Source organism: Tenrec ecaudatus, chromosome 1, assembly GCF_050624435.1.
Source record: "Tenrec ecaudatus isolate mTenEca1 chromosome 1, mTenEca1.hap1, whole genome shotgun sequence".
Lineage (NCBI taxonomy): Eukaryota > Metazoa > Chordata > Mammalia > Afrosoricida > Tenrecidae > Tenrec > Tenrec ecaudatus.
Genome location: NC_134530.1, coordinates 313,536,336 through 313,680,514, shown reverse-complemented (window position 1 = coordinate 313,680,514; position 144,179 = coordinate 313,536,336). Strand labels below are relative to the sequence as shown.

The 144,179-nt window shown below is 43.7% G+C and overlaps 4 protein-coding genes, 1 non-coding gene and 3 pseudogenes across 5 annotated transcripts; 5 read left to right on the top strand and 3 right to left on the bottom strand.

Annotated features, from left to right (window-relative positions):
- Positions 1 to 35,179: 35,179 nt before the first annotated feature.
- LOC142442263 (bifunctional phosphoribosylaminoimidazole carboxylase/phosphoribosylaminoimidazole succinocarboxamide synthetase pseudogene) lies at positions 35,180 to 37,372 on the bottom strand (annotated as a pseudogene).
- Positions 37,373 to 37,736: 364 nt separating this feature from the next.
- On the top strand, positions 37,737 to 50,414 carry C1H6orf62 (chromosome 1 C6orf62 homolog). The gene is made up of 5 exons (XM_075533296.1): positions 37,737 to 40,172; positions 42,074 to 42,250; positions 43,812 to 43,934; positions 47,027 to 47,161; positions 49,026 to 50,414. The coding sequence occupies exons 1-5, from the start codon at positions 40,044 to 40,046 to the stop codon at positions 49,149 to 49,151; spliced, it is 690 nt and encodes a 229-aa protein (XP_075389411.1). The 5' UTR covers positions 37,737 to 40,043; the 3' UTR covers positions 49,152 to 50,414.
- A 2,706-nt stretch (positions 50,415 to 53,120) lies between these two features.
- Positions 53,121 to 76,732, bottom strand: ACOT13 (acyl-CoA thioesterase 13). Its single transcript, XM_075533297.1, has 3 exons — positions 76,478 to 76,732; positions 56,657 to 56,841; positions 53,121 to 53,375 (listed from the first exon to the last, which is right to left on the bottom strand). Exons 1-3 carry the CDS (start codon positions 76,556 to 76,558, stop codon positions 53,219 to 53,221), a joined length of 423 nt encoding a protein of 140 aa, XP_075389412.1. The 5' UTR covers positions 76,559 to 76,732; the 3' UTR covers positions 53,121 to 53,218.
- Positions 76,733 to 76,901: 169 nt separating this feature from the next.
- Positions 76,902 to 92,394, top strand: TDP2 (tyrosyl-DNA phosphodiesterase 2). The gene is made up of 7 exons (XM_075533295.1): positions 76,902 to 77,244; positions 77,330 to 77,415; positions 84,594 to 84,764; positions 85,092 to 85,183; positions 86,871 to 86,989; positions 88,662 to 88,832; positions 91,251 to 92,394. Exons 1-7 carry the CDS (start codon positions 77,014 to 77,016, stop codon positions 91,530 to 91,532), a joined length of 1,152 nt encoding a protein of 383 aa, XP_075389410.1. The 5' UTR covers positions 76,902 to 77,013; the 3' UTR covers positions 91,533 to 92,394.
- Positions 80,719 to 80,848, bottom strand: LOC142437662 (small nucleolar RNA SNORA31). Its single transcript, XR_012782205.1, has one exon. It is a non-coding gene; the product is annotated as a small nucleolar RNA SNORA31 (small nucleolar RNA).
- A 16,910-nt stretch (positions 92,395 to 109,304) lies between the features above and the next one.
- On the top strand, positions 109,305 to 112,242 carry LOC142442251 (hyaluronidase-3 pseudogene; annotated as a pseudogene).
- An 8,292-nt stretch (positions 112,243 to 120,534) lies between these two features.
- On the top strand, positions 120,535 to 123,781 carry LOC142442240 (class I histocompatibility antigen, Gogo-B*0101 alpha chain-like). Its single transcript, XM_075543513.1, has 8 exons — positions 120,535 to 120,548; positions 120,855 to 121,060; positions 121,154 to 121,420; positions 121,617 to 121,892; positions 122,590 to 122,874; positions 122,973 to 123,074; positions 123,545 to 123,577; positions 123,720 to 123,781. The coding sequence occupies exons 1-8, from the start codon at positions 120,535 to 120,537 to the stop codon at positions 123,779 to 123,781; spliced, it is 1,245 nt and encodes a 414-aa protein (XP_075399628.1).
- A 5,585-nt stretch (positions 123,782 to 129,366) lies between these two features.
- LOC142437648 (nucleoporin NUP35 pseudogene) lies at positions 129,367 to 130,350 on the top strand (annotated as a pseudogene).
- The last annotated feature ends 13,829 nt before the right edge of the window (positions 130,351 to 144,179 follow it).

The window sequence follows — 144,179 nt, the reverse complement described above, 5'->3', positions numbered from 1 at the left end:
ATACCACGAACTATAAAAGAACAAGCAGGCCTGTCTTGAGGGAAGTAGACCCAGAAAGCTCCTTAGAAGCAAGGATGCTGAGCCTTCCCCTTATGCAGCTCGAATATCTTATCTGGAGAGACCGGCACCTGAGGAAGTACATCAGCTTGGTGAAGTAGAAGGTCAGTGGAAAAGAAAAAGATCTTCAATGAGATGAATTGACACAGTAGCTATAACCATGGAATCAAGCATCATAACCATCGCAAGGTAATTATGAGTGTTACTATAACATAGTAACATTCTTTTAAGGACACTTGCCACTAAGTGAACTCTGACTCATAGCAACCCCACAGGACAGAGAAGAATTGCCCCTGTAGGTTTCCAAGTCTAATTCTTCAGAAGAGTGGAAACCTCATTTTTCCTCCCAAGGAGCAGCTGGTGGTTTCAAACTACTGACCTCGAGTTTTGCAGCCTATCACATAACCCAATGCACCAGTGACTGGGCATTTGTTGTTGTTCTGTTGCAGTATGAGTCAGAGCGCACTCTATGACACCGTACAAACACGGCATCATCCATGGGAAACTTTGTGCTGTGTTGTTCTTAAGATGCACATCAAAGGTCTTCAAGTTGGCTACAGTCTTCATTTCACCTGTAGAAAACTGGTCAATAACAACTATGGCAAGCGGGTGAACAAGTAAATGTGGTGAAGAAAGCTGATGATGCCCGGCTGTCAAAAGAGATAGTGTCTGTGGTCTTAAAGGCTTGAAGATAAACAAGCAGACATCTAGCTCAGAAGCAACAAAGCCCACATGGAAGAACACACCAGCCTGTGTGATTGCGTGGTCCCGAAGGGATCAGTTATCAGGCATCAAAGAACAAAAAAATCATATCATTGGCTGCACACCTCCATGATACAATCGCCAAAGACAAACGGGTGCATAAGCAAATGTGGCGAAGAAAGCTGATGGTGCCCAGCTATTGAAAGAGATAGTGTCTGGGGTCTTAAAGGCTTGAAGGTGAACAAGCGGCCATCTAGCTCAGAAGCAATAAAGCCCATATGGAAGAAGCGCACCAGCCTGTGCGATCACGAGGTGCCAAAGGGACCAGGTATAAGGCATCATGCAAAAAAAAAAGAATATATATATACCATAGTGAGTGCAGAGTGGAGACCCAAGGCCCATTTGTCGGCCACTGGAGATTCCCTCAAAGAGGAGTTTAGGAAAGGAGATGGGTCAGTCAGGGTGCGATGTAGTACCGATGAAGAATACAGCTTTCCCCCAGATCCTGGATGCTTACTCCCCCCAACTACTATGATCCGAATTCTACCTTGCAGGACTGGATAGGGCAGAGGTTGCACACTGGTGCATATGGGAGCTGGAGGCACAGGGAATCCAGGGTGGATGATACCTTCAGGACCAGGGGTGTGAGGGGCGATGCTGGGAGAGTGGAGGGTGAGTGGGTTGGAAAGGGGGAACTGATTACAAGGATCCATATGTGACCTCCTCCCTGGGAGATGGACGGCAGAGAAGGGGGGAAGGGAGACTCCGGATAGGGTAAGATATGACAAAATAATAATCTATAAATTATCAAGGGCTCATGAGGGAGGGGGGAGCGGGGAGGGAGGGGCAAAAAAAAGAGGACCTGATGCAAAGGGCTTAAGTGGAGAGCAAATGCTTTGAAAATGATTAGGGAAAAGAATGTATGGATGTGCTTTATACAATTGATGTATGTATATGTATGGATTGTGATAAGAGTTGTATGAGCCCCTAATAAAATGTAAAAAAATAATAAATAACAACTATGGTAATTATACATTGAACACATTGATTTTTAAAACAGAGAAAGAAGTCATCAACAAAAGGAGAAATGCTGTGTGAAATAAGAAAATATATAAAATGTGAAACTTATCCATGATTTCCAGACATGAGAAGGAGGAGAAAAGGAAGGTTGGTTTTATTGTGTGTGTGTGTGGGGGGGGCATATAATGTTTTCATGTTAGTGGTGGTGGAATGTTTACATGAGAATAATGCTTATAATGGTGAAAAATGAAAAAACGTAATAAATCACATTGAGTTACAAATAAGGAAGTTAGATTGATGTATGATGTGTCCACTTTTCTTTCAATGAGAGAGAGAGAGAGACTTATTGAAGGGAATTTATTGGGGTTTTTGTTAGCTTTTGAATTAGGTGAAGATTTACATAGCAGATCATAGTTTTGCATTCAACAATTCACACACTCGGATTCCATTCACTCATTGCAAGCCCCTTCATTCTGACCTAGCAGTTCTACTTCTAGGAATTAGCACCAAAAATATATGTAAATTCAAAATAAAATGTACTAGAATTTTGATTACAGTATTCTTTATAATTGTAAGATATTTGAAACAAATGGTTGAATAAATTTTGTCTATATAGGGTTCACTATAAGTCAGAATGAATTCAATGACAATGAGTTTGGGTTTTGCTATTTGTATGCTAACCACTGTATTAGAGATGAAATTAAAGACAGTATCATTAAGGCGAAGGTTATTGTGAAAATGTTGCCAGAAACCAATGGTCTAGGATTTCCTGCTACTATTTCAGCCAAAGACAGGGACCAGGTTGATTAGAGAATCTCTAAATTTATTCTGAAGCACAAAACAGAAGGAAACAGTGGGGTTTGCTACCTCCTAACTCTTCAAAGGTTCAGTGAAACAGAAGCAAATCATATACCTTAAGCTTCGTAACAACAACAAAAAAATAAATAAAATAGGTTTTACTATAGTCACAGGAAGTGATTAGGTTTTGTAATGATCCCAGGATATAATTGACACTAAACAAAGTGGCCAAAAGGGGAGCAGGTTTTGCAATGATTATAGGGAATCTTCTATACTTATATTTTTCCAGGGGCTTTAGATGCCCTGGAAACTGCAAGTACTCGTGTTTATCTAAATTGGAGGATCCTGCCTTGCCTAGCTTTATCAGACCACATCCCCTGACGCTTCTAAATAGGGGGTGGGGCTGCTTCCTGCCTGGCTACTCATCTTAATGGTCTTGCTTACTACCTTCTTCCTCAATTAGAATAACCCTACTATTTGAGCTTAAAAGGGAAGAGGCTGTTGCATTTTGGATTTCTTACCAACTAAATCTTAAATTATGCTGTATTTCTAGCATTTTGATTAACAGCAAGCTAACTCTTTCACCCCCTGTATCAGAAGTCCAAGATCTATATTAAGCCTCCATGGATTAAGTCTCCATTGACTTTCTTTCTGGTCTCTCCCAGGCAATGTGAATAGGCAGAGTGCTTTAGAGAGTGCATCGTTACTGTCAGGCAGGTTAGCCTAGGGAACTGGGAAGTCCATTTACGCATGCCCAGGAGAGCCAGCATAGGACAAAGCTGTCGGATGGGCATTACACCTGGAGCAGCCCACCTGGGCCAGGTGATTGCAATTCAGCCAATGGGATCAACCTGGGGTCATTCACCACACCTCCCCCGGGAACTCTTGAAAAGGCAGGGACCGGAAGGGAGAGGGGCTTGTCTTGCTTGGGCGGTCTGGTTGTCTTCATGGGAGGAGAGAGGGGCAGTCTCTGCCAGGCTGCATGGTCAAAGGAATACTAATGGGTGCCGCGTAAAACCTGAAACTTCTTTTAACTCTCATTAAATTCACTTGGATCACGAGCCCAGCTTCGGTGTGAAATCTTTCTCGCGCAGAGCCAAGGACCGAGGCTGAAATCTAGTCCCGGAGAGAGAGACCTAACACTACCACTTCCCAAGTCAGTCCAGACATGAGTGGCTTGACCCTTGTTTTTGAAGGAACTGTGGGATAGTTTGTATTAGGTTTGCCATGAAGATAAACTGAGGCCAGGCCAGAGAGAAAGAAAAGGGGACGGTTATTCTGAGCTTCCACATGAGATTCATGGTCTCCAGCAAGGAGTCAGTGAAATCGTGCTTATCTGTGGTGGAGAACAAGTTTTTAAGCTGGTCACGTGGGCAAACAAGAAGGGGGGATGGGTAGAAGTTGCAGCTGCAGGGACTTTAAGCCATCTCTATCCATAAAATTCCACCTACGTAGGGCAGTTCCTTGATCATTTAGTCTGAAACCAAGAGGAGATGGCTCATTGTACTGGGGCCCTTTGAAGCTAGCCCTCTTGGTCTCATAAGGGCAGGTAGGTTTCTCCTAATGTCCCCTAACCAGTACCTGACCCAACAGTGTGGTGACATAGTCATGAGTCAGTCATTCCCTGCCTGCCTTGATCAGAGAGCCCCAAACCAGTCCTTTAAGCTCTTCTGTCTTTCACAAGTTATGCTACTCCCTCCCCCCACCCCGAAGAATTCACTTCAGAGGACAGCACTGAAGCTACAGCTCAGGGAGAGGGGAGCACACAGGAGCAAACAAAGAGGGAAAGAGAGAGAGTGGAACGCATCCTGGCCCATCAAACCCCAAAGACGATATTCCCGCTCAGAGCAGCCAATGCACAAGGAGGACCATAGGACCAGCCCCACAATGAGACAGGATGTCCCTCACTAACACATAGCGCTACGGAGGACAACACTGGAGACACACTGCAGGAATTGTGCCTGATCTGACCCCACCACACCAGTGCGAAATGCTAAGGGCATGCAACAGAGAAATAAGGTGTGCAAAGTGATGAAGTCCCTGGGGAATACCAAAAATAGACTTTGGGGCCAGTGCATGGCACTCCATCAGACTCAACTAGAAAACACTCCTAAAGGTCAACAGACAGACCTGGAACTATTCATGGGCCTTTCTTTTGTTGTTGTTGCTGTATTGTTTGTTGTTGCTTTGTTTTGCGCTGTCTTGTTTTTGTGCTTGTTATAGTCTCTGCGTGTCTATCTAGATAAAATAGCTGGGATAAATAATCTGGAGGAGAAAACAAAGGGATCAATAGTTCTCCAGGGACAGAAGAGAGGGGGAGGTGGGGGAAAGGATGCCTGGTGGGACTTGATCAAGAGCAATGTAACCGAAAGGAATTACTGAAACCCGAAGAAGGCTGAACATGAGAGTGGGACAAGAGGAAAGTAAAGGGAAATCGAGGAAAGAACTAGAAGGCCCCTCTATGCATGAATACCTTCTTTTATTAAATTGGAACTCTATGATACTCACTCTCCCGACACAACGGCTGGAGCCAAAGTGGGTGAACAAGGAAATGTGGTGAAGAAAGCTGATGGTGCCCGGCTATCAAAAGAGATAGTGACTGGGGTCTTAAAGGCTTGAAGATAAACAAGCGGCCATCTAGCTCAGAAGCAACAAAGTCCACATGGAAGAACACACCAGCCTGTGGGATCGAGTGGTCCCAAAGGGATCAGTTACCAGGCATCAAAGAACAAAAAATCATATCATTGACTGCACACCTCCATGATAGGATCGCTGAAGACAAATGGGTGCACAAGCAAATGTGGTGAAGAAAGCTGATGGTGCCCGGCTATCAAAAGAGATAGTGTTTGGGGTCTTAAAGGCTTGAAGGTGAACAAGCGGCCATCTTGCTCAGAAACAAATAAGCCCACATGGAAGAAGCACACCGGCCAGTGCGATCACGAGGTGCCCAAGGGACCAGATATAAGGCATCATGCAAAAAAAAAAAAAAAAGATATAAGTGTGTGTATGTATGTGTATATGTATATATGTATGCGTATATATATATTATATTAAATGAAGGGGGAAGTGCAGAGTGGAGACCCAAGGCCCAAGTGTCGGCCAATGGAGATCCCCTCATAGAGGGGCTTAGGAAAGGAGATGGGTTAATTAGGGTGTGAGGTAGTATCGATGAAGAACACAGCTTTCCCCCAGATCCTGGATGCTTCCTCCCCCCAACTACCATGATCCGAATTCTACCTTGCAGGGCTGGATAGGACAGAGGCTGTGCACTGGTACATATGAGGGTTGGAGATACAGGGAATCCAGGGTGGATGATACCTCCAGGACCAAGGGCGTGAGGGACGATGCTGGGAGAGTGGAGGGTGAGTGGGTTGGAAAGGGGGAACTGATTACAAGGAGCCACATGTGACCTCTTCCCTGGGAGAGGGACAGCAGAGAAGGGGGGAAGGGAGACCCCGAATAGGGCAAGATATGACAAAATAACGAGGTATAAATTACCAAGGGCATATGAGGGAGGGGGGAAAAGGGAGGGAGGGGGGGAAAAAAAAAGAGGACCTGATGCAAGGGGCTTAAGTGAAGAGCAAATGCCTTGAGAATGATTGGGACAGGGAATGTATGGGTGTGCTTTATACAACTGATGTATGTATATGTATGGATTGTGGTAAGAGTTGTTGGAGTCCCTAATAAAATGTAAATGAAGAAAAGAGGAGAAAAAAATGATTAGGGCAAAGACTGTACAGATGTGCTTTATACAATTGATGTATGTATATGTATGAACTGTGAAAAGAATTGTATCAGCCCCAATAATTTGTTAAAAAATAAAAAATAATTAAAAAAAAAAAGAAAAAAACAAAAAAAAAAAAAAAAGAACTAGAAGGCAAATGACATTTATGTAGGTTTAAATATAGGCATGTGAATATGTAAGTATATTCATACTTAATGATGGGGAAATAGATCTATGTGCATATATTTACATGTTAAGTCTTAAGGTAGAAGACAGACAATGGACCTCTACTTGAGTACTCCCTCAATGCAAGAACACTTTGTTCTATTAAACTGGCATTCTGTGATGCTTACATTCCCAACACAACTGCTGAAGACAAAATAGGTGTATAAGCTAATGTGGTGAGGAAAGTTGATGGTGCTTGGCTATCAAAATATATCACACCTAGGGTCTTAAAGGCTTGAAGATAAACAAGTGGTCATTTATTTCAGAAGCAACAAAGTCTACATACAAGAAGCACACCAGCCTTTGTGATCATGAGGTGTCAATGGGATCAAGTATCAGGCATCAAAGACCCAGAACAAAAAATCATATCAATGTGAATGAAGGGGAGTATGGAGTGGGGACCTAAAACCCATCTGTAAACAATTAGATATCCTCTTACAGAAGGGTCACAGGGAAGAGATGAGCCAGTCAGAGTGCAGTATAGTACCGAGGAAACATACAACTTTCCTCTAGTTCTTTATTGCTTCTTGTTTCCACCCACCCCCACTATCATGACCCCAATTCTACCTTACAAATCTGGGTAGACCAGAACATATACATGGGTACAGATAACAGGGAATCCAGGACAGATAAACCCCTCAGGGCCAATAATGACAGTAGTGGTATCAGGAAGATTAAGGGGAAGGTGGGGGTAGAAAAGGCAAACCAATCACAATGATCAACATAAAACTCTCTCCCATGGACATGGATAACAGAAATGTGGGTGGAGAGAGACATTGGTCAGTGTATAAGACATGAAAAAAAAATTATTGAGAGAGGAAGAGTGGGGGAGGGAGGGAAAATGAGGAGCTGATACTAGGGCTCAAGTAGAAAGCAAATGTTTTGAAAATGATGATGGCAACATATGGACAAATGTGTTTGACACAATGGATGGATGGATTGTAATAAAAGCTCTAGCAGCCCCAATAAAATGACTTCTTTAGTTGCACAAATAACAATGAGTGTAAGAAGGAAATGCTCTAAAATTAATTGTGGTAATGATTGTACCGTTCTTCTTGGTATGACTGAATTACTGAGTTTTATGACATGTGGATGCAGTGCAAATAAAACTGTTAAGAAAAAAACGTTATACTACTTCCATTTCTGTAGTCCCACCAACAACTGTGATGTATTGATCCGCCACCAGTCATGCTTTTGTGACAGTGTTCTTTGATCTCACATGTAGATAACCGCTGATTGTCTGTAAGCCATCTCATTGTGAGACCACATACTAATGGGTTTCCTGATCTGAATTAATTGTTTTTGTCCTAATCCTGCTTTATCTTGATTAAGACTTAACAATGTTTCTCTAAAAACTATTGATACTTGGGCTTCCTTTTATCCCCTACAACACCATAACATAGGCAGTTCAACCCCCACAGAAGTTCCACAGGAGAAAGATGAAGCTTTCTGCTTCTGTAAAGATTTACAATAAGTGGTCCGTACTGTAAACTACCACCGCATCTCTGTCAGCTTTTCCTACCATGGTGGCTTCTGTGTTTTTAGAAGCTATGTCACTGGTATTTCAAATGCTAGCAGGCGCACCCAGAGTGAACAGGTTTCAGCAGAAAAGACAGTTCAGTAGGATTCAGCTCCCCACTTTGTGGAGAATTAAACCCCTAAAAATCTTACCCAGACCTGCAAAATGCTGTCAAATACTGAAAGCCTAAGGAAAGGAAACATCTTTGTCAGAGATACTGCTGCCAGAGGGGTCCCTCATGGCTGAGGACACTCACAATTTGACTGAAGAGGGGATGGTTTCTTGAAGGGAGCCAACCATTGTAGCCTGAGTCAGGTAACCCCTGTGGACGTGGTCAAAAAATGAAATGGAATGCATTAAGATCAACTTTGTAGCCATTACTGAACTGAAAGAAATTGGTATTGGCCATTTTGAATCAGAAAAATCATAAGATTTACTATGGCAGGAATAACACAATCAAGCTCATTGTCAGAACGGATTTTGCTACATACACCATGAAGTAAAATGTTATCTGTGATTGACTATATCTACCTGCTTTCAAGGAAATCCAATCAACACAACTATTATCCTACTTTAAGCACCAGTCACAAAAGCTAGTGATAAATAAATAGAAATTGATCAAATATGCATTTCAGGATGCATTGATAATTATTAGTGATTGGAATGTAAATGTTGGAAACAAAGAGGAAGGAACACTAGTTGGAAAATAGGGACTTGGTGATAGAAATGAAGCTGGAGATCACATGATAGAATTTTGCAAAACCAATGTCTTATTCATAAGCTAATACTTATTTTTCGACAACACAAAAGGAAACTATACACATAGACTTCCCCATGTGGAAAACAAAGAAATAAAATTCACTAGGTCTATGGGAAGAGTTAATGGAAAAGCTTGATATGAGCAGCTAAAACTAGACCAGTGGCCAACTGTGGAACAGAGCACCAATTGCTTGTATGAAAGTTCAGAATAAAGCTGAAGAAAATTAAGACAACTCCACAAGAGTTCAGTCTATCCCATCTGAATTTTGAGACCATCTCAGACCGGATTCAACCCACTGAACACTAATGAACGAAGACCTGATGAGCTGTGGGAGGACATGAAGAACATCACTCATGAAGAAAGCAAAAGGACATAAAAAGATGAGAAAGAAAGAAAGGATCAAAGGGGATGTCAGATGAGATGCTGAAACATACTCTTAATCGCAGAGTAGCTAAAGCAAGTAGAAGAAAGGATGAAGTCAAGTTGCTAAATAGAACATTTCAGAGGGCAACTCGGGAAGACAAAGCCAAATAATATAACAAAATGTGCAAGGACATAGAATTAGAATATCCAAAGGGAAGAACACCTTCAGCATATCCGAAACTGAAATGACCCAAGAAAAAATTCGAGCCTCGAGTTGCGATCTTACAAGATTCTATAGACAAAATATTGAATGATGCAGGAAGCATCAAAAGAAGGTGGAAAGAGTACACAGAGTCAGTGCACCAAAAAGAACTAGCTGACAGCCCACCATTTCAGAACAAGAAAGAATGGTGCTGACAGAAGTTCAAACTGCACTGATACAAGGCTGCAGGAAATAATGGAAAGCCAATTGAAATGTTTCAACAAGCTGAAGAAGCATTGGAAGCACACACTCATCTATGTGAGGAAATTCGAAAGACAGCTACTTGGAAGAAAGAAACTGACTGGAAGAGATCCATATTTGTGCCCATTGCAAAGAAAGATGACCCAAGATAATGCTCAAGTTATATAACAATATTACTGATATCACATGCAAGTAAAATTTTGCTGAAGAGTACCCAACAACTATTGCAGTAATACATTAGAAGGGAGCTGGCAGAAATACAGGCCAGATTCAGAAGAGGTTGTGGCACAAGGGATATTGCTGATGTCAGATGGGTCTTGGTTGAAAGCAGAGACTACTAGAAAGATGTTTACTTGTATTTTATTTACTCTGCAAAGTCAATCAATTGTGTGGACCATAATAAACTATGGATAACCTTGAGAAGAATGGGAATTTCAAAAAACTTCATTGTACTTATGTACAATTTGTATATGGGCTGAGGCAGTTGTGAGAACCAAACAAGGGGCTATTGTATGATTTGAAATTAGAAAAGGTGTGCGACAGGATTCTATCTTTGCACTATACTTTTTCAATCTGTAGGCTGAGCAAATACTCAGAGAAGCTGATTAATATGAAGAAGGATGCAGAATCTAGATTGGAGGAAGGCTTATTAACAACCTTGAAATGCAGATGGCACAACCTTGCATGCTGAAAGTCAGGAGAAGTTGGAGCACTTGCTGATTACAACTCAATGTTAAGAAGACCAACATCTGCACAACTGGACCAAGAGGTAATATCATCGTAGAGAAAAGGTTGACATTCTCAAGGATTTTGTCAGACTTGGATCAATGCTTATGTATTGGAAGAAGTAACACTAGTGTGCTCTTCAGAAGCAAGACCGTCAACAAGATAGATTGACACCGTGGTGTAATCAATGGACTCAAGCATAGGAACGAACAATTGTGAGAATGGCTCAGCACTTTGCAGTATTTCATTCTGCTGTGCATAGGGTCTTTCTGGGTCGGAGCCTATTCGATGGCAAACAAATAACAACTGTATTGAGTGGTGTGATTGATCCTGATTACCAAAAGGAAATTAGGTATGTATTGCATAATGGTGGTAAAAAAAAAAGTGCTTGAAATCCAGGAGATTCCTCTAGTCATCTCATAAGACTACCATGTCCTATAATTAAAGTCAATGGCAAACTAAAGCACCTTAATTATGACAGGGCTACTAATAGCCCAGCGTTTTCAGGAATGGATATTCGAGTTACCCCAGCAGGCAAAGAACTACAACCAGCTGAAGTACATGTTGAGAGCAAAGGCAATACAGAATAGTTAGGGGAAGAAGGTAGCTCTAAATACCAGTTGCATCCATGTGACCTGCTGCAGAAGTGAGGACTATAAATGTTTTGAGTAATTCCTATTTGAATGTATGCACCAAATGTTTTTGTTTTGTTCATTTATAAAAGATGAAAATGGGGTTGGTGGATTTTCAATTATACACACATTAGTTGTATCATGGTAGGCATATGATTTTATTATTGTCTTTGATGATTATGAATTGTTAAAGAACTGTGTCAAGGTGTCAAATTGGCAAGGGTAGTCTGGGATGGTTAGGGATTATGACAACTGGGCACTCTTGGCTAAGGGTAGGACTGGAGGTCAGCCTATCAGTTGGGTTGCAGCCTAATGACACATCTTTGTGATATGGCCTTTTGTATAAGAGAGAGATTAAGCAGAGTCAGTTTCTCTTTAACTGGATCCTGCATCTGGTTGGTTGGAGCTGGATCCTGCATCTGGTTGGTTGATTTCCTTTTGTGTCGCCTGCCAATTCCAGGAATTGTCATCAGACTACTAACAGTAGATTCATTCAGCTGACCTTGGGTTAATTTACCTCTGCATCCACCAGCCTGTGTACCCCACCACCCCATCCTGCCCCTGATGCTTCTTTATCCTGCCTCCTGATCATCAGCTTCCACAGCTACACATTTCAGGAGAATCTTGACTTAAAACTGACTGGAGTTACCTATTTCTACAATTGTGTAAACCCTTTTCTTGATACAAATCTCTTTCTCTATTCAAACACATACAAGAATCACTGGTTAGGCTTCGCTAGAGAACAAACCCAACACACAATGCAATCTACCACAAAAACAAAACAAAGGGAAAGAAGCAAATGATTATATCAATTGATACAAGAAAACCATTTGATAAAATTCAACACCCATTCATGATAAAACACTCAATAAAATACAAATATAAGGGGGAAATCCTCAAAATAATAAAGGCCAGTGAAACCAATGGCTAGCATCTCACTTAATGGAGAGAAATTAAAACAAAACATTTCCCCTTCAAACACGAATAAGACTGACTTTTTATCACCATTCTTACTGAATATAGTCCTGTAAGTTTTAGCCAGACCTATTAGATAGCAAAAAGATATTAAAGGAATCCACATTGGCACAGAATAAATTAAACTCTTTTTATTTGCAGATGATATGATCCTATATGTAGAAAACCCCAAAGATTCAATATAAAAATTTCTGAAACTAATGAAAAATTTGGCAACATAGCAGACTGTAAGCTCAACATACAGTAATCAGTTGGATTGTTGTATATTAAAGAAGATGACACTGAAAGGATATTAAAAAAAGAAATTTAATAAAACTACCCAAAAGATAACATCTATGAATAAATCTTACAAGATTAATAAAAAGACTTATACAAAGATAATTATTAAACACTCCTACAAGAAACCAAGGGACTCGCCCAAATGGAAGCATGTTCTGTATTTCTGGATAGGAAGACTGAGTATAATGAAAATGGCAATATTTCCAAAAACACTTTATACTTTCAATGCAATTCCAATTAAAATCTCAGCACAATTTTCAAAGAAATGGAAAAACTAATCACCAACTTTATATGGAAATGAAAGAAATCCAGGATAAACAAAACATTACTAAAACACACACACACAAAAGAAATAAAGTACTCTCAGATTTCTAAACCAATGCTCTAGCCATGTTAATCAAAACAGCTTTGTGTTGGTACAAAGATAGATATGGAGACCAATAGATTAGAATAGAGAACATAGAAATATAACCAACTATCTACAGATACCTGATAATTGATAAAGGACTAAAACACATTAAATGGGGAGGAGAGAGACTTTCAATAAATTGTGCTGAAAAAATTGGATCTCTAACTGCAAAAGAATTAAAAAGGACCAAAACTTCACACCACAGACAAAAATGAACTCAAGATGGATTGAAGGCCTAAATATAATTCCTAGAGTCATAAGAACCATCAGTGAAAAAATAGGGACCAAGTTTAAGGGCACTAATACAAGCCATAAATACACTTACTTCCAAACATAATGAAAAATACAGAAAACAAAATAGAGGACAGGGATCTTCTAAAACTAGACATTGGACTTCCTGAAATATGGCACCCATGTAGAATCGCCCACTTTGTGCTCCCATTGTGAGACCTGAAATTAAAGAGGGAAGGAGGCCAACCTTGGGAAAACAGGTGCTAGAACTAGAATCCTAGTAGCCTAGGATTCATGGTGCATTACCACCCCTACCCCCAGCCTTCTGATTTTTACCCATGGAGTGATTCAAGAGCTCACTGTGTATGGAAAACTGAGCATTGGGAAGAGAGTGTACGCAGAAAAAATTCTCTATGCTCATATTTTAAGAAATCTGGAAGGCTGAAACTCTCATGGAGGGAGGCCTTAGCGTTCATGGGCTGGAGATGAACCCCAGAAACATTCTCCTAACTAAAGTGGTTCCCCACGATGTCCCCCTGTAATAATGCCAGTTTTAAGGTGCTGCCTGCAAGTACATGGCTGCTACTATGGGCTTGAATGTTAATTAATATCTGCCTGAAGGTTGTCTGCCACCAAGAGCAATCAGACCCCCCACCCTAAGTATGGCCACTCCCTTCTGATAAGGATCGTAGATTGCTCCCCTGGAGAAGAGCTCAGGGACACTTAAGGTCAAGGCAACTCAGAGACAACCACGGTTAAGCCTCCATCTTAACTCTAGAACCCGCCCAACTTGTTATGTATGTACCTGCCTGTTACATGTAGGTCCCTAGCATGTCCCATTCCTGTTGCATGTAGGTCCCTAGACTTTCTCCTTCCAATTACATGTATGCCTCTAACACATCTTCCTGTTACATATGTGTATGGTGTGGCTTGCATGCCTGTGATTATATCAGCTTGTGAGAGAATACATTCACACTCTCTCTTGATTCCGTCATCAGAAAAGGTGAACCTTTGCATACCTGTCTGTTATTTCTCTAACTTACGCTTCAATTACACAACCACCCGCTAGGAACCATTCCATTGTGGAGGCTGGTCCTCCAACAGCTGTGGCACTTTTACTTCACTACCCCTGCTCACGGGCTTTACCCCATTCCCTACCAGAACCAGAGGGCTGGCGTCCACCACCCCCACCTTCAACCTTGATCAGAGACCAACCAGCATGGTGTAACATCCCCATACAGACTGTTGCTCAAAGAAGGATCATACTCCCATGCTTCCCTCTGTGTCCATTCATGAGCTTTAGCCCTCCCCTGCCAGCACCAGAAGGATGGCGTCACCCTAGTTTTGCATGCAGCCCACCAAGGTGGTGTAATAAAAGATATGTAGACACAGATCTACTAAAACTAGAGGGCAGTGATGTATGTCTATTGGAATCCCCTGGATCAGTTTCCTGCAGCATTTGGCTGGTGGAGGGCAGATTCCTGGGTCTGCAGAGAGGAGCTACCTGGGGGATGAGGGAAGACAGATCAACAGGGACATAGTTCAAAGGGATCAGTCCTGCATGGATAAACATAAATAGATTTGACCTTCTGCACAGATCCACTTGGAGACCCCACTTACAGGGATCCCCAATACCAGGGACAACACATCGTGCCAAGCTGCACAGGGGTTAGTCAACAGGGTAGCTGAAAGCAAGGGTCGTGGCGAATTCGGACACAGTAAGCCTCAGCCTCACTCATCAAATCTAAGCATCCCCTTCCCTGGAGGATAGTGAGGTGCAGGCCTCCCTTCCCCACCCCAGTCCCATCCCCACCTATACCAAGACTCCCAAAAAGCCTTTAAAATGTGGCTACTCTGGGGTTTTCTTTGTGTGCGTCTTAAACATCCCTGGATTGCCATGGTTCATTAACAAAGTTTTAGCATGACAAGACAGAGGAAAGCCACCAGGTTATACAAACAGCAGCAGCTACTAGTAGCAAGTTTTGCAAAGGTTAGGTTGAGAGAGAGTCCAGGGAACTAAGAGGATGCTCCCAGCCCACACGTTCAACTCGTCAGTACACAAAGCCTTTCACATGAAACACCACCCTGCTGAGTAGGCCATTGCTTTACTTCGCTCTCCCAGGCTCCCTAGGTAGGCGACAAGAATAGACCCCATTCCCAACCCCCACATTGCTGCCACCACCAGCCGAAAAGAGCCAACCTCATCCTCTCGGACAGTATTCACCAGAGGTCTGTTCTCTCAAGATAATTCATTTAAATCACAAGAACACCGGTCTCACAGTCATCCCAGGCACCAAGATCACCCCCCCCCCCCACCAAGTCTGAGATGCAACTCTACTGTGGCATGCAAGATTAGAATGCAGTTAAACAACGTACCGCCAAACACTGTCCTGAACTGCACAAGATACCCCTGTGCCAAACAGTCCCCTACCCCAGGACCAGGGGTGGGACCCAGTGGGTCTTGGTCCTGGCATTGTTGTTGCTCTGTGTTCTGACACTCCTACTTTCCCCTCTTCACGAAGTTATGCATTTTTTTTAAAAAGTGATCCTCCATCAGGACTTAGTCCTGTGTGGATATATGTGTTAAGAGGGGGAAATAGATACAGATGTAGATAGTGGTTTTCCTTTGTCTTCCAAATTAACCTGTTTACTTTCTATTCCCTTAACACACCACCTACCCAGAAGTTAGCAGCCACAATAGAAACTGAGCTCCTGGGCAAAGCTTAGAGCCCCAGAAAACATACATTACCAACTCTCCTGTGTCTTATGCTAGCATTGTTTTTCCCACTAGTATTCTTAAAACTGTTGTCTCTTGCCCTCTCCTTTAACTTTCCTTTCTCTTACCTAAAGACCTGAAATGTCACTGCATAACACTATTAACCTGTCCTTTAGTTTCACCTTTCTTATAGCCAAACCTGTGCTGCCCTCCCCCACACAACATCCAAAGCTGACGCTGATCTTACATTTCTTAAAAAAAGGTTTTGTCTATCAAATATTAGTACCCATTCCTTCATCGCTGCAAGCAGGGACTTTGGGTCCTATGATCCCTTCCTTTAACCTATCAAGTAACACTACCTGATTGCGCCCATTTTTTATTTGGGCTACTGCTCCTTTTGCTCCCACTCCTGAACACTTCCTCCACATTCTCTGAATGCTCCCCTGATATCCAATCTAAGACTCTCCCCTAGACACTTACTACAAACTGTCCATCACCCTTCTGCTACACCACTCCTGTATAACATCACCTACATAACACCCCTAACAGCAACTCCAAGATGCAAAGGAAACAACAGAAGAGATTGGTGCACATACACACAAAGAGAACAAATAACCAAATAATGCCTGAAATTGAACATATGTGGATTTAGCAGAAAAAGAAATTTAAAAAAAATGATTATGTCACTCATAGAAGAGCTGAAGGAAGTGTTTGAGAGAAAAAGTGAAAAAATAGAAAAGCTGTTTGGAGAAACTGCAAACAGAAACACAAAACTCAAAGAACACAGCAGCATCTGAGGGGCGGCCCCAATCCCAACTACATGGATAGATGCCCCTCCCCCCAGAAGAATTTACTTCAGAGGACAGCACTGAAGCTGCAGCTCAGGGAGAGGGACATGTCTGATCAGAGCACACAGGAGTAAATGAGGGGGAGGAAGAAAGAGTGGAGCACATCCTGGCCCACAAAGTCTGGAGGAGGACATTCCCCCTTGGAGCAGCCAATCCACAGAGAAGACCATATGGCCGGCCCCATTATGAGACATCCCTCACTGATATCCCTCACTGACCCATAGCCTTCCAGGAGACAACACTGGAGACACAGTGAGGGAATTCTGCCCGATGTGATCTCACCACACCGACGCAAAACACTAAGGGCATGCAACAGAAAAGCAAGGAGAACAGAGCAACAAAGTCCCCAGGGAATACCAAAAAATAGGCTTTGGGGCCAGGACTTGGCACCCCATCAGACTCAACCAGAAAACACTCCTAAAGGCCAACAAACAGTCCTTAAACTAACTACAAGCTTTTCTTTCTTGTTGTTGTTGTTGCTGTTATCTTTATTGACTTTTGTTTTTTTTTGTTTTCTTTTGTCGCTTTGTTTTGCTCTGTCTTGTTTTTGTGCATATTATTATCTATGTCAGTCTGTCTAAATAAGATATGCTGGATAAACAATCTGGAGGAGAGAACAACAGGATTGATGGTTCCGGGAACATGGGAGAGGGGGAAGTGGGGTAAAAGGTAGTGGTGTTAACAAACCCAGGACAAGGGAAAAACAAGTGATCCAAATTGGTGGTGAGGAGGGTGTAGGAGGCCTGGTAGGGTGTGATCAAGGGTAATGTTACCCAGAGGAATTACTGAAACCCAAATGAAGGCTAAGCATGATAGTGGGACAAGAGGAAAGTAAAAGAAAATAGAGGAAATAGCTAAGAGGCAAAGGGCATTTATAGAGGTCTAAATAAAGGCATGCAGATATGTATTTATATATGAGGATGAGAAAATAGATCTATGTGCATATTTTATAGGTTTAGTATTAAGGGAACAGATGGACATTAAGCCTCCACTCAAGTCCCTCAATGCAAGAATACTTTGTTCTATTAAACTGGCATTCTGTGATGCTCACCTTCCCTACACAATCACTGAAGACAAAGTGGGTGAATAAACAAATGTGGCGAAGAAAGCTGATGGTGCCCGGCTATCAAGAGATAGGGTCTGGGGTCTTAAAGGCTTGAAGATAAACAAACGGCCATCTAGCTCAGAAGCAACAAAGCCCACATGGAAGAACACACCAGTCTGTGTGATCATGAGGTTCCGAAGGGATCAGTTATCAGGCATCAAAGAACAAAAAATCATATCATTGTGTACTCACCTCCCTGATACGATCGCTGAAGACAAATGGGTGCATAAGCAAATGTGGCAAAGAAAGCTGATGGTGCCCAGCTATCCAAAGAGATAGCATATGGGGTCTTAAAGGCTTGAAAGTAAACAAGCAGCCATATAGCTTGGAAGTAGCAAAGCAAACATGGAAGAAGCACACCAGACTGTGTGATCACGAGGTGTTGAAGTGATGAGGTTATCAGGCATCAAATAATAAAAAAAATCATACCATTGTGAATGAGGTGGAGTGCAGATTGGGAAGCCAAGACCATGTAGGCAACTGGACATCCCCTTACTGAAGGGTTGTGGGGAGGAGATGAGCCAGTTAGGGTGCAGTGTAGCAACGATGAAACATACAACTTTCCTCTAGTTCCTAAATGCTTCCTCCCCTGTCCACCACCCCACTATCATGATCCCAACTCTACCTTAAAAATCTGGCTATACCAAAGGATGTACACTAGTACAGATAGGAACTGGAAACACAGGGAATCCAGGACAGATGATCTCTTCAGGACCAGTATTGAGTTGAGATACCAGTAGGGTGGAGGGAGGGTGGGGTGGAAAGGGGCAACCAATTACAAGGATCTACATATAACCTCCTCCCTGGGGGACGGACAACAGAAAAGTGGCTGAAGGGAGATGTTGGACAATGTAAGATATGACAAAATAATAATAATAATTCATACATTTTCAAGGGCTCATGAGGGAAGGTGAGCAGGGAGGGAGGGGAAAAATGAAAAGCTGATACCAAAGGCTCAAGCAGAAGGCAAATGTTTTGAGAATGATGATGGCAATAAATGTACAAATGTGCTTGACACAATAGATGTATGTATGGATTGTGTGTGATAAGAGTTATACGAACCCCCAATAAATTGATTTTCAAAAAAGATTTTTCACATTTTAAAGATTTTTCCCAATGCAATATGTCATTTATTTTGATTGGTGCTTCCATGAGCATTAGTTGTGGGACCCAAGTAAAATAAAATATTTGATCATTCCAATTTTTTTCCATTTATCATGGCTATTTATTGGTCTAGCCATGAGAATTTTTATTTATGTTGAGGTATAATCCATATTGAAGACTGTAGTTTTATCTTCATCAGTACCTGCTTCAAGCTCTCTATGCTTTTAGCAAGCAAGGTGTGTCATTTGGATATTGCATGTTAAGAGTTAAGAGATTTCCACTACACCTGATGCTGTGTTCTTCTTCATAAAGTCCAGCTTCTGAGATTCTTTGCTCAGCAAACAGATTCTTTAATTATGATGAAAAGCTAAAATCACAGCTTTTTAAATTTATACCATGTAGTATCCCCTCGTTCTGTTCACACAACTGCCTCTTGACTTATGTACAAGTTCAGCATAAACCGAAATAAGTCCTCTGCAATGCTACCCATGCTTTGTTATAATCCACACAGTTTAATGCTTGTGAATTTTCAGCCAATATCCCTCTTACATCAGCAATGCTATGCCTTGTCTCATATCTCCTTCTGAATCTGACTTGAATTTCTGGCAATCCCCTGTCCATATACTACTGCAACCATTTTAAAATTGTTTTCAACAGAAGATGACTTGCATGTGATATTGATGCTATTATTAGATAACTTACTTACACCCTGGATTATATGAAGAGGAATCTGGCATCAGGGTTGAAGGTTATGCAGATGACACAACCTTGCCTGCTGAAAGTCAAGAGGGCTTTACGCACTTGCTGATGAAGAGCGAAGATTGGCAAGGCTATAACCTGATTGACAAGCAGCTTCCGGGATGGGTTACAGCTCAATGTAAAGAAGACCCAAATCCTGACAAGCGAATCAATAGTGACATCATGAAAAAAGGAGAAAAGATGGGAGGTGTGAAGGATTTTTTTGTGTGTGCATCCACAATCAATCCTCATGGGAGCGCCAATGAAGACATCAAAAGATGAGTTGCATTGGGTAAATCTGCTGCACAAGACCTCTTACGCGTTGGAAAGCAAGGAGGTTCCATTGAGTACTGAGAAACGTGCATCTGACCATGGTATTTTCAATTGCTTCATAAGCAAGTGAACGTTGGACATTGAATAAGCAAAACCGAAGGATTTTAATTGTGTTGCTGGAGAAGAAGATTGAAAATACCATGGACTGCCAAAAGGACAAACCCATCTGTCTTGGAAGAAGTACAGCCAGAGTGCTCCTTAGAGGCAGAGATGGTGAGACTTTGTTTTACATACTTTGGACATGTTATCAGGAGAGGCCCGTCCCTGGAGAAGGACATCATGCTTGATAAAATAGAGGGGCAACAAAAAAGAGGACAGTCCCCCAGGAAATTGATTGATACAATGGCTACAATAATGGGCTCCAGCAGACGGTCAATGAGGGGGATGGTTTTTCATGCTGGTGTGCATAGGGTAGATCACCGTGGGTTGGAGCTGACTTGATAGCACCTAACAACAACACTTACATACTTTGGGGTGGGCACAGAGATGGACCTTTTCTAGACAGTTGGTCAAATTTCTTGGCATAGACGCTGGTGTTTCTAGGGCTTCATCCATTTGTGGAAATATTTTAATGGCTTCCTGTCAATTTCTCCACGATTCTTTTGTTTAGTTTGCTAATGCTTTCAGTGTCACTTGAACTTCCTCCTTCAATACTATCAGTTCTTGGTCATATACTTCCTCCTGAAATCATTGACTATAGACCAGGTCCCCTTGGCACAGACATTTTGTGCATTCCTTCTACTCCATTCTGTAATTCCTACACCTTTCAATACTTTTCCTATAAGGAATCCATTACCATTGAGTTGATTCTGGTTCATAGTGACTTTATACAGGTGCCTGAGGCTTTGCAAATATTTTATGGGAGCCAACAACCTCATCTTTCTCCTCCAAAGTGGCTGGTGGATTTGAATGACTGTCCCTGTGGTTAGCAGTTCAAGGCTTTCCAGAGGATCCAGCACTCCCAGGGTTCCTATTTTGCCCATAGAATCCTTTAATATTACATTCTTTTTTGTTGTTGTTGTTGTTGTTGTTGTTTTTAATTTTTTATATTAAATTCTGTGATGGACATTTTTCTTCATAGTTCTTTGCACAGTTCATATTTTGTCTTCTCAAGCAGCCTTTGGAACCTTCTGTTTAGCTCTTTAACTTAATCATTGACTGTAAGTGGTAGTGTTGGGCTATGATCTGCCTGGTCCCCAGTTTCTACCCACCAGCAGCTCCTGGGGACCAGGACTAGACTTTCTACTCCCGTAAACAGTTACAGTCTCCGAAATCCACATGTTGTCACTATGAGTCAACATTGACTTGATGGCAATGATTTTGGCTTTGGTTTTAGTCTACATTTCAGTTTGTTTCAGGATCTTTTCTGAGATACATTTTTGTCCCTTCCCCACCCTACCTCACCCCCACCCCTCCTCTTTCCTGCCCAGTTAAGGACCTTTTTGCTCTTTATGGCCAGCTCTTCCCTAGGTGTGTTTTGAGTACCTCCAGCCAGGGGTGGCGGTGGGGGTGGGGGCTCACTTTCAGCACTACAAAGACAGTGTTTTGTTATTCATAATGTTTTAGTGGCCATCTTTATCAGAAGAAGACTGTCTTGTTCTTCATCCTAGTCTGTAAGCTCCACTGAAACCTGCCCACTATGTTTGACTCTACTAGTATTTCAAATATTAGTTGCATAAATTGCCAGCATTACAACCCCACTCTAGGCACCAGAGTACATCAAACTGATAGACAAGTGTTGGTGTATGTCTGTGCCATAGTTTACTGGACATTATAGTTAGGTTGTACTCAATTTGAAGCTCTTATGAATAATGGATGGTGTGTTAGTCTCGGTTGATTAGAGAAACAAATCCAGAGACACTCATATGAGTGTAAGACAGAAGTTTGTATCAAAGAGCAATTGTATATTGAGAAACCTCCCAGCCCAGTACAGATCAAGTCCATAAGTCAATATTAGCCCATGTCTATAAATTCCTCTTCAGACTCACAAAGCACATGCAATGACGCCAAATGCAGGAAGATCACAGGCCAGTGGGTGGAAAGACTTGTGGATCCAGGGGCAGTGGAAACATCTCATCCCTGGCATGGGTCTCCACATGGCTCCTCAAGCTCCAGGGCTCTGATTCCATCAGTGTAGCTCCATGTGGCTTGTCATCAGGAAAGTGAAGTAGACAGTGTGTCCTACCTCCAGAAAGGAAGACGGGAGTTCCCAGAATCCTCAGGAGAAAGCCATGCCCGGACAGAGGCTTCATTAGGAGTGACCTGATTGACAGGCTAGACTCCACCCCTTCCTCAAGTTGACAGTAAATTATGTAACTGCCACACATGGAGTCTCTGGGAGGCACAAAGGGTTCATCACTCCCCTACCAACCAGAAGGTAGGTTGTTCAAATCCTCCTAGAGACACCTTGGAAGAAAGGTCAGGCAATCTACTCCCAAAAGATTACAGTTGCTACAACCCTATAGAGGACAGTTTTATACTGACACATATGGAGTCATCTTTCATAGGAATTGACTTAATGACAATGGTTCTTCTGGTTAATGCTGCTACAGATATCCTTGTACACCTTTCAGTGCACGTGTGCATATTGTCTTTTGGGGCTGTATTTGTGTAGGAATGAAATTCCTCATTCATCTTATTCACTTTGATACTTTATAGCCTCATTATATTCCCATATTTAAGATGTACCATAGAACACTTAATTTTTAATTGGTGAATATTTAGTTTTTACCACTCCTTGTTTATATTTTACTCTCTTAGTAAGCTTGTTCACAGCATGATACATAGAATTTTATAATCTATAGCAAACATTCAAGAAGTAGAAATTGCAGATCAAAGAGTATGTGCATTTTAAATGTTAACAAAAAAATTAACAAATACCCTCCATCAAGGTGTATTATTCTATTCTGTAGCAAAGAACTAGGAGCCCTGGTGCTGCAGTGGGTTGAACAAATGGAAAGGTCTGTAGTTCAAAGGTCCGCAAGGAAAAAGATGAAACAGGCTCTTTCCAGAAGGGACATCCTCTGAAACCCTATGGAGTGGTAGGTGAGTAAAGAACTTAACTTTGCCCAGAGCAAGTCAGCTACTAAGAAGTAATGTCTGAGCTTCTAAAATACTTGAAAAAAGTATCTGTCTACTGGGTACCGTTTGGCCACCCAGACAGTCTAAGAATGTGATTTTGTTTGTAAAAGCTGTGGATCCACATTGTCAGCTTAATGGGTAGAGGAAGTGGAGACTGCAGTGAGCTACGTGAAGAGCCAGACAGGTGGACATGGATGAAACCCAGTGAACAGTCTGCACACTGAGGCTCAAGGGTTCATGAGGGAGGGGGGAGGAGGGAGGAAGGGGGAACATGAGGAGCTGATACCAAGGGCTCTGGTAGAAAGCAAATGTTTTGAGAATGGTGATGGAAACCAGTGTACAAAAGTGTTTGACTCAATTGATGTATGTATGGGTTGTGATACAAGTTGTACAAGCCCCCAATAAAATGATTAAAAGAAAAAAAAAGTAAAATGATGATGGCAACAAATATACAAATGTGCTTGACATGTGGATGGATGGATGCATCGATTGTGATAAGAGTTGTACGAGCCCCAAGAAAATGATTAAAAAAAACAAACATTCTTGTCGTATCTGAGTACTGGATCGTTAGGGATAGGCAATTTAGAAACTGGGTATGTAAAATGAAGGAGGATAGAAGCATGAAGTGCCTGGGTCACAAGCTTTTAAGTATGTGGTCACAGTAAAATGATTCAAGGCTGGAAGTTACTCCTTCGTGTATGAAAAAGAGAATGGCTGGGAGAAGCAGGCATTATTTATTATTTCTCTTCTAGCCATCGTCTTTGTTACTTCTACCAACTGAGTTTTCCCTGATGCATCTGGGTAAGAAGGTAGGGGAAGACACTGATTGTTATGCACTTCAGCTTGAGGGAAAGCAAGCCAGGGGCTCCCAGTACTACCAAGAACTAGGCGTGGACTGAGATCTCTGCCCAGTGAACCTCCTTGATCCAGGAGGACAGCTTTGACCAGAAGAGTGACAAAGAAGCAGCAGCAGCAGAGCCAGGAGCCAGAACACAAGACAGAGTGCTGGACTTTCAGCCCAGAACTTGAGTAAATCTGAGTGCGCTGGGCCAGAGGGTTGGTTTGTGGAGTAGGGTGCCTCCGGGCACTTGGTTTGGGGAGCTGAGTTTGCTACCCACCATGCTGGAGCCATGTGCCCTTGTGTTGATGTTTACACTATAGTGGCATGCCCTTTGGACATTCATCAACACCCTTGAAAGAACTTTGTAACAAGCCCTGACTGAACAAATGTATCTTGAGGATTTTTTCACTTGAATTGTAACTTTTTAACTTCCAATATAAACCCTATAATCATGAGCATTGTCGTGAGTTCTGTGGGGGCCACTGCAGTGATTAAAAAGGGTAGCAAATAAAAGTAGAGAGCGAGCGCTGTGGACCACGAGGCTTAGAAAGTAGAATTCTGTGTGAGACAGCTTAAGAATTTAAATAATGTCTAGATTAATCTCTCTGTTCACTGGTATGAAGCAGCTTACTTGTCCAAATCTTGTCATAGCTTTCTTGCATCCCTGCAAACACAATATTCTGTCCTCATACGTGATTGACAAGTTAGCTTTAGATACATTTCTAGTTTTGTGGTAATTTCCTTTCACAATGTTAAAGTGATATTTAATTTTCTTCCCCCCCCCCAACATTTTATAGTGAAACATTGTATAATGAAACATTTCAAAAGGAAAAAAAAAAGTTGACAGAATTTTATAGTGGACACCCATGTATTGACCACTTAGATTCTATAACATTATATATTTGCCTTATTCATTTACCCATCCTTCTATTAATCTGTGGATTAATCTTCTCTTTTACACATTTCAAAAGATACTGCAGGCACCAATAAGTATCTTTTACTCTCACACATTCTCAGTATTTCTTTCTAGGATTACTCATTGAGTATTCAACTATGAAATATAACAAATAGAGACATCTCAGGGAGCATTAACACTGTAAGCCAAAATCATATCGAGATACAAAACATTGAATATTCTCTCAAGTTTCTTCCCAGTTTTTTTAAATTAATTCTTGTGAATTAGTTGATGGTTTAAGTACCTTGGTGGTACTGAAAGGTAAGCAAACATTAGACTGCTAACCATAGAGTCAGCAGTTCAAACCTACTAGCTGCTCCTATAGAGAAAAATGAACATTAAATGTACAACCTATATAGGATTGCTTTAAGTAAAAATTGATTTGATTGTGGGTTTAGGTGATGGTTGACAGAGAAGACCATAGCTTTAACAATTCATACACAATTCTGATTCAACTCATCAACCATAATCTCCTCAATGTACCATCCAGTATCCTACTCCCTCTGATTCCCGTTTCTATTTCTCCTTTCCTAACCCTCTCACCTTTGTCCTTGGGTGAATGCTGCCCTTTTCACCTTCAATATTGGATTAGTCTAATTCAGAAGTGAGCTCAGCAGCAGACCTAAAAGTGAAGGTGAGGGTCTCACCAGTAAGTCTGGTCTCTCTTTTGATCTTAAATTCTATTGCACATTTTCCTCCCACTCGATTCTGGACCTTCTGACGGGATCTTGTTCAGAGCAGTTGGGAGTGGCAGTCAGGCACCATCTAGCCCTTCTGATCCCAGGTTATGGAGACTGGTGTGTGCATGGTCCATCAGTGCACTGGATTAATAGTTTCGGTAAATTTTTTCATTTTAATCACTCTTTTTCCCTCCAAATGGAAAACACTGCCCCTTAGATGGCTATTCATGAGCTTTGAAGACCCCAGTCACTACTCATCAAAGTAAGGTGCAAGATACTTGTGAACAATGTTATGCTACGTGACCTTCGTGTCCCCTGGAACTGTGATCCTGAGTCTCCTCCCTACCACAGCCCCACCTCTCTTCCCCGGCCTGATGACTCATTCTCTCCAGGTGTTTGGTGATCTCTAGGAACTTATCAGAATGTTGTCCCCTGTATGTTTCACCACATTCATGGATATATCTGCAGCAAAGTTAAAAAATATGCACAAATATTTTGTCGAATATATACGAGGAGGTACCCTCCAAAAAAATAATTACACACACAAAAAAATGTGAAAAGTCTCTTTCGTAGCACACATTTTCCCCACTAGGAGAGCAATGAGCTATTCACTCTGAGTTAGTGCACCCAGTGGCTTCACCTGGGAAAGTTCTCTCTGGCCACAGTGAATTTTTTTGTAAAAGTAGATTTTTTTTTTTCTGCGCCTGCCCCGGCCCCTTAAAAGTAGATTTATTCGAATCTCTCTCTCTCTCTCTCTCTTTTTTTTTTTTTTTTTGTGATGGCCGATTTAAGAGAACAGCGTATGGCTTATTTATTTCCTGCTCAGGAAAAATGCCACCGAAACTGTTGTGATGTTGAATACACCTTACAAGGACAGCACGATAGGAAAAACTTAAGTGTATTTGGTTTTCTCATTCCAAAGACAAACCTCGCTCTGGATGTCCGTCAACTTCCAGAATGGACAAATATGTCAGTTACATTCAAGCACTTGTGCTGGAAGACTGTCAACAGACCATTGATGAGATAGGGAAGATATCAGCACTACTTGGGAGCTTGGTTCAGTGAATTTTAATGGAATATTTGCAAATGAGAAGGGTCACTGTGAAAATTGTGCCTTGGGTTCTGACTGAGCAGGAAAAAGAGCTTTGAGTGGAAACATGCTGTGCTTTGAAAGAACAACTTCAAAGTGACCCAGACTTTCTTTTCCCAAGGCCGTTATTGGCGATGAAACATGGTGCTAGTCTTAAGATCTCAAAAGCAAACATCAATTAAGCCAGTGGAAGACGCCATTGTCACCTTGTCCAAAAAAAGCTCATCAAGTGATATGAAAGATCAAGGTGAGACTTATTTGTACTTTTGATGTGAGGGGGATATGCATTTGGAGTTTGTTTCACCAGGTCAGACTGTTAATCAAGCTTTCTATTTATAGATTCTGAAAAGATTGCATAACAGTGTGCACCACCAACAACAAAAATGCCTGATTTGTGGCACAAGAGGACTGTTTTTGCCATCATGACAATGCACCTGCTCATGCAGTCATTTTAATGCACCGATATTTGGTTTAAAAAAAACAACACAAAAATTAGCATGCCTCTCTTGGCCCAAGCACCTTACTCACCTGATCTTGCTCAGTATTACTTCTTTTTGTTTCTGAGAATGCAGAGGGACATGAAAGGATGGTGATTTGACGAATTAGAAGAGATCAAGAAAAAAAACAACCAAGGGAGGTGCTGTCAGCCATCCAAACAGATCAGTTTGAAAAATGGTTCCAAGAATGGAATCACAGATTTGACAAATGTATTAAGTGTAATGGAGAGCACTTTGAAGGTGTTAAGGTTGTTTTGTAAAAAAAAATTCAAATACATAGCTTTGGGAAAAAATTCCAGTTTTTTTGGGGGGGGTGGGTATGCTTCCACTGCTGCTCCCACATTTGTTCTGCCTGCATATCTAGCCAAGCATCTACTTGTAGATCACCACTATTGCAGGACTGTGGACTTAACAGTATTTGCTGTTACTTTGAACTCTTGCAAATCTCCCAGTGTCTAGCTCTGCTTCCATCCATGTTTGCCAATCTTCCTCTTATTGAATGATGCCTTCCCCTTCACCTCAATTAACATCTATCTACCCTCTAGCCTGTGACTTCCCCTTCCTACCCGCCCCTTCTACCCCTCAAAATCTTTAAAGATTTTTTTTTATGTGAAAATTTATTCTGGACTTTTATAATAGTGGTCTCATACAGTATTTTCCCTTTTGGGCTTGACTACTTTCATTCAGCATAATGTCTTCCAGGTTCACCCATGTTGAGAGGTAATTCTCAGAAGTATTAATATTCTTCAGTGCTGCATTTTATTCTATTGAGTCCATCATTGCGTTCTATTGAATGTGCCATTGTATTCTATTGAGCGTATATACCAAAGTATTTTTATCCATTCTGCTAAAGAACATTTAGGCTGTTTCCATCTTTTTGCCATTGTGAATGGTGCTACAACAAACATGGGTGTGCACATGTCTATTTGTGTTGTGGTTTCTATTTCTCTATGATAAATACCAAGTATAAAAGAGGGATTGCTGAGCCAGATGATATTTATATTCCCAACTTTTTTGGGAAGTACCATGCCACTTTACACAGTAGTTGCAACATTTTACTGTCCCATCAGCAATGTGTGAAGGTTCCAGTTTCTCTATATCCTTGCCAGCATTTGCTGATACTTATTTTTTATTTGTTTTGTTTTATTTTGAAATCTTCCCTACTAATGTTTCCAGCAAATTCTTCCATACACCATTTTAGAGGAAACCATAAGATTTCATATAAATGGATTCACACAGTATTCACACTTTGGGGAAAGACTTCTTTCATTCAGCATGATGTTTTTGAGAGTCATTAATGTTTTAGTCTGTAACTATTCCCTTTTAAGAATATACCAGTTCATGTATTCAGTCTCCCAGTATTAGGCACATGGGTTGTTTTCAGCTATTATGAATAAGGCTGCTAATACATACTTCTGAACTCATCTTTTAGTATATACAGCTTTCATTTCTCTTGATAAATATCTAGAAGTGAGTTGCTATATCACTCAGTAGGTGCAGGCTGTTTTATAAGACATGCCAGATCTTTTCCCAAGATGGCAGTATCATTTGATAGGCTATCAACAATGTCTGAGAGCTCTGGTTGCTCAACATCATTTGGTATAGCTAGTGTTGTTAAAATTTGAGCTGTATTGTGGTGGTTACATAATTTCATGTCAACTTGAAGATATAAAAATGAAGGGGGTGAGGTTTAGCCTGTCAATCAGATCACAGATTGATGACCTCATTTTGGAGGTGCCACTGAGACGGGCTACTATTTCTCTCTGCCTTCACCTACCTGTTGACAAGTCATGCTGAAACCCACACAAGCCCTGTGATGCTTCCACGCCATTGGATCCACAAGACTTTGCACCCACCGGCCTGTGATCTTCCTGTATTCTGCATCATTGCATGTGGCAGTGTAAGTCTGAAGAAGGATTTATGAACTAGTATCAGATTTATGGACTTGATCTGGACTGGGCTGGAATGTTTGCTTGATATAGAATTGCTTCTTGATATAACGCTCTCTGTTACACATATATGAGTGTCACTGAATTTGTTTCTCCAGTCAACCCAGCTTAACACATTATGGTACCTGGGAGTGGGGTACTAGAGAGAGAAATCACGAACATGGAGAACAGATGCTTGTCTGACCTCTGTCTTATGGCAGTTTCTTCTTTGGCTTGCTGGGGGTCAGATGCAGTTTACTGGATTGTTTTCTTTTTTTTTTAAATCTGGGCTGTTTTCTTGAAAGAACATGGGAAGTGAAAATTTTGATTTCTAGAAGTTGTCTTTCATTTTTCTTGTTTGAAATGGTGAAAATGAAGGTGATAAATGTAAATGTTGAGCTGAAGTGGCGAAATTGCCCCTTGACCCTCTCTCTGGCAGAGGCCATGCTTCCTAGTCAAGGTAGCTGACTGAAGGGCTGGTACTCAGTTAACGCAGTCAAAGACCTAAGGCCATATTGCATATGAATGGGATAGTGTAGATGAGAAAGGAATTGAATTTGACTGTTTTAAGAATGTGTTTAGGATCTGACTCTCCTAGTTTTATACTGGTTTCTTGTGCTTTTTTATATATAATGATTGACAGAAATTATTATTGGGAGTATAAGATAGTGAGGCAGTTTATTGTGCCTACCTGGGCAATAAAGACATGTGGGGTTGATTGAAGGGCGGAGGGATAAATGGCTCCGTGAGCCTCGTCTTTCTAGTTCTTAGGTCTCTTGCTTTGTGATGGTCAGACCAGGGTGCAGCTGCCTTAGCCAGTTAGTTACCTGTTTCAGCTAGCAAGGCTCACCTGCTGCAACACATCCCTAAGGACAAGCCACATGGACCTACCCTGATGCAGCCCTGGGTGCTGGAGCAGCTGGGTGGAGACCCCTGCCAGTGCTGAGATGCTTACACATTCACTGATACGGCTTTCCTCCTGCTGTCGGAGTCAGAGTGTGTGTTTTGTGAGATGAAGGAGGACTTTTTGGATTGGTGTTGGACATATGGGTTAATGTTGGACTTGCGGGTTTGGGCAGCACTGGGTTGGGATGTTTTCTTGATGTGCACTTAACCTTTATATAAAACTCCCTTTTATACATGCATTTCTGTGGATTTGTTTCTCTAAAGTGCCCAGACTAACACAGATAGTTTGTAAGCTCACTGCCTTGAGCCATAAAATTGGATCTTTAAATGGGTATAAACATGCCTGCAAAGAAGGATCTGAAAGGAGAAGCGACCACCCCCTGCCCTTCCCAGTTCCTTGAGTGCTCAGTACATTTGTATTTGAAGAGACTTGCCTAGAGAGCTGTTGACTGAAGGAAAAGGGGGGGGGGGGAAGGGGCACTTTTTGAATTTTGAGCTAGTGGTTTGCACCTGCAACTGGAAAAATCTGGAGCCACAAAGGAACTATCCTTTCTAGTACTGATCGTTGATGGAAGGGAGCCTGCAGGAACCTGAAATGCTTGCTAGGTAACTAACTACCTGGATCCACTTGTTGAATGGAAGTGGGAGAAATGCCGCAATAGAGAATGGTTGTGTCTGGCCACTGACCCGGTGGCCTCGTTCACAGGGACTAGAAGAGAAGACAAGAGAGAGTTGGCTGGTCTGAAGTTTAAAGAGTTGTTAGGAACTCAAATCATGGCATGACCTAGCCCAATGGAGCTAGAGTTGTTGAGAATTAGTGACGAGAAATTTGCCCATGGTCAATAGATGAGTCAGCCAGTGGGCACCCTGGAGAGGCTCAGTGAGGTGGCCCACATTGAGTTGACCAGACCCAACCAGATGAAGAGATTTTGGACCCTGAGAATTGGTGCATATTGCTGCCTAATTTATGGATGGCTTGTTCTGATTTAACTTTGCTTATGGATGCAGAATCACAAGGTTCCAACTAGAATGAAGATTCTGCACATCAAAGAATATCCGTGTTTCCTCAGAGCGCTGGGTTGTTATAAATGGGCAGTATAAAAATTGTACTCCAAAATTGGGGGATAAAGGCAAGAAGTCTCTGGGTTACAAAATTTCATGGATAGGGGAGTGTGTTCATAGGATTTTAGGATAATGGTATAGGTGTTCAAATAACTGCAATTGTTAGGCATAGAATGTTTTTGTTAACTTATAGAATATTATGTTTAAATGAGGCTGGCACATTTTGAATTGTCTACATTTTAGTTTTATCCTGTTAGGCAAAAATATGAATTTACTATTTTCTTTGTTTTAAAAATTATGTGTATGGCTAAAGAGTTGTGTAATAGTGTCAAGTTGACAAGGGGTGGTCTGTGGTAGTTACATAATTTCGTGTCAACTTGAAGATATAAAAGTTAAGGGGTGGAGTTTAGCCTGTCAATCAGGTTGCAGCTTGATGACCTCATTTTGTAGGTGCCACCAAGATCAGTGACTCTTTGGTGGTGAGCCAGTCTCTTTCTGCCTTCACCTTCCCATTGAGAGCGAACACAGTGATACTTATATAGAGACATTCTCATCAAGAACCTAGCTGTCATGGTTGTTGATGCAAGCAAGTCTACATTTTGGCAGGTTCTAAGTCTGTGGATCGGGTGTTAAGTTGGAGGCTTCTCTCGGCAGCAGATGATTGGCAGGAAGACCTCAGCGTGGTGGCTGCAGAGACGATGAATCCAAGGTTAGCAAGTCAGAAGACAGGTGGCTGAAGACTCAGGTTCCACAGGCAATATAATGGGCCACTTTCTTAAGTCCAAAGATCTGGAGGTTGATAAGCTAGACGCAGGAGCCAGAGCCAGCAATATGTAAGCAAGTTTCACACAGCATCCACTTATATTGGAAGCAGGCCACGCAACCCTTGACAACTAATTGCATGAGAATTTTGGCCTGAGTAAGAGTGTTGCATTTCATCTCAACTTTATCCCATTATGCAGGCTTAGGACTGATTGTGATTACAATGTTAGGTCAGCTGGTTAAAGGCCAATCCATTTATAAACCTTGCCCAGTCAAGCTGACACAAACGCTTAAGTATTATGAGGGGTAACCCAAAAACCTTGGAATTGTGTTGGTTTCTGGTAGGCAAGCATCTAGCAACTTACTATGGTGTTAGTGCACCCAGTGAGTGGCATCACCAGGGAAGGATCTCTCTGGTCACAGTGAGTTTTTTCATAAAAGCAGCTTCCCTTGAGCCTCGTTTTTTTGTGATGGCCGATTTAAGAGAACAGTGTGTAGCTGTGAAATTTTGTTTCATTCTTGGGAAAAATGCCACAGAAATTGTTGTGATGTCAGACACAGCTTCTAAGGGCAGTGGTATGGGAAAAACTCAAGTGTACACGTGGTTTTCTTATTTCAAAAACGGTGACATTTCGATCCATGACAAACCTCATTCTGGACATCTGTCAACTTCCCAAAGAGGGGAAAATATCGACGCGTAGTGCATTTGGAGTTTGTTCCACCAGGTCAAAATGTTAATCAAACTTTCTATTTAGCGGTTCTAAACAGATTCTGCAACAGTGTATGACAAAAAAAGGAATGATTTGTGGCAGATGGGGACTGCTTTTTCCACCATGACAATGCACCCGCTCACACAGCCATCTCAGTTGCACCAGTTTTGGGCAAACATTTTTTTGCTTATTTAAAAATTAGGTTATTTTATAAATGAATTGCAGACATTCTCCATATATTTTATAGATGTTAATTCTGCAACAAATATGTTTTGGAAATATTGTCCCCCATTTATAGCTTGCCTGTTCACTTTCTTTAAAATGTCTTTTGATAAGCTTATTTTAATATTGAATGAATTTATTCTTTTCTGGGTTTTTTCCCCTATATCTTGCCTAAGAAACTTTGCCTATTCCTAAATCATGAAGATGTTCTCTTATTTCGATTATTATGTTTGTTTCAAGGCTTCATCTCCATTTTTGTATATGGTTTGAGGTTGGGGTTGTGGTAGTTACTTAATTTCATGTAATATATAGAAGTGTAGGGATTGAGTCTAGCCTGTCAATCAAAGCGCAGCCTGTGGGTGTGGCCTTCTCATAAGGCAGGCCCTGGGGACCTTCCCCCCTTCTGTTTGCCTTCACCTTTGTGCTGGTGAGCCTTGGAGATGTGTCTACCCTTGAACTACGTCTGATGACCTCCAAGTGTATAGTCATTCACAAGCAGCTAAGTTTGGCATATATTTGGGGGAGATAACTTGAGAGAAATCCTTCTGTTTCCCCCAATTCTTCAATCAGAAGATTCATAGCTATATTAGATTTGCCATAGTTTCTGCAATGATGTACTTGCATGTTCTCTGGGCTTTTTCTAGAACTCCTATAGGTGAGATCTTGGGCCTGACTTAGACCTTTCTATTAACTAGTGCTGCCATTACAAACTACCACAAACTGGGTGGCTGAAAACATCAGCTGGTTAGAAGTGAGGGCGGCCTAGAGACTCTCAAGGTTGCAAGCGACGTCTGAAGTATTGCAGGCACTGTGCCCTGCACCAAGAGAGGCCCTGGCAGCATAGTGGTTACAGGTTGTGCAACTAACTGTAAGTCAGCAGTTGGAAAACACCACAGGAGAGACAAGGCTTTCTACTTCCATTAAGTGTTGCTCTCGGAAACCCTCAGGGCCGTTCTACCCTGTCCTACCGGTCACTAGTTGTCTGAATTGACTTGATGGCAGTGGGTTTCATTTGGGACCTTTAAGCTGTGATGCCACAAATCATTGCTACATTATCTTTCCCATTCCCTTTCCAACACCCAACCCTTGTGTGGGACTAGGGTAGAATAAATGGGGCAAAACCTTGATATTTTATTTCTAGCGGTGGTGATGCATTTCTAACAAAGCATCAGAGAGGCTCCATAAGTTATCTACTACCACTGGGCTAACTGACTGCTATTGAGTTGATCCCAAGTCCGCGGGCCCTTAAATGACAGAGTAGAACTACCCTGAAAGGTTTCTGTTAGATCTCTCTGGAGCTAGTTCTATACCTCGGTCCTTGGCTCCACGCGAGAAAGAATTCACACCGAAGCCTGGTTCGTGATCCAAGTGAGTTTTATGAGAGAAGTTGTTTCAGGTTTACACGGCACCCATAGGACTCCGCCCAAACATGCAGCCTGGCGAAAGCTGCTCAGCATCATGCAGAAGTGCGTCTCAACTCTGGGCTCCTGACTTTTCAAGGATTCCACGGGGAGGCGTGGTGGACCACCCCTGATCCACCCCATTGGCTGAATTGAATTCACCTGGCCTAGGTGGGCCAATCCAGGTTCAGCGTCTACCCATGCCTACCAGCGGGAAACCTGAACCTCTGATCATGTGCAGTGCCACTCCTTTGTTTCCCTAGCTTGGCTCTCTGGGCATGCTTACTGGACATTCCCTAGTCCTACGCTAGCCTACCTAACAGTTTCCACGGGTGTACATCTTTATGGGGTGTAACAGCTTCACTTTTCTCCTACTTAGCAAATGGTCCGATTGAACTACTGAACTTGCTGTTAGCTCTCCGGTGCTTTAATCCAGTGTGCCAGCAGGGCTCCTGTAACAGTTCTCCAAACCCAAATGTGTGGCCATTGGTCATTCTCATTCATGCTGTAGTGGGTAACAATGTGGCGCTGCAGACTGCAGGGTCAGCCGCTGGAAACCATCAGCTGCCCTGGGAAGAAAGCTGAGGCTTTCTACTCCCATCCATCCATCCAGTGTGACCTTAACCACTGATTGTATGCTCAGCTGGTTACATGCATAAGCTATAGAAAGACATGTCAAACTGTAATGATCACATCATCAAAATGATTCTGGTTGTCTTTTGTGTTCTTTGCGTTTGGTCTTTGCTTTTCAGTTTTCTATAATGCACAAAAAAGCTTGAAGAGGGGAAAAGGTGATTTTTAAAAACTTGCATGGAGTCCCTATTGCCTGTAGAATAGTTAGCTTGCTGACAAAAAAGAGAGAGTTGCAGACTCAGAAACCCACAAGCATAGTTCCATCCTGCCCTATGGGGTCACTATGAGCCAGGTAACTACAGACACATTAAAACACATCATGAGTATTAGCGTGTGGAATTATAGAAGTGACACTTGGGATCAAAAGAGAGCCCTGAAATGAAATTGGAAATAGTCAACATGCAAATGTCAGGAGGAGGCTGAGGTAAGGAAAATGAACGTAAAACAAAACAACTTATGGCATTTGCTTTTTTTTTCTTCAAATTGATTCTAAAAGGCAATAGGTAGAAATTCCTTTTCACATGGTACCAACAGATGTTTTAAACAATAGTCTTTTAAAAAATTCAATAATTTTCTTTTTCTCTTAAAATTTTTCATCTTACATGATTTTTCCCTGTAGCTGAATTAGAAATTATCCTAATACTCATCATATAATAAGCACTATGCATTTGTAAGAAACTGCATTTTATGATTTTCTGTCAGCCTGCTTCAAGGAAATCCACGTATTGAAGATACTTCCTCACAGTTTGGCCCACACCAAATGATTGTTCAAGCCAAAGACTTGAGTGGTAAATTGAGCTGATCCTTCTGGAGAAAGTATAGTCAAACAGCTGAGAGCACTCAGCACACACCCTAAGTCCCCTAGTATGGTGGGGGTTGTGTGTGTGTGTGTGTACAGATACCACTGGACATGTAGTGTTATCAGATAACACTGGTCCTAAACCATTGCTCCTGTCTGCTACTGCCACAAAGGCGGTAGGGATGTCATCCATTTCAGACTCCGCTTTAATCCTCAGCGTTTCAGGGGGAGATGTTACCATAAGCCTCCTTGATTTTCTCACAGTGACGAGAGCAGAGATCGAGCCCATCAATTCTACCACCCTGCCCTGACTTTGTGATTTCAGTAGCAGCTCTACTCTTTCTGCAACCCACTCAAAGTTTTTCTTGACCATTTACTGCCATGCAGGAGTTACTTCTTTGAGGTCATGATGTGACTGTTTATCCTTCTGTTGGCTTCGATTCCCTGATGGTCAGAGTCTCTAGGAATCGTTTCCAATAATATCAGCAAGAACAGTTACTTTGGTGGTTACATCAACACCAAATTCAATCTTCATGTTCACCAAAGAACAGTCCTGGGGGAACCAAGATTTTTCTAGTATTTCAAAATGTCCTGTGTCTTGATTCATGAGGTCCACTTCAGTGTGGCCTATCTCAAGTCCAGCAAAGCAAACTTTGGCAGCAATGAGCTGTTCCTCAGACTACTGTGGATCATTGTTGGCATCATCCCCGAAAAACATCTCCACTTTGTGTGGGTAAAACTTGTAGCCTTCCTTGACACCAGAGTTCCTTTTGAGAAGAGAACCAGTTGCTATCCTTTTACACACCCACTCAATGGGAATCATTTCACACTGGGAGCAACTGTCTCCCCCCCATATTTTGATGAAAACAGTTTTGACACCTGCTACCTGTAACACCTGAAAAGTAGAACAAGTGATTTTTTTGGAAATCTCAGCTTTGCCTGCCAGGCAATTCTTTCTAGCTGCATTCCTGCTGTAATCTGGTCCTTGGACAGCAGGTGATTTATCAACTCACAGACTTTTGCTTTCTCCTCATAGAGCTGTGGAACAATGAGCAGCACTTGTGAGAGGTAGCCATTCTCTCAAGATGGGCTGGGGGCTGGGACCGTGCTAGAGTACAGAAGCTGAGTGCACAGTTGTCTGTGCATCTTTAACTCAAAGTGTAACGTGGGGGTGAGGCCGGTGGGAACCACACCACAATGACTGTCTATAAAGTCTTCACGCTGTTTCAGTAAAATTTTATTTATTTTTTATTAAAAAATACCCCTTCAGGTAGTTTATCAGCAAAATATTTTTCATAAATCCAGCTTATAATGGTTAATACACCTACAAAGCTCAACCTCTATCCTAATTGACTTTGTGAACCTTGTAACGAGCTCTGTGGTCAGAGCTGTCATTACTCCATTACTCAGTTAATACTAATTGTGTAACAAATGATGTTTCATTATTAAACACGTTTTACAAGCTAATTTCTGTTAGTAGTCATCGAGTCTAGCAAATGTCATATTCGAACAATTTACAACTCTATCACAGGACCACTAAAGCTGTTGTATTGCTAAGGATTCAGTACAGTCTCAGGGGAGGAAGTCCAAGGGATGGGGTGGGCGGACACTATGAGATGTGGCACAGAGGTACACTACCTCTAATGAGGCCACTGCTTTACTGCCAGCCCGGACACGTGGCGAGGAGGAGGCAGCCCAAGGGACTAACAAGAGACATTTTTTTGCAACATGTCTTTAAAAGTTTAAATCAAGTGTTTGCACTGAATTCATGGCACGCCCATTCAAGATACTCCAAGGGGGACCCCAGAAGGACTGTCCATCAGTGGTGCAGAAATAAAGCCACAGTCCGGTGATACGCTATTCTTAGCCCCTACAAGCCCACCCACCTACCCACTTCCCTTTCCTCCTTAGCTCCGCCTCCGGCCTCGTCCACACTCCGCTCCCCACCCTCGCCGCCTTCCCCTGACTCTTGCCCCGGCGGGTCTCGTGATGATCTGAGCCCGGGATGCAGTCCAGTTCCCGGAAGGAGCGAATCCATCCGGGTCTTGGAGGGCGGGCAGAGGGCCTGGCTTGTGACATCACCAGAGGAACAGAGGATGCGCGAACTACTGGGACCGGGACTTCCTGACTGAGGGGCGGAGGGGGAGGGGCGGAGAGGCCCTTTCCCCGCCCCATGGAAGAGACCATCCTGGAGAAGAGGGGCGTGTCCGCTCGCAAACTTCCCGTTCAGTCGGGCATGTTACTTGGAAAGTTTTACTTGAAAGGAATAGCCTTTGAAGAGCCTTTTGTAGATTCTTTCCTTGCTTTTCTTTCCTTCATAGTTAATAACCACGGTGACTCCCCCGCCTTCCGGTCTCTCCCTCCCCCCCGTTCTTACGTAGATGGTACAGTCCCACGGCCGCGCAGCCGCAGAGGGACGGGGCGGTGCCGGCCAGGGGCGGGTGACTCAGTGGCCGCAGCTGCCATTTTAAGTTGTTTGTTCTTGCTCCTCTCCTCAAACGCGGCTCAGCCCGGACCCGGGAGCTGCCTGAGGCCCCTGCCTCCACCGCCGCTTCCGCAGCCACCGGTGGCGGGGCCCGAAGCCGTGACGCCGCGACGCCGCCGACGCTCCCCCTCGGCTTCGGCTCTTGGCCGCTCCGCGGTTCCGCGACCTCGTTTGCCGAGAGCCGGAGGCTCGACTGTGCGGGGAAGAAACGCTCACGAGCCGATGCACGGACTGAACTAACTTTTATTTGGGGGGCTCCCTTGGCAGACAGACTCCGTTAGCGCAGGGCTCCCCTCCCCCCCTTGCCGCCCGCCCCTCCTCTTTCTCCTCGTCTCTCCTCCTCGTCCTCCGTCGCCGCTACCCCCGCGTCCCTCCCCTCCGCCGCCGCCGGGGCGCCGAGCCAGACTATGGGTCCCAGGTGGGGGCCGAGCGGCGGCAGCAGCGCGGGCGGCGCGGTCCCAGTGCGCACTGCAGCGGGGATGGAGGGGCGCAGTTGGCTGGTGGTTTTCTCTTGACATGGCTCCTGCCCGCGCTGCGAGCAGCACCCCCGCCGCCGCCTCTTCCGCCGCCGCCACCGCTCCGCCCGCAGGCTGCGGCTAAGAGGGCCCGAGCCCCGCCCGAGAGCCGGTCCGCGAGTCCAGGTCTCCGAGGGGACAGGGAGGGGATTTCCCTGCCACCCGCCTCCCCCCTCACCCCCCGCCCCCAGCTGCCTCCCCGTCACCGCCTGCCTCCTCGGGAAGCAAAACTCACGACCCCACCCCCTACCATCCAAACTCGGGAAAGCATGGCCTGTCCAACGTGAGAGCGAGTAAATCCGGCATCCCGGAACTTCCTTTTGCCCTTAAAATTTTTTTTTTTAATTTTTATTTTGCAGGTTGGGAAGGGCTCAAACTTTTTTTGGGGGGTGGGGCTTGAACTCTAAAAGTGATTAATAGTAACACAATTGTTTTTCTTTGTTTGCCCCCCACCCCACCCCGTCGGTCCCTACCCGTTTATCCTCTCCCGTCTACTCTACCCGGGCGGGAATCGTTTCCACGATGCAATGAGGGAAAACCCTGAGTGATCCTGCGTCTCCCGTGTTGTCAGTGAGTCGCTGCCGCTGAGGGCAGAGGGCGGGGCTGGGGCCTGGGCTGGAAGGCGAAGTGGTCCTCGGGCACTGCCTGCCTGGGGTTTTGGAGATCCGGCACCCCCTGCCTCAGCCATGCTCTCCGGAAGGTAAATCGCTCTCCCCGTCTTCCTGAACGGGGGCAGTTTCCGAGAGAAGGCTCCCTCCGGGAATGTAGGGCTCTTTTGCAGGATTGTGGGAGGTGGGATCCCGGGTATTAATCAGGTCTAACCACCGAGCCGGAATAATTATTCGATCTTATTATATACCCCCTAACCCTCTGCCATCATGATTCTCCTTGGCAGCAGCAATAGCAGCCGCCTGAGGGTGAAAATGTGGGTGATGGGGAAGTTGGTCATGACTCCGCGCTTTTTTCTCATGGCTCCTTTGGGCAGCAGCTGCCCGCCCCCGGTATACACTGTAGTTGATTGCAGGGAATCCCTGTGCCTCTCCCCGTCCTCGACCGATTTTGCACTTTTCTCTTTGCTCACCACCAACTGTAATCAATAACAAGCACTGACAATAGCTAGCAATAGTGAAATCTGAAATAACTAAGAGTTAATTAGGTACTACAGCCATGGATCTGGCTGGGTAACATCCAATTGGATATTTCAGTTTCATTCCCCTGCCCGGTTTTGGTGTTTTGTTTTTGTTTTATTTTTGTGTTTGGAAAGCAAGGATCACATTTCTCCCTTCCCACTCCTTTTCATAACCTGTTTTCTAAAAAGGGAAAAAACAGTCCGAATGGATTGTAGGGATTTTTGGTCTGGTGTCAGCTGTGGCTTCTTGCACACCTGAGTCCCGATAATAGGCTTTTTCACTTCTCCCCAAAGCCTTTCTTTTGGCAGTTGAGCCAAATGTCTTTTCCAAAAAGTTAGTTTTTCTCCTCTTTCTTTCCTTCCTCCCCCTTTTCCAGTATGACCTCCAGCGTTATTGTCCAAATATGACTGGACAGCAGCTTTTGTTTCCTGACCCTGTAATATGACAGTTTGCTAATATTGCCAGAAGGTGCAGTTTTGCGGTTACAGTTGTGATTTTAGCTATTCAGTCATATTAGCAGGGGGAAAAATGACTTGTTTCTGTTGTACTTGAGTCTTAAGAAAAAGTGCCCATAGTTTAGTGACAATTTCCAAAGGCTTTGGTACCACCTGTATCTCAAAATGGGGGACCCAAACTCCCGGAAGAAACAAGCTCTGAACAGACTACGTGCTCAGCTTAGAAAGAAAAAAGAATCTCTAGCTGACCAGTTTGACTTCAAGATGTATATTGCCTTTGTATTCAAGGAGAAGGTAATTGAAAGTTCTAAAACTCTGCCTTGGCACTAGGACTTCTCAGAAGTGTATGCTTTTGCCTGTTACTCTTAAGTAACCATGAATATTAGGCTAATGAGTGGTTGAAAAAGTTTACTTTGAATCCTTTGTCTTTCATGAGTCTAATTCTGTAGATTTGAGTATTTTCATTCTAACTGAATGGAAAGAAGTCCCTGGAGTCCTCTTTGACTTAGAAATAGTCAATTCTACAGCTTAGGGCCCGCTTATAGTTAATTTGGATTGATAATATTGTAAGGTTATAGGCTGTGTGATGTTACATAACAAACTAACAATGTAAGGATTATTGAATGTAAAGTGAAAGTAAATAAGACTGAAGATGGTAAATCAGAATCACATTGCTTACACACTAAAGTCAGCTGGCTTTTGACTTTTTCTACTCTGAAAAGTACCTTTTCTTATGGCATACTAAATGAGATACAGTACACTTTATTTTTAAGAACACTTAATACTGTCATGGTGTGATTTAAAGTGATAATTTTTAAAATTTCAAAATGTTCTAAAGAGGAAGTTTAATTTTCTGGAGGTGGATGGTCTTGGATAGAATTCTATAATTAAGCAATGTCGTGGGTTATCAATAATCAGAGGACATGATACAAGCAGTAATATTTTTTCAATTAAAATGGACAGTTTCTAATAAAGAAGGCTATTTGACTCGTGATTCTGTTAGGAATATAAGGAAAGATCACTTTGATTTTCACACATTGTAGGCTAATTTCATATCCATACTTAGACTCTTCATATGGTTTCTGTTTAATATTTGGGAGTTTCCCAAGTTTTTACCTTTGGCTCTTAGAGGTTAAAGGAATATAACTGTAAAGTGGCTTCAAAAGGAATTTATTTTGAAGTGATTGTCACAAGATCAGATATTACCAAAGATGGTCTTCCACACTTTCTCCCTTTTCTAATCTTCAAAATGGATAGGATCGCCCTATCTGATCCCACCACACCGAGGCAAAACACTTAAGGGGCGTGGAATAGAACAGCAAGGGGAACAGAGCAACGAAGTCCCCAGGGAATACCAAAAACAGACTATGGGGCTAGGGCTTAGCACCCCAACAGACTGGACTGGAAAACACTCCTAAAGTCCTTGAACCAATAACACAAAAACAAGGATAGGATCCTTTGTAGGTGAAGGTATTATTGGTGGATTGACTAGAAAATGAATCAGATACAAGTGGTGAACCAGATCTTTGTTTTTAAGCTGCAAGAGTTGGAAAATTGTACTATTTTTAAAATACCTGTAGAAAAGTGTTACTGTATGAATAACAATTGAGGGACAGTATTGAGGGAGTTACCATGCACAGTTCACGATTATACTCGGAGAATTTTGTGGGTTTAGGTTGATCTTGGTCTCATACTTTTGAGACTCGACTTCAGTAGAATTTTTTTTTTGCCTTTCAAATATTGACACTTGTGTAGTTGTAGGATGTCCAGAAAGAGAAATGAAGATGGAACTGTACAAAGAAAACTTTCATTCTCAATTTTTCTGAATGGCTGATTTTTAAAAAATTTAACTGTAGACCAAATAAGTGAGATGATTACATCACAACTATTAAGTGGCTGGTGTTCCTCATAGCATATAGATATGAATGCTTATTTTCTCAATATCTGCTATGGATGTCATAGCACTGTTAAGCTGGCAAGGTAAAAATTCTGCTAGGAGCATTTGTGTATAAAGGATAAGGGTGGTGTTAAAAAAAAAAAGACCATACTGAAAATGTTTTGTTTCTTTTTTTAGGGAAATTAAGATTTTACTGATGAGAATAAATACATTTAACATTGCTATGTGAACTGCGAGTTAAAAGATAATGTGCTACTAGTGGGTTAACGTAGTTGTTTGTTTGGTGTTTGCTTTTTAGAAGAAAAAATCGGCACTTTTTGAAGTGTCTGAAGTTATACCAGTCATGACAAATAATTATGAAGAAAATATCCTGAAAGGTGTGCGAGATTCCAGCTATTCCTTGGAAAGTTCCATAGAGCTTTTGCAGAAGGATGTGGTACAGCTCCACGCTCCTCGATACCAGTCTATGAGAAGGGTAAGTCAGTTCTGTTGTCAGACTTGACTGGACTGCCAAGTTTTGTGAGCTCAGCTTAATTATTTTTTCTATAAAAGTCAAGTTACTGTGGTGATGGATTTCTCAGTAACACAAGTTTTGTATAAAAGAAATTAAGGAACTTTTGTCAGGCCTGCAAAGTGTAGTTAGTAAGTCCTATCAGTTAGTAATAAAGTAAATGAATGAAAATTTTTGTTGTGGTTAAGTAAATATTTACATTTTCACCAATTTTACTTATAAATGAGGTTTGATTTTTTTTTTTTTTAGTCTTCCAGGGGGTAGGATTCATTTTCAGTTATTATCGAGCCTCCAAAATTTTACTACTTTTTTGAGAATTAATGTTTGTCCAAAGCCATGCTTTCAATAGTCAAGCCCTGTTGGTTAGGCCTTCCAATCGTTACACGTCTGTTCTTTTGGTTTGCTTCTTGAAAGCAGCATCACATATATAGTTGCCTTTGGGACCACCCCCTCCTCATGGTAACCCGTGTTTGTCAAAGAACTCCGCTCCATAGTTTTCAATGACTGATTTTTCGAAAGTAGATCACCATGGCTTACATAATATAGAGGTGCCTTTGAGTGTACTTGAACCTCCAACCTTTAGGTGGACGGGTATGCCCTTAAATGGTTTGCACCACCCAGGAACTCTACTGTGTTTCATAGGATTGGAAAAGTACAGTTCTTGCACTGGACTGTTCTTATATGGATAAAGTATATGGACAGATCTCATTTTTAATAACTCAAGTGCTGCACATAAAACCTAGTTTTTAAATTCTTAAAAAGATGTTAGTTTGTTTTAAAGCTGATTTCAAATGAAACTTGTGTTGGTAGCTTAAGCGTAACTTTTATGTGGTGTTGTGCTTACAGGGTTGGATGTTATTGAGATGAATGCTTTTCCTTTTCGTGGGGAAAACGCACATCATCCCCTTTATAAATAAGCAGCTTAAAGTGGGAGGTATTCATTGGTGCTAACTTTTCTAAACTTTTGCCACATGCCGAGAGCTTATCTGGGTGTACTGGAACACGAGTAACAATTAGTGATAAATGTTAGAAGACCAGGTACTTGTCTCGAAAAGTTTTTTTGGGGGGCCTAGAAGATACGACTGGACTGTGATTGTGAGGGGAAGAGGAATGAGGAAAAGTAGTTTCTGCCAGCGTCTAACAAATAGCATTTCATCTGGAATACGGTAGTGTAGTTGCTTGTATTAGAAAGTTGAAGACATCTTTGCTTACCCAGGTTCTGACTGTAGGCGGAGAAGTAAAGCTACAGGGGTTAGCAAGAAAAACAACAGTCCCACAACAAACAAAATCTTAGTTCAAATTTTCACCATGCACTGGTGAATCTAAGTCTCGGAGTGAGAAACATTGGATTTGAAGATGGCTTTACCGGGCAAAATTTACACTTTGGTCATGGGCTGTTTGAGTGTATCCAGGGCCGTTACTATTATAACAGAAACTTTTTGATATGTTGTGAAACTTCGAACTGTGTGACATTATTCACCTTTATGTTTCTTTGAAAGTTTTTTTTTTTGTGGTCATTTTCTAGGATGTCATTGGCTGTACTCAGGAGATGGATTTCATTCTTTGGCCTCGGAATGACATTGAAAAAATTGTCTGTCTCCTGTTTTCTAGGTGGAAGGAATCTGATGAGCCTTTTAGGCCTGTTCAGGTAGTATATTCTAAAATAAGTGTGATGAACACTTCATTGAAGGGAAAAATTCTTGGGATAGAAATTCCTTGGGTTATGCTAATAAGTTATCCGTCCCCGCCCCACCACCATGGGTTCTTTTTGAATGCTGTGATGTGAAAGGAGAAAGCATTTAGATTACTGGGTCTCTTGAGTTCTAACTCCCTCGCGTGTGTCTGAAATTATCGCCGGAGAAAATCATCTATGATAGCTGTTGGTTTATAGAGGGAGCCGTAAATGGTCTATTGCCCGCTCCACCTCGGAAACAGTTTCCTCATCTAGCCTCGCCCTCGAAGGCGTGTGGTCTAAGAAACTGCTCTAGAAGTTGATTTGTACATAAATATTTTTATTAGTCTATAAAAGTCTGTGGGTGGGAACTGAAGTAATGGCTTGTAACTGCCCTTGACACCTTGCTCACATTTGACTGCTTTGCCACTTGATGTATTTGACAATTTCTAGGGTTAAATTATGGGTACTACTTGACTATGTTTTGATGCCAATTTTATAGATAGTACGTCGCATAAGGAAGAAGCAAGAGGCGGTCCACCCAAATATTACTGATGGTAGTCCTAGATCTGGTGTGAATAACTTAGTACTTGAAAAAAGATAATATGGTCATGAGGGCACGCAGTTTTTGGGATAATTTTACTTTTAATTCCATTTTTCCATGAACTTTGTGATGTCCCCTGGTATTTTCATAATTTTCTATACTGAGCACACACATTTTTTTATAATCAAGGAGAGGGAAACACCCTAAGAAAAATTGACTTGAAGTTAAACATTAGAAGATTTATTTTGAGCAAGTTGTTTAGGAGTGTGAAAACTAATTGATGCTCAGAAACTGTTTTGCATCTGTACATTACTCTGATAGCGCTTGATGGTGTTTTTGTGTGTGATTGATGATGGGTATGCTGAAATACGCTCCCAGGTCCTGTGGTGGGTGACGCCGCATCAGTTCAAATAAACTAGCATTCCTTGTTCTAAGACCTCCTTGATAGTAATAAAGTCTCAAGATGATACATCAGCTAGACAGAAGTAAATAGAACAATCTAAAAAGAAAAAAAAATATTGTGAGTCATGGCAACTCTAGGTACATTGGAAAAGACCTATAATCAATCCATAGAATTCAGTGGTTGCTTTTATTGGAAGTCTAACCTTTCTTCAGAGTTTCTGGGCCCATTACACCTCCAACCTCTTAGTCAGCCAAGCATTTTAACCATTTCTACTACCCAAGTGGAAGCAGATTGGTGTGTTTTTTAGTAGGTTTCTGATTAACATGAGTATGTTGGCAAATCAACTTGAATACAAAGAGGAAAACCGTAGGAATGGAAAAGGCATGTTTATTGCTATCCGGCAGGTTGTCTAAACCCCTCCATTCTTACTATTGTTAGAGTGTTAGGATTTTTTAAAATTCAGAATTTCTCATAGGAAAGTTTTGTGGGTCCGTTTATCATCCCATCAGATTATCTCTCCCTCTGGGACCTTATTTGGGATACCTTAGTCTACTTGACTTGCACTCTCAACCCCTCCCATGGTGTACTGTGTATGACAAGCCTACTATTACTACATTCTGGACTGAACATAGCACCAGGATCTGATTTTAGAACGTCAGTCTAGTAAATAAATGAACCCTGTAAGAACTCATTTGTGTCCCTAAAAATATTTGAAGTGTTTGCATAAGGAGCTTAAATATAAGTGCTCCAGTGTTTTGTTAAAGGTAAACAAAAAGAAGCCAAACTTTTTAACTTTGTAAACTGTGTGTGTGTGTGTGTGTGTGTGTAAGTGTTGAAGCACTGAATTATGACAGTGGGTTTAATAGGAACCCATTAAAGGTTTAAATACCAAGTTTCTGGTATAGTCAAGCATCAGAGAGTTCTAGGGTTATGGATGGCGTTAAAATATGTCTCCTGATGCTGCTGTTCCAGGCTTGCTCTTCATGCCACTGTTAGCATTAAGTACGCTATTCAGTAAGAAGTAATAAAGGATTCAGTTTATAATAGCTATCTTTTGGCCAGACCATTCCATCTCAAATCACAACTCCCTGTTTTCAATGGCATAGACTTCGAATGCTATCACATTATATTTGAAGGCTTTTTTTCGCTCTCACCCAAACCTCTTCCAGTGTGTTAAATTCACTTCTATGCACCGTGCTATTTGCCCCTGTGGAACACTTGGCAGTTTTATTTGAAGGATATTTCGATTTTGGCATGGTTTATATTTGTGCTCATCTCATTTCCTAGAATGACATTTTTCCAAATTGCTAACTATTATGACTTTCCCTGGGAAAAATTCTCTTTATCTTTTAAGACCCTATCTAAATATCACCTGTTAATGCTCCCTGCACTACCTGCCCACTCTTTTAATTATTCCTTTTACCTTTATAGCATTTTGATGTTCTCTAGAAAAGAATTGGAAGCATGTTGCTTGCCCGTTTTTGCAGATGTTGTTGAGCAGCATCTCGAGATTGAGAACTTTCTTCACAGCTTCTATTATGCGTATACTGCGTTTCTGTGGTTGGGGTACTAAATGTAAATTTTAAAAGAACACTTTCATTACAGTGAAGACTCGTTTGGCTTAAAAGCTACTAAGTGATAAAAATCCTAATTAACCATTTTTCCATGTTGGCATTTCTTACTGTATTGGACATAATACCATGTTGCTTTGGAAAATTGGCAGGCAAAAGTGGAGGATGTCCACATCAGACATCGTTACATAACCTCTCAATCACTGAGAATCACAGCCCTCATAACCACACATTGTTAATATGCAAAAGTTAAATTATGAGACTTTTTTTATTGTGGTCATCCTGTGGAACTATTTTGTGATGAAGGAAATGGTATCCATCTTTGGAGGCTGTTCATGGTAGTGGCCACTAGTTACACATGCACATTGAATATATGAAATATGGCTAGTGTCACTGAACCATTTAATTTTATTTAGATTAAATAGCCACATGTGACCATCAGCCAGTGTGTATGTAGACAGCGCGCACAGCATGCATATGGGTACAGTTGGTGTGTCAGGTGGCTTAAAGTGTTCGTAGTTACACAGGAATGTTTGTATTTCTTATGTAGGCCAAATTTGAGTTTCATCACGGTGACTATGAAAAACAGTTTCTGCATGTACTGAGCCGCAAGGACAAGACTGGAATTGTTGTCAACAATCCTAACCAGTCAGTGTTTCTCTTCATTGACAGACAGCACTTGCAGGTAATAAGCATTTAAAACACAACAAATGTACCACCACCACAATAATAAAACACCAGAGGTCCTTTGATGATACAGACTTACTGATTAGTAAACCTGTTTTCTTGGCAAGATATGATCTCCATCAACACTACATTGTCTTTAAAGTTACTTTTTAAAGGAAAGATGTTCTGTGGCTTGACGTCCAAACATTGCTGTCCCTGAGCAGTCTCCAGGAAGGTTTTCAAAGTCCGGACTAGAGCAGACAGACTTCCTTAAAGCTTTCCTACCTCAAGTCTAGTTGGCAGGTCAGCATCAGCTGAAAATGAGTTGGAAATGAATCTCAGCCCCCACTCTGGCCTTCTGAACCACAGTCTACAATGGTAACAAGATCCTCAGGTGACCAGTACTGTTTTGAAACGCACTGCCCTAGGTCTTAAAAATCAGAATCTAAAGATGTAAGGGATGTTTGGATTTAAAATAGACTTACATACTTAGAATTCAGGCAGTAATCTAGATATTCCAGTTTAGTTTTTTTAAAAGTACTTATTCTCATCAGACAACCTGAATATCAGCATTTGAAATTTTTGATAATTTGTTATAAGCTATTAAAAATAGCATTGTGATTTACTATCTAATAGATGAGCGTCAGGCTTGTACAACAATGAATAAGATAGATAAAAATTCTTGCCTCCTTGGAATTGCCCTCCAATGCTGAGACCCAGCAATAAATAAAATGTAGTGTTGGACTGTTGAAGAACCATGGTAGGCGCTCAGGGGAAAAGGAAGCAAGTAAAAGGGACTTAAGTTGTTGGGGAGTTTAAAGTTTTAGAAGGTCTCTAAGAAGGTGATTAAAGATCAGCCCTCCCTCCCCCCAAAAAATGTTTTTTTAAAAGTAGAATTAATAACATAAATTTTTATTTTTAGCTTAGAGGTTCTATGTGCAAGATGCTAAAATGCAAAGGTGAATTAGATAGGGCTTTTTTGGTTACTGTTTCCAATTTCTTTTAAACTCTTTAAGTTTGGGTTAAAAGCAGGCGACTGGACAGTCTGTTTCCCTGGAATGGCCCGCCTCAGTTGACTGGCCCTCCACGATTGGTTGGCCACATAGTAGATGAATTTGGTCTTCAGGCTCCCCTTCCTCCTAGCTTTTGTTGTCGATCTTCCGAACTTGAAAGTGTGTTGGTGTATCTGCATGGCCTAGAAGGGTTACAAACAGTCCTCTGAAAAGAGAGTATTAACTCTACTATTTTACAGCTGAGAGAAGAGAGAAAGAAATTAAGTACTTTGGTCAGAATCACTTACCATCCTATGTCCTTTAGTATACCACATGGTTGAAGTGCCACGATTGAAGTTACTGTTGGATAGGCCTGTGCTGCTATAAGGCACATCACTGGGATGAATGGGTACCAGTTCAGATACAGACACCGTTGTGTGATCTTGAGCAAGTAGCTTTAGCGAGCATATTCTTGTGGTATACTGAGAAAAGCATATTCATAAGGCCATTGTGATGGGTAATCAGAATGCTTCCCCCTCCTAGCATTAGTGGTTATGCTTTGGGCTGCTAACTGCAAGGTCAGTAGTCTGAACCAACTAGCCCCTCTTGGGGTGAAAGATGAGGCTTGTCTGCTCCTGTAAAGCTCTATCGTCTTAGAAACCCAAAGGCGCAGTTCTCTGCCCTGTAGGTTCGCTTTGAGTTGGAAGAGAGAGAGTTTGGAGGGGTTAGATAGGGCATTTGTCTTCATAGACGATATGCTCTACAAATAGGGACCATACATTATTCCCTTACCCTGTATATTTTGTTACTGTGTCCATTGGTGCTTAAGAGATTGTGTAACCATTGCTGAAAATCTTATTGAGACTATTTAAAATATTTTCTCCTTTTCAGACTCCAAAAAACAAAGCTACAATCTTCAAGTTATGCAGCATCTGCCTCTACCTGCCACAGGAGCAGCTCACCCACTGGGCAGTCGGCACCATAGAGGACCACCTCCGTCCTTACATGCCAGACTGAAGCGCCGACCAGCACCGGGGAGAAGATCGGAGAATGCAGCAGCAATGTTTTTCTTGTTTTCTTACCACTTTATTCTTTCAGAATTTAAGGGGAAAAAGGACTCACGCACAGAACACTATGCATTTTGAAACTTGTTCATTTTGGATTTTTTAAAAAATCATTTGTCTCAGAACTTTAAAAAAAAATTAGAAGTCTTCTGCACGGACTGTGTGAAAGAAGATGCTTTGCATATTTGCTGCACTGCATCAGCATCTTGCTAAAATGTGAAGTGAAAGGACTATTGCGCACTGAAATGCTTAAAGGTCTCTGAAAGCACAAGGTGATGCTCATTTCTGATGGTCTTCCCACGTACGCTGGTCTTTGCCTCTGTGACACCTGTCATCAGTATTTAGAGGGTGAGAAGTGAATGTAACAGGTACAAATAACATTTGAAAAAACTTACTAGCTTTGGTATAATCACCGTTGTTCCAGAGCACTGTCAGATTCAGTCTAATGACCAGAAGTGGTTGTTTCATGTTAAAAGAAAAGGCAACCACGGGAAAGAAGTCTTGAATGAAAAGAAAGCAAGCATCGGGTAGGCAGTCTGCCTCATGTATTACTGGCCACGCTTGTTTCCTGGTACTCATAAATTCATGAGTTTGTGGTTTTATTTTCCCAATCTCTTCCCCCAAGTTGCTGTTATTAAGGAGTATCCTGCTGGGTGTAGACATAGTTACACACGTGGAAGCAGACCTGGAGTCTGAAGCAGCTGATGCAGCTCTGCATGCAGCTACGAAACTGAGAATGCCTTCATAGCTGCAGAAACCGTGATAGAGGATTTTCCTTATTGGGGTTTTTTTTTTTTTTGGTATTAAAGATGAGATCATATTACAAAGAAAGTCAATTGTGCTTAAATACAGGTTTCTACACCATATTTAAAAGTTTGAGGGTTTGTTGGGAGTGGAGGAAAAAACGTTATGAAAGTTGGGATCTTAAAATTGTAAAAAAAAAAGTGTCAAAACAGAATTCATGTTGTGCAATGAACATACAGAAAGACTACTGTATAGGGTTTTTTGGTTCCTTTTTTTTTTTCCTTTTAAATGAAGAAAAGCTTTGCTTAAGGGTTGCATACTTACTGGAGTAAATCTGAATGATCCTACTCCTTTGGAGTACAACTAGTGCTTACTGGGTTCCAATTGTATTTAGCTTCTGGTTGGAATTTAAAAAATGAAACCCTGAATAAAATAGGTGAAAGTTCCCTGACTGCTCAGGGGAATACTTAAAGCCTGACGTAGTAACTTTTTTTCCCACGTCATGGGGGTGTTTTTGCATGACTGCCCTTGGTCTATTCTCATTCTCAGGGACATTTGTCAGCCTTCCATTGTAAGGAAGAGCCAATCCTTTGTTTAGTGTCATCAATCTAAATAGCACCTAATGAATAATTCAAACACCTGTGTCTTTCTTAAGCACTGGCAGTTTATCAGATTACATATTGGGTGTGATGGGTTGAAACCCATCAGGATTGGGACAAAAAGTTTTCTGCTCCCATCAACATTCAGAGCTTCTGAAATCCTACGGCACAGTCCTATCCTGCCCTATCGGGTCCCGAGTCAGAAGTGATTCGATGGCAATGGGCTTGGTTTGGTTTCCGAGTCCTTAAGCACCAGGCCTCCCTTGAGGCACAAGATTGATCTTGTCACTTCTCTGGACTGCATACAGCCTCCCATTGAACCAGGCAGTACGCCAAGAAAACCCAGGTTTCTCACTGGGAAGTACTTGGAATAAAGATCTGGGTTTGCTGTTGTGTTCTCTGTGTAGACAGCTTGACACACACCCACTCTAACAGTCAAGGGATAAAGCAAGGCTTGACTGGTAGCTGTACTATGTTTCCAAATTTATCGAAAGTTGCTTCTTTTCAATTTGATAATTACATGTTCACCAAGGACCCCAATAACAGAAATCAAAAATTAAAGAGTGCCACAGTCAACAAAACTTGGAGAAATGAACTAAGCAATTTGTAAAATTTTTTTGGTTGTGAAAATACATAGCTGCTGAACTCGAGTTCTCACATGTGTAATGAAAGGACATCAAATGCATCGTGCGCAATCATTACCAAGAAATGCTGCCAAGTTTCATTGTGGCCCTACTTGGTCATTTTAATACGTAGACTGGAAGAGTATGCTAGTAGTATGGGTTTCTCCTTTAAAAGAAAGACGCCCACTTTGTCCAGGGAAGGTGAAGAGCTGGGAGTGGAGAGGGCTGAAGCATTGTGATGAGCGGGGCTGCTAGCTAGCTACAAGGTCAGCAGCTCCAAGCCACGGAGTTGGAGACAGATGAGGTGTTCTCTTTCCCTAGTTAATTCTGTGGCAGTGAGTTCACAGTCCACCTGAGACTGGCTGCAGGCTTCCCACTTTTCTGTCACTTAAAAATGATTTGCACTTATCTGCCAGCTTTCTGCTTTACAGATTGTGACTTTCACAGGTTTTACTGTGATAAATCAGCACAAGCATACCCATTGGTCATTCCGTGTCACTAAAATGTCTCAGACTTTTTTTAAGAAAAAAAATTACATGATTCATCGTTTGGGCTATGATGAATTATTTTGAAATCCCATGACCTTGAAACAGCTAGAAAAGAAATGGAAATGTGACAGGGTTATCTTAGCGCTAGGAAGGCCCTTAATTGCAGCAGGTTAGTGTGTTTCCTTCAGTTTAATAGAGGACTCAGCCCCTCCTAAGTTTTATTTCGTTGAGAATATACACACACATACCAATTCCAGTTGCTACATGTTCAGCTTAATGACATTCCTCAAGTTGTGTAACCATTCTTTCTTACCTTCCTTTTGAGTACTTCTTCCTTAATTACAAGCTGCCTGGCCCTTAAGATTGCTAGCTAATCTTTCGAAATCTTTTGAGTTGCTGTTTCCAACTTGATCTCCCATACAGATAGTTCTTAAAGTCATATAATGCTCAAGGCAAACTTTTTTATTAGCGAAACAGTTGCTTGATTTTGAGGTGATTCCCAGGAATGTTTTTGGTTTACGGTTTAATGATTTTCTCAGGGCAGTAGGTTCGTGGCTCCAGGAAATCTGGAGGTCATGAGGATTTGAATGATCCCAGGAAGCTATGAGATCTAATCAAAATGTTCAGGATGGTGGCTGGGCACCCCCAGTTTGGGTTTCATGTCAAAGGAGGGAATTGGCCACACATTCCACAGCTGCCTCCTGACTACCTTCCCGTTACTCCTCACAAATAGAGACAAGTTACCGCACTTTAGATGGAAGCTTGCGGGTTTTTACGACCCTTTGTGTGATGCAGCACAGGAGGTAGAACAGAGGCAGTAAACATATTAGGTCAATTAATGCCCCCTGAAACCATGACTCTCAACCTCTAAGGAAGCAAACCCCATGAAACATACACAGCATTAGCCGTTCGTCTTTCTGTTGTACAAACACCGCATAACTTTAGCCAATTCAGTTTTTTTCTTCTTGGCTTCTGAGCTTTAATCACGGGCCCCAATTCAGTTTTTATAGGTGTGTAATTTGACAGTAATTACAATAAATAGCCGTATAACCCCACCCTTAATGCAATTTTCCGTTATAAGCTCTGACCTCTCACTCCTGGTAACCACTGGCGAACTTTGATCTCTGTACACTGATCTGTTTTCCAGTCGTTTATATAAGTTAGGTGATACAATATTTGTCCTTTTTTGGCTGGCTGCTTTTGCGTAGCAAAATGTCTTCCCGCTCCAGCCACACTTCAGCATGGATCAAACCTTCCCTGGAATTTACTTTTAAAAGAATATTTCCACAAGGTGGCTCCTACTAGTTTTGTACTTTTATAGTTAACCTTAAGAATTTTGTTTCATTCAGGCAATAGTCACATGATTTAAAAAAAAAAAAAACAGGCCTCAAATAAAAGAAACGATAGAGACCCCTACCCTACTTGGTGTTTATGGTCCTTTTTCCCCGGAGAAAATATTGCTTGGCTATTTTTTTTTTTCTGGTGCTGCTCATTTATTTTCAACAATTAGTCACATTTGCACTTGGTTTTCACTGCTAGGTTTCTTGGGGTCGGACTGCTAGGCTCTTAGTTTCCAAGGTGCTTCGTGTGTCTGCCTTGTGCTATTAACTTTCCTGTGGCCTTGTTGGTCAAATCCACAGAGGCAAAGGCCAGCGTTTTCCCTTGCTTCAGAACGTGTGCTGTAATCATGACATCTTCTCCTATTTTAGCAGGTGACATGTACCTTGAAAGGAAACAAATTTAAATATAGTTAAAGTGGTGCATACCTCAATACAGCCTTCCTATGTCTCTTGTATAACACCTAAACATAGTACAAGAGTATTGATTCTGGTTTCTGGCCAATCACACATAGACGGCCCTGACCACGCTCCATCTTACTCACCTGCTTCTTTTTCCATAAATATAGGAAGGAGTTCTCTTGCCTCTTTCCTTTAAGTTTACTAACTATTTATTTGGGGTTAGTATAAGAATTCCTCTAGTTTTCATCTAATCTGCCTTAATTCCAGCTTGAAGGATCACTTGGTTTCTAGACTGCATCATATTGATATTCAGAATGTAATCAACTCTAAAGTGATAACATAAGGACTATGAGAAACAGAGTCCAGAAAACTGATGATGAATTGTATCCACCAGGTTTTTTAAGAGCGCTACTTTCTGCCCACTTACTAATCCTTAAGGAGCCCTGCTGACACAGTATTGGTAAGGATTTAACTGCCAACACCAAAGTCGGCAGTTCAGCCACTCAGGGTCCCCCACAAAGACTGTCCATCCCAGACCCCTGTATCGGTCACTAGGAGTTGGAAATGACTCAATGGCAGTGGGTTTGGGCTTGAAGTTGTCAGCAGTTCAGCTTACTCCACTAAATTAAAAACCATGAAGCATGAGGACTGTTGAAAACAATGTTAGTGTTTGAAAAGGGAATCATTATGAGCCCCAATAAATTGTTTAAATAAATAAATAAATAAATAAAAAGAAAAGGGAATCATTTCCTTATAGTTTCATCATCATCGTTCGGCTTTTTTTTGTAGAGCAAGGAACTAAAAAAAAAAAAAAAAAAGATGTATTTTTGCCAAGACTTCAATACTTGTGACTGGTTGTGACTTTATTGCCAGAGAGAACAAAGGTCAGTTTGGAATTTGTGTACCTCAATTGAAAGAAATCAAAATAGGATGCCAAGTATCTGTTATTCTCCCAAAATTTTATCTTAGAAGTCAAGACATGTAGGCAAAAGGCCATTAAATGAAACCAGGGAGAGGACTCATTGTGTTATAAATGGCAAGCCTTAAGTTTGGGAAGTCTGGCATTTTCCCACAGTGCTCCGATCCTGGGAGTGTTATCCTGGATCAAGCAGTTGAGTATTTGGTAACTAACCCAGAGGTTGACAATTCAAACCCACTCAGAGGAGCCTCAGGAGACAAGCGTGGGGATTGGCCTCCAAAAGGCCTCTGTCACTCTCTGGAGCACTACGCTGCTCTGCACACGGGGTCACCATGAGTCGGAATCAGCTGCCAACGACACAAATGACGTTCCCATCCCAGCATTAGCCGCTCTGAAAAAGCTTTTTTTTTTTTTTAACCTAACTCATAGTCTGACACATCTTTAGTCCGTGTAATCTAGGATTTACATACAGTGTAAACTTGGGACCATGTCAGTTGTAGTACCGAGTGAACCATAGGGCGTTCACAGAAACGTCTTATCTCACTGTAGTAAATCTTGGAGGCTAGGCCTTAGTCTCTACTCAAGCGAATGACTTTCTGCAGCGCAGGGAGCTCTAGCTGGTGGGCTGGTGGTTTGGGCAACACATACTTTGAAAAGTTGATCCATTAAAGCTTTGGGAGCGTGGGGATGTGTAAGTAGATCTTTTTCAGTTTCAGGAAATACTGTGCTAGGTTTGCAGGTTGCTCTGCATTCTCACGTGAGGTGTTTATAGAAAAGCAGTCATCAGCTAGTCTACCCTGGCCACCTGCAACAGGTGGTCTTTTCCTGCTTTTTGGTTTTTGGTACATCAAAAGTGCCATCACCTACATCTTGTTCTGTGGGTGGGCTTACTGAGACCTCGATTTATTCCCACTGGAAATGGGGGGGGGAGGTGATTTCCATGGCCCTCATATCTCTAACACTGACTCACCAAAATTCCTGCATGTCCCCTAATAGGTACCTTTTCTGTGTTGGTAGAAAAAGCAATTGCCTTGTAACTAAGTCCGGAAGCCTTGTGTGTGGCTTTAAGAACAGGACGGGGAGCCCCATTTGTTTGTGCAGGAATTCCACACTGCGAGCTGTGTGACCCTTGTCGGCACTGTCACAACAGGGGGCAGCCTCATATCTGCTTCCACTGACGAGCTACCAACCCGCGAGCTTGTGTCAGGAGCCTTGGGGAAAGATCCTGATCGGGATCTGAAGCCTGGTATCCTGTGTTGATCTTGTTACAATATCACAATGTGCATACCAAGGCTTTCTTGAGTTATAGCTATACTTTTCTATAAATATACAGACTTCACAAAATCCTCATAAGATTATATGTACATTTGATCGAGCTCTCTTAAAAACAAAAAAAATGTGAAGGGGAAATACACATGGATTAAGCCTCTGATGAAATCCCTCTGGCCACAGACCAGGGATGTGAACAACCTTGCTAGCAGGCAAAGTGAATTGGAAAGTAGATTATTGGGAGATGAAGCAAAGTTAAAATTTAGTACCTTATCATTTGGTCTCCCTTTTGACCCATTTAATTAAAATATTTTCTGCTTTCTCTTTGATTAAAGTCTTTCTGTTTTACTTTGAGGTTTTGTTATTGTTGTTTGGTATGTCTTTTTGTATATTACATCCAGGAGAGGCAAGCGTATAGGGACAGTAACTGGATTATTGGTTTCTTAGGGGTATAGCTGGCGCAGTTGGAGAGAAATAGGAAGCTAACAGTGATTAGAAGAAAATGTTTTAAAATTGTGGTAGTGACTATATAACTCTTAATAAGATTGAACTATTAAATGGTATATATGACAATAAAACTCTTAAAAAGAGACATAAAAATTTCAGGTATCAAAAGCAACGAATGTATATACAAGTAACTAATTTAAAGAGTATGAAACAGGTACCAGCCTTGAATTAGTGACGATTTCCCTGTCAGTAGCCATATCAGCAGCTGAACGTCTGCTTTCTATGTTTGATACATATGGTACTCGGAAATCTAGGAGCATTGGATAAAGGGTACAGCCAAAAGGTAAGTAGTTTAAACTCACCGACTTCTCCAAGGAGAAAGGGCTGTGGCAAGATAGGTCTGGGAAACCTTCCGGGATGTTCTACTGTGTCTTATCAGGTAAGTCGGAATCGACTGAATGGCTATGGCTTTGATTTGGTTTGGTATTCAGAAATTAGTTGCTCTCATTATATTGTTTTACCCTCATGGAATATTTCAGGGCAAATTTCTACCTGCACTTAAGGATGACCAGATGAATAACCTCCTGCTTTATTTATGTTACGCATGTGTTTAATAGCTTGTACACATACGTTATGTTCATGTCGACACTGACTCCGGGTGTCCCCCTGTCGGTGCAGAGCAGGGCCAGAGTGGATATGTTGTCCACTAAGGTGGCTGTCAGACCACCGTGCAGAGTGCCCATCTTATTGGTATGCTGCTCTTCCACCCTCATTTCACAAACCAATTTCCCAGGAGCAGAGGAAACAACAGACACCTAAATGCAACAAGAAAAGGAGAAAAATGTCAGCATTCTGTGGCAATGTTCAACATTCGACATTCGTTCTGTGGTGTTAAAAAAAGCCCAAGGACTATCAGTAGATAAAATTGGGACTCATCTAGAAAACAATGGTTCTGAAATGCAAGCAACCCTCCAATCTCTTTGTCATAGAAACAAACCCTATGTACCTATGTAGAGTGGGCATATTTAAGGAAAAATGGTAGTTCACCTTAAAATGGCAGCGCACATTAAAACTGAACTCCCCCAAATCAAAAGCCCCACAAGAATCCACACGTTAAGGAACAAGAAAACAAAACAAAATAAAAAAACTCTCCCACTCTCATAAAATTTGTTTTCTTCCCTTACAGCACTTACCACCATCTAACATACGCAACACTGTACTTGCTTGATGGCTTGTCTTACCCCACTACGGTAGACATGACACAAGCAGGGGCTGGGGCCAGTTTCACTCACCAGTCTATTCCTTGTGCCTTGTCTGGTGCCTGGCACAAAGCAAGCACGTAAATGTTTGCTGCAGGAGTGCACCCCTCTAAGCACGTGGCTCAACAAAACACTCTCTCTTACAACGTGACCAGCATGGATTTGCTTCAACAATAGACTCAACAGAGAACCTTTGATGTGAAAGGTATGTTACTGGGCACTTTCTACTGGGCACGACAGTTCAATTTGACAATTAAAAAATTATACACACACACACACACACACACACATACATACACACACTGTGGACTTGCTCCCAACGAGTTTTCAGTTTGATCGACTGCCATTGAGGGCAGAGTAGCACTGCTCCATGGGGTTCTGTAAATCTTTACTGCAGCAGACTGCACCCCTCATTAAGTGAGATGAAGAACAAAGTATTTTCCAACTATACTCACAGTTCCGTAAGTAAGACAACAAAAGTGAGACAAAGGTATAGGAAGGAAAGGAGAAGATTTGAGGATGCTAGAGGAGACTTCTCAGGGACAGTGCGTGTGACCCGAGATGGACTTTGAAGGGGAAACATGAAAAGGGTGGGCAACTGGAGCAGGGGCAGAAGATTCGAGGATGAGGAAGATGACACTCCTTGGGGTGGGCATGAGCGAGAGAGGCCCCAAATAACAAACGTTACAAGTGAGTACCGTGGGAGGGAAAGAAGCCCTAAGGGAAAAGGGGGAAATTAAAGAACTATTCTCTGAAGATAAAATGAGCTAAAAGTACTCTTGTGTGTTGGCAGTGGTGGTAGTGGTGAGAGGCGTGCCATGAACTAATAGTAATAAAAACCGGCTAGAGAATAACAGCAATCAAGGCATCGTCCCCCAAAGTGGTACACAGCAGGTACTGTTGGGTCATTCCTGAATGCCTCTGGGGTAGGTGCTGTGAAGGCCTCTGGTAACTTAATCATGTTGGCACAGGTTCTCTCAAGGCAAAAGCATGGAGTCGTGCAGAAACTGTGGGGCTGGGCCAGTTTGGAATGCAGTACCCAGATATACAGTAGCCAGCAGGCAGGGGCGGCACCTTGCGAAAAGCGAATATGGGAATCCAAGGTCAGGGAGTGAGGTTAGCTTTTATAGGATGAAGCCTCAAACTAAACAATAACAAAGAAGTTCAAATCATCTCTTCATTGAGGAACAATATTCCAGAAAGTCTTGGAACGTCTAGGGTGACTAAGTAAAAATGATATTTCTTTTATACAGTATTCCGAATATTTAAAAGAGGTCCTTTTGTTTTTTATTAAAAGCCCTCAGATGATAACTTTCTGAGACCTGTACAAACATCAGAACTTGAATAAAAGGGTTACTAAAATAAGTGCCTTATATTCATTCCTCACCAATAATGCATAGGATTACTCTTAATTTTTAAGGTACAATCCAGGTGATACAATGATTAAGTGCCAGCTATTAACTGAAAAGTGGTTCAAACAACAACTTTGAACCAGTTCATTTTGGCTCAACCTCCTGATGAGAATTTGCCTTTCCACCCTAGATATACAGAATCCAATGTACCCCGGTGATTCTTATGTATAATGGTTTACATAAGAGACCCACTGTTTTTACCAGTGGTTCCCAGAACTGGTCCACAACTAGTAGCACTGCACTAGCTAGAAATGCAAATTCCAAACCAGCCCTCAGTAGCTACACGGGGGAAAGCTGGTGATCTGCTTCTGTTAAGGTGACAGCCTAGAGAAGCCCTATGGGGAAGTCCTACCTGTCCTCTAGGGATGCTATGAGCTGGAATCAATAAGGGCACTCAAGAACTCTTGATTTTCCTAAGCCTGGAGCTAGGAGTCTTGGTGGCAGAGTGGGTTACTCATGGGGATGCTAACTGCAAGGTCAGCAATTTGAAACCAACAGCTGCTCCACGGGGGGGTGGGGGGGGGAAGATGAGTCTGTCAACTTCTATAAAGAGCTATAGTCTTGGAAGCCCATGAGAGTCATTTTGTCCTGCACTATAGGGTCATTATGAGCTGGAATAGACTCACTGGCAGTGGATTTTTTTTTAAAGCCCTGAGCTGCTAACCACAAGGCTGATGGTTCAATTCTACCAACTGTTCTGTGAAAGGAAAATGAGGCTGCTTACTATTGTAAAGATTTAGTCAAAAACCGGAAGAGGCAGTTCTACCCTGCCCTATAGGGTTGCTATGAGTCAACGTTGACTCAATGGCAGTGAGTGTTTAAATTTAAGTCAGACTTGTCTGCATTTTGTTCACTGTGAGCAGCCATTGACTGTCAGGGTAGCTAGCCCCTAGCAAATCACCACAGACCTGGTAGGTACAATTGTACAGTGACAAGAAGTAATGAGTACAGTACAATCAGAGAATATGAGAGATAAGAGATTGAAATCATGGAGTCCGACACATTTCCTGGTAGCATGCTCACCTCATCTCCTCTTGGTGGTACAGGTCAGGAGAGAGATTTATTGCTAACCAAGGTTTATATATCTTTTGGGGATGTGCAAGACCCCTAATTACAGGTAAAGACACAGGTCACAGGAAAGGGTTGTACTATAGGTGATACAGTAATGGGAGGGGGACAATCTAGGGGTATACGTGTAATAAGAGGAGGGATTAAGGATATACATGTGACAAGATGAGAAGATCCTGGATTCAGGATGGCAGCCTAACCTTTATTGCCCTAGAGCTGGAGACTTGACTTAGCCTAAGCTGTCAGGGGAAGCAATCCACTGTCCCTAACAGCAGGGAGTGAGCTCTGCCTATTATGGGAGAAACAATGGTGTCTGCTTGCTCAGGCTGGCTGGAATCTTCAGGGAGATAACTTGACAGTCATTTACCATTAGTTGGAAGCAGTGTTCTAAGTCTAACATATACATATTTGGGGGAGTTGAACTGGGCGACAGTCTTTTTGTATCCCACAATTGACATTTTTTGTGCCCACTTACCTGTTGGATTGTTTGTCTCTACAACTCTTACCTCATTAGATTTTGGTACCTAATATGGTGAAATTCTTAACCAGAGATTGAGAGAAAGAACATTCTGTTTGGTACCTTAGAAGGCAAGTGATGCCCTGTGGATTGAACAAACAACTCAAAAGTTCAGCAAATAGAGTTGGCTTTAAATTAAGGAAAGGACATGAAAAGTGGTACCATATATACTCATGTAAAAGCCGAATTTTTCAGCACAAAAAATGTGCTGAAAAAATGGGGGTTCAGCTTATACACAAGTTCGTGGGATCACATCTCGCTGGAACCCCCTGAGGTAACAGGACGAGTGCCCATTATCTCGTGGATGATTGCCATTTCTCCACTGTTCATTCAAAGCCCGGCTGACACTGCAGGACTTTGAATGTTTGTTTACTCACATCTAACCAATCAGAGCCGTCCTATGACTTGGACGGCTCCAATTCGCAGAAGCACCTGTAGTGATTCACTTACACCAGCAGCTGAACTGATAAGGATGTGTCTGTGACTGCGCTCAGTCTCTCCCCTCTGGTCTTTGTGTTAATTCACATCCTGCATCACCTGCCCGCACAGACTCCGCACCCCCCCCCCCCCCCCCCGCACTTCCTGGCTAACATGTCGCGGGCGGGGGTGGGGGGGCATTACCCTGAAAGTTCTTTTACAAAGTCTTGTTTTTTTATCCTATTAGAAATGGGTACTCTTGAACCAAACAAAAATGCCGGTCATATGAGGCTGGTTTTCAAAATGAAGTTGTGTCAAGAGCAGAAGAGAGCAATAACAGTATTGCAAGTAGGGAATTCTGTGTTGACGAAAAGCAAGTGAGGGAGTGGCAGAAAATGAAGGCTGACTTGGAACAGATTCCAAAAGCTAAAAAAGCTCATCATGGTTTAACGTCTTTTTATGGGGCTCTAGAGAGTGAGTTGCATAAATGGGTTATGGAGTGTCGTCAAAATGGTTAGTGTAACATGCATGGGAATCTGCATACATGCTCTACAAATGGCTAAGGATGACAAATATAAAGCACCAGGCATTGAAAAATTCGCTGCATCAGAAGGATGGTGTACCCGCTTCATGAATAGGTTTGGCCTATGTTTGAGACAAAGAACAAATTTTCCCCAGAAATTGCCTTAAGACCTTGAAGAAAAAAATTATGCCACTCCAGTCATGTATTAGAAAACAAAGAAGGATTTATAATTATGACCTGGCAGATATTGGGAATATGGATGGAACTGCCATGACTGTTGATCTTCCAAGCAATAGAACTGTGGCAAGTTTAGGAGAAAATAACATTTTTCTCAAAACCACAGAAAATGAAAAAAAAACCCACCAAAACAACCCACTTTACAGTTGTTCTATCATGTTTGGCTAATGGAACTAAGCTGAGTCCTGTCATTATATTTAAAAGAAAGACCTTGCCTAAAAAGATCAATTTTCCACCAAGAATCATTGTGCGTACACACGTTAAAGGCTGGATGAAGACGGAACAAAAAAACGGCTGGAAGAAATTTGGAACCGACGATAGGAGCAGCCTTAAAGAAAAAGCCACCGTTACTTGTTCGGGATATGTTCAGAGCTCACCTATCGGATGACATAAAAAAATTGGCAAAATCTAGTACAGTTACTTTAGCCATTATTCCAGGTGGGCCTACATCTGTACAGCAGCCGCTGGATGTATCTTTGAATAAGCCTTTTAAAGACCGTGTGCGAAGGATGTGGCATGAATGGATGTCATCTGGTCGAGCCTGACTAACAAAAGGAGGTAATCTCATGAAGCCGGACACAGAGTTAATAGCAAAGTGGGTTCGAGACACATGGGAAGACATTCCAGAAGACAAGGTGCGACGTGCCTTCCAGAAATGTAGTATTAGTAATGCTATGGATGGCAGTGAAGACTGCGCTTTGTATGAAAATGACAGCAGTGATGGTGATGGCGGCGATCTCAGTGAGGACAATGTCTATGATGACCTCACACCAGCTGAAGCTCTGCGTTGGGATACGGATGATGATGAGGAATCCAGTGTTGAAGGATTTTAACTGGTTACATTTTAGCTTGGTTGCTGATTGAGCTCAGGGAATAGTACTCTTAAGGTATCATTGTTGATACCTTATTGTTTTTGTTGAACCTATTTTCCACTTACTGTGCTGGTTTACTAATGTTAAATGACTTGTCCTTTTATTTATAATAAGTATTCAAATGTATTACCCCACTGATGTCTCAATTTTTAGTAATTTTATTTTCATTTGTTTGATTATTGAAACGCACCAATAGCTTCTGCATTTTCTACCCTAAGCTTATACTCGAGTCAATCAGTTTTTCTGGTTTCCCAAGTAATAATTAGGTACATCGACTTATACTTAGGTCGGTTTATATTTGAGCATATACAGAAATTTATGTAGTTTGAGCTCCTGATTAAGGGATTCATTGAGGTCCGGGATTTCAGTTGTAGCACTCCTGACATTTGGCCTGGATCAATCTTTGTTGAGGGGCTACTCTGTATGACAGGATGTTTAGCACCACACCTGGTCTTTATACCCTAGAGACCATGACCACCTCTCTCCTCTGGTGTGAAAAACCAAAGTTGTCTCCAGACACTGGCAAATGCCCTCAGGGAAGCAAAATCACCTAAAAATGTACAGTCATGGAAGAGGACTCATGCCCACCACTAGACTTATGGGTCACTGCTTTTACGGGGTGCTGTTGAGCCATTTTCATGGGCAGAGCAGAGCGGCCCCTGTAATCGTCACAGACGCAAATACCGGTCTTTCTCCTGTGCAGACGCTGGGAAGGTTGAGTCATCAACTGTTGGCACTTAACTGTGCGGGATACAAAAAGGCTGTCTCCCCCCAAAATATATGTCAGACCCAGGACACTGCTTGCAACTAATGGTAAATGATTGTAGCGCACTTGGAAGCAAGCTGGTTAGAAGTTATCTCCCCGAAGGCATCATCCAGAGCCATCAGGCTACTGTTTGGTCCACGGTAGGTGGGGCTCACACCTGCTGATTAGGTTAGTGATTGTTTCCATGGAGAGCCAGAGAAGGTTAGGCTGCCATCCTGAATCTAGGATCCGCCCATCTTGTCCTATGTGTACCCCTAATCCCTCCTCTTCCTATTGCGTGAATAACACTAAATCATTCCCCTCCCATTACTCTCTTGCCTATAATACAACCTCTTCCTGTGACGTATGTGGTTACTTTTAATCAAGGGGCTTGGACATCCCCCCAAGTATATATAAGCCTTGGTTAAAAATAAATGTATTTTCTCCTCCGGTCTCCCCCTTTCATCTGGTCCCACTCTTTCCCTTTCTCCCTCCTCCTCTCTCCCCGTCCCTCTGGGCTCACCTCCAGCAGAACTCTCTGCAGAGACGGGGCTGCTGCGATCGTGGCAGTCCAGGAGGTGAATGTGCTACCATGAAATGTGTGACTCCTTTATTTTACTCTCACCTACCTCTCCTTATTCTCTATGAGTTTACTATGATCTTTTCATATTATTTCCATACAGGTGTGCTTATGGACCCATGATATTTCTTAGGAGGTGGTCTCCCCTGACATAACTGCTTGCACCACCAGGACCCCTAGACATATACAAATCTCAGCAACTCTACCCACACGAAACACCAAAAGCCACAAAATCAAATTAGCAAACACACAGCACCTACTACTGTATAGATCTACACCGACGTTTATGGTTATTCACAAAGCTCGCTACTATTCAATTGCTAAGAGGCCGATGATGACGGCTAGCAACACCGTAAGATTTTTCAAGGCCATAATCTTTATGGAGGTGGGCTGCCATGTCGTTCTCTCAGAGTATCTGGTGGACTTGAACTGCCAACCTACTGGCTAACAGTCAAATGCTTAACCACTGCACTCCTGGGGTCCATTGTAGTGTATTCATCTCAATCACTTGTGTGTATACCGTCTCTTCTCATTTCCCTCCATCTGGATTATGATATGACTAGGTATCAAGCATCTGAAATGTGGCTGGTCAGACTGAGCAGTCCTGTTATAAATGAAAAGGGACAGTGTATTTCAAAGGCCACCCCCAGTGCCATCATGTCCATTCCAACTGGCAGCACCCCACAGGGCAGGGGAGAACCGTCCTTGTGGGTTTCTGGAGCTACAGGTGCTTACAAAGCCTCAGCTTCCTCCCGAGGAGCCCTGAAGTTAGCAGCCCAACTTGCAACCCACTCTGCCAGCCACCATGGCTTCTATTTCAAAGACTATGTATGGGGGGAAAATGTCAAGCATCTCATGAATACTTTTCTAGGTTGATTACATGTTAAAATCAGGTAGTAATAAAATATGGCTGAAGCGCATTTCACCTCTTTGTTTTTTACCTTCAATGTGGCTATTAAGGAGTCCTAAAGGCACTGGGAGTTAGCCACTGGGTTGCTAACCATAAGGTTGGCAGTTTAAAACCCAGCAGCCACTGCGAGGAAGAAAGATGAGGTAGTCTCCTCCCATAAAGTTTGAGTCTTGGAAACCCTACAAGTGGTTGCTATGAGTTAATATGGGCTCAATAACAGTGGGTTTGATTTTTATTAAGAAAATTGAAATCATACATTACTAACATTTATAGCTTGCATTGTATCTCTAGTGGGCATTGTGTTGTTAGATTGTATTTTTGTTTGTGTAGATTGTGTTTTTGTTTGACCTTGTGCCATGACAGGCTTCTAAAAGTCTGAAACCCAAGTAGGCCCAAGTTTCAGTTTCAAGTTCCTGGTTACTGATGCAACTCTGTTCCAAACTGACCAATGAAACCCATCGCCTGACCTGGGATGACCAATAAAATTCAAACTGCAGCCCGCCACGGCCTGATCAATCCGGGAATCACACGCAGAACGGCCTACCAACCATCACTGGGCATCGCTGGCACCAGAAGTGCTCTCCAATGAATTCAAAGAACAACACTGGACTACCCCCTGCTGCTTGCCCCATAAAAGCCCAGCCAACAAAGGACTCGGGCTGATTCCCTTTGCAGGCTGGGTCCCCACTGCGCCGGGCAGCGGAGGGAGGAAAGCCCTAGCTCGAGCTAGAAAATAAACTCCTTTTGCCGTTTTTGCATCTCAACTGGTCGTGATTATTCTGTGCGTCCAAGGTGAGCTCACCTTCCTTTCCCGAATCTAACATTTGGGGGCTCATCCGGGATCTGGGATTGAGAACACGGGCCCTGCCACAGGCACACGGACCGACCTTGAGGTAGGAGTTTTTCTAAAATTCTGTCCGGACAGGTTTCTGGGTGGCGCCATTAATTGGGGCCAGAATACAACTGAGGCGGACACGCCAGAGCGGTCACTGGTCAGGTTCAGAGTGGGAGACGTCCTCCTGTGCCCCTGGTAAGTTCCAGTTAGAGTCCGGACCTGGGTTCCAACAGACTGGGTCTGTTCAGATGGAGAGCCGTTAGGTGCCCCAGAGACTGCTGATACTGTGTGGTCGTCCGCTGTGTCTCTGTTTCGCTTTCGTGTCGCTTGTCTTGTCTTTAATCGTCTATTTTTCCACAGCTACGGGAGGCTCTTCAAGCATCCCGTTGTCCCTATTGGTGGACAATTTTAAGGAAGTCAAAACTAGAGCAAATGACCTTTCTGTGGATGTCAGAAAGGAGAAACTAATTATTTTCTGTCATTCGAAGTGGCCGGCCGACGTTCAGAGTTGGATGGCCGAGTAAGGAAACCTTTAGTCTACCGATCATCCAGAAAGTGAAAGATGTTGTTTTCTGACCCGGACGAGAAGGCCATCCTGACCAAATACCTTATATCCTGGTGTGGCAAGATTTGGCGCAGAATCCCCCTAATTGGATAAAAAATTTTCAGAGCCAGATCTTGGTTACTAATAAAGTTCATCCAAAGGTTTTTCAGACTGAGGCAGAATCACTGCCTGAGGATGCAGAAGCAAACTGGCAAGTGCCACCCCTTTATAACCCCAACCCCTCCCACCAGAAATTCCCCCGACCCCTTCCCCCACACTACCACCTTCAAGTGTCTCCCTTTCCCCTAGTTCTCCCCCTCTTCCTATTCAGACTCCTGCAGGGCCTGCCACTCATTCCTGATAGCAATTGGGTAGGGATTTAAAACCTTCCGGTTCCAACCCAGCGTCTTGCTATACCCAGGCCCTGCCGCTGCGGGCAGTTGGCCCAGTGCGAGATGACAGGGAGCAGGCCCTCCAATACTGGCCCTTTTCCACTAGCGGCGTATATAACTGGAAGTCTCAGAATGCTAAGTTTTCTGAGAACCCTCAGGATCTTATTAACCTCTTAGACAATTCTGTTCACGCATCAGCTCACCTGGGATGATCGCCAGCAGCTTCTCCGTGTTCTCTTTAGCACAGAAGAGAGCGAATCCAACAGGAGGCTAGGAGGCGGTACCAGGTGATGACCAGCCCACAATAAACCCTAGGGCGATCGACCAGGCATTTCCCCTGAAAAGACCCACATGGGACTTCAATGAACCGGAAGGTAGGAAGAGGCTCCAAGTTTATCTCCTGGTTCTCATGGCTGGTCTCTGAGCGGCAGCAAGGAAGCCGACCAATTTGGCCAAGGTAGGTGATGTGAGGCAAGGTCCCCAAGAAAATCCAGCTGCGTTTTTAGAACGCATCATGGAAGCTTTCAGACTATATACACCCATGGACCCGTCATCTGAGGAGAGGAGGGCTGCAGTGATGATGGCTTTTATTGATCAGGCCGTACCAGATATTAAAAGAAAAGTACAAAGAGTAGAGAGACCAGGGGGAAAGACTTTGAAGGGCCTGTTGGAGGTGGCAGAAAAGGTGTACAACAATAGAGAGACCCCGGAAGAAAGGAAAGAAAGACAGCGAAAGGAAGATCGAAGGTTCCAACCAGGCGAAACAAAGAAGGTGGTCAGAGAAGTGGCTAAGGTGATGGTGGCAGCGGTAGCTGCAGGAGAAAACAGAAAGCGTGCCCTGGGACCTAGGGAGAGAAGAAGCGGGCACAGGGTCAGACTTGACAAAGACCAGTGTGCTTAATGTAAGAAACAGGGTTGCTCATTCACTCACTCACTCACTCACTGTCTCATTCACTCACTCACTGCCCCATTCATTCACTCACTCACTGTCTCATTCACTCACTCACTCACTCACTCACTCACTCACTCACTCACTCACTCACTGTCTCATTCACTCACTCACTCACTGTCTCGACTGTCCAGAAAGGGAAAGACGAGAAGGTGGGGGGGGCTAATGAAGAAGGGAGAGGTCTGGTGCAGTTCCTGTCAGCAAGGGGGCACTGGGATAATCAGTGTCCCTGAAAGAAGAAGAGACTAGGAAGTGGGAAGAAGGGCGGGGAGGTGTACGAAGAAATATTGAAAACCAACAGGCCCATCTTTTATGCAGGAACCAAAGAAGATAGTGATTAGGGGGGATGGGGTCCGGAATCCCTCCCCGAACCCAGGGTAACTTTATTGGTGGAGGGGAAACCGGTTGATCTCTTGGTTGACACGGGGGCAGAACACTCGGTCCTCACCCACGACAATGGAAAACTGTCGTCTCGTACCAGCTGGGTGCAAGGTGCCACAGGGACCAACTGTTACCGATGGACCTCCAACTGCAAAGTGGACCTCAGCTTGGGTCAGGTAAGTCACTCGTTCATGCTCATCCCCGAGAGCCTGACACGCCTGCTGAGAAGAGACATTTTAACCAAGTTCAATGCACAAATATACTTTGGAAATGAACAGGTCCGCTTGACGGACTCAAACGGGCAAACTTTGACTACTCTACACCACCGAACAAGACGAATATCAGACCTCAAGGTAAATCTAGCCGATGAATACAGACTATTTCAACCTGAACCAGGTCCCTCGGGGGCCAAAATCAGCCAATGGTTAAGGAACTTCCCAGAAGCATGGGCTGAGACTGTAACAGCTGGGTGGGCTCGACACAGGCCTCCCATTTTTATTGAACTCAAACCTGGAGCAGAGCCGGTCCGGAGCAAACAATATCCCATGGCCCTGGCGGCCAAAGAAGGAATTGCCCGTCATACAGGAAATGCTAGAAAAAGGTATCCTGCGCAAATGCAAGTCCGCCTGGAATACACAGCTCTTCCCTGTCCAGAAGCCTGGTGGGCAGGGATATCGCCCCGTGCAGGACCTGCGCGAGGTTAATAAGTGTGTGGTCGACATGCACCCTACGGTGCCCAAGCCATATACGCTGTTAAGCTAGCTGCCCCCTACTCATGTGGTACACTGTGCTTGATCTAAAAGATGTTCTCTTTTTTTATTATTTAAAAAAAATTTTTTTTAAAGATGCTTTCTTTAGCCTTGCCGTGGCCCCCAAGAGCCAGGAGATCTTCGCCTTCGAGTGGACAGATAAACATGGGGGGGGGGGGTTCCATGGACAATTGACCTGGCAAAGGCTCCCTCAGAGATTCAAAAGCATGCCAATCCTGTTCACCGAAGCCCTGCACGAAGATCTCAGTGAGTAGCGAGCCCAACACCCTTCCCTCGCGCTACTGCAATACGTGGATGACCTACTCCTGGCAGCCCCCACCCAGTCACAGTGTCTGGCAGGAACACGAGCTCTGTTTCAAACTTTTGGGTCGTTGGGGTATCAAGCATTGGCCAATAAGGCCCAGATTTGCCAGAGGGAAGTCACCTACCTAGGATACAAGTTAAAGGATGGCCAGCGGTGGCTAACCGCAGCTGTGAAACAAACCACACTAAGCATACCCTCTCCTAAAGGGCCCCGACAGGTGAGAGAGTTTCGGGGTTCGGTGGGCTATTGCAGGTTATGGATGCCAGGGTTTGCAGAAATCACCCAGTCCCTTTATGAGGGAAGGAATCCCAATGGGAATGGAGCACAGCCGGAAATCAAGCCTTTAAAACTTTAAAAAGGGCTGGAGCCACCTGCTGTTGTGTTGCCAGACCCATCCAAGCCAATCGCTTTGTTTGTGGACGAGGCAAAAGGAGTGGCCAAAGGAGTCCTGACTCAACTGCTTGGGTCCTGGAGGAGGCCGGTGGCCTGTCAAAAAATCTGGACCCCATTGCAGCCGGATGGCCTGCTTGCCTGTGAATTATTGCCGCGACTGCTATGCTAGTGAAAGACGCGGACAAACTATCTGGGGCAGGACTTGGGGATCTATACCCCTCATGCCACAGAGGGAGTTTTGAAACAACCCCAGGGAAGTGCATTTCAAATGCTCGGCTCACTCATTACCAGGGACTGGTGTTAAATGCACCCCGAATAACTTTTTCTTCTCCCACTGTTTTAAATACTGCCACCTTGTTGCCGGAGCTGGAGACGGGGCTGGTGGAACATGACTGTGCCGAAATTCGGGCAGAAATCCACCTACTCAGAAAAGACCTCACCGACAGGCCCCTCCCTAACAGTGAGCTAGTGTGGTTCACAGGTGGCAGCAGTCTCATGCAGGGTGGTGAAAGGTAGGCCGGGTCAGCAGTTGTTACCGTGGAAGGACAAGTGGTGTGGGACGACCGTCTGCCCACAGGGACTTCTGCCCAGAAGGCTGAACTAATCACGTTAACAAAAGCCCTGCAGCTGGCCGAGGGTAAAAGGCTGCTGGTCTTTACGGACAGTAGGTATGCTTTTGGAACTGTAAATATTACAGGGACTATGTATAAAGAAAGCGGATTCGTAACTGCTAAAGGAAAAGAAATAAAAAATAAAACTGAAGTGTTACAGCCACTGGAGGCATGACACTGCCAAAAGCTGTGGCGGTGGTGCACACGCCCGGATATCAGAAGGGCAACCCCATGAACGCTGAGGGCAATCGTGCCGCAGACAAGGAGGCGAGAAAGGCTGCGCTCCAAGGAAAGGAGGAAGATGGACCTGGAGAACCAGGTGGGCAGGTATGCCTTGTTCAATTCTCTCCTCCAGGAATGGGGTCCATTCAAAGTGCGCCTGAATATACCGCTGAAGAAGAACTGTGGGCCAAACAAAAGCTGCTTGCCCTAACTGAAGAGGGCTCGCCATGGCTAATGGCCTAGGACAATCTTATCCTCCCCGCTGAGGTGGGAAGAGAGATGCTGAACAATTTACACCGTACCACTCATTTGGGAAAAAGGAAGGTGCTGCAATTGTTGCAAACTGCCAAACTCCAGTTCAAAGGCCAAGGACTGACTGCAGAACAGCTGGTGAGCCAATGCCGTGTCTGCCAAGAAATGAAACCAGGTAAAATTATAAATGTGCACCAAGGGGCTAGAGAAAGAGATAAGCAACCTGGGCTACATCGGGAGGTGGATTTCACTGAGATCAAGCCAGGCAAATATGGTTACTAGTACTTGTTAGTCTTCATTGATACGTTTTCAGGTTGGGTAGAGGCCTTCCCAACGAAAAGAGAGACAGTCCTGATAGTAGCAAAGAAGGTGTTAGAAGAGATCGTTCCAAGATATGGAATGCCTCAGACAATTAGATCCCATAATGGACCTGCTTTTGTAAGCGAGGTCGTTCAAAATTTAGCCCGGGCTCTGGGGACAAACTGGAAATTGCATTGCGCACAAAGTACGCAAAGCTCTGGGCAAGTAGAAAGAATGAACAGAACTTTAAAGGAGACTTTAACCAAATTGGCCTCTGAGACTGACGAAAACTGGGTGGCTCTCCTGCCGTTTGCTATGTTCCGTGTGCGGAATTCCCCCTACATGCTTGGATGAACACCTTTAGAAATCGTGTATGGTAAACCACCCCACATTGTCCCTTGAGTGGTCAATCTGCCCTATGCAGAGCCTGCTGAGATATTAGGAGCTATGCAAGCCTTGCAGAGGCTACAGGCCCATGTTTGGCCCGCCATTCAGGCTGTTTACCAAAATACCACTGAACAGGCCGAGGCGGCTGGAAGTCCACATCAACATCGCCTGGGGACTGGGTCTGGGTTCGAAGGTTTCGTAGTGAAAACTTAGAAACAAGGTGGAAAGGGCCTTACCAAGTTGTTTAACCTCTCCCCCAGCCTTGAAGGTGGATTCACCACAGCCATACCCGCCTAGCGGAGCCTCCAGAGAAGTTGTGAACAGCAACTCAGCACCCTAACAACCCACTTCGGGTGCGCCTCAGCAGACCCTCATGATCCTGTGGCTGGCGGCCCTCTGGGCATTCTTCTCTGCGATTATCGGGGTAAACTACAACTATAACCAACATGAACCTTGGATTCACACCTGGACTCTTAAAATTCCAGTTACCAGAGACGCTCTGGCAACCATAAGTAAAACACACCCAATAACTGCAATGCAGTACCCTGAGATATTTTTCAGCCTTGACCAACACTGGGGAGAAAAAAGAATTGGCCCCGCCCCTCAAGTGGCGTGGTATATTGGGTATAGCACACCTTTACTACGTTCAAATAATAAACTGGTCATGAGAAAACAGGGGTTTCATGTGTGCCCTACAACCTGGCCTGAGGGTACAGACAGAGGAAAATCGTGGGGACGTAACCTGCAACAGGTGTGTTCCAGGAAAGCACAACGGCCCTATCGCTCTGAATGGGCTTGTGTAACCGCCAATGATGGTGATTGGAATGGAGTTCTCAAGAAGAGTATGTGTCCATGAAATTTGCGTCTATTAATAGTGCTGATGCTAATACTACCATAAAAACCATCATCCACAGCCGGTATCATCACAGGGAAACCTGGATCCGAGGAGTAACGTGGGCCTTATATTTGTATAACGGAAGACCCAATTATGATTTAGTCCGTTTGTTGGTAGTACCCTGCCGTCCCAAACCTTTCGAAATAATAGCCACCCCAGTCCCAAAAGCCTTACGCATTTTAACTTCAACAGCTGGTCCAGAGGACACACAGAACAGGACCCACCTCAGTTTTCCCTTGTTTGATTTAATAGTATCAATGTATAATGCTTTAAACAGGACTAACCCCAATGCTACTAAAAGTTGTTGGCTTTGTTGTAGTATAGAACCCCCGTATTATGACGCCCTACCGATAGACAAAACTTTAATTCAGGAGGCTGATGTGAGGTGTGACTGGGATAGCCGCAAAAGAAAAAGCTTCACAATAGAAAATGTTCAGGAAATTGGAGCATGTGTAGGAAAAATTCCATAATAATATGAGGCCTCATGTATAAACATTAATTCTCAAGTCAACCAGAGCAATACGTGGATAATCCCTACTGAAGGTAGTATGTGGATATGTTCCAACTCCGGACCTTCCCCTTGCCTGTATACCAAGTTGTTACACCCTACCAATGCTGCGGAATTCGGTATAATTCTTTTTCCCGGGTTATTTACCATTCGTGGGAGGGTGGATGGTTACAATGGTCAAACCTACACCACCAGAGGACTAGAAGAGAACCTGTCACTGTTATAACTCTTGCTCTGTTACTTGGAGTTAGGGTGGCTGGAGCGGGCACAGGAATAGCTGCTCTGAGCAACCAGAATAACGGCTGACCCATCTCCGGAGTTTAACTGATGAGGATTTAGCCAAATTAGAAAATGCAATAACTCATGTACAAAAATCTGTAAGCTGCCTTTCTGAGGTAGTCCTATAAAATCGTAGAGGGCTAGATTTCATTGTTCTACAGCAGGGAGGCTTACGTATGGCCCTTGATGAAGAATGCTGTTTCTATACAGACCACTCAGGAATAACAAAAGACTCCATGAAACATATCCGAAAAGGCATTGAAGACAGGAAATTAACTCAGTCAGAAAACCAAAGCTGGTACTCTCAGTGGTTTAGCAGTTCCCCGTGGTACACTGCCCTATTATCCTCTATCATAGGACCTGTAGTAATACTGCTTCTTTTGTTAACCTTTGGGCCTTGTATTCTTAATAGACTAGTTGCTTTTGTAAAAAACCGCATTAACACAGTGCAATTTATGATACTTAGACAAACTTATGCACCCCTCAACCAAGCTGAATTTGACTGGGTAATGTGTAATATAATCTAAGTTTCTCGCTTCTGTCCACCTCATTCGCATGGTTGAAGTATGATTACTCCAAACAGTCTCTACAAGAAAAGGGGGGAATGTTAGATTGCGTTTTTGTTTGTATAGATTGTATTTTTGTTTGTGTTTTCCTGACCTTGCGCCATGACAGGCTTCTAAAAGCCTGAAACCCAAGTAGGCCTAAGTTTTCAGTTTCAAGTTCCTGGTTACGGATGCAACTCCGTCGGATGAGACATCGCCTGTCCCAAACTGACCAATGAGACCCATCGCCTGACCTGGACTGACCAATAAAATTCAAACTGCGGACCACCACCGCCTGACCAATCCGGAAGCACACGCAGAACAGCCTACCAACCATCACTGCACAACGCTGGTGCCAGAAGTTTTCTCCAATGAATTCGAAGAACAACAACACTGGACGGCCCCCTGCCCCTTGCCCCATAAAAGCCCAGCCAACGAAGGACTCGGGGCTGATTCCCTTTGGACGCTGGGTCCCCGCTGCGCCGGCAGCGGAGGGAGGAAAGCCCTAACTCAAGTTAGAAAATAAACTCCTTTTGTCGTTTTGTCATCTCAAGTGGTCATGTTCATTCCGTGCGTCCAAGGTGAGCTCGCCTTCCTTTCCCGAATCTAACAGTGTCCCACTGTTCAACCCTACTGCAGCTGCTGCCTAAGTCTCCATCCATAGACGTCAGCCTTCTTGGAAGGCAAGCCAACACAAGTGGCGGCACAGGCTGCACGCAGTTTAGGACAGCTCCTTATGACTGTATGATCAGCGCAATGATTTTAAGTAGACATTCAAAGGCAAATCCTACCCATGGCAGGATTTTCACAAGATGCATATCCATGTGATTGCTAAAAACTGAACAAGGCAGATGACTAGTGGTTTTTAAAGAAATTCAAACTTCCATTAAGACTGGCACAACTTTTAGGGTGTGGGAAACAAGGATTTCTCCCAAGTCGTCTCCCCCAACTAGATGTTAGACTTAGGACACTGCTTGTAGCTGATGGTAAAAGTTACCTACTTCCCTTAAGGCAGGCAGTTGCCAGACTACAGGTAGGCCCTGCTCCAGGCTGCTAAGGACAATGGGTTACATCTCTGTAAAGGCTTGCAGTCATTGACTTGGTTCCTGTAGGTGGATAATGAGCCAGGGAACAGGTCAAACCAGCTCAGTGACATCCAAAGTCAGGCTGCCATCCTGAATCTAGGACCAGCCCATCTTGCCACATGTCTACCCCCAATCCTTCCACTTCCTATTGTGTGTATACCCTTAGACACACACCCCCAGTACTGTATTGCCTATAGCACAACCCTTTCCTGTGATGTATGTCTTCACCTGTAATTAGGGGGCTTGCATGTCCCCAGAGAATATAAATGCCTTAGCATTAAATATCTCTCTTTCCACATAGATCACCAAGTGAGGCAGAGGTAAGCATGCTACCATGAAATGTGTCTGTCTCCATTATTTCAATCTCTCTTCTATTTCTCATGCTATGACTTTACTATAATCTTTACTTATCATCGCTGTTCAATTGCGCCTACCGGACCCGTGATGCTGTGTTAGGGGATGGATCGCCCTGCCATTAGAGGGATAATATATTGTTCAAAAACTTACTGTCTCAGAGTAGTGTGTCCTTGACTCTCATAGCATTTGCTATTTGAGAACATTAGTCGTTAGGATTTTATTTCCTATTGTCATAAAAGCTCTAAGACAGGTTCTTGCGTGGCATGCATTGACTGCAATTCACTGCTACCTTCTAGGACGCAGCACTGCGGCCAAGCAGGCTTCCTCTTTACAGAAGCAAATGGTCAGGTTTGTTCTCCCCGAGTTAAGGGCTGACCTTTTGGTTAGCAGCTGAGCACTTTAACCATTGTGCCACCAGGGGTCCTTGAGAGATAGAGAGTTCCTATTTATATTTTGAAAATGCAGCCAGAACATTGTGTTCCAAGGGGGGACCAACAAAAATAAGTCTTCGTACAAACAACTGTGGGTGATTAATACTTAACTTTTCACTTCTAAACATCCCCCAGTTTCCAGTACTTTTCTAATAGGAAGAAAAACAGTCAACAATTAACACCTTTAGGGAAAAAAACCTGCAAGTTCTGAGGATAAATGTCTCACCAAGCTGATAATACCAAGGGATTCTGTTATTCCCATATTTATAATCGTTCCTTCTGGAAATCTGATTTTCTACAAAGATACTGGGAATTAGGGGGTCTGGGCCAGTTCAAATGCAAAGTGGAGCAGGATTAGCCCTGCCTATGCTGCCACACATTATCTTCCAAAACAAACAAACTCATTGACATAGAGTTCATTCAGTCTCACGGCAACCCTGTACAAGATAGAACTAGTCCATGAGTTTGAAAACTGTTTCTCTTTACACAAGTAGAAAGTCTCCTCTTTCTGCTGCAGTGCGGCTGGCGGTTTTGAGTTTCTGATCTTACAGTTAGCAGCCCAACACCACTATGCCACCCCAATTTTCAAGAGTGTTTGTCTCTGAGATGCAGAGCCCCCTTCCTCCAGGGGTTTAACTCTTACTTCTAAAACCAAACCCAACTCACTGCCTTGGAGCCAATGCTGAACTCATAGCGACCCCCTGTGGGATTCCAACACTTTGTTTACAGGAGTACAAAGTGCAGTCTTTCCAGTGGGGCGGGGGCTGCTGGTGATTTTGAATTGCGGACCCTGTGGATCCTGGCAATGAGTAACCACTGCAACACCACACCAACAGGGCTTCAACTCTCACTTCAAGACTTAGTTGAAATTCCTGGGTGAAACCTCCTAAACCACAAAAGTCAAGTAACTCCCTTTCCTTCATTCCACCAATCCACCTAGCTCCTAGCTTTAATAAACAAAACCACAACTCACTGCCGTCCACAGGCACTCCATAGGCAAGAGTAGCTCTTTAAGACTATACATCTTATGGCAGACAGACTCATCTTTCTCGAACCAGTGGACTCTGCCAACCCCAGTGTTTAGTACCCAATTTTACTCCTAACGACCCCATGTCATGTCACCAGAAGGACTGTCCCTTGGGGTTTCAGAGAGCAGGTCGCCAAGTCTTCTCGCGTAGAGTCACTGGGTGGGTTCAACTGCCAACCTCTCGGTTAGCGACGAAACTAGCACAGAGGAATTCCTCTCCAAACAGTAATAAACATACTTACCTACGATTCTGCACTGGACCTGGCACCTAATAGGCTATTAGGTGCCCGGTTAAGTTAAAGTAGGTCTTATTTAAATATGAATGTGAATTTACAGGTGGATTCCATCCGAATCTAGCAAGAGAGATTTATTCAGCGTTCCCCGAGCACCCAGCACCCAGCGGAGCTTCCCCTTCCTAGGAAGCCGTGGCTTGGTCTCCAATACCTTTTCCAAAACTCTATCAAAGCCGCGCACACGGCCCATAACCTTCAGCACCTCCTGAATGCTCTGTGTCAGGCTGCTCATCGTGGACAGCTCGCCGGCTTCTGGGCCCAAGTCACGAATGAACCCCAGAAGAGAAGGAGTCCAGAAATTGGCGTGCAGAACAAGGTTACAGAAGGCAAAGGTTAGCCTCTCCCTGCAGCCGGTGCACAGCCGTTCCGCGTCGGTGGTGACCTATCGCGGCGCGCACGCGCCTTTCGGTCCTAGCCAGCCACGCACGCGCCTTTCGGTCCTAGCCAGTCACGCACGCGCCTTTCCGTCCTAGCCAGTCGCGCATGCGCTCTTCCGGCCTCGCCAGCCGCGCACGCGCCTTTCCGTCCTCGCCAACCGCGCCGACGCCAGGACGCGCCAACTGCGCAGGCGCACCTCTTCCCCAACAGCGGAGCACGTTTCCCCACCGGACTGTTGATGGAGGAGCGCCTGGTCGGCGGGCGCTTGTGCAGAACCAGGGATTGGCCGGCCGTAAAAATTCTGAACTGATGGACCCGGGCGGCGGTGAGAAGTCTGAACTGATGGACCCGGGCGGCGGTGAGAAGTCTGAACTGATGGACCCGGGCGGCGGGGCTGAGGCCCCGCCCGAGGCGGCGGAAGAAGAGGCTGAGCCGGAGGTGAAGAAGCGGCGACTGCAGTGTGCGGAGTTTGCTTTGGTCGCCAACTGCGACTCCTCTGTTGCCCAGTGCTACTTGGCGGAAAACGACTGGGAGATGGAAGTAGGGCTTCTCCTTTTCTCACCCCCCGCTCTGTACCTGGTCTCGTGGAGCGCACCAGCCCCATACCTGTACCTTTGATTTTCAGAGAGCGTTGAACTCCTACTTTGAGCCGCCGGTGGATGAGAGCGCCGCGGAAAGCCGGCCCCAGGCCCGTGCCGAGCCCGAAACCTGGTCAGTGACTGCGGGACTGGGGCGGGCCATACCTAGGGGCAGCTCTCGTGCGGAGTGGTGCGGGTGCTGCGGGAGGAAATGCGCCGCCACTGCGGGGCCAGGGCCTCCCTCCCGGGCATCCCAACGGCCTCCCTTCCTGGGCATACCGACGGCTTCCCTCCTGGACATCCTACGGCCTCCCTTCCTGGGCATCCCGACGGCCTCCCTCCCGGGCATCCCTGCGACCTCCCTCCCGGGCATCCGACGGCCTCCCTCCCGGGCATCCCGACGGCTTCCCTCCTGGGCATCCGACGGCCTCCCTTCCCGGGCATCCCGACGGCCTCCTGCGACGTGGTTTGCGAGCCGAGGTGGAGCGGTTGACTCGGAATTATAGGAGAGATGTGAGCAGATTTGTAACGCTTGAAGGAGAATCCTCTATTGAAGAATTGCAACCAGGAAGGCTCCTTATGAGTACATTGTTCTGTTGGCTAGTCAGCATGGCTTCAAACAAAAGCACCCCCACCCCCACCCCTGTTATTTCAAAATCCTCTTCCCAGTGCCGATGCTTGTAAAATCAAGTCCAGGTGATTGACGATCCATCCACGGTCAGTCTTTCCAGATTCTTCCTCCATTTTCCCTTTCCTGCTTCACATCTAACTTGCAGAGTTCTCCAATGAGCTCTCTGCCTGTCAGCCCTGGAAAAGATGTTGCCTCTGCCTGCAACCTTTTCTTACTTCCTTGGTACCTAATAATCTTAAAGGGCCCAGCTTAGACACTACTGAAACACAAGAAACATTCTTTGATACCCTTTAATTCTGAATAGGATTTCGCTCGTAGGTACTCATACGTAATACCTAATAACTTACCCCATCTACTCGTGTATAAGCCGAGTTTTTCAGCACACAAAAATGTGCTGAAAACCGGGTCCGGCTTATACACGGGTCAGTGGTACCCCAGCGAGGTGTAACATTCCTTCGCTGTCCATTCATAGCCCCACTAACACTGAATGACTTTGAATGTTTACTCACATCTAACCAATCAGAGCCGTCCTATGACATGGAAGGCTCCAATTCACAGAAGCCCCCGGAGTGATTCACTTACACCGGCTGTGACTGTGCTCTCCGTCTCTCCCCTCTGGTCTCTGTGTTAATTCACATCCTGCATTTCCCACCCTAGGCTTATACTCGAGTCAATCAGTTTTTCTGGTTTCCCAGGTAATAATTAGGTACCTCGGCTTATACTCAGATCAGCTTATATTTGAGTCTATATGGTAGTTCATAGTATAATCTTAATACTTTTATTTCCTAAACTATTTATTAAAGATGAAGACTTTTGTACATGATTGCTTTTTGAAGTCTTACACAGTAATTGGCACCATAATAAGCTCCCAGTAAACATGTATTGATATATAAAATTCCTTCAATGTGTGGGCAGCCTGTACACTTACTATTCATACCCAAAAAAGTTTTTTTTCATAAAGTTGAAGCTCATAGTAACCCCAGAGGACAGAGTAGTACAGTCCCATAAGTTTCCAAGGCTGTGAATCGGTACAGACCTGACTGCCTCATCTCTCTCACTAAGAGCCAGTGGTGGGTTCATACTGACCCTCTGTTAACAGCCAAGCGCTTTAACCATTATGCCACTGTTGGGCCACACCCAACCAACTCTAAGAGAGGGACCTTAGCTCTTGCCAACTAAGAATAGTCAGAAAAGGGGATTCTTCAGAGACAAAAAAGTTTATTCAGAAGAGAGTCTGCGACAGAAATTGAGAGGACCTAGCCCATGCTCAACACCCACACCCCAAATAAGAGTATTGCTAGAGGTTGATTTTTCAGCAGAAAGGGACATGATGTTCATTTGTTATGTAGGTAGAGATTCCCAGGAAATAGCCCATTTAGTTGGGCACATGCAATAGTCCCTTCAAGATAGATTCCTTCACAGGGGCTTCTGGTGCTGGTGAAGACATTGTTTGCTGAGATGTCATGCTGCTTGCCTGGGTTGAGTTGCTTGCTGGTGGGGCTCGTGCTTGGGCTAGTGAATCAACTCAGCTTTCTCAAAATACTCTGACAGGAAAATCTGTGTGTCACAGTGTGTCACACCATGATTGTTACCTTTTGCAGTAGCTGGTTTGTTTCAAATGAATTGTCTAGAGAGCATTTCAGCAGTAAACTGCATGGCTCAGTGTATATCACAGTCGTCAGTATTTGCATAGGCTCCAGCTGAGTTTTTTGTTTTTTACTTGATGGACCTAGATCTTTCTGAGTGGGGTTGGGCCAGCCCTGCTAACTTGTCTCTGTTAACAAACAAGAACTTTACCCCAATGTTCAGACAGTATTTAAGCTTGTTTCCTGAATGTAACATGCTTGAATTTTAGGGTGTTGGTTACCTTTCTCAACGGAACCAAAAAGAAAACTGGGTCAAAGTCACTAGGAAGGGGTCAGCCCAGCCCTGATAACTTCATTACCTGGTGGAGGCTCTTTCCACCCTTTTGAGCTTTTCAGCTGGCCTGGCTTACAGATAAATAGTTTCATTTGTTCTTTCTCTGATCTCCCAGCCTCTCGTTGGAGAATTGTCCACCCTATCAATGGTGAAGTACCTCTGACTCCTTTCTTGCAATAGCCAGAACCAAGTGGACTGAGCAATGGTCATTTAGTCTAAGCCAGCCATTCGATCCTCTTTCCTGAGATTTTGAAATGAGAATCAAGAGAGTTCAGGATGGATTTTCCCTGTGGAGCTTCTCTCATAATGTGTAAGTTTAGGAGCCGTGGGGATTCATAGCCAACCGTATTTTGCGTGAGAAACTGAGAAGCTTGGTCTATCGAGAGGAGATAGAGCAGAAGGAATTTGAAGTGTGAGACAAGTTACATCCTGATGTCCTCTCCTTAACCATGGCTGCATTTCTGGACCTACCTTGTTGCAGGGACTTCTGGTACTTATAATAGGTATTTATAAAACTTGTAACAGGTACTTATAAATGTCATTTTTGCTCAAGCCAGTTCTTGCCTCTTTGTGATACCCATCAAAACATAAGTATCATTACTGTGTCATACTAAAAATGCTTCAGTGTGCCCAGATGCGGTTCTCTGGATATTTTTGTGAATTAAATCACCAGGTCTCTCTTCCAAGGCACCTCTGCTTAGACTCAAGTTTTCTGGTTAGAAGCTGAGTGTATGAACTGTTTGCATTACCCAAGAACTCCAGGTTGCAGCTGCGGGTGCCGTGGAGTTGAGTCTGACTCCTAGTGAGCCTACAGAACTGAGTAGAACTTCCTCGGGATGGTCATCTTTTTCTAGGCTATAGTTTTGTTTGTTTGTTTGCTTGTTTTACTGTACTCCCCTATTCAATCATGGCTGCCACAGGCAGGCAGACAGAAGGCGCGAAGACATTTTATCTTGCTTCTGTAGGAAACCTTAAGAGCAGACAGTGCCTGCTCCCGGTCTGTCAATAGATGCTTTAGGCTGTAGTCTTTATGGGAGCAGATCACCAGGTGTGTTCTCCTGCACAGTCAATGGCGGGTTTGAAATACTATCTGTGATACACGTTTGATCAACTGATGTTAGAAAGAAACTAGCTGCTTCCACTGATGGCAATTTTAACTTAAGACGGACTTACAAATGGAACTTGTTTGTTATATGAGGGCTGCCTGTACCTGAGAACTTAAAAAACAAACCACACCTCCTGGATCCTAGTTTCCCAAAGACTGATTTAATTCATCTGGGGGTGACCCCGCTAGCCTTGGTAGCTCCCCAGGTGAGTTTCCCCAGTGACAGTGTTGTGTGTGCCTGTTACTCAGAGTGGGCCCTGGACCAGCAGCATTTGTTAGACCTGCAGAACCTCAGGCTCCATCTCAGGCCTATTGAATCAGCAGCAGAATTTTTATAAGATCCTCGGGTGATTTAAAGTGTGAGGAATCCTGACCTGGACCATGGAAATCAACCACCAGATTTGACATTTATTTCTCTGCCAGAGGAAGGAAGCTGGGGGGAAAATGCCCCGTAAGATTTATTACTTTTTTTTGGTCCCTTACTATTCCTTCTTCCTTTTTGCAGTTTTGCAATACTAAAAAATGTTATTTACTGTATACAAAGTATGTCCCCTATAAAATGTACGTGCAAATTACTAAGAAGTAAATTTGGTGAACATTTGCTCAATTCCAGAACATGGTAAGGCAGTTGGGATACTGGCTCTGTCTGCCTCAAAATGATGTTAATTTTAGCACCCAGAGCCTCCCTCGCCTTTATAGTCAAAGCAAAGTGAATTGCTTGTTTGGGTGATTATTTTCCCAGTGTGCACGAGGAGGCAGAGTTAACCACTTAGATAGATGCACAATAAATCAGTTTATTACAAATGAAGCATCATTTTTCTCGTTTGTATTCATGGGATGACAACAGAAATATTGATTGGTTTTTTTTTAATGACGGATAACCACAAAATTACTCCTCTTTAACAGCATACTGTTTTTTTTTTTACAATTACATCAAAATGAATGGTATAAAATATTATTAATATGCCTCAAAACACTGAGGCTATACTGTCATGATTCACTAGATTGTGCTCAGTAGACATTTATTGAAAGAAAATGAATTGTATCTACTTTTCTCCCCAATTAAGCAGGATGATGTTTTGCCTTCACTTAAGGGCTGCATGAAAGTTCCCTGAATATCCTCTAAAAGACAGGAGGAGAGGGCCCAGCAAGCTGGCTGTCGAGTAGCGCACTGGGAGCTACCCACCCGGGAAAGAGTAGCTTCAGGAGGATGTAAGCGGCTGTGGTGTACAAGTAAATAAACGTAGGACGCCAATAGCGCCAACAGCCGAGCAGAAACAACGTCGCCAGCCTAACCCGAGGCAAGATCTGCCAGCAGTGCAAAAGAGGGGGAACCTTCCTTCAGAAACAACCAAGAAAAAGTTAACGTTGGACCATGTCTTCCCCGCTTCAGGTTCAGACAGACCAACCGTAGCACTTTGAAAGAGTATGGCTGTCTTCCTTACTATTCAGACATCTTCGTGTTGAGTAATTTATCATGGGCCTATTATTCATCAATCACTATAAACCTATTCATTCTTAGGGATTCGTTTCTATAAGGACAAAGTTGAATTTCCTTTTATTTGTCCTAAAATGCTTACTTTCAAACTTGAAGGGACTTGAATTATCCCATGTAGTTTTCGATAACCTTCTCAGACCAGAGTCAAAATATTCCTAGAGTATTGATTCTGCTGTCTTCCGATCCCCTGTGCAAACTGAATTCAGTTTGACGGCTACGAATCCTTTTTCTGTGCAACTTATGTAAAGCATCTTCAGCAGCACGGACATCCACAAATTGAACATCAGCAAATCCTCTTGGCATCGAGTGTAGAAATCAGGTGGAATATACATATCAACTGTAGGTCCATAGGGGCCATATTCTCCATGGAAATCTTCAGACCTGGTGTCATCAGCCAAGTTCCTCATAGAGATGTGTTTTGAGGGGTGGGTGAGGGCTGGGGGTGTTGCGCAGATAGCTGGATATGTTGGAGGGGTGCATCTCAGGCAGGGGTGCTAACAGGCTCCACAAACTGTCCACTGTGTTGGCTGTGTCCGCCCCTTAGTATTTTGATATTTATACAAATAGCAGGAGGAAGTTTAATGAAGAATTTTTACATAGTCTCAAAGTACCCACAACATGCTTACCTCCAAAGGGGAAGTTCCTACCTTTGTAGTAGAAAAAGCTGGCCACAGTTTACATCACCAGCATGGGGACAAATCCTTGTCAAGTGCCTTCCAATACAGTATCCTATACTAAGGAAGACACTCTTACTTCTGTGTGTCATTCTTTCTCCCAAAATTGCATAACCTGAATCTAATCTGGAGCAACCACAAGATAAGGCCAAAGTGAAGGGCATTCCTTGTACAACACACCTGGCCTGTCTTGCTCAAAAACATTTAGCACATGAGAGACAAAGACAAGAATTCTTCTGGAGCAAAGATTAAAATAAACAGGATTCAAAAAAAGAATGGACAGGATTTTTCAATGCCATGTGTGGTCTTGGATTTGGGCATTAGTTGGCACAGTTGGTGAAATTTGAATAGATCTTTAAGATAGTTAATATTGTCACCTCAGTGTTAATTTTGTTAATCATAGGGTATGTGTGTAATCATGTCTGGTTTGAGGAAATACAGAAGTGTATAATCAAATATTTCAAAATAAAATGTATAAAGCAAGCCAGTGTTAAGTAAAATGCTAACATTTGAGGAGTGAGTGAATAGCATACAGGAATTCTTTTGACTATTTTTGCAAGTCTGGAATTTTTTCAACATGAAAAGTATTGATATTAAATTTACTAAGTTTATAAATAACTGAAAAACCAAACTCACTGCCATTGAGTCAGTGCTGACTCAGAGAGCCCATATGGGTTTCCGAGACTGTAACTGTTTATAGGAGTAGAAAGTCCAGTCTTCTGAGGAGCTGCTGGTGGTTTCACACTGCCGAGCATGAGGGTCAGCCCAGCACGTTACCACTACACCATCAGGGCTCCTTAGATGATAAACCCAAGACCTTATTTTAAATCCTTAGTGTTCACGTTTTCAGAATGGTTTGTTCCTCTGCCCCTGCTTCTTGAGCTTTGGTGGGGTCTGGTGGGATGGTGTGCTGGAGTAAATGTGGGCTGTGCAGTGTGACAGGTGCAGGGGAGCCTGTCATTGCCATGTAGCTCAGGCCTCCCGTGGAGAGTGTTCCGAAAGGCTGGAGTGGAAAGTGCTTCTGTGACCACGCCTAGGACGATCCAGCATGTCATTCCCTCAGATTCTGTTGGTCAGATAAGTCTGGATTCAAGGAGAGGGGAATTAGATAGATAGCAACTCTCAGTGGAGCAGTAACTTAAAATTGTCAGTCATTATTTATCTGTCACCAGGGAATCTTATTAAAATAATCATTAGATCTGCATATTTTAAATCGTAGTCTAATTGGAGGGTCTTGTAGTTTATCGCTACTTTTAGCGATGTCGTGAAGGGTGCTGAGGTAGCTGAAAGTGTTAGTGAGCAAGTATCCGGATAATCCTGGAATCGTTCACCTCAGCCACACAACTTCCACTCACCTCGAGGGTACTTGTGTGAGTAATGAATGTGTTTGTAGAAAGAAGGTCACAAGGGCTTATGGAGTAGTTTGTAGACTATTCAATTCAGAAGTGATTTATGAAATTGTGTTTCGTTCTGATCTTGCCAGTGTTGACCTCACAAAGGAAGAAGCAACTGATTCCCCTGATTCTAAAATTAGCCCCCCTGAAAATGGCCAGCAAGATGGCAGCTTGTTCTCCCTCATTACCTGGAATATTGACGGATTGGATCTAAACAACCTGCCTGAGAGGGCTCGAGGGGTGTGCTCCTATCTAGCTTTGTAAGTATCACTTCATCTCAGTCGCGGCATAATATAGCAGCGTCGTAGCTCAAGACTACAGCTGTGGAATCAGACTGGGTTCCTCGATCAGCTCCGAGAGACACGTCTGAAAAAACTGGACGCGATTGCTTCTAGGAACAGGAACCAGCGGCTAATCTTGACGTTACTGCACAGCACAGATATTTCTCACTTTATGCTTCCTAAAGATGAGTATAAACACTGACTATTAGGTGCTCTAGAGAGTGGTAGTTTGCATATCTTTTATGTAGCTAGCTGAAAGTGAAATGATCTGCCTAGTATTGATAATAAATTGATGTTTTCAATTAGGTACAACCCAGATGTGGTATTTCTTCAAGAAGTAATTCCTCCATACTATAGCTACCTAAGGAAGAGAGCCACCAGTTATGAAATTATTACAGGTAACAGTTTTACTGTTCTTTAAGTGAACTTTTCCTTTCAAAAAAATCAGTGGGATCTACCAAGTCAAATAGCTATGGGTTTTAAAATTTTGTTTTCTTTTTCATTATAACTGCTTTTTTAAAAATTGGCATCTTTATAAATCTCTGTATTGGGGCACGGCAAGAGAATGGTAGCATCAGCAAATCATGCACTGCGACCTTACACGTCGGATATGTTAGGGTTTTGGGTGCTAAGAAAATGCATTCATGCATATGACCACGTCATAAGCCGGGGGTCTTCTATATCTTACTTCTGGAGGAAGTCAGGCTTTGTCTCTTTCAGGTTTAAATTTCTTCCAGCATTGTTTTTATTTCCTCCTCTTTGTTTTGTTTGTGGTGACTCTCCTTTGGTTTTGGCCCGTTGCGTCAATGTGTCAGGGTCCTCGGCGTCTGGTTCATAGTTGAACGCAGGCACTGAAACGTTGCTTGTGTCCCTGAGCTGCAGTTAGAGCACCGCATTCACGGGGTCGAGTGGAACTTGCAGCTTGTCCATTGCTTACTTAGTTGTCAGTACATACACCCACTGCCATCCAGGCGATTCTGAGTTAGAATGCCCTCTGGGGTCCCATTCCAAAACGCTGCTGGTGGATTAGCATCTCAGTGCTTAATTCAAAGCACCACCAGGGAGTCAGTTGTCTGTGTCCGCTCATGGAAACTTTTCATGTAAGGCTGTTCAGTTTCTCTGAATTCTGTATTTGGTTTTTTTCTTTAAATTCTTTAGCTCTGCAGAGTGTGTGTGTTAGCTCTTGGCTTTCTGCGTGGTTTGTTTGCTTTCTGGAAACAGGTCAGGGGAGGGTAGCTGAAGTTCCCTCTACAGAGCGGGCACACTTGCACTTATCACTTACCCCCTGTTTTCAGACCCTTCCTTCAGCCTACCCCGTGCACGCCCTCCACCAACTCACCCCTCACATAGCAGCTGTCTGTGAGGGTCTGCACTTCAATTTCCTAACTTGCCTCTAATCTCAAACTGAGTAGACTTGTGGTCACTTGGCTGATGGGGTTGAGATAGAGACCTGAATGATGTTCAGCCTATATACAAACCTTCGACTAGCCCACTCTGTTCTTCATCCGGTTCTTTACCCCGCCCTTTTGTGGTACCTTTGTGCTGGAATGCAAAGTGTTTCCTGGCTTGTGTGCAGCGAATCTGATTGCTCTGTGTTGCTGCCTGCAACAGGTGCCCCAATGAGCTCCCTTGCTCGTCATTACCCCGTTCACCCTCTGCATAACTTTTGGAAGCTTTCACTCCAATTTTGTTTACATTAAAAAAAAAATCCACTTACTACAGTTTTGGTGGCATTTCCAGTGTGAGCAGAAATAAATTCATGTCAGTTTGCCTCAGTTCAAGTCTCTTTCAGAAATTTTTCAATTTGGGTAACCTTAACTATTTTTGTCACTTTGGTGAATTTATTCTTATTTTTGGATTTCTTTTTTTCATTTTAAATTTCCATTGTAATTGAAGAGAGGCTAGGTAAATCTGTGGATTCAGATGGCCATCTCTAACTGTTTACTTAGAAGACCTAGATCATTTAAATGTCTGTACTTGTTTGTTGTAAAAGCTTTCGTTGGGGAACTTGTGGTAATCTAAAAATACTTTAAATGTACCCCCTCCCACTCCCCAAACTACATTCTTTTTCCCAACCATTCGAAGGTAATGAAGACGGATATTTCACAGCCATCATGTTGAAGAAATCAAGAGTGAAACTAAAAAGCCAAGAGATTATTCCTTTTCCGAGCACCGAAATGATGAGAAACCTTTTGCGTGTGCACGTAGGTCATTACTTTCCATTGCCTTCTGAATACATAATTAGGTTTGTTACGGTTTTGTGGTGTTGTCTTCTTGTTTCTCGCTTAAAGATTCCTTTAAATAACCTCTACTAGCTTTGTGTGTTGCAATCTGATGTATAGTTTAATTTTAGACTTTTGAAAATAGAAAACACTGTCTGGTTTCCTAGGAATATTTAAGCGTTTGGGAAGATTCTACTTTTGCTTCGTAAATGAATGTGTTTCCTGTGTGCTGTGTTGTGCCCTGTGAGGCCCACAGGAAATATTCAAGTAGATGGTACTCTCATGGAGTTTACAGATTAGGAAAGAAAGGGTCTACACAGAGCAGCTAAAGTAGAGGAGAAGGTAACATGATGTGCTGTGGAAGTTTCGAGGCGAGGGGACAGGACGACGTGTAACCGCAAATGAAGGCTTCGTGAAGGAAGCGGTGTGTGAGTCCCGGGGCTCTGACAGACAGGTGAGATTGAGACAGTATGACAGACAGGTGAGATTGAGACAGTAGGACTCGGAGAGGAGATGCGAGGCGGTTCGGGTGGAGGAACCACCACCCACGCTGAAAAGGTGGGCGTTTATGTGCGTGGACGAGCATTCCATTCAGGCAGGTGTAGAAATGTGAAGGAGGGGGGTGACGGGAGGCGGAAAGTAGGCTGTGTCCAAATGACGGAAGGCCATGAATGCCCATGTGAAAGAATGTGAACAGCAGTTTGTAAAAATCACAGTTATTTTAAAATAACGACATTGTTGGCGCTTTGACGGCAGTCGGTAAGTTACAATCATTCACTCACTTGACTAACATTTCGGAGTACCCATAGAGGAGACTCTGCCATTGAATCTCTGTCATTGAAGACGGAGCCAAACTTTCCCGTGGGCTTCCGCAGCCGCTATACAACTTCACAGGAGCAGACGATGTTGTCTTTATCTTTCAGAGCACCTGGTGCCCTGAACTGTTGAGACTTTGCCAGTAGCAGCTCGCTGTGTAACCCACTTGCAATCGAGTCATTTCTAACTCAGGGTGAAGCCCGTGGGTGTCAGAACTTGTTCCAAGGGATTTTCATGGGCTGCTTTTCCAATGAAGATCACCATGCCTTTTGCTGAGGCCCCACTGGATGCATACCCCAGTCTCCCAGTCAGCAGCTGAATACTTGAGCAGTGTGCACCACCCATTGACTCTGTAATACTGAATAGGAAATGAGGATTGTACTATATCCATCGAGGGCAGCAGTTCTCAACCTGTGGGTCGCAACCCCTTTGGGAGTTGAACGACCTTTTCACAGGGGTTGCCCAATTCATAACAGTAGCAAAATTACAGTGATGAAGCAGCAACGAAAATAATTTTATGGTTGGGGGGGGTCACGTTGGGAACCACTGCTCTGGGGGTTTAAAAGCAGTCTGTTAAACTGTAGGGACATAGGGGAGGGAGCCAATTAGTGCCTGGGGACCTTGGGGGAAGGGCTTTCTGTGGAGGTGACATTTGAGGTTGGTGTTTGCTTAGGTGTCATCTTTGTCAGTAGATTGGCGGGTTGAGCACATGCTGATATTGTTTCAGTTTAGTAAATATTCATTAACTCATTGAACAATCTGCTAAATCTGTTACCAAAGGTCAGCATTAGTGACCAATGAGCAATTTTAATGACTGTACTTATCTATCCTGTCCTAGGTGACTGTGTCAGGAAATGACCTTTGCCTTATGACTTCACATTTGGAGAGCACCAAAGGGCATGCTAAGGAACGCGTCAGTCAGTTGAAAGTGGTTCTGAAGGAGATGCAAGAGGCTCCGGAGTCCGCTACAGTGATATTTGCAGGAGACACCAATTTAAGGGATCAGGAAGTGAGTGACGAAGCTCCATGAGTTTATTGCTCTGGAAACTAAAATTTGCTTTTCTTTTGATCAAAGCTTTGTGTCCTTTGTTTATTCAAAAAGTACGAAGGGAACTTGAGATGCCGTTCAGCAAATATTATATCACTGCAACATAAGGAACGGTATAAAAGGGTCACGATATTGGGAAGGCTGAGAACCACTGGTCTAACAAGTAACAAAACATTCAGTTGCTAAAACGTCACTGACCAAGAAACAGTCCAGTAGAGGGTTTGATTTTATTTTTAATAGTAATTGTGTAAGGAGCCTTTGGGGCGTAGTGGGTACACACTGGATTGACAGGTCAGAAGTTTCAAACCCTCAGCCACTCTATGGGAGAAAGATGAGGCTTCTCTATGCCTGTGAAGATTTACACTCTTGGAATCCCACAGGGGCAGTCTGCTCAGTCCGACAGGGTCTCTGTGAGTCAGAATCAACTCGATGGGATAATGTGCATACAAAGACATGAAGTTACTGGAGGTTGAGAACTGCTGTGTTAGACAGACTTGTCTACTTTTAAAAGTTCTGGAGAATAGGAGGGAATAATTAACATTATTAGAAGATTTTAAAAACTGGCATATAACTGATAACATACAATTCACTTTTAGGAATTTTTCTCCTCTCTTGTGTCTATTTGTGTTAGCTCCCTATGAGAAGATTTTATAAAAGAAAGAGTGGGGTGGAAGCGACATTATTAGATTATATTAATAGCATATTAAAAACATGGAGTAAGTTTTAGAGTAGTAGTTGTGCCTTCCTATTTCTCCATAAAATGATTCATTCTTTAAGAACACATCACAGTCCTGTTGTCCGGGTGGACCAGTCCCTGCCTGGTAGTAGCAGCAAATAAGAGAAAGGGCCTCGGTGTGAAGGACTGGAAGCCGCCCAAATGGAGCAGCGATGAGGCAGGCGGACGAGGCAGTGTCTCCGTCTGTCATACACAGGAACGGACGCATGGTCACCTGACAGCCATGCTAACAGCAGTCCCCGAGGACCTGCGTATGCAACCTGAGTTTTCTCTGGCAAATTTCAAGCTTCTCTGACTACCTTGATATTTTTATATTACCCACTTATTAGCATACAACAAAAATCATCTTTTAATGTTATCCAGTTATTTTGTACTTGGTCATCATTCTGATTAGAAATGTTGGACCTAATAGGCTGACCCTTGAACAACTCTCCTCCCCCACAGTCGAAAATATGCATGTAACTTTTGACTTCCCCAAATGTAACTACAAGTGGTCTGCTGTTGACAGGAAGCCGTGTCAGTAAGATACACAAGTGATTAACACAAATTTTGTATTTATATGCATTATATACTGTACCCATATAACTATTTCCAATACAAAGTAAAAAGGTATTTTGCAAAAACTGCAAGGTTCACACCTGCTGGGCAAGACGACAATAGCTTCCCTCTGTTGTCCTGATACGGCAGGCAGCTGTAGACCTCCGTCTTTTTGTTGTGACCTCATCCTTTTTCCCTGCTTCTCGGGAGCACTTCCCACATCACAGTGGTACTTTGGATGGGTCCTATGGTGATACTTGAGGTTTTTACAGTGTTGCATGAAATACGATAAAAAATAAGTGAGGACTATGAGAGATCATCCCCCTACTCCCTACAATTAAGGAGATTTATTCGGGCAGCTCATAGGTGACCACAAGTCAGCATCAGTAAATAGTAAGGCTACAATTGTTGGTCCATAACAACACCTCTCCTCAGCCAGCCCCAAGCCTCTGTCCGGTACTGCTTCAGCCACATGGTGCCTTGGCTTTTGCCTCCATGGGCCAGGAAGCCAGCTTGTCTGTTCCATCTCATAGTTCCATACTCTTCAATAAGAAGGTACCCCATAGGCTCTGTGCCACAGATGCTGGTGCATCTGGTCTTGGCGGCTTCCCCCACTTCAAACAGATCTTGAAGTGCTCTTCCAAATGATCCTTGGAAGGAACCCTGGTGGTGTAGTGGTTCTGCATTGGGCTGCTAACCACAAGGTCAGCAGTTTGAACCTACCATCCACTCCATGGAAGAAAGACGTGGCTTTCTACTCCCATACATGTTACATAGAGTTGGAAACTCACAAATGGTCCTGGAATTTCTCTCGTGTCCCAGATGGCTCCTACACATCGAGGAATGGCTGTGGTTTATCTGTTAACCAACCATACCCCCAATGAAAACAAAGGATAGTGTCTTAAATCGCACCCTCTAGTAAAGTAGAGGAAATGTGTTTTTATTGTGATAACGCAGTGTACGTAAGAGACAGATTGTTCACACACACATGAGTAGCATCAGAGGTGGTTTGGTTTTGGGGGGCTTTTGTGTGAAATCTAAACTCTTGTTCAAATTAAAGGCCAAAAGGTCTGTGAATCTTAGTGTGTCCTCTGTTTCCTTTTCAGGTTACCAAATGTGGAGGTTTACCTGACAATATTTTGGATGTCTGGGAGTTTTTGGGCAAACCCAAGCATTGCCAATATACATGGGACACACAAATGAACTCTAATCTAGGAATACCCGCCACTTGTAAGCTTCGATTTGATAGGATATTTTTCAGAGCAGCAGTGGAAGGGGGCCACATTATTCCTCGAAGTCTGGACCTCCTTGGGCTGGAAAAGCTAGACTGTGGCCGATTTCCCAGCGACCACTGGGGCCTGCTGTGCGTCTTAGATGTAATATTGTGAGATGCTTCTCAGGTATGAGCTCTAAATGTACTGTGTGATTTTGTTAAGGATCTTTCAAAAATAATTTATACCTGTCTACAAAAGTAGCTGTAATGTGGGGGAATGAACATACTGCATTATTGTAACAGAATTTTTTTTAAAGACTGACTATTTTGTGAACTGTATTCTCAGATTTCAGAACTAAATTAGTGTCTACTGAAAGGCAGGCCCACTCTCAGAGTATGAGGTTTCTCAATGAAAGACCACAGCCTCCTGGGGCCTGTAGCGGTGCCCACAACGTCAGCTGCATGCCAGGTGGGCCAAGGGTCTGCAGGCAAGTCTTTACACTTGCTTTGCTTTGATCAATCAGTAATGTTGTGAATAAGTCTTCAAAATAAATTTCTTTTGCCCCAACGTCATGGAGAATTACTGACTACTGGGAGTATGTATTTTAATTATATTTGACAAACTCAGATCCTAAAAGTCCACGATCATCTCTTGACAGCAGTGGCTCACAGTTCATCCTAGGTAAGTAGTCAATGAAACCTTCCACTGTAAAATCTCACATGCTTGTTTACTTAGGTTTATAGTTTTCTCGCCTGCAAAGGCAGAGCTGGCCTTGAGAATGACTCAAGTCAGTGTCATCGGGGCATGAGACTTTAATAGAACAATGAATGTGTAAAGAAGAAATAGCCTTTTCGTTTTGCTACTTGTAAAATTGAATTTTTTTCAAGAGATGAAAAATGGGTACTTTTAGAGGAGTTTACACAATCAAACATTTCCACCAGGGAAACTTACTTTAAATAAAGAATTTTACTTGTTTGTGGTCTATTTTAGTAAGTTTTTCTGCCTTGTGAAATAAAAGTTTTTGCTTGCTACCTGTTATTTGACTCCCTGGTTGCTGTGTGGAAGAAAACAGGTTTCCATGTGGTTCTCCCTCTGCCAAGAAATATGTTGGCTTCCTCGGTTTATAAAAAGGAGACAGTGGGAATGAGTAGAATGAAAAATGCCAAAATTAATCACTAAAACACCTAAAAGAAGCAAGCTAGATAGTAGCAATAAAACGAAAATTTATCTGTTTTAATCATTAAATCTAAGAATTTCTGCTAACACATTGGTAGCATACATTATGAAGGTAATAAAACACTCAGTGGTTGATCAGTTGAAACAATTATCAAACCATTTTATGAACCCATGTCCTGCTTAGTCACAAAGCAAATACTAAGTGGGAACAACGAGACCACGTCGAGGCTTCTCATTGGGAGTAGTTCTCAATTACGTAATTAAGAACCGATCTAATTTGCAATCTCTGGAGTTTTTTCACTTTGAATCTTGTTTTTCTAGTATAGCAGCAGTGCTTGCTTCTTGGTGAAATTCCTACGCAGCCTGAAACTTACACTTCAATAAACAACCCTTTGATCTTGAGCCATATCATTGTTACTCATGTGGAACTCAGCTCACTCATACCGACCCTCATGGTGGGTGAATTTAAACAAGTAACCTTGTAGACCTACAAATTACATTTTCTGCCACCTTGTACAAGGTAGTGCCTATCCTCTATAATCTTCAACTAAACTGAGGCTTAGCTGGATTATGTCACTTGTCTAAACCTGTGGAGTGGCCGAATGGAGGCATGCTCATTAGGTCTGTGTGAGTCAGGGAAGCATTGCACTATGTCAGTGGTTCTCAACCTTCCTCCTGCCACGACCCTTTCATACAGTTCCTCATGTGGTGATGACCCCCCAACCGTATCATTATTTTCGTTGCTACTTCATAACTGTAATTTTGCACCTGTTATAAATCGGGCGACCCCTGGGAAAGTGTCGTTCAACTCCCAAAGGGGTTGAGAACTGCTGCACTATATGCTTCTGCCTTGCTGTGTTAGCATTTTTATTATAAGAATATCCCAAAAATCCAGGCAGCATAGGAGTTTTTGCTGGGTTTTGATTCTTATTACTACCTTCCCCATGCTACACATGTAATCAGAATACTCTTCTAGGTACCTAGTTAACATGGCAAACATAGAATTGATCAGTGTTCTTCCCACCACGACTTTCTGTTGACATGCAGAGAGCCGTCTGGAATATACCGGGAAGCTTAGAGGACCATGCTGGTGCAGTGGTTAAGCTTTGGACTGTGAACTCAAGAGATGCCTGGTTGAAACCCACACATTGTGCAAACACTGACCTGGTGATCTGCTCTCAAGAAGAAGTCAGCCTTAGCAACCCTACCCTACAAGGCAGTTGTGCCTGCTACCGGGTCTCTGTGAGCAGGATCCACTCAGCCACATACCATACTCGAGTTCCACTAGGGAATTAGAACGTGTGTAGCAAAGTGACGTGGCCTCAGGGAACACATTCGCAAAGGGTCTTTGGGTCCAAAAATGCTCTATTAGTAGGATTGTTCTGTTGACTCTGCTCTAATTGGTATAAGTTTTGTGCCAGCATATCATCCACGAGTCTTCTTTGTTCATGTGTGCATTTATTGCTATCATCCTTCCTCTGATAAACGCCTTGCTGTATCCCAAAGGTTTTGGTATGTCATATTTTTCGTTCTTATTGGTTACTAGAAACTTCCTGATTTCATCTCTGCTGTGGGTCAATACCCACTCCTTTTGCAGGAGAGAATTGTTCATCCTCCAATTGTTTGCCCTTGTTTTCTCCACCATCCGTATGTTAATTTCCAGCCTATGGCACCGTGATCGGAGAGATATGTCTGTATAGTCTCTAAGTGCTTGAGTTTACTCAAGAACAACTTGTGTTCCAGCATGTGGTCTATTTTCGAACACGTGTCATGTGGGTTTAAAAGGAATGTGAATTTTTTTGCCCGTGGGTGGAAAGCTCTGAAAATATCAAGTCAAGTCATCCAATTGTGCTGTTTAGATCTGTAGCCTTCTTGTTGAGTTTCTTTCTCAAAGATCTGTCTTTTTCAGAGAGTGGTGTATTAAAGTCACCAACTATAATTGTTGAGCCTGTGATTTCTTTTTCATCTTTTGGAGCGTTTGATTTACCAATTTCGCAGGTGTCTCGTTAGGCGCATCTATATTTTTTTATGCTCACTGGTTCTTGGTCTACTGTTACCTTGAACATTATAGTGCCCCTCGTCTCTTGTTATGGCTTGGTATCTTGAGGTCAGTCGGATAATAAGATCACTACCCCTGATCTTTTTGCATTGCCATTTGCTTGATCTACTTTTCTCCAGCCTTCAATTCTCAACCTGTTTTTGTCTCCAAGCTTGAGGTGTGTCTCCTGGAGGCAGCAGATCAGTGGCTTATGTTTGCTAAACCAGTCTGTTAGCCTCTGCCTTTTAATGCCTGAGTTCAGGCCATTGATATTCAGTGTTATTACATCCATCTGTGAACTCTGTGATGTAATCTTGTACCTTTTGTATTGGATATTTTCCTATCTACCTGTCTTATCTGCTTGTGTTTGTGGTTTGTTTGCCTTATTTCCACTATTGAGCCAATGCTATGCTGGGGGCTGTTTTCTCATTGTCACCCTATGGGTGGAATTGTTCTATATAATGGACTCCTATTTGCCCTCGGTGAGTGTTGATATTCTGCCCATACTGGATTGGCAAGGATCTTTTGTAAGGCTGGGTTTCTTTTTATTCTTTGAGGTTGTCCTTGTCTGGGAAGACTCTTACTTCTCCATCTATTTTAATAGATAATTTAGCTAGGTAAAGTATTCTTGGGTTTGCGTTGTTTTCCTTCAATTTTTGGAATATGTTATTCCATTCCCTCCGCTTCATCATTTCTGCTGACAGGTCTTAACATACTCTTATTGGGGTACCTTTATATGTGAATGTTTGCTTTTCCCTAGCTGCTTTTATGTTCTCCTTTTCCACATAGTTGGATAATTTGACAATGATGTGTCTTGGTGACTTCCTGGGAGTCAGTGTGGCTGGTGTTCTTTCAGCCTCTTGAATGGTTGCCTGATTTTCATTAAGCTGGGGAAGTTTTCTTCTAAGAATTCCCTTCCCTCACTATTTTTGCTATTGACTTCTTTGTTATGTATTGTTCTGGTAGTCCAATTATTCTAATGTTGTTGTTCTTCGTAGCATCAGACATGGCTCTCAAGTTTTCTTCAGCTTCTCTGATTGTCTTATTTGACTGCTTTTCCTGTTTGTATGACTCAAAGCAGCATTCTGAAAATTATTTTTGTGGTAAGTGAGTATCTTCTATGCACATCATTAGGTTCATGACTTCTTCCAGCATTGTCTTCTGTTTCTCCTGATTTTTCAATGATACTGTTAGAATTGGTTGCTGTTTGCATGTCATTTTAGAGGATCCTGGAGCCATCATCCAGAGTCGAAGAGCACTGGGCTCTCTCTTGGTGGACTTGTATGAGTGCTTCTATGAACTACCTGCCGGTAGCTATACTGAGGGGTCTGGCTATCGCTATAGCTTCCTGTGGTTTCACTTTACCCTAGCCGTCCAGTATTTGTTTATTTGCAATGTGAGTTTGAGTTGGATAGTCATCTTGTGATGCTGGTCAGGTTGTTGTGTGCCCACAAGGGTGTCGTTTCACTGGCTGATCTCTAAGTAGGCCTCAGGGTGCTTGGAGCACCTTGGGTGACCTGTCGTGTTTTCCCTCTGCAACTGGAGTTCCGAGGAGGCCCTGTGGATATATTCTCCTTGATGAATTGCTCTGTAGCTGGCAGGAAGAATTACCATAGACAGAGAGATTGCCTTGGAGGCTGGGTGGATGATCCCGCAGTAGTGTGGAGCCCCACCAGTGGTGGGTAGGCATTTCCCTCAGTCACTTGTAGGACCTTGGAGTTTAGGCTTGAGATGCTCCCACTCTTTGCAGGGGAGAATCCTCTGCTGCTTGATGTATGGAAGAGGACCAGGGTGATTTCCCCAACTGTATTTAAAGCCAACAAATGTGGGTTGGAGCTCTCCCAGTTGGGCCTTCAGTGTTGGCCTAGGTGGAGGGGAGTGGCCTGGAGGCCGCTAGTGGCTTTGTGACAGGAAAGAGTGAAAGGAGAGGAAAAAGAGAGAGAAGAAAAAGACTGGAGCAACAATGCCAAGCAAACTAACTCCCACTCACATAGACAACTAAAATGCAGAGTAAACAAAAGTGAAAACGGTTAAAAAAAAATTAAAGGAAGCAATAAAAAACCCTGAATCTGCTGAGACTGTGGCAGGAAAGAAGGACTAGAACAAGAGGAGAAAAAAAGAAAGTGAAGGAAAGAAAATTTAAAAGATAGCGGAAACCTGGACTGGGCTGTGTGTAGCACTGTCTTAGGGGGCAGGCTGCCCACTGGATGGGTGGAGCTGCCCTAAGTAGAGGGTAGGGGGTCTGGGAACCAGCAGGGGCATGTGAAAGGAAAGAGGGAGAGAAGCATATAAGCAGAGAATGAAGAGAACAAAGAAGAAAGAAGGGGAAACCACTAAGGTTGGCTGTGATGGTAAAGAGGGACGAGAGAGAAGGAGGAAATAAGGAATAAAGAGATAGCTGATCCCTGATTGCTTGAATGTGGGGCCAGAGCGGATTAGACCCTGCCCCACAATGGCAGGTTGGTGTGCACTTTTAATGCAGGGACCCAGTGGTGCTGGGGGGAATTGCCTTAGTTGGCAAGATCAGCAGTGCAGCGCGGTGTAGAGGGCTGTCACAGCTGCCTCGTGGGGTGTGCACCACTCCCACAGAAGGCAGGCTGGAGTTACCCTGCTATTTGGGTTGAGTCGCCCTAGGCAGAGGCTAGTGACCTGGAAGCCAGTAGTGGTGTATGATAGGAAAGAGAGGGAGAGAAAAGGAGAAAGAGGGGAAAAAGAAGAAACAGAATAAAAAACCCAACACAAACCTGAGCTCGTGGAGACTGACTGAGGTGGCCAAGATAGAAGGGTGAGCGAATAAAGAAAGAAGAAATAGAGTGGTAAGTAAAGAGATAACTTAGACTTGATCACCTTCCGTGGGGCTGGAGGAGTTCCAATGCTTCCTCAAGTTAGCTGGGTGGCATACCCGCTTGATGTAGGACCCGTTGCTCTTCTCTTTGCCTTTTGGATAGGGAGTGGGCAGTGGCTGCAGGTGAGAGATGACCAGTGTCTTGTGGGTACTCCAACTTGAACGAAGCTTTTGTCACCGAAGGGCAAGTAATTTGTGGAAACCTGCGTTGCCAGGTCGTCTTACTCTAGGGTTTTAGGCTTGAAAGCTAAGGGACACTTATTTTTTTAAAGATCATTTTATTGGGGGATCTTACAGCACCCGTAACAATCCATACATCAATTTTATCCAACATATTTGTACATATGTTTTCATCATTGTTTTCTGAACACTTTCTGTGTGAGCCCTTGGGATCAGCTCTTTTTTTTCCTTTCCCTCTCACCCTCGTGACCCCTTTATAAATTATTATTATTTTCATATCTTACACCATTCGCTCTCTCCCACCGTTTCTGTTGTTTGTCTCCCTGGAATGGGTGGGGGGAGGGTGCTATGCATTGATCATTGCGATCAGTTAGCCCTTCCCTCCTCCCTCCACCTTCCCTCTATCCTCTTGGGATTGATACTCCTATTTCTGTCCCTGAGGGGTTGATCCGACCTGCATTCCATGTGTTGTGAGCTCATACCTGTACCTGTGTACATGCTGCATACTAGCCAGAACTGAGAGGCAGGACTGGGGTCATGATGGGTGGGGGTGAGGAAGCCTCAAAGAACCAGAGGAATATTGTGTTTCATCAGTGCTATACTGTTTGCCCCGGTTGACACATCCCTTCCTTGTGACCCTCTGTTAGTGGATGTCCTCACAGATGGTTTTGGTATCTCTGCTCCCTTGGGGTCTTCTGATGCCTGTTACCTGATCTCATCAACACCTAATGATCCCACAGGCTGGTGTGCTTCTTCCATGTGGGCTTGTTGCTTCTCTGCTAGAAGGACACTAGTTTAACTTCAAGCCTTTAAGACACCAGATAAATATCTTTTGATAGCCAGGCACCATACGTTTTCTTCACCACATTTACTTATGTACCCATTTTGTCTTCAGTGATTGTGTTGGGAGGGTGAGTATCACAGAATGCCAGGTTGTTAGAACAAAGTGTTCTTGTGCTGAGGGAGGGCTTGAGCAGAGACCCAAAGTCTATCCACCTCTTCAGTGTATTGTCATATAAATATATGTACATAGGCCAATAACTCTATTTTTATCAATTAAATACACACACACACCTATGTTTATACCTCTATCCATAGCTTTGCTTCCTAGATCTTCCTATTTCCTTTTACCTTCCTTCTGTTCCACCAATCATGTTCGCTCTTCTTTTGCCTCTCAGTAATTCCTCTCAACTAGCTGGTTGCTGCTCCAACATGCCTAGGATCTCAACGTTCCCCTTATTGTTAATTTTAATTCCCCACTTGTTCCCCTGTGGCATTGTTTGCTCAACATTCCTTTCCCCTACCTCCTCCTCCCCCCAAGTCCCTGTGGAACCTTCGGTCCTATTGCTTGCTTATGGGACTCTTAATGAATGATGATTACCTTTTCCTTTTCTTATTGAACCTGGTATTCTCATGACCTCTGATATCCTGACATAAAAATGTTATGTTCACTTCTGGACTTTGTCTTAGGTCACTGTTTCTGTATTTCTTTCTGGTCTCATATCTGATTCAGCTTAGTAGAACCAGGCTTCTATTCACCTCTCCCAGGCCTTGATCTGAGTAGCAGCCTTTCCCACAGAGTTAATGGCAGAGCTGTCAGTGCAGTTCAACAAGAGGCATTGTCATGGCGAGAGCTGTTTCTTGGAGAAAAGGTAAAGGCGAGGTACGACAGTTCCAAAAACACTCATTCCAGAAGGTGCTTCCAGTTGGACCTTACAGGTTGATACTTTGTCCTTTCCAGTCGCCGCCTGCCTTCCACAGATTACCACATAATTCCTGAATGATTGGCTGTGGGACTTTCGTGAGGGGATTTCCCACTCATTTTCATTCCTAATACAACTGTAATCCCTCTTGTCTGTGGGGGTGGGATGTACATTTTCACACTCTGCTTAGACATATTGAATATAAGCTTTTGGGTTGGGGCCTACCTGCTTACATTTTGGTTTTGCCTTTTCATTTATGGATTTATTTAGCACAAATGGGCCATCTATTTATGGAAGAAGCACACCATGTGGACTTGTTGCTTCACTGCTGAATGGCTGCTTCTTTAACTTCAAGCCTTTAAGACCCTAGATGTTATTTCTTTTAATAGCCAGGCACCATCCACCTTCTTCACCACATTTGCTTGTGCACCCATTTTGCCTTCAGCAATTGTGTGGGAGGGTGAGCATCTCAGACTGTAGATTTGTTAGAACAAAGAGTTCTTGTATTGCTAGAGGGTATGAGCAGAGGCCTGAAGTCCGTGCACTATCTCAGTGTATTGCCTTTTAAATATATTTACATAGGTCTATTTTTTGTGGATTGATGCATTTATATCTGTACACACCTATGCTTATATCTCTATCCATTGCTTTGCTTCCTAAGTCCTTCCTCTGTTTCCTTTTACCTTATTCCTGCCCCACCATCACTTTCCCCCTATTTCCCAAATGCTTGGTTTTCTTGTTGCTCCTGTAACCAATGTTGGGCATCAAGGTCTGGCCCTTGAATATTCTCTGCACTGTCGCAGTCCAGCTGCAGCAAGGTCTGGGGGTCCCTCAAGATGGGTCACAGTGTCGGCGAGTGGGAGACAGAAACCACACAACTCAAAGGTTGCAGGTGACTGTTCCAATTTTATTCATGCAAAGCTTCAACTTATATATTCTTTTTCTTGGCTTAAAGCTTATGACCTGAGATCATACATCAGGAAATTCTCAGGCCACAAGACCATGACAAGTTACATAAATCACATCATGATTCTTGGTTAAAATTTAGTACATCTTGAAACTAAAACTTTCTCAACTACAAAGGTGATAGACATAAACCTTCTAACAATAACTGAGCACACTTTATCCAACTAGGGTGCATTGTTCTAACTATGAAATCAATAAAGCATTAATACATTTCATTATCAAAAGTTACTTAACAGGCTTTGGCTGTTCTTTCTGTTCCTTCTTAGGCTGTTCTAGGGCTTTCATTTCTTGTTCTTTCTTTCCCACTAAGTTCCCAAAAATTAAACTCCCCAAAGTCTTTCTGTACCAAGGTATGAGTTGCCTCACAATAGGTAGCTTTGCTTCAGTGGACTTCAAACATCATGGAGGCCCTCCTCGTGCTAACCTTTCCATAAAACGTAAAGTACTAAAGGAACTTGTACACCTTCTTTGCTAACTATTCTTATGCCATTTTCATTACAAGCCCTCGTATGAGGTAAATCAGGGCCAGGAACCCTATTTCTCTTTGGGTGATTTCCTGGAGGGGGGTGCCGTATTCAACCCCCTATGCGGTAACCAATGTAAGGAGGGGGGAAAAGAAGACGATGATAAACTTTTTTAGAGTCTTGCACAAAAGCTTCCAAACAAGCCTCAGATTTCCGTGGGTTTCGGTTGCAATAGCTCAGCCTGCTCAAGATCTAACATAAATTCCTTAAGGGGGGTTTCTGGCTTCCAGTTTCTAGTGTTATTATACAATACACTTTGCACATAGTCAGGACATGGATCTTTCAAAGCCATAGGAAGGGGAGTAACCGCAACTTCTGGGGAATATTCCTCAGTTGACATCAGTTGTTTCCCAAAAGGGGAAGTGATCAAAATGATCAAGAACCAGAGAGCAGCTACAATGATCAATAATGATATCAGGCCAATAATTTCAAAGGGTTCAACGGAAGAGACCTTCCTTGGTGGAGCCTCCTTTGAATGTTCCTCCTCCATGCACTGACTTTGTCAAGGCCCATGGTTGGAAGTGGTCTCGGCACTGCCCCCTGTTGTCAATGACTGGGCTTACACCAGTTTCATTTAATCTTGATATAGCAGTCTAATTGGTGCCGGATGAGCTTCTTGGCCCTCTTTTTGACAAATTGGGCTTCACCAGGGGTCTGAGGGCAGCCATGGTGCTGGAGGGAGATGGCTGCTTCTGTAGGTAGTGCTGAAGAAGAGAGCCAGGTTTTTTTGTTTGGTTGGTCTTGTTTTTTTTCAGGGGAGTATTTTCATTTTTTAAATCTTTATCCTCCCTCTCTTTTTCTACCCTCACCACCGAGTTTCCATGTAATCATCAAAGTCTGTTTCTTTTGGTAGGAAAACTCCTTTTCTTTGTGTGTATGTGTGTTTGTGTGTCTGTGTTTTCTAATAGTGTTCTCATACAATATCTTTATGAGATTAACTGATTTCACTCAACATAATATATTCCAAATTCATTCTTGTCATGAGGTGTTTGGCAATTTTATCATTATTCTTTAATGATACATGGAATTCCTTGTAGGTATGTACCAAATTTTATTTGTTCATTCCCCCACTGACAGATACTTAATGCTGTGTCCATTTTCTTGCTGTTGTGTACAGTTCTGTGATAAACACAGTGTGCATCCAGCTGCTGTGCTTCTCTCCTGATTTCTTCAGTGTATATAGTGAGCAGACATTGTTGGGCCGTTTGGTATATCTATTCCTATGTGTGCGAGGACGTGCCATGCTCCTTTCTGCCGTGGTTCTACCAATTCACAGTTCCAGCAGCAGTGTACGGGGGTGGCAATCTCTCTACCTTCTTGGTAGCATTTGTCCTTTTCTCTTTTTATGAACTTCGGTCTCCATGCTGGCGTGAGGTGGTACACCTTCATTACTTTGATCTGCGTTTCTTAAATGGCTAGTGACCGTGAGCAGTTTGTTTATGTGTTTGTGTGTTGTACATGTGCTTGTTGGCCATGTGGATGTCATCTTTGGTGAACTGTCTATTCATGTCTTCTGCCCGATTTTCAGTGGCATGGTTTGTCTTTTCCTGAGGTGATTACAATGGAAATTTCTAAAAGTTTCTTGAAATTGAAGTGAGATAGAATCTTCTTTAATAAAATCTTGTGTTTGGGGAGTAGTTCCAAGATAGTGGGTTTGTTAGACAGGGTTCTCTAGAGAGACCAAACCAGATTGCTAATAATTATATATATACATAAATATATATATATATACACACACACACACAGATAGATATATAACACAAGAAATAAACAGTTAAATTATAAAGCAGTACAAATGGCTCAGTGCAACTCACTCCTGTGAGACAGATGTGAGACACTGGCAGTCCTTCAAGTCTTGAGGGCCGCCAGGTAGTCCTTTGTAGAGGAATTCAGGCTATCAGGGCAAAGGCAGCAAACAGCAAGGCAGGTCACCAATAGTCAGCCAGATGACAGGGTCCAACAGTCCCCAGCTCATGAGATGTAAATTCCAATTGTGTGGCGAAGCAGATCGTGAAGGAACCTCAAATTACAATGATATAGTCCACAGGTTAGGTGTCCCACAGGTAGTGTAGCTTGCAAATTGAGGCACAGAACAAGCAAGGCAGCCGCATACTGGTCCAAAGATCAAAGAGCAAGAGACAAGAAAGGTGAGGCTCACTGAGCCATTTATCTCTCTGCACTTCAATTAATCCCACATGTGTTTACCAGCCAGGTTGGCACAATAAACTAACTACTTCAGTGGGCAAGGTATAAACACTATATAAAACCTCTACCACAAAGACTCAGGAAACCAAGTGAATTGGATAGGAAAAGCAATCCTGGGACCCAGAGATACCAAGAAATTGTTCGAGAAGTAGATCAAATGCCAGTGAGAAGAAAGTACTGAACAAAAACAGCAAACGAGGAAGCAGAAGGAGTAGTAAACTAACAACCTGCACAGCTTGGCCACGTTGCATTATTGCAAACAATATAATAATTAGAGCAAGAATTCTGCATATCCAGGACTGTGCCAGCATCCACACTGGTGCTTGGGAAAAAAGCTGAGAGCCAGTAAATATATGTAGCTATACCCTCCATACCTGCCATCCTGCCCACTGGGCAAATGCCATTACGCACTCTAGCATCACAGGATTAACCAGCTTCTCCACATGACATGATCAGAGACTCATGCCCACATTTTCACCTGTTACCAAGTCCATCCGGAGACAGGTGATGACCACCCTATTGTTCCCCAATTGAAGGCAGAGTAGACTCCTTTTCCATTGCCCAAACATATTAAAATATCAGAGGGGAAAAAAACATGATGCAATAAACAGATTAATACACAGCATCACAAGTTGCAGAGACAATAGACAACTTTCAGTCTCTCATAAACCCATAATGATAAAATGGCTCAAAGACATGACAGAGTCTGAACATCTTCAAGGGGAAGAAATGCTATTGGAACTCCCTATTAGGAACGTCTATGGTATATGCTTAAATCCTCCCAGAGGAAAACAGACGAAAGCAAAGCACACGCACACACAAAACACTAGATGAATTTCAGAAAACCAAAGAAGTAACAGTAAGCAGAAAGCCAGAAGATGAATACTAAAATTTATGAATTGGTAAAATTGAAAGCAAACTCTTAATATCAATTGGTTAAAGGAACCATCAATTGTAATCAGAATTCTGGAACAGGAAACAACAAAAGTACCAAGAAAACTTTGATATTTGGGGGGAAGAAAGCCTTCCTAATATTATGGAAAATGGTGATGTATACATTCAGAAAGCTCAATTAACCTCAAATATGATAAACTCCAAAAGAAAAATCCACAAGATATAATCAAACTTTCCAAAACCAAAGACAAGGAAACACAGAAAGCCTCTTGAGAAAGTGAAAAGTTACGTACAAACAGGGAACTGATAAGACTAAGCTCTGATTTCTCAGCAGGGACCATGCAGGCAGGAGATAATGAGATGGCATACATAAATCTGAAGACAAAAATGCCAGTCAAGAATTACATACCAGTAAAAATGTCCCTCACATATGACAAAATTAGGACATTCCCAGGTCAACAAAAACTAGATGAATTTGTCACAGATTACCTTCACAAGAAATGCAAAACAGAACCATTAGAACAAAGAACCAACAATAGCAGACAACATTCAAAGACATACAACAATATCACCCAGAAATCAAATCAGATAGAGATGTTTACAAAGAACAATAAGCCTTCTGATAATAGGGAACCAGAGATGTCAATTTGTAAATGATGGCAATTACAGAGCAAAGATAGGGACTAAGTGATGTAGTTACAGAACTTCCAGAAGAGTAAGTCAAGATGATGACAAGATTGACTAGATTGTTCCAAAACTGGTTCTGATGATTATTGTACAGTTCTTTTTGATGTGATTGGACTATTATATGATGTGTGAATTGTATGCCATAAAGCTGTTTGGAAGTGAATATAGAGTGGATTGTTTTTTAAAGTTGGGAAGATAGTAATATATGACAGGGTAATGTCAGATAAAAGTATTACACCTTCTCACCAAAGTAAAGAAGGAATCCATAAAGTCTCAGTAAATAGTAAAACAACAGCATCAAAGGAAGTAATAGGAAAATCTGTAAACAAAATGAGCTAAGCACAGGAAAATATATGGAACAGTCAGCAACACACACAAAAATGCATGGCAATATGACAATGGTATGTACTGATAATACAGGAGATAATTACCCTGGCTGTAAATGGGTTAAATATTCCAGTATAGAGTCAGCGAGTAATAGAATCTAAGAAAACAGGACCTGCCAATGTGCTTTCTATAAGAGACACATCTTGGACACAAAGACAAAAATAAACTGAAAACCAAAGGCTGTAAAAGCATATATAATCAACTGACAACCAAACAAGAGCAGGAGTGGCAATATTAATTCCTGATAAAATAGATTAAAAATATATTTATAAATTTTTTTTATAAAATAGATTTTAAGGCAAAAATTCATAAAAGCAATAAAGGAAATTATATAATGATTAAAGAGAATACAAAATGATGCAATTGGCAAGAATAATAAATATCTATGCATTTAATGACAAGAGCCTCCAAATACATACATACCTCAAACTTACACAGATTTTGGGGAAAAAATGGGAACAATTCTATTAAAATAGCAGTAGACTTTAACACACTACTTTAGATGAAGAACATAGCCACTAGAAAGAAACAACGATACAGAGTGTCCAAGCAACAAAATCAACCAACAAGACCTCATAGATTTACCTTGAACACTCTAACAATTGATAGCTACAAAGCAAGCCTCATGGGTGTTTAAAAACACCTAAGTACTACAAGAGGTAGCACACGATGGTTACAAAGTGGGCTGCAGCTCACCAAGGTCAACAGTTCAAAATCACTGCCTGTCCTCCAGAGAGAGGAGGCTTTCTACTCCAGTCAAAAGTTAGTCTCCAAAAACAGGACCAGTGAAACGCCGCCCTAGAAGGTGGTTAAGAGTTGGCATTGACTCAGCGGCAGTGAGCTTGGCCTTGTATTTAACCACTGAGAATCTTTTCTCTGTAGTATTTTATAAATCCTTATAAGGTTCTGTACCTAATCCTGCATTGTTTTCTTTTTGTCTATAAACTCTGATTTTTCTAGTTTGTTATTGACAGCTCCCCTTATAAACTTCAATCTTTAATAAACAGCGGTTCTCAACCTGTGGTCATGACCCCTGTGGGAATCCAGTGACCCTTTCACAGGGGTCGCTCAATTCATAACAGCAGCAAAATCACAGTTATGAAGTAGCAACAAAAATAATTTTATGGTTGAGGGATCACCACAACATGAGGAACTGTATTAAAAGGTCGCAGCATTAGGAAGGTTGAGAACCACTGCTTTAGAGTTTAAGGCCTATCTACGGTATTTTCCTTTAAGCAGAGAACAATATGAAGGTCCAGTCAGTAAGCGGTGAATAAAGGAATTGAACACTAATTTATTTAACTGAGAAGTTGATGTCACCCCACCCAACAACCCAACATGTCTCACCCATGAGCCAATGACCTTGGAGTTTGCAGTTCATTGCTTAACCATTAACAACACCAGAGGAGGGTTCCAAAGAAAGGGAATGGGAAGTGAATGCCCTCTTCAACAAGTGGTGCTGGAAAAAATGGATATCCACTTGCAGAAAAATGAAGCAAGACCCTTATCTCACTCCACGCACAAGAATAAGCTCACGGTGGATCACAGGCCTTGAGATAAAACCCCAAACAATTCGGACCATTAATGAGGGAATTGGGACAAACCTGAGAACGTTGACACAGGGAATACATAGGCTATCAGAAATAGGGAAGGATACAAATAGAGGAGTGCAAAGTAGACAAATGAGATATACTGAAGATAAGTCACCTGTGTACATTGAAAGAATTCACCAAGAGAGCCCACTGACTGGGAAAACATCTTCAGCAATGACACATCAGACTTATTGCTAAAATCTACAATACTTTGCAAGCTTACAAAAAGAAAAAAACTAACTTCCCACTGAGGAGGTGGGCAAGGAACCTGAACAAAAGTTTCACAGAGTCTGAAATCTGGCCAATAACCATGAGAAAATGTTCCTGATCATTAGCCACAAGAGAAATGTAAATTAAAACAACTATGAGATACCACCTAACACCCTCAAAGATAGCCCAATTCAAAAATCAGAAAGTAAATGTTGCAGGGGCTGTGGTGAGATAGGAACTCTCATCCACTGCTGGTGGACCTGTAGGTGTGTACAGCCACTATGGAAATCGATTTGGCAATTTCTAAAACAGATGGAAATCGAGTTACCATACCACCCAGCAACACCCCTCCTGGGCACAGACCCAGAAGAGGCAAGAAACAAACCATGGCCAGACATCTGTGCTCCAATATTCATTGCAGCACAGTTCACAATTGCAAGGAGTTGGAAACAACCCACATTTCCATCAACAGACAAATGGATTAAAAAACTGTGGTACAGACATACAATGGAGATCGCTAAAAAGCAGGGATGAACACATGCAGCACATTGCCACGTGGGAAGACCTGGAGAAACGGATGCTGAGCAAAGTAAGCCAAGCACAAAAGGACAAGTACAACATGAGTCTGCTGAAGTAAGCTTAAAAAAATACAAGCGGGTCATAGGGAAAGCGCTACTGTATACAAACATTCCTGGGGTGAGGTCCAGGTAGCATGGCAGGGATTAGACCAAATCCAGGGGTACATATGCCAACTAAAAAGGAGGGGGAAACAAGAAAAGAGAGAGAAATGGGTAGTGGGGAAACAGGGCACTAACCCACCCAAAGGGAGGGTATTGTTTATATCTCCACAGGGAAAGAGGGACCAGACTTCAACCCAGTGCTCCAAGATGTGAATGCAACATACCTGCATGAAGCAGGGAGCAAGTAGAGGTCTGAGGGACCAGACCCAATCTCAATTACATGGACAGCCGCCCCTCCCCCCAGAAGAATTTACTTCAGAGGACAGCACTGAAGCCAGGCTCATGGAGAGGGCCATGTCTGATCAGAGCACACGGGATCAAATGGATAGGAAAACACTCCTAAAGGTCAGCAAACAGACCTTGAACAGGCTTTTCTTTGGTTGTTGTTGTTTTCTTTTGTCATTTTGTTTTGCTCTGTCTTGTTTTTTGGTGCATATTATTATCTCTGTAGGTCTATCGAGATAAGATAGGCTGGACAAACAATCTGGAAGAGAAAACAATGGGATTGATGGTTCCCGGGGACATGAGAAAGGGGGACGTGGGGGAAAGGAAGTGGTGTTAACCAACCCAAGGACAAAGGAACAACAAATGATCCAAAATCATTGCTAAAGAGCTTGTAAGAAGCCTGATAGAGATTGATCAAGGGCAATGTAACTGAGAGGATTACTGAAACCCAGATGAAGGCTGAGCATGATAGTGGGACAAGAGGAAATTAAAAGGAAATTGAGGAAAGAACTAGGAGGTAAAGGGCATTTATAGAGGTCTAAATACAGGCAAGTATATATGTAACTATATTTATATATGATGAAGGAGAAATAGATCTATGTGCATTTATTTATAAGTTTACTATTAAGGTAGCAGATGGACATTGGGCCTCACTCCAGTACTCCCTCAATGCAAGAACACTGTTCTATTAAATTGGCATTCCATGATGCTCACCTTCCCAACACCATCACTGAAGGCAAAGCAGGTACATAATCAAATGTGGTGAAGAAAGCTGATGGTTCCCAGATATCAAAAGGTATAGTGCACAGGGTCTTAAAGGATTGAAGGTAAACAAGTGACCATCTAGCTCAGAAGCAACAAAGTCCAAATGGAAGAACACCAGCCTGTGACATCACGAGGTGTCAGAGGGATCGGGTATCAGGCATCAACGAACCCAAAAATTATATCATTGTGAATGAGGGTGTGTGTGGATCTGTAGGCAACTGGACATCCCCTTACAGAAGGGTTGTAGGGAGGAGACCAGCCAGGTAGGGGGCAGTGTAGCAATGATGAAACATACAACTTTCCTCTAGTTCTTAAATGCTTCCTCCTCCCCCCTCCCCCCACTATCATGATCCAGAGGATGTACACTGGTACAGATAGAAACTAGAAACAGGGAATCCAGGGTAGATGATCAGGACCAGTGGTGAGAGTGGTGATACCAGGAGGGTAGAGGGAGGTTGGGGTGGAAAGGGGGAACCGATTACAAGGATCTACATATAACATCTTCCCTGGGGGGTGGACAACAGAAAAGTGGGTGAAGGAGACATCGGTCAATTTAAGACATGAAAAAATAATTTATAAATTATCAAGGGTTGGTGAGGGAGGGAGGGTGGGGGAAGGAGGGGGGGAAATGAGCTGATACCAAGCGCTCAAGTAGAAAGCAAGTGTTTTGAAAAGGATGAGGGCAACAAATGTACAAATGTGCCCGATACACAAGGAATGTATGTATGGATTGTGATAAGAATTGTATGAGTTCCCAATAAAATGATTTTTTTTAAAAAGAAAGTGAATCTAGCCTCTCCCTGCCAGTAATGGGCAGACTCTGCCCCCTGCTGGACAAGACCTACTGTTTGGGAGGAAAATTAGATCTAGGGCCCAGTGTACCTGAGCAAGCCACATCCCCTCACTTAGCTTTTATCAGTGGTAAACTCAATCTTGGCATTTCATTTGTCTGATTCTTGCATCAATTCTCAGTTTCAAACTCCAGAATAAATGTTTGAAGTCCAGGTTTTTTTTTCCTAGTTCCTTCATGGCCTGTGAATGGAAATGAGAACAGATCTGAATTTGTAAAATATGGGTATGCAAAGACTATAAACTGAAATGTGTCAAAAGCCAGGTCAAAACCCTGCTAGGAACAGAATCTCCCTCAGAAAACAAGGAAAGAGTGAGGCTCACACAGGAAGCAGGTTTCTTGATTGTCAGAAACAATGGTGGCCACTCAAAGAGGTTGACACCAACCCCACTCATCTCTGTCAGGTTTAAGTATCTGTGTCATCTTGGCTGGGACCGGATTCTCAGTGGTTTGGCAGTTAAGATCCCCCACTCCCCGGTCACGCGGTCTTACACCATGGTGGTTTCTCAGTGGGGGCTTCCCTGCCTGTCTAGAACTTCCCCAGACATCCTTATGGTTACTTCATTGATGCCGTTCAAATACTCCCTCACAGGCCAACTTCTCCATTCCTCAAAGGCCCACCCTGTCCACCAGCATTGTCTCCCCTCTCCCCACACACCCACCCTCTGGGCCATCTTCCTAGTGCACATACCATCTTCTAACACAAGGACTTTCTTATTTCCTATTTGTAATAGGCTGAACCACGATCAACGAAGATCTATGATCCACACTCTAATTCATGGAACCTGTGAATATGCTACATTATAAGCCAAAGGGGCTTTGAAGAAGGGGTTTAATATAGGGGTTGAGACTGTGCGATTATGCTGCATTCTTAAAAATGTAATCACACGAATCTTTAAAGAGGGGAGACAGGAAAGCCAAAGTGAAAGAGATAAAATGTTAGGACAGAATCAGGTGTCAAAAAAAAGATTGTAAGCTGTTGACTTTGAAGGTGGAAAAAAGGGCCAAGAGCCCAGGCAGGTGGTTAGGCTCTGCAGGATGAAGAAGGTCAGGAACAGGTGTTCCCCCAGAGTGTCTAGGCGGAACACAGTCTTGTGGCCAAATGTAAACGTCTGACCTCCAGGACTAAAAAGAATAAGTTTGTGTTATTTCTAAGTTACCAACTTTTCAACAAAGAGTCTGGTGGCACACTGCTGCTATCGTAAGGGCAGTAGTTCAAACCCACCAGCCACTCAGAGGGAGAAAGGTGAGGCTACCTTCTCCCGTACAGATTTACAGACTGGGAAACCCTCCCCAACTCAGACCCAAACACCCTGCCATCTAGTCACTCATAGTGACACTGTAGAGCGTGGTAGAACTCCTCTTACGGCTTTCTGACACTGGACCTGTGTCTGGGTGTGGCAGGCCAGGTTGTCTAGAGAAACAAATATATATGTCTTATCTATCTATCTAGATGTTATATAGCTATATAAAGATATGTGTGTGGGTACATATGAAAGAGCTTTATGTCAACAAGTAATCTTTTTATTAACAAGTAATCCATGTTATCTATGTATAAGAAAAAGTTTTATATCAACAGGTAATCTTATATCAAAAGAAAGCAGCTCAGCCCAACTCAAGTTCACAAGTCTGATGCAAGCAGGCTCTCTTCAGACTCCAGAGCTGCAGGGCGGGGACGCAGAAAAGTGAAGCAGGAAGCAGGAAGTTCACAAGCCGGTGGTGCAGAGTCCTGTGGAACCCAGGTGAGTGGAAACTTGACAGGGCACTGATAGCTAACAGTGTCGGTAGCAGAGCCCCAGCAAGCAGGAAGGCAAAGTCACCGATCAAGATGAAGGTTCCCAAGTTTCCTAGTTATGAGATCACACCCCCATCATCAAGCTATGACCTGATAGACGGGCTGGATTCTACCCATAAACTTTCATAAAAATTCAAGTTGGCCGCTTCCAAGGGCAGAACATCACTATCTTCTATAAGAACCAGCTTAGCCTCTATCCCTACTTTGGACCCGAGGGCAAAGCTCATCATGGGGGCATCCCCCAGGTTGTACCCCTAAACCGCCACCTGGCATGGGCTGCCTGTGAGATCCACCACAGCCTGGACCCTTGCTTTGCTGGCCTGGCAGTGCTGGACTGAGAGGAGTGGTGTCCATTCTGGGCTGGGAACTGGGGCCGCCGGCGGGTTTATTGGGCAGCTTCAAGAGCTTGGGCACGGCAGGTGTTTCCCGACCTGGACCCCGAGAAACAGCTCCATGAGGCCCATGATGGCTTCGAACAGGCAGCCCGTGTGCTGATGGAAGGCACGTTGTGCCTGGGCCGGGCGCTTCGGCCTCATGGGCTATGGGGCTTCTATGGATTCCCAGCCTGTGGTAATAGCTGGCACAGCGTGACCTCCAACTACACCGGCCGCTGCCACATGGCCACGCTTGCCCGCAACAGGCAGCTGCAGTGACTGTGGGCTGCCTCCAGTGCCCTGTTCCACAGCATCTACCTCCCGCCCAGACTGCCAAATGCCCACTTCCAGGTCTATGTCCGGCACCGCCTTGAAGAAGCCTTCCATGTGGCCCGCACTGGGCACCTGCACCCATTGCCCGTCCTGGCCTATGCCCGCTTCACACACCGTGACTCGGGGAGGTTCCTGTCCCAGGAAGAATGCTGGAGTCTCCACCTTGGGCCCCTACGTGATCACTGTGGCCAGGGCAACTGTGGCCTGCAGTCACCAGCGCTGCCACGGTCATGGGCGCTGCACCCGGCGAGACCCAGAGCAGCTGGAAGCCTTTCTGCATCTTCAGCCAGATGGTGCCCCAGGAGCTTGGGGGGGCCTTCAGGTGCCACTGTTACCAAGGCTGGGCTGGGCCTACCTGCCAGGAGCGCGAGGCAGGGCCTAAGGAGTGCACCTAAAGCCGGGGTCACCTGTCCCCCACCCCCGGATCTACAGCTCTTGTCCCTGCAGCAACCTGCTCAGCCCTAGAGGGGAGCCTGTGGCCCACCCCTGCTCTGTTCAGCTCTGTCAGCCCTCCTGCTCCAGAGCACAAAGGTTTCTCTCTCCTCCGCCTCCTGCGAGGTGCAAAGACCCAGGGGAAACACTGAATAGCCTCCCTCCCCCCACCCCCTATGAAGCCCTGGTGACACAAGTCAGCAGTTTGAAACCACTAGCTGAGCGAGAAAGAGGAGGCCTTAAGCTCCCCTAAAGAATAACGGCGTTGTTTTAAAGGTAATAAAAATAAAAATCTGACCCCTCCTGAAGAGGAAGCCAAGGTTCCTGGTCCTTGGGACTGTCGGCCCAAGGTCTGGTGTCCACACTGGACTGTCTATGAGGAGGTCACAGGAGGCGGAGTCAAGAGCTGGGGAGCCCCAGGGAGATCTGCACTGAACTGGGCGAGCTAAACTCTTGTCCATACGCTGCTTTCATCATAAACTCTCTTTTTCTCTAAAAAAAAAAAATTCAAGTTGGCATAAAATCATCTGACTACCCCAAGGGGAGTAGAATGTCTCCCCTCTCTCCTGCTTACTGGATGGTGGTTTATAGCTGCTGGCTTTGTGGTTAGAAGCTCCACACAAGCCCTGCATCGCCAGGTGCCTCATCAGAAACCCTGGGGAGCCATGATTGAGCAGATGAAGTTGGAAGTTTGTGGTGATTTGTTAAATGACAAGGAAATCAACACGCTATGCTTATTCTCTCTAGTCACACATAGGCTTCACAGTTGCAATGTTCCCAGATAGCCAGCGATCGACAGATGTCAGTCGGAAGCACCGTCTGTATAGGTTAGAGTGCCTCCAGACAGGGTCTTCACTCACGCGGCCTCAGACCAAATGCTGTCTGGTGGCAGCTGCAGCCCCACATCCCCTCATTTGGACATTAATGAGGCCCGGACTTCTCTCACATGGGATGTTGTCCACACAACTTCATTTCCATCTTCATGGAAGAACACCCCTTAACGGAAGGGTACACTTTACAGCCAACTGTGAATTTAAGATAGTCTCTGCTTATGAATTCCTGGGTTTGGATTGGAGGCAACACTCGGATTGTGGAGATAGCAAGGAGAGCAGAGGTGGGTGAGCCAAAAAGGTTGAAAACATAACAAGAAATTTATCTCAGATGAATAGTCTCCGCCCTAAGGAATGGAAGGGAAAAGATGAAAAGACTCATCTGTAGAAAAGCCATGGAAAGAGGGCCGGATCTGGATGAGCCTGCAAACCCATTACCACCGAGACTCTTGTGCACAGAAGCTGCCCGTGGTCTTTTAGGGTCAATGACAGGCTAACTGACTCCTGGAGCTTCCAGAGAGGGTGTCACCCAGAGCAAATGAGACCAGAGCTTATCCGACACAAGAACGGGAGCAGGCACGGTCAGTTACACACACACACACACACACACACACACACACACACACACACACAAATCACACAAATGATGAAATCAAAACGAGGGTAAGACAGCCCTGAGCTCACAGGGACCTGGTTGCAAATCCCTTGCTGCCCACAGAACTGGAACAGGACAAGGTCAGGCAATGTCTGAGTGAAAGTGATCACAAGTCATAATGGGACAAAGTTCTACTTAAGGGACAACAGATATGTGAAGATGGCCTTGTGAAGAAGGAGTGACCACGTCAAGCACACATTGTCCTGAGCACTGACTGGGCACAGGTGCCACCCGAGCTCAGCTCCTACACCCCTTCCCCCTGTCCCTGCCTGAGAGAGACTCAACACAGTAAACAAATGGGTTCTGGGTCATTCCTGGATTTTTATTTCCTCTCTTAAATTCTCAGATTTTTTTCCTGTCTTTTAATTGACTCATCAGTTCTACCTCATGGCAAAAAATGAATACTCAAATTCATTCTTGAGTTCTCAATTTCAAGAGAAACGTGAGATCACCACGGAGAGCGACAAGACGTACACCAGGGATGGAGAAATTCCAGCAGAGATGGGGGACCATCAATCAGGGAAGAGACTGACTCACTTGACAGTGGGAGGGGTCCTGGTGGGTTAGTCCCATCACATCGTCACATTATGATTAAAGGAGTGTAAACACATCCAGACACCAGTTGCAGAGAGAAGTCAGGGGTTCTTGCCTCACAAAGTGGGTGGTGAACAAATACCATATCATTCAGTCCCCCATAAAGCAGGGGTCTTGCACTACAAAAGAGAAGAATCAAGGACAAACCCAGGCCAGCCACTGTACATCTCAACACTAAACAGCTCACTACAATCTCGGAATGTTAAAATCCAAATAATCTCTATAACTCCGGTTTATCCCCTCTGCTCCAATCCCTACTCAGTTCCATCAGCGTCTCGCCTCTGGAAGCCTCAAGAGACACATCAGAGTCTTGGGAGTTGTTGCTGTCTTGAGAAGAAAGAAAGTAGGAGCTGGTCAAAACTTACAGGAGATGAGACCATAAAATTGGGAATGATGGCTTCACAGGAGACTTTTTACCAAGCATTCATGGAAGAGCTGACACCAAGCCTACACAAGCTCTTCCAGAACATATAAAAGGACAGTAAACTCTCAAACACATTCTATGAAGTCAGTATAACATTGATACCAAAGCCAGGGAAGGATCCCATAAGAATAGAAAACTACAAGCCAATATTTCTTATGAACATTGATGGAAAGATCATTAAGAAAATCTTAGCCAATAGAATAAAAGAAGTATATAACAAGAATAATTCATCATGACCAAGTGGGGATGTAGGGATGGTTCAATATACAAAAAATTTTCAATCTTATCCACTACGTTGAGAAGAAAAAAGGACAATAACCACATGATAATATCAATAGATGCAGAAAAAGCATTTGACACTGAGATAGTAAATGTTTATTGTGCCAACCTGGCCGATAAACACATGTAGGATTGACGGGCAGAAGGATAAATGTCTCTGGGATCCTCGCCTTTCTAGTTCTCAGGTCTCTTGCTTTGTGATGGTTGAATCAGGGTGAAGCTGCCTTTGCCAGTTCCCTGCTTCAGCTGGCAAGGCTCACTTCCTTCAGGACATCCCTGTGGAGAAGCTGCATGCACTTTCACTGATACAGCCCTGGGTGCTGGAGCACCCGTGTGGAGATCCCTGCCAGCGTGGAGATGCTTACACACTCACTGACTCGGCTTTCCTCCTGCAGTCAGCATCATTGAGTGTGCTTTATGTGATGGAGGAGGAATTTGTGGATTGTCGTTGGACATATGGGTTAATGTTGGACTTGTGGGCTTGGGCAGCACTGAGTTGGGATGTTTTGGGGTTTTTATTTTTGATGTGTACTTACCCTTTATATATAACTCTCTCTCATACATACGGATTTGTTTCTGTGGATTTGTTTCTCTAAAGTACCAAGACTAACACAGACACCATTCAGCATCCATTCTTAATTAAGATACTCAAGAAGATAGGGTTGGAAGGGAATAAACTCAATATAATTAAAGCTAATTTTATATGGAATGGACAGAGATTCTAGGTAAATGAAGCAATACTGGAGAAGAACAAGAAAGAAGGCAGTCTCACTCTTCCAGATCTGAAAACCGACTACACGGCTATGATGCTCAAAACCACTTGATACTAGTCCATTGACAGACTCACACACCATTGGGTCAGAATCAAGAACACAGAACTTAACCCATTTACCTGAAGCAGTTCCCTGTTGACAAAACAGGACATCCTAAATGAAGGGGAAAGTGCAGAGTGGAGACCCAAGGCCCAAGTGTCGGCCAATGGGGATCCCCTCATAGAGAGGTTTAGGAGAGGAGATGGGTTAATTAGGGTGCGAGGTAGTACCGATGAAGAACACAGCTTTCCCCCAGATCCTGGATGCTTCCTCCTGCCAACTACCATGATCCGAATTCTACCTTGCAGGGCTAGATAGGGCAGAGGCTGTACACTGGTACATATGAGGGCTGGAGGTACAGGGAATCCAGGGTGGATGATACCTTCAGGACCAAGGGTGTGAGGGGCGATGCTGGGAGAGTGGAGGGTGAGTGGGTTGAAAAGGGGAAACTGATTACAAGGATCCACATGTGACCTCTTCCCTGGGAGAGGGACAGCAGAGAAGGGGGGGAGGGGAGACTCCGGATAGGGCAAGATATGACAAAATAACGATGTATAAATTAGCAAGGGCACATGAGGGAGGGGGGAGAGGGGAGGGAGGGGAAAAAAAAGAGGAACTGATGCAAAGGGCTTAAGTGGAGAGCAAATGCTTTGAGAATGATTGGGACAGGGAATGTATGGATGTGCTTTATACAATTGATGTATGTATATGTATGGATTGTGATAAGAGTGTATGAATCCCTAATAAAATGTAAAAAGAGAAAAATAAATAAATATTTGCCTAGGGGGAAAAAAACAGGACATCCATTCAATGGGGGTGGGTGGAGTGGAGAGAGTCTCTTTAACAAAGGATACTGGCAAATAGAATAGCCATTGGAAGAGAGATGAAAAACAGATGTATACGTAACATCCTACAGAAAAACTAAATCAAATGGATCAAAGATGTAAATATAAAACCCAAAGCTATAAATGTGATCAACGAAAGAGTTGGAAAAAATTGTGGGATAATGCAATAAACCGTCCATCACATAGAAACAAAAATACACAAATCATCAAAGATAAACTAGATAACTCAGACCTCAAAAATTGAAATAAATATGAGCATCAGATGACATCATCTAAGATTAAAGGGGAAACACATAATTTGTGAGAGCATATATTACAACATGCTATCTGACAAGACACGGACCCAACAATTTTAGAGAAAATGTGAAATCCTCAATGATAAAGAGAAAAACAATCCAATTTTAAAGTGAGTAGAGGACTGGACTGCTTATTACATAATATTTACAATGTAAATAATATACTATAATATATTTACTACATAAATATGATATCTCAGTGGTTAATAAACACATGGAAAAAAGCTCACCCGTGTTTGCCATTGGAGGAATGCAAATCAGAACACTATGAGAGATCCTTAAACCCCAGTACCAACAGAAAATTCAACAGGCCAGAAAACAACAAGTCCTGGGGAGGACGTGGAGAAAGTGGAACCCCAATACACTGCTGGTGAGACTGTGATACGATGCAACTACTGTGGACAAGCATGTGGTCCTTTCAGATGTCAGACGGATCTCATCTGAAAGCAGAGACTACCAGAAAGATGTGTATTTGTACATTATTGACAATGCACAGGCATTCCCCTGTGTGGCTCCTAACCGACTGGGGATGACCTCGGAAAGAATGGTAGCTCCAGAGCCTCTCCTCGTGCTCATGGGGAACGTGGACATGGATCAAGAAGCAGCTAGAAACACAGAACAAGTGTACACTGTGGAATTATAAAGACACTGACTATTCTTATACTTTGTGCAGCCGTGGATCCTGCAGAGAGTCACCATGGTCCAAATCCATCTGATGACAGTGGGTTAGGTAAGTTTGTCATAAATGAATAACACCAATATTTTCTATGAAATACAAACAGAAATTGAACATTTGTAATCTTGAGGGGATTGAGCATGTTTTGGTTAATGTCTTTACAAGCTAGTTAAATAAGTACCTTTTAAGTTCTGATGGATACTTTTTATTTTAAGAATATGCCAAAGATCCTCAAAAGAAATCCCATGGCTTTTCAATAAGTTTAATATACTCAAATTAATAAATCATACAGCATTTTTTGGGGGGAAAGTTGGGAAATTCAGAACACTCTAGATAATGTCGAATATGGTACCTAATATTTAGGTGTGGGCATTTAAATGAATTATTAAATTGAATATTCAATTGTTCCATTGCACCAGCCTTATTTCAAATGCTCCACATTCACTCAGGGTCAGGAGTCACTCTACTGGACAGTCCAGACAGACCCTCTGTCAATGAAAGCTCTATTGACAGCCTTGCTCTTAATTGACTATGGACCTCAAGTCACATGCCTAAGACCAATTTATAATGAAGTTGCCTTTTTTATTTTTCCCACAGAGAGCATCAGATTTCCAACCATCTGAAATATGGATGTACATTCAGCTCACGTGTAATCCAATGAAAACACCTGATGAATGAAAACACATCCCTGTGTGGTGGATCAGGTATAAATATTTCCATTTCCAAAAGGATACGTTGTTTCCCGAATATCAGATGTCTGATTGTGCATACGCTCTGGCATTAAATTTCCAGGTAGTAAATTCTTGTTTGGAAGAGCACAAGGGAAAGGACTGTGGTAGTTACATAATCTCTTGTCAATTTGAGACATGAGTGAAGGGGTGGAGTTTTGCCTGTCAATCAGTTCAGAGCTTAATGATCTCATTTGGAGGCGCTAAGGAGACACATAGCTCTCTGGAGGCCGGACACATACTCACTACCTGCCCGACATGCTTGCTGACAAGGCACCTGGAGCTAAGCTAGAGCCCTGGAGCTGAAGGAGCCATGTGGGGACCCCTGCCAGTGCTGAAATGCCTCTACCGCCACTGGATCCACAAGACTGTCCACTCACTGGCCTGTGAGCTTCTGTATTCAGCATCATTGCCTGTGTTTCGTGAGTCTGAAGAGTAATTTATAGGTTGGTATTGGACATATGGGCTACTATCAGACTTGTTGAATTGATCTCGACTGGGTTTGGATGTGTTCTCAATATTCAACTGTTCTTGAATATAAACCCCTTTCTTATACACATAAGGGTCTCAGTGAATTTGTTTCTATAGTCTACCCAGACTAACACAAGGACTAAGCTAAGCATTGGGGGTGGGGGTGGGGGTGGCCCACAAAGGGAGCAGGTAGTCCAGTTCAGGGAGAGGAATTCTGGGAAGTGAAGAAGAGGCAGAAGCCAGGCAGCGGACTTCTGGGTTTAGTCAGAACAGCAGTTCTCAGAGTGTCATCTGTGGAACTCTGGGAGTCACAGAGATTCTTCCACAAGATCCGTGAAGTCAAAGACGTATCCACAGCACTCATGGAGGTGATCAGTGTTTCTCCATGTGTGGACAGTTGCAGAGGAAAGTCAGCTGGAACTGAGCAGGACTCCAGCTGTGCCGTCAGACTGCAGTAGTCAGTGTCCTGCGCCAACCCTCCCTTGTCGGGAAACGGAACCGAACCAGCTGCACTTACAGGTCACTTATGGAAGCCTGGACATTTCATACTGTCATTACATTCTCAAATAGAAGGTTGCCCCGAATCCACGTCCCTTAACTGTATGTCAGAAATGGGAAGTAAACATAAACCCGTCTGCATTCTAAAATATAACATTTATCTCAAGGAAAATAATTTGTATGTCCTGAACTAGCTACTTTTTTTAAAAAAAGGAAGATGCTTTTTATTTGGAGGAACGAATGACGGCGGACCTATCTTGACTATTTGACACTTTCTCAAGAATTAACAAGTCTGGGGGGGCGATAAATCTACTAAGAGCATTATTGAAAATGATAAACTGTAACCTTTAAGAATGTAAAACTTGTATGGAGCAGAATGTGAGAGCTTTTCAAAATGAAACACTTCTTCCTGGGGGTGGAGTGTGGGGAGGGGGCTTGGACCAGTGGTGATACTAACAAAGGTGGCTTTTTAATGTGATATTTCCTAGTGGAATGTGCCAACACTGGAATATTTGTATTCTCAATAGACTAAAGCAGCACTTCAGAGAAACTTCATCCATTACAACAAGAATCATGCGGAATGCAAGATGGATCTCTGGGTTTAATGAACAGACCATGAAACCTTCCACAAGAGTTTTCCAACAGCAATTAACCTTTAAGGAACTACCTCTTCTGTAGCAGTAATGAAATATGAAGGATGGGCTTTCACAGGTACTTGGAGAGCCTATTTGAAGACTCCCTTCTCCAACATTGTACCTGTGAGATGGTGGATGCTCTACAGCACGAGCAGGATGGCACATTGGATGCAGAAGCTGATATGAAAATCCAGAAGTCTGCGGACACAGAAAGGAGACCTATAAAGTGATTCCCTCTTTTCACTATTATTTTTAAACACATTTCTTTTTCCTGAAAACATATGATCTGTTACCGTGTAAGGGGTCATCAGTAGTATTTTATCCTGGTTTTACAATGTTAATTGCTTCCCTTTCCCATGTGTTTGCTCTCATTAGACAGAACCCACAGAAGTAAAATCCCTTGGTTTCTTCACAGTGTGTGACTGTGAACAGAACCTCTAAGGCGCCTTGTGGCAGAATAAATAAGCTCCTATGGGCTAATCCAAGTGCCTAGGCGGGAGAAAAGACTGGCGATGGGCTTCTTGAAGTATTATAATGTAGGAAAGAAATCCCGAGAGGAGTTGTCCATCCTACAGGGTGGCTTTGAACTCACCCCAGGATCTAGACAACAGAAATTCTGAGTCAAAAAGCCTTTGTCTGCAACAGGTCCGGCCCATGGCTCAAGGAGACAGTGTGGAAAGATTGCTCCGTGCAGGAGGAGACCTCTCTCAGCGTCCCAGGGCGCCCACTTGGCTCTCGGGCCCGGATTGGGGGTGTCAGGGGGCGGGGAGACCCAGCGCTGGGGATTCCCCTTCTCAGGAGTTTCACTTCTCCCTCGCACAACCTGTGTCAGCTCCTTCTGGCTGGATACCTATGACGCGGGGCCCCTTTTCACCCTTACTGGGTCTCTGATTCCTGGAGAAGCCAATCCCGGTTATAAGGTCTCCTCAGTGGCACCAGCGTCAGACTCTGAGGAACCCAGGTTTCCCAGGATCAAGGCGCCCCGGATCCTCCTCCTGCTGCTCCCGGGCTTGCTGCTTCTGACCCAGACCCGGGCGGGTGAGTGCGGGGTCGGGGGCGCGGGACCCTCGGGGGCGCGGGGCGGGCGGGGGTCGGGGTCTCAGCCGCTCTGGTCCCACCCCCCTGCCCCAGGCTCGCACTCGCTGAGGTATTTCTACACCGCCGTGTCCCGGCCCGGCAGGGAGCCCCGCTTCATCTCAGTCGGCTACGTGGACGACACGCAGTTCGTGCGCTTCGACAGCGACGCCCCGGACCCGAGGACGGAGCCGCGCGCGCCCTGGGTGCAGCGGGAGGGGCCCGAGTACTGGGAGCAGGAGACCATGAGCTGCAGGAGCAGCATGCTGACCCACCGAGTGAACCTGCGGACGGCGCTGCGCTACTACAACCAGAGCGAGGCCGGTGAGGGGCCCCGGCCCGGGGCGCGGGGCTCGAGCCCCCGACCCCACGCGCGGTCGCCCTCCCTCAGCTTCCCACCGCGTCTCCCCGCCCAACGTCACCCCGATTCCCAGGGACTCCCCTACCCTTCGCCTTCTTGGCGTGAGATCTGCCCGGTTTCTTTTTCAGTTTCGCTGACGGGGGTCTGGGGGCGGGTCAGGGTCTCACACCATCCAGAGGATGTCTGGCTGCGACCTGGGCCCTGACGGGCGCCTGCTCCGCGGGTACCGCCAGTACGCCTACGACGGCGCCGACTACATCGCCCTGAACGAGGACCTGCGCTCCTGGACGGCGGCGGACACGGCCTCGCTCATCACCCAGCGCAAGTGGGAGGAGGCCGGGGTGGCGGAGCGCATGAGGGCCTACACGGAGGGCAGGTGTGTGCAGTATCTCCGCAGATACCTGGAGAACGGGAAGCAGACCCTGCAGCGCGCAGGTAACAGGGGCCCTGGACGCCTCCCCAACTCCCTTGGACCCGGGTCTGTGTGTCCGCCCTGCTGGCCTCTCAGGGGGGAAGGAAATGGGACAGACACCAGAAGACCCCTACTGGGTGTGGAGAGGGAGGGGTTCCCCTGCACCCCCAGGTCCTGTAGGACAGTGACTTGCCCAGAGCAGCCCTCCTCTCCCTGAGACATTGAGGGACCAGGTCTCCCTGGGAGAGGAGAGGACACGATTCCTGACTCATCAGCACTGCCCTTTAAACGGGGAATTGACGTTTGGCCCCCACAGGGGACTTGCTCTCTCATATCTTGTTCTCCGTACACTCCCAATGGGTTTACAGATGTGATTCACATGATTTCCATTTCTTTTTTTTTTTTTTTAATTTTTTTATTTTATTTTTATTTTTTTTTTTATTTCCATTTCTGAGTCTCCAACCCAAGACTAAACTGGAAGTCCCTGTTTTCTCTCTAGGCAGCTATACCCCAGGCCTGTGGGCTGCCTCAGGCTGATTCTAGAACTTTCCGTTCATGAGGAGGCAATGGAGCACCTGGACTCCAGGCTGGTGTCTGGGTGTTGGCCTTCCACTCCGACCACAACTGCCCAATCCATCCTCAGGGTAATCATAGGAGCCCTGCTGATGTGACCCCAGGGAGGTCAGGCAGAGTTCCTCAGCCCTCTGACCCTCCCTCCAGAGCCTCCAAAGACCCAGGTGACCCACCACCACGAACACCATGTCCCTGAGGGAGAGGTCACACTGAGGTGCTGGGCCCGGGGCTTCTACCCGGCGGACATCGCCCTGACCTGGCAGCGGGACGGCGAGGACCAGCCCCAGGACACGGAGCTGGTGGAGACCAGGCCTGCGGGGGACGGCACCTTCCAGAAGTGGGCGGCTGTGGTGGTGCCCTCTGGGGAGGAGCAGAGATACACGTGCCAAGTGCAGCACGAGGGGCTGCCTGAGCCCCTCACCCTGAGATGGGGTGAGGACGGGCATGGGGTGGGGCTCCCCTCAGGGAAAGCAGGGGCCCCTCTGAGCACCAACAGGGACAGGGTTCTTCACCATCCGGTCTCTTTCCAGAACCGTCTTCCCAGCCCACCATCCCCATCGTGGGAATGGTTGTTGGCCTGGTTCTCCTCGCAGCTGCAGTTGGATTTGTGATCCGGAGGAAGACGTGCTCAGGTGGACGGTAGGCGTGCTTGTGTGTGTGTGTTTGTGTGTGTGTCTGTACCCAGTTTCTTATCCCACTGCTGGGTGTCATGTCCCAACTAGGAGGGAGATTCACCATCTTCAGCTTCCCTAAGGGAAGTACCATCCATTTATGTGCTGCCCCCGTGTGGCGCCCTGTGTGCTCACAATTACTCTTCTAACTGTATCTGCACATCCCTATGTGTACCTGTGAAAAGGATGGATCTTTCACCTTTATTGTTCCAGGGATGGAGACCGATTCCCAGTAGTCCCAGGTCCCAGGGAAATGTTCCTGCTGCAGACACACTTCCAGCAGGATGGCGGTCCAATCTGTGCACATCCATCCCTCTCCTACCCAGCCCTGCAGTTCAGGAAATCTAACTGGAGCCCAGCACTAACCAGCTCTTAAAGGACCTGATGGTCCAGTGTCTCCCAGTCCCTCATGGAATGCTTTGTTCCCACAGGTGGGAAAGGAGGGAGCTATTCTCAAGCTGCCAGTGAGTATGGGGGAGGGGGCTGAGATGAGACCCTTGGGAGCGTGTAGATGGCGCCCAGGGAGGAGCCCCTCACTCATAATCCTTGTTCCCCGGGTCTCATCTCCTGTGTGCTCTGACCACATCCTGTTTTTCTCTTCTCCAGGCAATGACGGTAGCCAGGGCTCGGATGTGTCTCTCACAGTTTCAAAAGGTGAGAGCCTGTAGCCCTGACACGGAGTAGAGGAGACAGAGGGGACAAGACTATGTGATAGGAACTCTTGGATTGAGACATTCTGAGAGTGCAGTGGACTCCTCAGAGTGACTGACCTGAATTTTTCTGTGGTTTTTTTTTTCTGCAGCCTGAGTCCTTGTGTGTGGCAGAGTAACACAGGACTTGTTCCCAGCGTGCTTTGGGATTGAAGAGCCTTGGATTTCTTTCTCTACAACCGGGGTCTGAATGTGCCTGCCCTCCGGTTAGCATCACGTGAGGATGCGGTGGGACAAACCCATCCCACCAGGATGTCCAAGCCCCAAGACCTGTGTCCCTTCGCTGATCCATTTTCCCCATCTCTGCTAGAACATCTCCCTCCCTGTATAACTTCCCTCCCTCTCACCTGCTTAGTCTCTCTTCTCTATTGAAAAGGGACCTGATAATGAATTTGGTTACTAATTTTTGTCATGAGATGGATATATAGGTTAATTAAATTGAGAAAATGCTGAAATTTCAAAAGAAGAAATGATAAAAATTTAAGCCTAGTCCAGAATCTGTGTGTATTTTTAGTTGACTAAGATAAAATGGGACAGAGTGACGAGAAGGTGGGGGAGGAGCTAGAATGGGTGGGGCCTGAACTCAGCCAGTGCTCAGGACAAGGTGATTTTGGTGAACACTTCTTCTCAGCCGGGTCATCTTCACATCTGTCTTGTCTTTATTCCTTCAGTAGCACCTTGTCCCATTAGCATCTCTGACCACAGGCCCTCAGACATCATCCGGGCTCTCCTGTCTTGGTGCTGTGGGCATGAAGGGCTTCGTGTGGCCAGGTCAGCCTTGGCTCAGGTTAAAGTTTGGGCCTCGGTTCCTGCTGTTTGATTTTATATTTGAGTGTTTGTTTTCATAGACACTATACCTGCTCCTGTTTTGTATATGCATCTGATCTCATTTTCTCATAATCCACTCATAGGCGGACAGACAACAGAAAAGTTGGTGAAGCGAGACAGTGGTCGGTGTAAACCATGAAAAATATGTAATTTATAAATTATCAAGTATCATGAGGGAGGGTTGTGGAGGGGCAAAAACCAGCTGATATCAAGTAGAAAGAAAATGTTTTGAACATGATGATCACAGGGGCCGGCCCCAATCCCAACTATGTGGACACCTGCCCTCCCCACAGAAGAATTTAATTCAGAGGACAGCACTGAAGCTCCAGCTCAGGGGGGAGGACAAGTGTGATCAGAATTCACGGGAGCAAATGAAGGGGGACGAAGAGAGAGGGGAAAACATCCTGGCCAACCAAGCCTTGACGATGAGATTCCTGCTCAGAGCAGCCAATGCACAGGGAAGACCATATGGCCGGCCCCACTATGAGACACGACATCTTTCACTGACCCATAGCCCTACGGGGGACAGCACTGGAGACAGTGTGGGAATTGCGGCCAATCTGACCCCACCATACAGGCACAACACAAGGGCGTGAACAGAACAGCAAGGGGAACAGAGCAACGAAATCCCCAGGGAATGCCAAAAATAGATGTTGGAGCCAGGTCTTGGCACCCCTTGCCCGGAAAATTCTCCTAGAGTCCAACAAAGAGTCCTTGAGCTAGCTACAATCTTTTCTTTTTCGTCGTGGTTATTTTTTTTGTCACTGACTTTTTGTTATTGTTTTGTTTTGTTGCTTTGTTTTGCTGTCTTGTGTTTGTGCGTGTTATTATCTCCGCAGGTCTGTGTCAATAAGGTAGGCTGGGTGAACGATCTGGGGGAGAAAACAACGGGATTGACAGCTCCGGGGGGGCATGGGACATGGGGGCCAAGGAAGTGGATGTTAACAAACCCAGGGACAAGGGAACAACAAGTGATCCAAATCGGTGGTGTGGATGGTGTAGGAGGCCTGGTAGGGCTTGATCAAGGGTTATGTAACCGAGAGGAATTATTGAAACCCAAGTGAAGGCTAAGCGTGGTAGTGGGACGAGGAAAGTAAAAGGAAATGGAGGAAAGAGCTAGGAGGCAAAGGGCATTTATAGAGTTCCAAATAAAGGCATGTACATATATAAATACATTTATATATGTGGATGGGGAAATAGATCTATGTGCATATATTTATAGGTTTAGTATTAAGGTAGCAGATGGACATTGGTTCTCTACCTACTTACTCCCTCAATTCAAGAATGCTTTGTTGTATAACTCTGATACTGACACCAGGCAAAGATCCCACAAGATTCGAGAACTATTGACCAATATCGCTAATGAATACCGATATAAAAATCCTTAAAAAATACTTGCCAATGGAATACAAAAGTATGTGAAACAAATCATTCACCATGACGAAGTGGGATTCATACCAGGGACCCAGGGATGGTTCAACATATGAAAGACCATTAGCAGCATTTGCCATATTGACATCAAAACTAAGAACTACATCATAACATCGGTAGACATGGAAAAAGCATTCAATAACACCCAACGCCAATTTCTGTTTAAGACACCCAAGAAGATAGGAATGGAAGGAAAATTCTTCAATATAACACAAGCTATATATGAAAAACCAACATTCAACATGGTAGTCAATGGAGAAAAGATGAAAACAATCCCACTGAAAAAGGGGACCATACAAGGATGCCCTTTGTCCCCATTCTTATTTAATATTATACTGGAGGTCTTAGCTAACAACATAAGGCAAAGGAAAGATATCAAAGGTATTGACCTGGGGAAGGAAGAGGTGAAAATATCATTATTACTGGATGATAGGATTTTTTTACATGGAAAATCCCAAAAGCTCCTAAAGAATTGTATGGAAGCAATAGAGGAATATGGCAGAGTGACAGGATACAAGATTAATAAACAGAAGTCTATCAAAATGTTACACAGATTGGACAAGACCACAGAAAAGGAGATAAAAAATGGGGTACCCTTCTCAAGTACAAGTCCGCTTAGGTAAGCTTAAAAATGCAAAAGGGGTATAGGAGTAAAGCTATGTATACAAACATTCCTGGGGTAAGGACCAGGTAGTACGGCAAGGGCTAGACCAAATCTAGGGGTACATATGGTAGCCACCTAAAAAGGAGGAGGAAAAAAGACACGGGTAGCAGGAGAACAGGGCACTAATCCACCCAAGGGGAGGGTGCTGTTTATATCTCCACGGGGAAAGAGGGACCAGACTTCAACCTGGTGATCCAAGATGTAAATGCAACATACCGCCATGAAGCAGGGAACCAATAGAGAGGTCTGAGGGGCTGTCTCCAAGGCACATACTTGGAGAGTCCCCTTCCCACCACCACCCCCCACCCCCACCCAGAAGAATTCACTTCAGAGGATAAGCACTGAAGCTACAGCTCAGAGAAAGGGACATGTCTGATCAGAACACATGGGAGAAAACAAAGGGGGTGGAAGAGAGAGTGGACACCTAGCCTTGAGGACAATATCTCTGTTCAGAGCAGCCAATGCACGTACAGGACCATATGCCCAGCCCTGCTATGAGATACGACATCTCTCACTGACCCATAGCCCTACAGGGGGCAGCACTAGAGACACAGAGTGGGAATTGGGCCCAGTCTGACCCCACTATACAGAGGCAAAACACTAATGGCGTGCAACAGAACAGCACGAGAGCAGAGCAACGAAGTTCTGAGGGAGTACCAAATATAGACTCTGGGGCCCGAGCGTGGCACCCCGTCAGACTCAACCAGAAAACACTCCTAAAAGTCAATAAATAGACCTTGAACTATTTACAGGCTCTCTTTTTTTTTGTCATTGGATTTTTGTTGTTGTTTTGTTTTGTCCCTTTGTTTTGCTTTGTCTTTTTTGTGTGTGTGTGCATAATATTATCTCTGCAGGTATATCTAGATAAGAAAGGCTGGATAAACAATCTGGAGGAGAAAACAATGGTACTGATGGTTCCGGGGGGTGGGTGGGCATGGGAGAGGAGGAGGTGGGGGGAAAGAAGTGGCGTTAATGAACCCAGGGAAAAGGGAAGAACAAGTGATCCAAAATCAGTGGTAAGGAGGGTGTAAGAGTCCTGGTAGGGATTGATCAAGGGCAATGTAATTGAGAGGAATTACTGAAACCAAAATGAAGGTTGAGCGTGATAGTGGGACAAGAGGAACATAAAAGGAAATAGAGCAAAGGGCTAGGAGGCAAAGAGCATTGATAAAGATCTAAATACAGGTATGTACATATATAAATATATGTATATATGAGGATGGGGAAATAGATCTATGTGCATGTATTTATAGGTTTAGAATTAAGGTTGCAGATGGACATTGGGCCTCCACTCAAGTACTCCCACAAAGTAAGAACATTTTGTTCCACTAAACTGACATTCCATGGTACTCACCTTCCAACATGATTGCTGAAGACAAAGCAGGCATATAAGCAAATGCAGTGAAGAAAGTTGATGGTGCCCGGCTATCAAAAGATATAGTATCTGGGGTCTTAAAGGCTTGAAGGTAAACAAATGGCTATCTACCTGAGAAGCAAGAAAGCCCACCTGGAAGAAGCACACCAACTTCTGTGATCATGAGGTGTTGAAGGGATCAGGTATCAAGCATCAAATAACAAAATATCATATCATTGTGAACAAAGGGGTGTGCATATTGGTTTCTAAAGCCTATCTGTAGGCAACTGGACATCCCTTTACAGAAGGGTAGTGGGGAGGAGACGAGCCAGTCAGGGCACAGTGTAGCAACCAGGAAACACACCACTTTCCTCTAGTTCTTTAATGCTACCCCCTCTCCCACTATGATCATCCCAATTCCACCTTACAAATCCAGCTAGACCAGAGGATGTACACTGGTACAGTTAGGAACTGGAAACACAAGGAATCCAAGACAGATGATCCCTTCAGGACCAGTGCTGAGAGTGGTGATACCTGGAGGGTGGATGGAAGGTGGGGTAGAAAGTGGGAACCATTTACCAGGATCTAAATATAACCTCCTCTCTTGGGGATGGACAACAGAAAAGTGGGTGAAGATAGATGTCAGACAGTGTGAGATATGAAAAATAATAATAATCAATAAATTATCAAGTATTCATGAGAGAGAGGGGGATGGGGAAGTAGTTAAAAAGGGACAAGGGAAAGACAAGCGATCCAAATCGGTGGTGAGGAAGGTGTGGAAGGCCTGGTTAGGCATGATCAAGGGTAATGTAACTAAGAGGAATTGCTGAAACCCTGGTGGGGACTGAGCATGACAGTGGGATAGGAGGGAAGTCAAAGGAAATAGAGGAAAGAGCTGGGAGGCAAAGGGCATTTATAGAGGTCTAAATAAAGACATGTACATATGCAAATATATTTATACACGAGGTGGGGAAATAGATGTGTGTGCATATATTTATATGGTTAGTATTAAGGTAGCAGAGGGACATTGGACCTCCACTCAAGTACTTCCTCAATGCAAGAACACTTTTTTCTATTACATTGGGATTCTGTGATGCTCACCTTCCCGACACAACCGCTGAAGACAAGGTGGGTGAACAACTAAATGTGGTGAAGAAAGCTGATGGTGCCTGGCTATCAAAAGAGATAGCGTCTGGGGCCTTAAAGTCTCGAAGGTAGATTTTTGAAAATCGGGACCGTTCCGGGCCCGGTGTACTTGCCTCTGGAATGGTGGCCTTTGCCGTGGAGCCCCAGGCGCCCGCACTAGGATTTGAACCAATGATGCTGGGTTCACCTGCCTCTCCAAAGCCAGGGGTCAACGCTCAGTTTTTACCTGGATTTCTAATGGGGGATTTGCCAGCTCCAGCGACTCCACAATCTCAGTCAATCAGTGATCCATCAGTAGGAGTGATGGAAATTAGATCACCTTTACTTGCAGGTGGATCACCACCGCAGCCTGTTGTCCCAGCTCACAAAGATAAAAGTGGAGCTCCGCCAGTTAGAAGTATGTACGATGACATTTCCAGCCCAGGACTTGGGTCAGCACCTTTAACTTCAAGACGACAGGCGAACATTTCAGTAATGCAGAGTCCTCTTGTTGGAGTTGCCACAGGTACTCCCGGAACAGGTCAAGCTATGTTTAGTCCAGTGAATATTGGTCAGCCACGAAAGACTACATTATCTCCTGCCCAGCTGGATCCTTTTTATACTCAAGGAGATTTTTTGACATCAGAAGATCACCTCGATGACACTTGGGTGACTGTGTTTGGGTTTCCTCAAGCATCTGCTTCCTACATACTATTGCAATTTGCACAATACGGGAATATATTAAAACATGTGATGTCTAATACAGGAAATTGGATGCATATTCGTTACCAATCTAAACTGCAACCTTGAAAAGCCTTAAGATGGGAGGATTTTTGGGGAGTCCATCATGATCGGTGTCAAACCGTGTATAGATAAAAGTGTAATGGAAAACAGTGAAAGATGTGCTTTATCATCTTCATCTCTAGCCTTTACACCACCAATCAAAACCTTACGTACCCCAACACAAGCTGGAAGTACTCCTAGGGTTTCTACCATGAGACCTCTTGCTACAGAGTATAAAGCTTCTACTAGTGACTATTAGGTTGTTTCTGACAGACAAATGCCCAAAAAAGATGAAAGTCTTGTATCCAAAGCAATGGAGTATATGTTCGGCTGGTAGTACAATGAAAGCCAAGCTCAACTCTACAAGAAGAAGGCTGCTACAGGCTACACTAAAGCAGCAGCATACTACCAGTTCCTCTCGGTTAGTTATATCACCACTCTGGGCAATGTTGGGATGTGATCTCATACTTGTTTTAGAAGCTAAGGGAACAGTAGCTGGCACTTTAAAAGATGCTTGAGATATGTTTTTAAGAAACTAAAGATCTCTGTAAATAGGATTTTGTGCTTTCTGTGATAGTGGATGAGTAAGCACAGCAAGTCAGCATTGATTACTGTATATTATAAGATTGCATCTTTCGTGAGGCTTCTTGGTCTCCTTGAGAACTGGGGATGAATTTCATGAAGTGGAACGGCACAGCTGCTCCTACCAAGACACAACATTGTAATTAGCAATTTGAATTATGGGCTTTTAATATCATTTAATATTTTCATTATCTGTGCTTATATGTGTCCTTTCTATTGTGAATTGTCATCTTTTAGTGTTTTAAAATGGAAACTGTCTTTTTAAAAATTCACTAAGGTACTCAAGTTTCTTGATAACAAACTTTGTTAATTTTATGCACCAAAAAAAAAAGTCTTGAAGGTAAACAAGTGGCCATCTAGCTCAGAAGCAATAAAGCCCACTTGGAAGAAGCACACTAGCCTGTGTGACCACAAGGTGCTGAAGGGATCAATTATCAGGCACCAAAGAATAAAAAGTCATTAAATTACATGCTCATCTGCATGATATGGTTGCTGAAGACAAATGGGTGCATAAGTAAATGTAGTGAAGAAAGCTGATGGTGCCCGGCTATCAAAAGATATAGTGTCTGGGATCTAAAAGGCTTGAAGGTAAACAAGCGGCCATCTAGCTCAGAAGCAAGAAAGCCCACATGGAAGAAACACACCAGCCTGTGTGATCACAAGGTATCAAGAGATCTCTTACCATAGTGAATGAGCAGGGGAGTGCAAAGTGGAGACCCAAAGCCCATATTTAGGCCACTGGACATCCCCTTACAGAAGGGTCTTTGGGAGGAGACGAGACAATCAGTGTGCGATGTAGCAATGATGAAAAATACAACTTTCCTCCTCTAGTTCCTGGGTGCTTCCTCCCCCCGCTCTGTCCCCCATCCCCCGCCACTGTCATGGTCCAAATCCTGCCTTGCAGGTGTGACTAGACCAGAGGATGTACACTGGTGCAGATGGGAACTGGAAACACAGGGAAGCAGGGCGGATGATCCCCTCAGGACCAGTGGTGTGAGTGGCGATACTGGGAGGGCATAGGGAGGGCGAGTTGGAAAGGAGAACCTATTTCAAGGATCTACATGTGACCTCTTTCCTGGGGGACATACAACAGAAAAGTGGGGGAAGGGAGACGTGGGACAGAGCAAGATATGACAAAATAATAATTGTAAATTATCAATGGTTCATGAGGAAGGAGGAAGTGGGGAGGGATGGGAAAAAATGAGGACCTGATGCCAGGGGCTCTGGTGGAGAGCAAATGTTTTGAGAATGATGAGGGAAACGAATGTACAAATGTGCTTTACACAATTGATGTATGTATGAATTGTAATAGGAGTTCTATGAGTCCCTAATAAAATAATTTTTAAAAAAAGATTCTCTGCCTTGAACTGGGTCAGATTACATATTTTAATGATCTGAGCCTAGTCATCTTTGTTTACAAATCAAGATCTATCAAACACATATCACAGAATTACGATAGCCTTCAGTGGAGTAATTGCTTATAAAATATGTGAAATATCAGTCTTAAAATTCAGCACATATACTTGGAATTAAATAGGACTATGAAAATGGAAAGAAAAAAATGAGGAACTGATAGCAAGGGCTCAAGTGAAAAGCAAATGTTTTGAGAATGATGATGGCAACAAATGTACAAATGTGCTTGACACAATGGATGCATGTATGGATTGTGAAAAGAGCTGCATGAGTTCCCAATAACATGGTTTATATATATATATATAAAACTTTTATTTTAAAATAACTTTACTAAGAGGTAAATATATTTCTGTTTCACTGCTGTGAATGCTGCACAAAGCCTCTTAATTTGGGATATTGTAAGAGGCTTCACCTAGTTTTTGTACTTTCATACCATTTGGGTAGTGACATTTGTTAAGATCTCAAAGTGGATGATCTAAAAAGAGGCTGTTTATTAAGGAAAGGATAGTCGTTACAATGGCGGCTGTGTTGCTGGGTTAATTTAAAAGTGTTCGCAAGATGGGACAAGACTTTCAAGAAGAAAAACCTTTAGAGCATGAATTTCAAGTAAGAGAGGAATTTAATTCCTACAGATGTAGGAGAATATGTCCTCGTCCTTTCTGTCTGTCTGCTTGTGGCAGCCGTGATTGAATAGGGGGATACAGTAAAGCCTCTATGAGAAGCAAGGATCCCAGGAGAACATGAAGTAAGAGAACTAATAGAAACCTGGCCCCAAATTATAAGGAGTGAAGATGAATCAAAATTGTACTTGTAAGAAGTACTAATTTTTAGTGGAATGGCGCTGGAAATCAAGAGGAAACTTAAAATGTTGTGAAAGAAATATGGCAGGTTACTACTTCTGAACTGATGATATGTCATTTGATATATAACTAGTGAGAAAATTGAAGCCTAGAGAAAAAGAAAGCTTTCCAGAATGAAAATGGTGTGAAAAGTCATTGTTTAAATCATCACTATATTCACACATACTAAAAATGAATAGCTCTCGGTTTTACAATACTACCAATATTGTGACAAATTGGCATGAGGAATTGAGTAGGACACAGCGTATTTTTGCCACACATGCCTTCTTTGAATCCAGCAATTCTAAATTAAAGGTCGGAGTACAAAATAGCTGATGTGGACTTTTCAAAGATGCCAGTATTAAACAATCAACTAAACACAAAACCAAGAGTGCAGTTTAAAAAATCAATTTAGGTGAAAGTAATGTGTTTGCTGACTGCACTTTTGCTGCAACTCTTCTGAAGGATTGAAAATTTTAAACATGAAAGACTGGGAAAGGTTAAATGGAAAAGAAACTGACTTTGTTTTCTAATGATCTTCTGAAAGGGATGTGAATAAATAATATTTTGCCAAGATTGGAAATGTTTTTAAAATAGAAATATTATTAACTTTTTTGGGAACACTAATGTGTAGCATCCCTGCATGTGAAACAGTTTATTTCAGAAACTCCATCTTCTCAATATTGGAAGGAAACAGCAGCAAAACGAAAGCAGGCTCTGTATGATACGCTGGAGGAAAATGAGAAAGTACGTCTTCACCATAAGGACCTGTGTCGTTTTCTAAACTCTGGGGTTGTTTGTTTTCTCCTGCTAGAATATTTGGTTACAGCAGTACAAGCTTAGCATTCATGTTGGCCTAACTGAAGTATAATTACAAAGACAACTCTGTGACCAGAACTATTTCACAAAGAGCCTCCTGGGGTGAGAACATTATCACCTGGGTGAAGGGCTTCTATCAGTTGTTTACTCGGACGCATACGGTTTGGCCTATAGCTTAAGCATAGATATGGAATACTCAGCTTCTTTTGTTTCATATAGCTTCATTGAAAGAAAGAAATTGAAGACAAGGACAGTGAAATTGTGCATCTGAAAAGGGGAATAAAGAATGAGCAGATGAAGACAAATGGGTGCATAAGCAAATGTGGTGAAGAAAGCTGATGGTGCCCGGCTATCAAAAGAGATAGTTTCTGGGGTCTTAAAGGCTTGAAGGTGAACAAGCGGCCATCTAGCTCAGAAGCAAAAAAGCCCACATGGAAGAAGCACACCGGCCAGTGCGATCACGAGGTGCCAAGGGACCAGGTATAAGGCATCATGCAAAAAAAACCCATATAAGTGTGTGTATGTATGTGTACATATGTGTATATGTATATGTATATATATACCATATTAAATGAAGGGGGAAGTGCAGAGTGGAGACCCAAGGCCCAAGTGTCGGCCAATGGAGATCCTCTCATAGAGGGGTTTAGGAGAGGAGATGGGTTAATTAGGGTGCGAGGTAGTACCGACGAAGAACACAGCTTTCCCCCAGATCCTGGATGCTTCCTCCCCCCAACTACCATGATCCGAATTCTACCTTGCAGGATTGGATAGGGCAGAGGTTGTACACTGGTACATATGAGGGCTGGAGGCACAGGGAATCCAGGGTGGATGATACCTTCAGGACCAAGGGTGTGAGGGACGATGCTGGGAGAGTGGAGGGTGAGTGGGTTGGAAAGGGGGAACTGATTACAAGGATCCACATGTGACCTCTTCCCTGGGAGAGGGACAGCAGAGAAGGGGGGAAGGGAGACTCCGGATAGGGCAAGATATGACAAAATAACGAGGTATAAATTACCAAAGGCACATGAGGGAGGGGGGAAAGGGGAGGGAGGGAAAAAAAAAAAGAGGACCTGATGCAAGGGGCTTAAGTGGAGAGCAAATGCCTTGAGAATGATTGGGGCAGGGAATGTATGGATGTGCTTTATACAATTGATGTATGTATATGTATGGATTGTGATAAGAGTTGTATGAGTCCCTAATAAAATGTAAAAAAAGAAAAGAGGAGAAAAAAAAAGATTAGGGCAAAGACTGTACAGATGTGCTTTATACAATTGATGTATGTATATGTATGGACTGTGATAAGAGTTGTATGAGCCCCAATAAATTGTTAAAAAATAAAGAATGAGCAGAAGTAGCAGAACACGTACAGTCCATGGCAGAGGAGACAGAGGTAGGTACTTGTGACATTCTAAGTCATTCATTTTCTATGAAACTAAAGCAGCGTATGATCAGTGTTTTAATTTCCCACAAATGTTTTAAGGTCCCTTGTATTAAGTTAAGTTATTTATTTTGTCAGAACTTCTTTTCCTCATCTGTAAAATGGGAATGGTGGACCGACGGCATAGGTTTGTCCGGGAATTCAATGGAATGTTGAGAGGAGTAAGAACTCAGTAACTGAGCTATTGTTTAGTGACATGAAGCAACAGAACATGTTTCTTGTAGATTTGTAAAAAGTAATGAACTGTGGAAAGGTATGCGTTGTAGTTGACACAAACATTAAAGTAGGTAATGCAACCTTAGATAAGTTTGATGGCTTTGTCTCTCTAAAAGATTTGGAAATAGTTAATATTTGAACAAGAATTATCCTGATGATTGTTACTCTAGCAACTTAAAAACCAACCCCAGTCATGATACATGCATTTCAAGTCACAGCAACCCTATAGGGCAGGGAAGAACTGTGCAGAGTGTCTGAGACTGTCAGTCTTCACAGGAGTAGACTGCCTCCTTTGCTCCCTCAGCGCTGCTCAGGTTCCAGCTGCTGACCTGTTTGTAAGAAACCCTGCACTTAACCCGCTGCACCACCAGTGTTCTCTTATTGTCATCTGGAGGGACCACTATGTTTGCATGTTGATAATGGGTTTGGGCTTTAAAGTCATTAAACACTATTGGTTTGTTCTTTAAAAGAGACTGAGTGGTGGCCCTCTGGAGGACTTCAAATCATCGGATGGTCAGGCATTTGAGTCTGAAGAGGAAACTGGTGAGGATTCCCAAGTGGAAATCTGAGAAACTGGCTGAAGAAATTCCCTGTCAGACGGACCTGTTTGAATCCTGGGACCCTTTGTATTAAAATACAAATACTATGAATTTTTACTCCCTGTTTTATGTAAATAGCATTTTCCTCATTTGTTTAGCATGACTTGTGTACAAGGTAAATACACATCAACCTGATCTTAAGGAGCACTGTGTATGTCTTCATACAGTGTGAAGTTCAAAGGTCTGTTGAAAATGCTTCTCTTTCTGTACTTTCTATTGTTCACTTTCTCTTCCTCTGTTAACTATCTTGGTGGTAACAAGGGGGAAACCATTGTCTCCTTATTAGACTGAGATCCTTGAGGTTTCACTTCCACATGGGTTGCACCTCACATTCCCTGGAGGGACTGTTAATTTCTGGACTTCATCCAGACACAGTTCTTTTGGAGTAGCTTTCATGATGGAGCCTGAGAATCTTTTTCTAGAGCTTCTCCAGTGAATCTGATGAAGCAGATGAAGTCTTTCTTAATGGCTAGGATAATCAGGCTCTTCTTGGGAGCTTAAAATGATTAGTGATGGTGACAATCCTCTAGAGAAGCAAAGGGAGGGGCAGGTGAAACTCCAAGAAGAACTGCAGGCAAAGCAGGGTTCTCTATTCACACCCGCACATGCTGATACAGGTGCAAGGTATACACATCCTGAGAAACGTAGATGTAATTGAGTGCAATGGATTATAGATCTCTCATATGAACTATGAGAGGGCTTCAAGTAATATGTGGAAAAACGAACAGATAATGAGATGGAAATTTTCCATGAACTTTAAAGCCCCCTCATATTTTGAAGGACGAAAAAGACAAAATACAAGTTGCTTGCAAAATGTACAGCATTGGGATTGATGCTGTAAGATGCACCCAGTTAAAAAATAATAGTAATAATAAAATAATATGTAAAATAGAAGCACCCAATTAATGTTTGAATACATTGACAATGTCAAATTTAAAGGATTGCTTTAAGCAATTACCCCCCTTTTAGGGCCTTCATTTTCTTAATGAATGTTGGGATGAAGTCTACTTTATCGTATTAGATGAAGGATCAGAAGCAGGACCAAGTGATGCATCATTAGAAGCCATTACTAATGTTTAGCAGTAACATCTAGTAGAACTTTCTGAGACGCCGGGAGATCTGTGCTGTCCTGTGTGGTAGACACTAACCACATGTGGCTATTGAGCATGTGACATGAATGAGGAACTGAAATTTTCATTTATGTTTGAATAGCTGCTACAGGAGACTAGTGGCTACTGTACTGGACCAAACTCACTGCCATCGAGTCATGGCAACTCATAGCAATCCCCTGCTGTCTGTTTTCAAGATAACAGTTGCAGGAGTAGAAAGCTCCTTGCTTTCTCCCAAGGAGTGGCTGGTGGTTTTGAACGATTGACTCGCAGCCCAATGGTGTAACCACTTAACTTCATACAGTATTCAACTGTGAAACTCTGTTGTAGTTGGGTCACTAGCCTATGGGTAGACTTAGGGGAGGGTTCTGGAGTGGGCAGAGAAGAGAATGATGTGGAAAGCCGTTTGAATGAGTAATAGAGCAGAAAGCTGAGTGGAATGCTTTTGTAAAGAGTTTTCAATTTTTTGAGAAACTTCTGAAAAATAGCAAAAATGGACTATCCAGAATATGATGGTTAGGGAACAAAAGAGAAAGAATCGAAAGAGGCTATCAGAGACTCACGAAAGTTAAAACTTCCTTTAAAAACACACATAAGGGAAGTAAAAGGCATTCCATTGACTAGGAGAAACTTGTCTAACCACAGACTAACTTTTAAAACGTTAATGGAAAAATTCCGTTATCTTTTCAGTCCGTGTCCCCAGGACGTTTTTTGAAGCTGCCGCCCATTAGACATCTGAAAAAGCTTTCCATTATCTACAGAACCTTTACAACCTAATAACTGGTCAGTCCAATTTTTATCATGGAGGAGTGACTTGGATACTTGAAGGTGAGATACACAGATGAAAAGCACAAGAGGATACAAGCTGCTCAATATCAGTCACTAGGGAAATGGAAATGAAAGAGACACTGAGATATGGCTAAACACCTATTAAACTAAACAAACAAAAAACCAACCAAACACTACCAAGTCACCTGTTACCCCTGGCGACCCCTTAGGACAGGTAGAACTGCCCAGCCTGTTTTTGAAACTTGCAATTAGCAGTCCAACTCGTAAGGCTCTGTGCCACCAGGGCTCCTAAGACACCCATTGGAATGGCTACTTTAAAAAGCAAAATAAAAGTCACCATCAAGGTTGTGGAGAGACCAACTTTCCTAGGGCTCCGGTGGTGGAGGAGGTTAAGGTGGGCTGCTAATCACAAGGTCAGCAGTTTGTAAACCACCAGGTACTAATGGGAGAAAGACGAAGCTTGCTGCTCCCATAAAGATTTACAGTCCTGGAAACACCAGAGGACGTTCACTCTGTCCTATGGGGTCCCTGGGACATTGAGTGAGTGGTGAGGCAAAGTACACCTGGAATGGATACCGTCACGGCCAGTTCTACCTGCTCTATAGTGTTGCTGGGAGTTGAGTTGACTGAATGGCAGTGAGTTTGGTATGGCTTGAGGTTTTTGTGTGGAAACTTTCATAAAAGTTGAATGTTCTGAATGATGCATTCTTTAAGAAAAATGAAAGCATGTATAATTTTATTTGTAATATTGTGCATCAGTAGGTGAGTAGATAAATACATTTTACATTCACATAAAGAATGTACTTGGAAATTGAAAGGAATGATTTTTTGATAGACACAACATGTGAGTATTAAGTATTCTGATTGAAATAAGCCAGAAAACACATACTCTTGGCTTCTATTTATATAAAATGAAAATGGTAAATTCATTAGCGAAAGCAGATTAATAGTTACCCTGGGGGATTGGGTGGCCTGGTTTTATGCTTGGATTTTGAGGAGGAAATTTATGCAGGTGATGGATTATTTTAAAATTATATTTTGTTAAGGATATGCAGAGCAAAACCAAACCAATGCAAATTGATACAAGTGCAATCATGTGAGTTGTGCGGCTATTCTTGCCATCCTCCTCCTCCTCGGAACTCTTCTTCATTACTGTGCGCTCATTGCCCCATAAGGTTCCCATCAGATCTTTTTAGTTGTTTTTGTCAATTGGAACGCGTTTAGATAAGTCTTAAAAGAGCATACTATTCAAGGCAATAGTTCTTCATTTTGTTAGCCAGGATCCTCTAGAGCAGCAGTTCTCAACCTATGGGCTGCAACCCCTTTGGGGGTGTAACGTCCCTTCCACAGGGTTGCCTCAATTCATAACTGTAGCAAAATTATAGTGATGAAGTAGCAAAGAAAATAATTTTATGGTTGGGGGGTTCACCACCACATGAGGAACTGTGTTAAAGGGTCGTGGTATTAGGAAGGTTGAGAACCACTGGCCTGGGGGATCTCCTAAATTCCCAACATATTCTTCTTTACCTCCATTATGTAGCACCAGTCCAATTTCTCTTTGGTAATCAGAATCAATCACACCACTCAGCACAGTGACATCCTTCCTGACCTGTTGATCAATAGGCATGAGAAGCCCAAAGTGGCCAGAGGGAATTCCCAGCTTCCAGTTTAGTGGAATCTGTGCTGTGTTTCCAAGTGGGAGAGTCCCTTCCTTTGGCACAGGACCACCAAGCCTGAAGCACACAGGGTTGCTGGGACAGGAAGCAAAAATGCTGCAAGAGGATCACTAGGAGTAATAGTGAGTGGTGACACTCCAGCTTCCACCCCTTGGTTCCTGGACCCATGAATTCTGGCTCTTGGAGACACAGCACCATATATTGGCCGCTGGTTTAGACAGAATATAGCCTGCTGGAGAACATTGCTCCAGCCCCATCAAGTGTTGCCACAAAGCTGGTGCCATAATTGTGTCTTTAACAAGCCAGCTGCTTCAGAATGATGAGGGACATGATACAACCAGTGGATTCCATGGGCATGGGCCCATGGCTGCACCTCGTTTGCTGTGAAGTGAGTTCCTTGATCTGAAGCAATGTCGTGTGGGATGCTATGCGGGTGGATGAGGCATTCTGTATTCCACTAATGGTAGTTTTGGCAGAAGTATCATGTGCAGGGAAGGCAAATCCATGTCCAGAGTAGGTGTCTATTCTGGTAAGAACCAAACGCTGTCCCCTCCATGATGGAAGTGGTCCTATGTAATCAACCTGCCACCAGGTTGCCGGTTGATCTCCCGAGGAATGGTCCCACATCTTGCACTCAATGTTGGCTTCTGCTGCTGGCAGATGGGGCACACAGGAGTGTCAGTGGTCAAGTCAGCCTTGGTGAGTGGAAGTCCATGCTTCTGTGCCCATGCAAAACCTCCATCCCTGCCACCATGTCCACTTTGTTCATGTGCCCATTGGGAAATGACAAGAGTGGCGGAGGAAAGAGGAGGACTATTCTCCACAGTGCAGGTCATCTTATCCACTTGATTGTTAAAGTTCTCCTCTTCAAAGGTAACCCCTTGGTGAGCGTTCACGTGAGATATGATTACCTTTACTTTCCTGGCCCATTCAGAGAGGTCTATCCACATACTGCTATCCACATAGTGTCTATCCACACTACCTTGTCACCAATTTTCCAATCATGGTCCTTCCAATTCCCTGACCATCCACCCGAGCCATTAGGAACAGCCCACTGATCAGTATAAAATCTCACATCTGGCCATTTCTCCTTCCAAGCAAACTGAATGGCCAGTTGCACTGCTTGAAGTTCTGCCCATTGGGAGGATTTCCTTTCACCACTGTCCTTTAGGGAGATCCCAGAAAGGGGCTGTAGTGCTGCTGCTGTCCACTTACAAGTGGCACCTGCATATTGTGCAGAGTCATCAGTAAACCCAGCATGAATTTTCTGTTTCTCAGTGAACTTATTATAAGGAAGTACGAAGCAGGTCATAGGTGCAGACTAGAAGGAGGAAGGTACTGTGACAGGAGTGGAGACTGGGCCTTTGGGCCACGTCTGCAATCAGCTTACTTGTACCTTCAGGTCCTGCTCTAACCTGATTTTGTATATACCACTTCAATGGAGTGTTGCTGTGCACATCAACTTTATGACTCAGACAATACCCAGATCATGATGGGCAGCTTAGGCCTCGAGTTGGTGGCCTACGGTGAGGCGTTCAGTCTCCACTAAGGCCCAATAGCAGGCCAACATCTGTTTTTCAAGTAGGGAGTAGTTGTCTGAAGAGGATGACAGAACTTTACTCCAAAATCCCAAGGGTCTATGCTGTGATTCACCAATAGTGGCCTGCCAGAGATTCCATATTCCATCTCAATCTAAAACTGACACCAGTAGCACCATCGGTCAGCCGGATCATATGGTCCCAGTGTCACAGCAGCTTGCATGGCAGCCTGATCATGTTGAAGAGCTCTTTCTTGCTCTGGGCCCCACTCAAAATTGACGCTTTCATGTCACTTATAAATAGGTTGGAGTAGCACACCCAAAGGAAGAATATGTTGCCCCCAAAATTTGAAGGGGCCACTAGGCGTTGTGCCTCCTGTTTAGTTGTTGGGGCAGGTGTGTGTGTGGGGGAGTTGTGAGGCAGATGGAATAGCTTATCCTTCACGTTAGTAGGAATATCTCAACATGCCCCACACTACCGGATCCCTAGAAATTTTACTGAGGTGGAGGGTGGGTGAGTCTTCGTTGGGTTAATTTTCCAGCCTCTTGTACACAGATGTTGTATCAATGAATTTACAGTCTTTGATACATCCTTCTTAGTGGGTCCAATCAGCATAATGTCATTGATATAATGGACCAGTGTGACATTTTGCCAAAAAGAGAGGTAATCTAATTCCCTTCAGACTAAATTATGGCACGGGGTGGAAGAGTTGATGACCCCTAAGGGAGAGTTGTGAAAGTGTATTGTTGCCCCTGCTATCTGAGGCAAACTGCTTCTGGTGGTCCTTTGAGACTGGTATTGAGAAGAAGGCATTGGCCAAATGAATAGCTGCATACCATGTACCAGGAGAAGTCTTAATTTGCTCAAGCAGTGAAATCACATCCGGAACAGCAGCTGCAATTGGAGTCACCACCTGGTTAAATTTAGGACAATCCACTGTCATTCTCAAAAATCCATCTTCTTTTTTAAAAACAGAACAAATAGGTGAGTAAACTGGGATATGGTAGGAATCACCATCCCTGCATCCTTTAAGACTTTGAAGGTGGCACCGATCTCTGCAATCCCTCCAGGAATGCAGTACTGCTTTTGGTTTACTATTTTCCTAGGCAATGGCAGTTCCAATGGTGTCCACTTAGCCTTTCCTACCATGATAGTCCTTATTCTACATTCCAGCGATCCAATTTGGAGGTTCTGCCAGTTACTAAATATGTCTGTTCTAATGATTCATTCTGGAACTGGGGAAATAACACAGGCCAGATTCAGGGAAGCCACTGGGCCCACAGTGAGACATATCTGAGTTAAAACTGCATGATAACTTGACCTCCATATGCCCCCACTCTGACTGGTTGGTCTTCGAAACATTTTGAGTGTCCTGGAATTAGAGCCAGTGTTCAGTAATCCCTGAAAATTTTTATTTTTTTTCTCTCCTCCAATGAACAGTTACTCTTGTGAAAGATTGCAGGTCCCTTTGGACAATGGTTCTCAACCTTCCTAATGCCGCAACCCTTTAATACAGTTCCTCACATTGTGCTGACTCCCCCCCCCCCCAACCACAAAAATATTTTTGTTGCTATTTTAAAACTGTAATTTTACTACGTTATGAATCGGGCAACCTCTGTGAAAGGGTCATTTGACATCCAAAGGGGTTTAGAACCGCTGTTCTACAGTGTACAACAAGGTAGATCAGGTACCTCAAATTGGTCTAATCTAGACCACCTGGTAGCCCATGCTTCAGTGAACCAACCAAATAAGCTACTAGATCTTCTCTAAACCTGAAAGAAGAATCTGAGCTTAGGGGCCCACATCAAGGAACTCAGACAGGTCTAATGTTACATTCCTTGCACGGGTGGATATCCCACACCATTTGTGTGGTAGTCAGTGAATCCGGTGTCAATTTAAGGATTGAGTTTAGGAGTGGCGTCTAGGCTGTCCATCTGGAGATAGCTGATGAGACTTCCGTGTGGCCATGGCCTCCTGAGAATTCTGGGAAATCTGATCCTTCCTCCTTGGAGGCAGAAGACACTCTTCTCTCTGCCACTTAATGGGCGACATTGCAGAAGACAAGCCACATGGACCCAACCAGACCTCAGAAGCCAGAGAGACCCCTGCCAGCACTGAGAGGCTTACAATGCCACTGTAACCAAAGACTTTCTACCCAATGGCTTGTGATTGTGCTGCATTTGGTTTCATTGCATGTGCTTTGTGAGCCTGAAGAGGACTTTATAGACTGGTATTGAACATATGGGCTAATATCAGACTTATGGCCTTGGACTGGGTTGGGATATTTTCTCGATGTTCAATTCCTCTTGTATATAAACCTCTCCCTTGTATACATATGCGTGTCCATGGATTTGTTTCTCTAGTCTACCCAACTGACACACTTTGTAACCATTCCTATGGATCTTCCCCAGGGTTCTGCTTGTATGTACTAGAAACCTCGGGCAGATCTTTTTGAGTATAGCACACTTCTTCATGAGTCATCATATGACCTCCCCTTTTGGAATTTTTCTGAGACTTAATCCTATTTACAGGTCTAGAGGAAATAATGGGTGGTGGGGTATTTCCTGGGGGCTCTCGGCACTATCTTGTAAGGCATCTCCCCAGGAAATGTTCCCGATGCAGCCCCACCAAGCATTTCAGCTTGAACAGTTTGGTTAATTTGCTCAAGTGTAAGTTGTTTTACTGATAGTGGATCAATCCCATCAGGTGGGAGGGGTGGATCTATTGACTGGGGTGGCTCAATATCCTCCTCTTCTGGATCATCAGCCCATATTTTCCCATCCCATGTTTTTCAGGGTCTCATTTCTTTCTGATTAATGCCCTTACTTTAGTATCAGACACTGCTCTAGACCTGCAATTCTGCTGATGCTTTAATTCAGCTATTCGTATGATGAAACTCTGGATTTGGTTCTCCTCAATGTCAGCTCAATTCCTAGAGGAGAGAAGGCTCTCATTTGTAGCACATGCAGAAGATTTTAAGTCTGTTATTCAGCACATGAGACATGCTCCTGAGGTTCTGAGGTCATCGCTTTCCTTGATCACGTTTTCTTTGTAAGGGGGTCCAGCCAACCAGCTTCCCTAAACTTCTCATCCTGACAAAACTGCTGGGAAATAGCAAACCCACGATCACCCAGAGCCTCTCCTCTCACCAGC

What these genes read in the sequence shown, in the direction of transcription:
- TDP2 (XM_075533295.1), top strand. Translation starts at nt 77,014, where the DNA reads ATGGACCCGGGCGGCGGTGAGAAGTCTGAACTGATGGACCCGGGCGGC. An exon ending in AAAACGACTGGGAGATGGAA is followed by an intron (nt 77,245 to 77,329) that starts GTAGGGCTTCTC and finishes TTTGATTTTCAG; the next exon opens with AGAGCGTTGAACTCCTACTT. An exon ending in CCAATTTAAGGGATCAGGAA is followed by an intron (nt 88,833 to 91,250) that starts GTGAGTGACGAA and finishes TTTCCTTTTCAG; the next exon opens with GTTACCAAATGTGGAGGTTT.
- C1H6orf62 (XM_075533296.1), top strand. Translation starts at nt 40,044, where the DNA reads ATGGGGGACCCAAACTCCCGGAAGAAACAAGCTCTGAACAGACTACGT. An exon ending in CCTTTGTATTCAAGGAGAAG is followed by an intron (nt 40,173 to 42,073) that starts GTAATTGAAAGT and finishes TTTGCTTTTTAG; the next exon opens with AAGAAAAAATCGGCACTTTT. An exon ending in GATACCAGTCTATGAGAAGG is followed by an intron (nt 42,251 to 43,811) that starts GTAAGTCAGTTC and finishes GTCATTTTCTAG; the next exon opens with GATGTCATTGGCTGTACTCA.
- ACOT13 (XM_075533297.1), bottom strand. Translation starts at nt 76,558, where the DNA reads ATGAGCAGCCTGACACAGAGCATTCAGGAGGTGCTGAAGGTTATGGGC. An exon ending in TTGATAGAGTTTTGGAAAAG is followed by an intron (nt 56,842 to 76,477) that starts GTATTGGAGACC and finishes TGTTGCATTTAG; the next exon opens with GTGTCTGTTGTTTCCTCTGC. An exon ending in AGTGTCGACATGAACATAAC is followed by an intron (nt 53,376 to 56,656) that starts GTATGTGTACAA and finishes TTTCCTTTCAAG; the next exon opens with GTACATGTCACCTGCTAAAA.
- LOC142442240 (XM_075543513.1), top strand. An exon ending in TCTGACCCAGACCCGGGCGG is followed by an intron (nt 121,061 to 121,153) that starts GTGAGTGCGGGG and finishes CCCCTGCCCCAG; the next exon opens with GCTCGCACTCGCTGAGGTAT. An exon ending in GAGCTATTCTCAAGCTGCCA is followed by an intron (nt 123,578 to 123,719) that starts GTGAGTATGGGG and finishes TCTCTTCTCCAG; the next exon opens with GCAATGACGGTAGCCAGGGC.